The following is a 126,578-nucleotide window of genomic DNA, read 5'->3' on the forward strand; positions in this document are numbered from 1 at the left end:
ACATATATTTCTGTCAAGCAGCAATTCATCCAGCTGGAAGTTTGCAGAGCAAGATGAATGTTTGGTGGCTAGGTAGATGAGGACTCCTTGCTTTAAAATGACTTGCTGAGCTTTTGGACAAATCCTTTATGCTCTCCATGGTCTGGTTCCTCCACCTGTAAAACAAGGAGAGTGTTTATAGGAGCTGCAATTTCATTATCATCTGCAAAGCACTTCTCAACTACTCAGAGATGCTGCAGAGTTGAGAAGTGGAGGCAGGGGGGGTGAGAGGGCCATACTTTGTTTCCAGTAATATAAAGCTGACAGCTGAGCATTTACTTTGGGATAGATGGCAATTTCTTCTCAGTGAGATGAAAATCTCTTCCAGTTTTTCTTGCTGAAAACTTTACTGGCAAATGAGTCTGACACAGGGTGATATTTCACAACTGGCTGTTTCTTGTTTCCTCTTTTCTCACTCTGTGCTGGTATGGAACTCTGGGTTGGGAAGATGAAAACATCCATCCATATGGTATAATTTGGGATTTTTTTACTAAATGAGGAACTGTGACTATAAAACTGTTCTTATGCAGGAACCTTTGGTACTCCTCTTCCCTTGGGCCCAGCCTGTCCTTGGGAATTTGCCTTCTGCTGGAGGATGCCTTCAAACTGTCTCTGGAGGTCTAATGTATAACAGAGCACTTCCCTCTCTGGCCTTCCCTTTCAGTCATCTCCATGCATGAGTATTTGAGATAAAATGTTTCATCAGGAAGGTACCATCCTTTGGTGCTTTGGAGAGGGTACTAAGGTGCTTTAGAGAGGTGCCTGTCCAGCATGGCACATTATGAAGAACCAGATTAAGTGCGGTGCTGTGGCCAGGCAGCAGAGGTGAACTCAGCCACTGTTGGCTGGTGTTTTTTTTCTGAAATTTCCCAATGAAGTAAACCTGACATCCTCCTCAAGGACAAAAGTCTTTCAGACAATCTCTTTCAGTTTTCACATCTCAAGAGAGCATCCAGCTGCATTTCAAAAAGCCTTCCAGCAAAGCCAGGTGCTCTGGAAACCTCTGTTTTATGTGAAGAAACTCTTTCATTGTGACCTCTCATCTATACTACTGCATATCTTCTCCATGCATTCTCTTGGCTTGCAATTTTTGTTTGTTTAAATCTGAGGCACAGACTGAATCCCTCTACTAAAAATCCTTGGGATCAATGCTGAAAAACTTATAACACAAACTCTGTTCCAGATTTACCTGGCTTTTGTATGCAAGGGTGCAGATCTGATAAGGCACTATGCAAGTACAGGAAACAGAATGAAAAAGGGACCTCTTGGCTTATCAGGTTCAATCCCTTTGAATAACGGGCAAGTACAAACCAAATGGCCTTTTCTAAACTTACTAAACTCTGTCCTAAATCTCATTAGGTTTCCACCCTAACTTGTGCTGCTAAAATGCTGTTCCAGCACCTCCTTGCCTCCTCTGTTGCTTAGAAACCTTCTGATTTCCAACCTAAATTCATTCATGGCCAATTTATATCTATTTATTCTTGTGCCACATTGTCCTTTAGCTTATGTAGCTCTGCTCTCTCCTGAGCACTTACTTTCCCAACCCCCAATCCCTAAAAGTATTTATAGGCAGCAAATTTCTCCTCTCTTAACCTTTGTTCTGCCAGACTAAGTAACTAAGCTCCCTTATAGTATTCACCCTGCAGGCACATCACACCATGGTTTAATTACTTTGTGTAGCTGCACTAGCATGAAATTCAGTGCAAAATAATTAATGCTGAAAAGCTCAAACTGGTAGCACATCTATTTTCAAATCAGCTGGAATATCTCTGTGCAGTCACTGCTGTGACTGATAAGTAAGCACGCTGTTGGCTGAGACACCTTGATCCCTCTGACCACCCCACTGCCTTCCTCTGCACCTGCTCCAGGCTGGATATCTTCCTTGCATGTGGGGAAGCAGCACTGCAGACACTATTTTGGAGAAGTCTCATCCTCTTGAATGACATTACTTCCACTCACTGCAACTGGAAATACTGCTACATCCTCAAAGTTGGCTTACCTTTTTCACCCCATGAACTTTCCCCATCTTTCTCCATCTCTTTCTCCTGGGAGATGGAGATTCTGGTTACTCTTCAAAGAAGCTCCTAGTGTGTGACTTTGCACTCTCCCACTTAACCTCACATGATCACTCCAGTCATAAAGAGCCTTCAGCTCTGGCAGTGCTGGAATCTACCTCTGCCCTCATGATACCTCCCAGCTTGGTTTCACCAGCATATTTCATTAGTATTTCTACATTCCGTGCCAAGGTAATTAACAAAAATATAAAAAAAAAAAAAGGATCAGTCCTAAGAGCAATCTTTAAGCAGCCTCATAGATAATTTCTCTTCAACCTATTAAGGAACTGGTGTATCAATTCTGTCAGTCTCTTACTCACTTGAGGATTTATTTAATAATCCCTGTCTTCTTCAGCTGAATCTTCTACATTAATTTGCTTCTTCTGGGACACCATATCATACGGTTTACTGAACTCCAGGTAGGTAAGAGCTGCTCTGTTCCTTTTACCACAGGGGTCAGGAATCCTAATCCAAGAAAGCTCTTAAGTTTTGATCAAAAGATAGTACATATTGTTTGATTTTCCCTTTCCCTCCCAGTTTTATTTCTGCTTTCCTTCAAAATGCATTGCACAGCATCACAAACTGCTGTGATCTTCAAGCTGTCAGCTGTTTTCTTCATTCCCACTGTCTGGGGCACCATTCTCTTCCACTTGCTCTCCTTACTCAAGTCAGACAAGTTTTGCATAACAGGTTCTTGGGGAGGGAAGTCAAAATTCTTCTTCCTTGCTAAAGATTGAGCAAACCAGCTATTTTTCTATCTGATAGGCTAGAGAAGCTGCCAAGACTCCTCTGTTTTCCTTTGAAGAGGGTGCAGTAGAGAAGGAATGACATTGATGACATCTCTAGTACCCTTTCTGTCTTTTGCCTCCCTGTCTGCCTTCTACCATTTCCTTTCCGTGCATCAAAATCCAAATAGTTACCACTAGCACCAAACCAGAAAGAGCTCCCAACAGGTACCTCCCGTGCATCATGCATGTGTTGGACAGAAACCTTGTCCCCTCCCTTCAGAACTGTATTTGCTGGATTCAGGATTACCTCTGTATGCCACTCAGGAACAACCCTTGGGCAGGAAACAAAAAGGAGTGAGCAGGAAGAATCAGACCTGATCACCTGAGTGTACAGCAAAGTGTCAGCCACGCAGGGAGGTGAGTGCATTTCAGACAGCTCTCTCACAGGACCTCTCTGTCTACAGCATGTAGAAAAACACTTGACAAGCCTTATCCCTAGCCTATCCCAAAGCCATCTGTGAGCTGGACCTGTATTATTAGCACCTTTTTTTTTTTTTGGACACTTCTATGATGAATTCCTTGACAATCTCCCTGGCATAAAATCAACATGAGTTTACATAATAATGCTTTGTGAAATTACTCTACAAAGACAAAAAAGCTGGAATGATATTCTCCTTCCCATGAATTTCCCTTGCAGATACACAACTGCCACACAGAAGAGGGAGAAACAACTCCAGAAACATTTCTATTTTCTTAAAAGCCACAGAAGGGCTTTCAATAAAGTTAGAAATGGAGCAGCATGTGACTATAGATATGTCCATAGCAGGAGGTTACTGAGCTGCTCTGGGATTTACTGTGCACTCTTTGTCCTGCATCCTGCACTAACCATCAGTGAGGATACAGCCCTCCTGGAAAAGAGTTGCACTCCTAACTTCAGAGTGACAGTGTCCACACAGGACATGCTTCCAGAGAAAGCCTCTGCACAGAACTGTCCCTTTGTAGACTGGCTTTCAATATTGTGACTAAAGGAGGTATTAAATTAGCTGGAGAAAAATTATTATAAGAGTTGGCCAGCATTGTGTTTTAGTCCCTGGACTGCTTTTATTTCATGATCTACACTCACTGATGCATAGAGACCACCAGGCAGTGTTCTGGGTGGGAGATATCTAGCCTGGGAAGGATTGCTGGAGGAATAACCACCAAAACTTGTATGCAGCAAGTTGATTCTCAGGTCAGCAGAGTCTTCTCTGCAAATCTTGATCCACTGATTCTTTGAGACCTTTATCAAAGCCAGAAGGCATCTCTGATTCTGCCTCCTCACTGGGCCATTCTGATGTGCAGGAATTAGAGGCTCAGCTTGACACACACATGAAATACAAGACCTTCAGACACTTGATAAGTCAAAAAACATTTTTAAGAGAGGCCCAAATGCTCATGAGTCTGACTGTGTGTGCAGGGAAGTGGTGGTAGGGTGGTGTGACAAAAAACACCTCTCTTGACAGGCAGATTATTTTCTACTTATCAGTAAGGGGGCATGTAAAAAGTCTCTGGGAAGCATTTGGTGCCCTTTAGGACAAGGCTGCAGCCGTGCTGGGCCCTTGGTCCAAGCCAGCAAAGCAAGTTCTGTGTGATTTGAAGAGGTGGAAGACCCTGCTCCACGTGAACTCTGCCAGATTAAGCTTGAACGAGTCAGAAACATATCCTTTGTTGGTTGAATTGTCTTTTGTCTTGCGTGGAAAAAGCTTTCTAGGGTCTGACTGGACTAACTGTGGGGCAAGGCTGTCTCTTTTCATTTGGGGAAGGCTTAGACCATAGAGTGTTATCTGTGGGAAGATGTGCAGAGGAGGAGCAGGAGCAGGGGCTGGAAGGGACTGCGCGAAGCCGGCAGCAAATGCATCCTGTCGGCATGAGGAGGGTGGCACAGGGAGAGGCTGAGAATGGAGAGGGAGGAATGAGATCCATGGTCTTTAAAGGAAAAACAACAGGAAACCAGGTTTGAAAATAGAAAGATTAGTCTGGAGGGGGTGGGAGAGACAAGAAAAGTAGGTGAAGAAAGAAGAGGGGGAAAGGCAGAAAGTGACACAGAAAGGGGGTGGAGAAAAAGAGAGGAAGAGAGAGAGAGAGAGAACCATATTAAAGGAATAAAACGAAGCAACTGAGGAGAACGAGGAGTTCAACTTCACTACAAAAAGGGAAACTGCTAAAGCAAGGAAAGGAGACTGAAGACAAGACATTGGGAATCAGGTAAGCAACCATAAGGGGGAAATAATAGAACTGCAGGAGTGCCGATGGTAAATCAAGTTATTACACTCAAGGGGAAAACTGCATGAGGGGAAATAGGGATTTGGAGAGGCAAGAAAAGAAGGTTGGCCAAAAAATAACTTAAGAAATTTACTTTTTCTTTCATTTTCTCTTCAAAACATTCCCACTAGTAACATGGTAAGCTTGGGACATTTTAAAAATTAAACTGTTTTGCCACAGGCAGCTACAGAATTAACAAGTAACTTCCCTGCAACAAACACAGATACCAATAGATTCCAAGGAATAGGAAAGCATGATAAGAGCCCCAAACATCCTCCCTCAGACAGTATAAAGTGCAAATTGCCATTTCTGTCAGATCCCATTTCAACATGCTGTCAAGGTGCTCGGGGGACAGTGGTGAAGGGAACTCTTACCAGGAGTGGCTCTCAGGGTATAAATGCTTTATCAAGTGTCGGCATTAACCACCTGAAATCTGAAGTGCACAGGATGCTTTCAAAATATTGCAGTTTCTTCTCCTTGAGAGCACTGTGTCCTGGCTGCTGTGTGACATGGAGCCTGGGAATGTAACTCCAGTGTAGAGAAGTGCCTTGCTGGTATCTCGCAGTCACACGTTCTGTGCGCGCCGCCAGGGAGCAAATGCCTTTCTCCTCCATCCCCACACTGCCCGTGGCAGCCTCGGCAAGGAGGCACACAGACCTGAAGGGACAAATGTCCTCTCCCACAGCAGCAGCTGCTGCTTCTTTTTATTTGCCTTCCTAACTTTCTCCCCCATTTTTGTACTTGTAATAGTTATGCAATTACATTTCCACAATTTAACATTGCTTTTTCAAAGAATAGCCCACCTGGAGAATATGGTACCACTGGAATACACCCACCTGGAAAGAGGCAATCTCAGCTGAGTGTAAAGGCTGCTAATTGCCACCTCAGATATGTGGTGGCTCCTTTGATTTCCTGAAGGGTCATTTGGCTGCCCATTTGTCATGTCTAAGGAGCTTTGTGCCATTCTGGTTTTAAGAGATCAGGTAAACTGAGGCAGTGCCCCTGTCCCTCAAGTACCATAACAACCTTTAGAGGATAAGTGGCTTTTCTGGACAAATCTCACCTAAAAAAGTCCTGTGCTGAGTGAGCCTTAAGCATTGAACTCTTTATCCATGATAATAGACCTATCAAAATTCCTAGATGAAGCAGTGTGGATGACAGTTTTCCCCTACTGCTGCCTATGTGTTCTTCTCTTTAAAGAACTTCATGCATATAACGTGTGTGCATGTGTGCGTGCAGCTAGGAGCAGCTTAAACAGTTATTCAGAAGCCTCACAGTATTCAGCATTTGTATCAGGAGCCAAAAAAATCTGCATTTGCTGCTATTTTCAAAATCTACTCTGAGAAGAACACACATTTCTAACTTTGTTCCCCTTTTCCTTGGGAGCAGAGCAATGCTTTAGGAGAATTCCTGAGGCTTCAGGGTTTAAAATACTCATCAGCCTCTGGTCACTTGGGAACTATGTTAAGTATTCTTGTTACTATAAGTATTTGGGGTTGGTTGTTGGTTTGTTGGTTTTTTTTTTTTTTTCCACTCAACAGTATATATTATCACAATATTTTTAGTATTATATGGGCATTAAAAAAAAAAATTAAGCTCTGACAGAAAATACAGAACTTCATACCTTAGCATGTCTTCTTTTTGACCTTCAGACAGATTTCTCACATTTTGCACACATTTGCCCACTTTCTGACTTCTCTTGCAGCATTGAAAATAGACAAGGAAGAATTAGTTATTCAGCACTACCCTATGCCATTAGGGAGCACAGTTTGTAGTCTGCTCCATGCTTTGGGTGCTATTGTAAGAGGCACTAGGATAGAGGCTTGAAATTAGAAATAATTCCCACAGGTCAACAGAAATACTTAAATATTTGGGGGAGGGGGGGATCAATTTTATTGCTATTGATAAGCAACAGAGAGATCTCTGTGAGCAATACTCAGCATACTAGCTCTTCCTTGAAACAAAGAAATATTCATGCCACACAGCATGCAATGAGCAGAGAGATGCACGCTTTCAAGTCTCTCTAGTGTATCTTTGAAGAGAGGTCAGGGGGTTTTAATGTAAGAACCATGGGGTTTACACTTATATTTCTGCCTTTCTCTATTTTTTTATGTCATTATGGACATGCTTTGAGACTGGTTGAGAATTTCCATATGAAACTGCTTGCCCTTAGAAGCAGAAAAGCTGACAGATGCCTTGGTCAGGGCACAGGGTGGCCTGGAAAGTGAAGCAGTCTGGCAAGGGTGATGCCTGCAGAGCTCCAGGGTCTTCTGCTGCACTCAGATGCCTGGTGAAGAAAGGAGGGAATAGTGGGATGGGAGAAAACTGTCTCCAGTTTGTAATCAGATAAAGCTATCCAAGAGGACTGGGGTTAATTCTTGCTTCTTAGTCCAATTTCCTCTGTCATGATGAGGCAAATCACTTAAGCCACATTTACCCACAAATGCCCATTTCTTGTCTTTTGGGTATCTGACTTCTACATGTGGTGCAACTGGTGGAAGTGATAAACTCTCCCACTCCAGCACAAACCAGACAGAGCTCTGCTTTGAATGCACATTATACACTGCTAAGTACACTGGGAAAAAAAGCACCAACAGATTAGCCACATTACCAAAGAGCTTCCAAAATTAATGAACAGTTTTTATCTTGATCTCTCACTGCCTTAGTCCCTCAGCTGCACAGCTGATCTAATACCATCTCCTCACCTCTGGGTGGTAATGAAAATAAGTAGATTTATAATTGTGAAGTGATCAGATACTGTTGTGATGAAAGCCATAGGAAAACCCATGAGGAAACTAATAATTCTGTCTTTAGAGCTGGACTTGAATAATGTACAGTAAATGAGGCACAGGCCACCCACTGAACAATGAGGAGAAAATAAAACATTGAATAGCTGCTGTTCAAGAAAGCCCCCGCCAGGCTGGCACAGAACAAGGCAGGCATCCTGTGCAAAGAATGAGGTGACAATGTGAGGATGTGGTTAAGGACTCTAAGAGGCACAGGCACAAAGAGATTGAATTAAGATTACTGAGAACACTAACCCCGGTATTTCCTAACTCCCTACTGCTGGGCTTTGCCAATGTAGTATTAGCTGGTTTCAAAGGGGGTTGTATTTTTGTGCATATGGTGCATACACTACAAAAAATAATCTTTTCACATAGCCAGACTGAGGCAAGGATACAGCAATGAGGCTGGAGTGTGAAAAGAATCCTACAGATTTTTGGAAAGAAAGAAGAAATGAGATTTGATAAGGTAGTAATAAGTGAGAAATAGATAGTGGCTGAAAATTTCTCCTTTCTAAGGCTGAAAGAATTAGCAATTTGGGTGCTGTGTAGAGTTAGCTGGTCAAAACTGCCAAAAAACTCAAGCAATACTCTGGGGTGAGCTTGAGTAGGGAAACCACAGGGAACTGATAGGCAGGGAGATGCTGGGGTACTGGGGTGAGAGGAAGGAAGAAAGGACAGGAAAAGTCTGAATGAGAGCTCTCTCCTTCTCCCATTACCTCTCCAGTCTGTTTCATTTCAGCACTATAACGAGTTGCATCTCATGCAGTCTGTGAACCTAAAATCACATGGGCAGGTTTAATTGCTTCTATACTGTGCCCAGTGTGAGCCTGCCATCCCTGAACATCTCCTTACACCAGCCTTCCCCACGGACTGAGCAGTGCTTGGGATCAGCATCTCTCAGCAGAACTCAGGGACAGCTTTTACTACAGCAGCCCCCAAATTTCTCAGCTTGGTTTTGTTTTCCAGAGCTCCCTATGCCCTCTTTGGCTATCTCCTCACTTCTGCTTTGCCCAATTTAGTCTCATCTGCAATTTCATACAGGTCAGCTTCTCTCTGCAAAGAGAAATACTGGAAAGAGCATCAAGTTTCCAGCATTTACATTAGAGAGAGGATTTATGGTTCTTTTTTTTTTTCCTAGAAAAAACACAGTGACTCTTCATTTAGTTTATCCCAAGTTTATCCCACATCTGTTGTTGTCTCTAAGGACCCACATTTCTCTAAGACCAAGAGAGAATCCCAAGAGAATTAGAAGATGCTCCCTGCATTTTAAATGTAAGCCTGGATACCACTATCATGTAACAATTTGATGCCAGCTTTTCAAATATAGTGGGATAAATTCATCCCTCAGCTTGACTCATCTGAGTTCAAGGTCTCTTCTGTTCTTGGTCTCCTGAGACTACATCAGGCAGAGCTTGGCCTTAATATTTGGATATATGAAAGTACAGGGGGAGGAATAGCATTAGATGTTCTGGACAGAAAACCAATAAAAATTCAACTGACTGGGAGTCTGCACCTTCCACTATCACTTCAGATGAAAATATTCTACATATTATTATCATCATCTGTGTGTGTAACACATCCCTGATGTACACACTTGAAGGTGTTGAGTGATTCCCCCCTGTCTGTGTCCCTCTGTGCATCAGGGTTGTGTGCCTGTGTGTGCAGGAGGTGACGGGTCATTCAACTCCCTTATCTTCTCACCCACTCTCATTTTGTGAACTCTGAGATTTTCCACATTTGGAGAGGAGGGGAAAGCACACCTCGTCAAGAATAACAAGCTGTCTGCAGCTACAAGTAGGGCCAGTGGTCTGGATACCAGTATGACCCTTCCAGAAATTACAGTGAACTTGGGAGGAGCAGAAAAATAAGAAACATTGGATGTCTGTCTTCTAGGACAAGAGCTGTTAACACAGAGCTGCTCTTCTCCCATGAGATTTCAGCTCTAGAGTCAAAGTCACTCTGATACTGGCTCAACACAGGATTTTGAACCCAAGGAAACAGAATGGAACCTATGCAAACATGTCAATTATTTTTCTTTAAAAGCATAAGTACAAGGCTATTTATTCCAGGTTCATGTGCAGATCAGAGTTACAAATTTGGCTCAAGAACTGGCCTGGTTCAGGCAGAAACTTATCATAAGCATATGCATGCACATATGAAGCCAGAGAGATGGTGTTTGGACAAAAATGCCTAATAGGTTGTTGCTCATCTATTGTATATCCATAGGAAGGAGCCAGTGCCAGTAAACTCTGGACAAAAAGATATCTGTTGAGGTGGTCTTTAACACCACAAATCCTCTGTAATCCAAAGCACCACACCCACTCTGTACAGTGCATTTCTAACTCTATTCATCATTTAACGTTGTAAGGCACATGTCACCACAATGCAAAACAAAACCAAACAAAACAGAACACCTCTGGTACTGCCAGGTGTACCCTCTATAGGGCAGCAGGACAGGGTTTTCTTTCAGGTAGCCAAGTCAGTGTTGTTCGAGGGCACAGGAGAGAAGGGCTGTGGGCTGTAGAAGCAGATATGCAGTAGAAGCAGTGTTGTATTGCTGTCATGAGGTTTAAGAGGCAGTGCTGCATAGGAAAAAGGACACAGTCTCACAAGTCACAACCTCTGAGCTCTGTCCCCAAACTGTCTCTAACACAGTGACCTCAAACAAGCAGTTTGTCCCTTCTGTATCCCAGTGACCACCATCTGCAAGCAGAGGTGACATCTGCACTGCATGGGATGTTGATGCTACTAACAAGGAGCTGGAGATCCTAAAGTAAAGCAGCATTAACCAACCTCCAGTGCAGAGCTGGAAATGTCCTTCCCAAGTGCCTACAGCTGTGTGTGCACAGTTTAGCAGTGCGGGCCCCACTCCTGTCTGGGCTCAGCCTAACAAGTGTCAGCACAGGGCAAAGATCTCTGCCCACACACCCACCATGATCTGTTGTGCCACGTGTGGCCTGGACCTGGATGAGATAACACAAATGGAGGGAGAAAAGCCATGAGCAAATCTTAGGCACTGACCATGCCCCAGCCAGCCTGGATGCCCCACTGCAATGTCACTGCTCACATGTCCAGTATCCAGAGGGGACAGCTGCCTCCTCACTCAGTAGCTTGGAGGGGATGCACTTCTTGCATGGCATCCACACACAGCCACATGTCTGGAATGTGAGCTTCTTAAAACATCCTGGGCCCTCCACTTCGTTGTGAAATCTCATTAATTCCCAGAGACACACATTTGTACCTGATCGAGCAAACCACAGAGACTGGCAAAAATGCAATGGCTTTGAATCCAAAACTTTCCCCCTCCCTGGGAACTGTGCTTGCCTCACACAAAGGAGACCTCCTCAGAGAGCCTCTCCACCTGCCCCTGGGATTTGCCACAGGGAAGAGGTGAGCCCAGCAAGGGAGAGCAGAAACAGTGTTATAATCAGACTCTCCACTTTATTTTAGAAACATCCCGCAGAGATGGCGACCTCCTGTCACCTTCCTTGTGGGAAAAACTAGCTTGAAGTGTTGAGCTCAGCTATTTATATCACTGCTGATAGTCTCAAAGAGGGAAAAACTTTCTTCCTAGCGACCCCCAGGGAAATAAACTCATATAAAGTTGATTGCACAGGAACAGCCCTCCTGGCTCTCTGGTGTGGATTTGTTAGCTGTTCATCAGAGCCCTGGCTAGCTCCAACCAGAATGAGCGTGCTGGCTGGAGCAAGCAGCAGTGATGTGAAATGCTCCCCTGTCCTTCAGAGCACGTGGCATCACCAAGAGGATGGGAAAAACTGCTCAGAGGGCAACAGACACTTCCCCTCCCGCAGATAAAGGTAGTGCTAAAAAGGAATGGCAGAGAGCAGCCCATGGCTGGCGAGCCAGCCTGGCGTACTAGCAGGTGCCCTCCCCGCTGGGGTATTTTTATCATGGAATTTGGCAGTCACAAGGCAGCCCAGAGCTGAGCAGATTCCATGCTTGGCCTGTGGGGTGATGCTCAGTTTTCCTCAGCTTCAGTGGCGTTCCAGGTGATGACAGAGGCAGGCTGGCCACGCCGCTGGGTCTGTGCCAAGCTGTACTGCTCTGTGTCACACACGCTTCTCCCGGTGCCAGGGTCCCGTGATGGCGCCCAGCTCCCGTGTGGATCCAGGAGAAAGCATGGAAGGGCAGTGGCACAGACCACGGCTGCTCATGAATATGCATGACCCTGCTGCCAAGACTGTCTTCTACTAGGTGCTGAGAGTCCACAAAAATACCCAGAGGTGCTTATTGCCCAGTCACACCAGAGTGAGACGAGATTTGTCCAACTGAGACCAAAGTAGGAATATAAAAGGCCGCAAATGCTCAGTCACTGAGAGGTCAAAGCATGTGAGGGCAACAGTAGTCTGGGACTGAGGAAAAGGAACTATATGGAAAATTCCCAAGAATAGTAAAGCTATGAGGAGAAAGGCTAGGTCAGGGGCAGCTCTGCATAGCCAGGAAAAGCTGTCAGGAGGTGACAATCTTTCTTTTCTTGCTGGCAGCAAAGAACTAGATGCTCTCAAAGACCCTTGGTCTGGTGCTGCAAAAATAGCTCGCTAATAAGTATCAAATGTCTAAGCAAAAAATGGTGCTCTAGGAGGGAAACTCCTTCTCTTGCCAAAATCTGTTCCCCTGTGGCCACCCACGCCCTTACAGCAGCCACCTCAGCTCTCTATGGGGCTGTAGCAGGATGATCAGGAGGCACCTCCAGGCCGTCCCTTCTTTGAGACGGTCTATGCAGGGGAGGGCAGAGGAAATGTCCCTGCTATCTAGCCTAAGCCTCATGACTACCAGTCTCAGATCCTTCTGATTTACAACCTCTTGAAATATTCTGTGCATGTGTGAGACAGGTAAATGGCTGTTCTTCTTGCATCCATTAACATTTTTTATTTCTGGATTCCTCTTGTGCTGATGTTTGCTTTACTTTGTGTCCTCCACATCCTGATTTTTACAATTCGCAAGTGTCTAGGCTTAGTAGCCATCCCTGGGGAAAGCAAGCTGTTATAAAACCCCAAACAACCTGCACATAGTAGAATGGATGGGAAGAGGGGCTCAGTTTGTGATTGTACTTCCCTGTGGCAGTAAGTAAAAACAGCCTGTGCACAGCCAGGAAGAACTGTGTTCATATTTACACCACCAAGGAAGGTGAAACAAGAAAAGGCATGTGTAAACAACATAAACTCACCTGAAAAAGTGCTGCCTTGTAAGGAATATTCCACACATGCAGCTGTGCTACAGCACAGTGATGTTGGACACCTAACACTGAGCTGTAGGTAGCTGGTTGCCTTCTCTGCACTCTGGGGGAAAAAAAGCAAACACACTGATCTCAGTGCCACACTCTGTAAATATTTCCCATCACTGATTTATCTGCCTGTATTTAATCCCCTGGTGCTCCTGGAATGAAGCCATATGCAAATTTTTCCAGAATGCAGTAACTGCACCAAAGCCATTTCAGAAGGTAAGGCAAACCCACACATTCACCAGTTTCCACCAGTGCAGACAAGAAGAGTCAGAAAGACCAGATGATTTTCTGTGTTACTGCTCCTCCAGCTCTGGGCTGGCAGCAGACCAAAGCTTCTGCATATGCCAAGCAGCCACCAGGATCTCCATCAGCATGTTTGCAGCATGTCTGCCAGGGCAGGAAAGCACCAAACCCCATCCTTTGCTTCCTGTATGTCCCTTCTCCCTGCTCACATGGCTTCTGACAGGTGGTGGGGTAGCAAGTGGCCACTGCCCTGTCTCCTTTCCTGGCCAATCCTCACCTTCCCCAGGGCAGCCCTCAGCAGCACCAGGAATTTGAAAATTCAACTTTTGATCTTTGTCCCATCCATCCTTGTAGCTGGACACAGCTGCACAGGAACAAACGATGGGATGAATTATGGTGTGTGCTGCTACATTAAATTACATCACTCACATAACTAGAGGAGGGGATATTTTTCCCTCAACAAGTGTATCTGTTCTCCAGCTTTTGCTCACAGGAAATCTACACAATATTGCTACAGTAAATTTTCAGCTTTTAACAGTGTCTGCTCTCCACAAATGTTCTTTGCACTATAAAAATAATTGGCTCCTAAAGACAGGACAAGGAACAATAAAGGAGAGTTAACAATTTGGTCCCTGTGGCTTTGGGATTTACCTTGACTAGTGCTTTTAATATTCCATTATGATGATTATTTTTACACTTACTTATTAAAACGCTATTTTCCAAAAGAATGACTGTGGGAGGACATTAGCTCCAAGGTAATAGTGCACACTTTATAGCACCCAGCCCTTAACTCTCACCAGGGAAAGCTTTGCAATGCCCTGGGAAGGTAAGTATGGTGAGCATAACTGGATTAAATGATTGCCCCACAACAAATGGACTAAACCCAGGCTCTCTTTTTATCCATCAGGTTAAGTGACTTGGCCAGAAACAGTCAGAAACAAATGTGAAGCAGGCTCTCCTTCATTTTCACTTTTCAATCTTTCTTCCAGTCTAGCAAACCTTTCCTGTCATGAGACCACCTACCAACAGCACTTCCCAGGAGTTGCTGGTCCTTGGGAGGCACTTCAAAGGAGGCTTTTTTCTTTGTCTGTTTCATTTGAACTGTGAATTTTCCTCATAATTTAAGAAAAGCAGAAGGAGCAAGACCCACCATATAGATTTTGCAGCAGTTCCCTCTCAGAGAGGTATGGCAGGGTGGCAGCAGATTAGGTTTCCAGAACTGGCACAGCCCACCAGAGTCTTTACACTCCCCTAAACATTTGCAGTGTGTAAATGAAACACTTGCAGCTGAAAGCACTGCAAAACCAAAGCAAAACCTACAGACGGCGAGCAGGTGGACAACAGAAAGGTTTTCACTGCACTTCAGTGGTGGCACTGAGCTCATAAAGGAAACCCAGAGCTGCACACACTTCACATTCCAGGTGTTGGTGCAGGTATTACACAAAGTGCCACTGCTCAGGCCAGGCTGTAGATTCCACTCTTATCTCCCAGGGGATCAGCCCACTAAGGATTTCCCAGAGTGCAGTCTACAGACAGATGAATGCTGCTTTAACTATCCAGTCCACAGAGGATGCAATATGCAGACAACAGTGAAAGGATTTTCTGAACCAAAAATAAATCTGGCTCACCCTCAAGGTTTTGGGGACTCATTTAACACGCTGTAGATGAGTTATGTAAAAAAAAAGATCACTTTTTGTTTCAGTAGCTGAATTTAAAAAGAAAAAGAAATCCCAAACAAAACACAAGGTTTCCAGCAGATGTGAAACAAAGTTTTCAGCAAACCAGACATCATTCATTTCAGGTCAAATGAAAACATTTCCTCTGACACAAAACAAAAAAATCTATTTCACTCCATCCATTACCAGCTGGGAATTTCCTAACCCTCCTTAGGACCACTCTCTGTTTTCTCCCAACAGAGGCTTGCTCAGTTCTCAAGAATTCTCACCCCTCCTGTTGAGCAGAAATGGGGGAGTGGAGTTTCCTGGGAGACTTCCTCGAGAAGGTCCACAAACATTCCACAGTGGTGGGGAAAGTCTGGCTGACTGTGCTCTTCATCTTCCGGATGCTGGTGCTGGGAACAGCGGCGGAGTCCTCCTGGGGGGACGAGCAGTCTGACTTCATGTGTGACACCCAGCAGCCCGGCTGCGAGAACGTCTGCTACGACAAGGCCTTCCCCATCTCCCACGTCCGCTTTTGGGTCCTCCAGATCATCTTTGTGTCCACCCCGTCCCTGGTGTACATGGGCCATGCCATGCACACGGTGCGCATGGAGGAGAAGAGGAAGATGAAGGAGGCAGAAATAGAGGCCCGAGAGAACAAAAATGGTGGTGACACATACTATCAGCAGAAGTGCTCCGTGGCAGAGAAGGAGACCAAGCTGTCTGGCTGGGATGAAGCAGGAGGCCAAATCATACTCAGGGGCAGCCTGCTGAACACCTACGTCTACAGCATTTTGATTCGAACTGCCATGGAAGTGGCCTTCATTGTGGGGCAGTACATCCTGTACGGGATTTTCCTGGAGACCCTGTACATCTGCCAGCGGGCACCGTGCCCCCACCCTGTCAACTGCTACGTGTCCCGCCCCACGGAGAAGAACGTGTTCATCGTCTTCATGCTGGCTGTGGCAGTGCTCTCCCTCTTCCTCAGCCTGGCCGAGCTGTACCACTTGGGCTGGAAGAAAGCCAAGGAGAGGTGCTCCAGGTCTTACAAATCCAGCCCCAGCACAGCCCCCGGCAGGCTAGAGTCTGCCCCGCAGGCAGACAGGCCACAGATGTACACCCCGCCGCCGGATTTTAACCAGTGCTTGTCAAGTCCCAACGGGAAGTTCATCAGCCCCTTCAGCAACAAGATGGCCTCCCAGCAGAACACCGCCAACTTTGCCACTGAGAGGGTCCACAGCCAGGAGGATGCTGCTGGGGAAGGGCCCTTCATTAAGTCCAGCTATGTGGAGAGTCCAGAGGTGGCCAGTGAATGTGCGGCACCTGCCTTCCCTGAGAACTACTTCAACGAGAAACGCCGGCTCAGCAAGGCCAGCCGTGCCAGCAGCAAGGCAAGGTCGGATGATTTGTCTGTGTGACCCGTCTCCAGCAGGGATGAGGAGAAGGAGCTGTCCCAGCGCTCAGTAAAACTTCTGCAAAGTGGACTCCAAACTCTCACCCCTAACCTCCCTGTTTTAATATCCTCTCTCTATCCTGTCCAGACAGCACACCTCACAGCTCAAGGCAAGGGCAGCCACAGCACTGAAGAGAGACACCAATCTCGGAATATGAAGCCCTCAGCTGTATTTTCACCATGGGACCCACAGGGATTAGAGACTCCCCACCCTTAGCCTGGTAGAGCAAGGGCCAGCAGACTCCTGCCCAGTGAGTATCCACTGCGATACTGTATTCACAGACTGACTGGATCTCTGCATCTTCTGTGGTCTCTGTTTGCAACATCACCTTGGCAGTTATACTGAGCTGAAGCTTCTCTCACCTGCAGGGAGCAGAAACACACCAGTCGGCTTTCTGAAAGAGAGATTTTTCTCATCTGCTTCATTTTGGCTCTTTCTAACCCTCCGTTTCTCTACCTGAGTCCAGATATTTTATACCAGTTTACCTAGATAACAAATCCTACTTGAATTTTTGACACTGTGTATATAACAACTCCTCCCCATAAATAAGGACATCTGTGGTCTCCAGTGCACAGCTGCCTCATGTCTAACATTGGAATCCCTTCCTCATTCCTAAGTCAGCACAGCAGACTGGCCCCAGGGAAATCACTTAGATGATCAGTTGATGAAGACTGGGGAATTTTCCCAAGATACATATGTCATCAATCCTAAGCAAGACATCCATTAACAGAAATAGAGACTCTGTGAGAACAGATATCTCACAAGTATCATGTAGAAACAAAGTGGTTTTCCCCTTTTTGAAACTCATCTTTCAAGCAACCTGAATTCTGCTGAAAGGGTGCTGCCAGCTGCCCACTTGAGAGAAAAGCATCCTCTGTTTATCTGCAGAAGAGGTACGGCCTGTGTCTTCTCACCAACCTACCAAAACACTTTAGGATCCTCTGCAAGCAGCAAGAGTCCTGCTCAGGTCCTGCACATCATTCTAATCTTGGTGGCTCTCTCAAGTTTGCCAGCCAGTACAGGTCAAGTTTTTTGTCCCCACGGCAAGTCTCTGCTCTGCCACCAGGCTATCCTCTCCACTCATCCTTAGCACACACAGTGCTAGAAATCAGCCATGGGACAGGGTCTTTCCACTGCTGCAGCTTCTCAGAGCAGCCCCTGGGGCCTGAGGCTGCACTGTGAGTCTGGTGGGTGAGGTCTGCAGGCAGCTCCCACTCCACATACATCTCCTCAGTGCAGAGCTGACATCCCTCTGTTAAAGATCTGCTAAACAGAGCCAAGCTGCTCCCTGTTGTTTACCCTGCACTGCCCTTTCAGACACAGGCCACAGCTTCCCAACACCAGACTGCACAAGCAAATGGCCTGGGACCAGCTGATGAGGGGACTGAGCCATTCCCTCTCTTAGGGCCACTGAAAGTGAATCCCTGCTCCTGATACACAGCTTTGGTACAGCTCCCTGTACATTTAAATACACATTCACACTCAGATGGGGGAAACCATGTTTTTGTTTGTAAGTTTTTATATATTTGTATTTTTTAATCCTGAAAAGACCTGTGTGTTTTCCTTAGCATGAGATTTTAGTCAGTCGTGTCTAGGTTTCTCCTAATAAAGTTCTAACTCCATCTCTCGTTGTGGATGTTTCTTCTCTCACATGGCTGAGAATGAGCTGCTAGTGGGGATCAGGCTGCCCGCCAGCCTCTGCTGCACAGAGATCACGAAAATTCCCATTGCCCAGAGTGGCAGGAATGAGAGAAGGGCTTGCCAGGGGGATAAATAATAAACATCAGGAAATGATTGATTGACTGGCTAACAGGAACCCCCCCAGCTCCCCTGCCTGCCTCTGCATTACCAAGGAAGGAGGAGCTGGGCAGGGGGCAGAGCTTCCATCCTCTTGTAAACACTTGCTCCCTGCCTCTCCTTGCATATCCCAGCACGCCTCTGTACTTAGAGAGGATACCTGTGATGTGAAGCCAACTCAGCAGGAAGAGGGAAGCAAAACCTGTCCCCCATGCATCCGATTGCTTGTCCAGGCAGTAACTGAGCCCTGAAGTCTTTTTAAGAGACAAGGCTTTGAGAGAATCCATTGCTAACCATCCCCGCAGCGATCCTTTGGGTACCCAAATCTCTCAAGATGTATTTGCCCAGCCCAAAGAAATTCCTTTTCTTCCCTCAGTTATGTCCTTCCTCTGAAATTTATCCTTTGCTTTCCCACTTTCCAACTTTTACAAGTTCCCTCCTTCTGGCCTTGGATCCCCCTGTCCACCCAAAGGAAGTGCCCTGCTTCACTTTCTCCACACATCTCCCATCCCGTGGGACTCTGCAGGCTGGGAAGCTGGATACCAATAAAGTACTTGGTCCCAGCAAGGAGCCTGAGAGGGGACATATAGAATGAATCCAGAATTCAATGAGGACACTGGGACAAGGACCTTTAACTGTGTTAGAAATGACAGGGACCCTTCAAGATTAAGGAGCTGCAGTTTGGGGCTTTTCAGCTCAGGGGTGAGGATGCCACCTGAGCAGCCACAGCCCCACAGTGCAGCAAGAAGGCAGGATTGGTCCTGCAGAGCCTGGGTTTTTAACTGGCATGTGTACAGCCCTGAGCATGCCTGTCCCTTAGAGTGCCACCTTGCTGCGAGAGACAGGCAACGGGGAAGTCAGGAGCACTCCCCGGGGAACACTTGGCTACAGAGTGACATTAATGTTTAGTAAAGCCACTCAAGCATGAACATAGACCTTATTTAATAAAGTGTTTGTGGTTTAAAACAAGCAATAGCCCAATCTTTAAAAACTCTGAGCTACAGTCTCTGCTGGAGGGCAAGGTAGAGCTGAAAAGAAGAGGACAAGGATCTCCTCCGTGCTGTCTCAGACCTCTGTAATCCAGCCATGTTCACAGGTGGGGTTTTGGTGATCTTTGAGACCAGAGGAGTACAACCATCCCAGCTCTCTCTCATCCTAGAGAGTGAATGTATCAATGCAGATAATTTCACCTGCCACCCATTTCTTAATGCCTCCAGGCTTCTGTCTTCTTGGTATAACAAGTGGGGGATATTTGATGGATAGATGTTTGCACTAGCTGACAGATCATAAACTTGTGATTCTTGGAACCTGCTGTCAAGGCTGGCCAGGCTGTCACACCATGATAGGAGCACATTTACTACAGGCTGACCTGTCCTTTCAGACAGATTTAGTATATATTGCTTTGTACTAGATGGATGGGTAGACAATCTTATAGTAACAACTTGAATCAGCATTACATATTAAATTCAGCCCTTGGATAGGTACTCAATCTTTAAATGGCAGCATTACAAAGACAATGCTCTGAGAGGGAGAAAAGAGGAAACGAGAGTTTTTAATTCTGTTCTTGCCCCTCTTTTATCCAATTCTACCTGCCGGGACTCCTCAGACTCTCAGAACTGTGAATTCTCCAGCAACATCTGGAACCAAAATTTGACAGAAATGCCAACCCCAGTTATTTCCTTGGTCAACACACCTCAAACCATTTCCTCCTCTAGCTGATGTCTGAAGGAGCCAGAAGTCAGTTCTGATCTACAGTCTTGTGCTGATCAGCTGCTGAGCCTAAGATAGGAAGACAGAGAAACGTGTTTCAACAAGCCTTTAAAGCAGAAATACTTAATCCTATAAAAGGAAAACCTATATTTAAAAATACATAGAATGCCAAAACTAATAAAGTATTGAACTGAGACAAGGTCATGCCTCTGAGTTCTTCTCCATGAACAGCACAGTGGAACAGCTGAGCAGACTAAGAGAAATTTGAGGGAGAAATTGAGGTAGAGGTTTAAAAGTAATGGCTGATCTAGAGGACGTGGATCAAGCAAGTTGTTTCCTCTTTCAGAATGTGTGAGCAAGACAATACTCAAAGCAAATTCAATGCTAATAAAGTTTCAGACTGTTAGAAGAGAATTGGTAAGAAGATGACAGACTGCACAATTCCCCTTCAAACACTTTTCCATGAGACATCACTGAGACCAAGGAATTAGGAAGACCCAAACTCCAAAGAAGAAAAGTACTGTGTGTACACAGGAATGAGACCATGCTTGACTGGACTGCAAATGGCCAAAGTACAAAGAAGGCAGAAATTCAGAAGTCAAAAAGCCAGTGTAGCATAGCAGAGAACCTGACACACAGCAATGGCAGGTACTCCAGAGCAGCTTCCCTGCTGGCATTGCTGCCTCCTGGGAAGCCTGGGACTAACACAGGCCAAGGGGAACTGCTGTTCCCAGGGGAGCTCCCTTGGGAGGCTCACAGCAACCACGCAGCATGGCCAGAAGGCTCTAAGCACCCCTGAGGGAATCCAGCACCTCCTCCGAGCAGGGGTGACAGGAGGGGATCCTGTACAGGGCTGCTGGCAGGTTCTGCACACAATTGTGAATAAAGAACATTTCAGTGATTCGGGTTATTGGGGCACTAGCGGTATGGATAGACTAAAAATGAGGATGGAGAGTGGCAGCTCTATAAGACACACTTTGTAGGGGGAAAAAACTGTGACTTTGAAGTGCAAAATTAATAGCTTTGCTTTTGCCTGAAGTGTTCATTGCTTATATGGTCTAGATGATTAAAGATCTTTCTGGGGAGCTTGGGAATTGCAATACCATACATATATAACTTTGTCATGAAAATCTGATGACAGAAAAAGAAGGAGGATCAAATGAGCTTGTAAGACTCACTGTAGCCAAATAATGCAGAAGTGCTTCATTTTTCCTCCAGTGAACATTGGTTCACATTTTTAAAAATGAATTTGCTGAGGCCACATTCACATACCACCACTGGTTTCCCACAGACCTTTGAGCAATTGAGTTTGACGGGCAACAGAATTCTCAGAAAGTAAATGTCAGTCAAGGAAACCAAATTTTAAATTCATATGGGCCAATATCCACCCCAGAGGCAGCTCTGTGCTCCTCCAGCCCTCGGGAAGCAAAAACAATATTGTGTAACCAATCCAGTGCTGTGTAGCCAATCACAAACCAAACACACCTCCACTGGAGACTTTATGCAATAAATACTTACCAAAAGACATTTTAAGGACATTTAAATGCATTTAGATTAGTAATAGCAAACACCTAAGAGAACCGTGATGTACTGCCTGGTGGAAATAGTGGTTACAACACCAAGCCAAGAGTTCAAGAAGTGTTTGGACAATTATGTGATTCTTGGGGTGTCCTGTGCAGGGCCAGGAGTTAGATTTGAAGAGCCTGATGGGTCCCTTCCACCCCCACATATTCTATAATTCTGTGGTTCTATGATTCTATGAACACAGTGCAGCACCAGCATAAAACCCACTCCCCTGTCCTCTAACATGCCAGGCTTCATAGCCAACCCCTTAACACAAACCCACTGGTGTCTGGGGGAATAAAAGCAATCATTCCACGTACATTGGAAGAAAGTATTCCCCCAGAGCAAGTCAGAAAGCAAAATGCAGAAAAGCTGCAATATTTACATATTCCTTTAAAATTATTCCCTGACTGAGGCCTGTAGGACTGCTACATTAAGTCACTCTCCTCCCTCGGGGTAGCTACATTTTATTAGAAGATTAGGCAGTTTTTTCTCTTTTCATTTCTGTATTACAAACTCTGTCTGGCTGCCACAAGACAGGCAAGAAAAACAACCCCTCTGCAGCATTTGTAGGAGCAAGACCAAATCTGCTGCAGACCCCTGCTATCTTTTGAGAGGACATCTCCACCTCTCCGGGCTGGATCACAGCGGGGAGCTGCTCAGGTATTATCAGATTCAGGGTTTGTGACTCACTATTCATATGCAAGGGCTCCTCTTTACTATAAAGTTGTTTTAGACAGGAAGGGGTAAAGCAGATGGGGCCAAGCTAGGGGTCAAAATGAACTGGTAGGGACCAAAAGAGAGTTAAATTTCATGCTCTTATTGGACATGAACATAATCTTAGGAAGGCATGTCAGTGATGGTCAGCCATATGACAATATAAAGAATGCAAAAGACACATTTGGAAGATTTTCCTAGAAACTGGATATGGGTGTGTGGCTATGACATTTTTATCAACAGCCCCAGCAAAACCCAACACTCTCATATTCAGCTGCAAGCAGGGTTTCACCAGAAATCATGTTAACCACCCGCTTCTACCCTTAAAAGGAATCAGATTAGCAGCAAGAGGCAAGCCTGAGGTCAGAAACTTGCTGCTATTTGTTTGGGTTTTGGAGTAAATGTCGTGCCAGCTCTTCGGCCTGGGAACAAAGTTTGAGGTTGAAAAGTGCTTCTGACAGAACCAGTTTGATGTGTGCCAGGCTACAGGCAAGACTTTTCAGAAACAAGAGTCCAAAATTAGATATTGCAAAATCATGTAGTCCAGTGAAACCATGTTTTCTTTCTCACCTTGCTTTTCTTCCACTTCAGCCCAGACTCAAGAAAGCACTTGGGTACACATACATAGCAGAAATGACCACCATCTTTGCTGCATATTCACAGAAAAATGCACTTTCTCCCAATTCATATTAGCCTTCACATTCAGTTCAATTCATTTTTTCAACCCTTGTAGATCATGAGAACTCTTTTCTCACCTGTTTTTTTCCTCTGAAATGAAGTTTTGGATTATTTTTTCCCCTCTGTGGCCTTGTATTTTCTTAGGATGTAATTACACTTTGCTCTCCCTATCTCTAGCTTCACGAGATTCATCTCTGACATTTCCAGAGAAATGCCAAATTTGAGGACTTTCTAAAAGTTCATTAAAGTACTCAGTCCTAAATCAACAACAAAGATATTCATTAAATGAAAGAGAACTTGGAATAATCCTCACTGATTCCTGATGGATATCTCTGACCACTCAAGCACATCACAGTGAGGTACCTGAGAGTTCCATATCATCAAAGGAAAAAACATGAGATACTTTATCCCTTTTCCTGCCCTAGTGTACACCTGGCACACTCCAAAGCACTCCTCCCACGCCCCAAATCAGGGTTGCCATCACACCAGGTGCATTTCTAAGCAAGCAGCGAGGCTGCAGAGCACATCCACCTCACAGCACCACACATCCACAGCATCTCAGACACACAAACACAGACACAGGCCTGGCTGCTCTGTACTTCCATGCAGTGACACCTCCCATGTCACCCCCAGCATCTCTGCACCACAGACTGGCCTGCATGGGAGTCTGCAGCTTGCTCTGTTCCACTTCCCAAGACAAAGGTGAGAAGGTCTTCAATCCTGCTATCTTGCAAAAAGGAACAACATTTCTGACAGCTCACTGCTCTTCTAACAGAAGCACTCTTACAATGAGAAGTAATATTTTAATTAACAATTGGAAAGCACAGTCTAGGGATGAGGTAATTTCTAATTACTGTAATGGGATTTTAAAAGGTGTGCATTGGTACCAATAGAAGTTACTGACCCCATTGGAAATTACTGGGTAAGGTCCTCTCTCCTACACTAAGCAAACAGCCAGACCAATCACCCCAGCATTAAAACCTACAAATCTGTGGAAAATTCACTGTGATTGATACACTGCAGTTCATAATGACTATTTTTTGTCTAACACTGCTGCTGTTTGTTTCAAACCATTTAGCAATATTCATTAGCTCCCCATTTCAAATTAGAGTAATTGAGAACAAGAGAACATGCAATCAAGTTTCTTTCTAAGAGAGACATGCCCCTTTCCCTTCTCTGACTCAGGTGTTGACTGTTGACTTACAGTCAGGCTGTACGAGGAATCTTTCTTCAAAAATGCCAAACGATCATTAAAAATGTCGGGCTGCCTCTTTCTTAATATCTCACCATCACTGGAAATTTTAAAACATATGTTTCTCCTCCTATTTATTATATTTTTTACAAGAGAAGGATATTAAATTCTGATACCAGAACTATTGTGCCTCTGACCCTATTTTATGGCTGAAACCACTGACCCTGAAGCACAAGGAAAACTCATGTGTGTCAACAATCCTTAAAATTAATACTAAAACATAGTCTTACAACAAAAACTATGTCAGCTATACGATTGTCTGGGGTACTTCAAATTCTTCCTCTCCAGGAATCTCGGTCACCCGCATTAAATGACTCCCAATTGAGACATGAGAACTGGCAGCAGCATGAATACCCACGGAGCACTGGCTGGTACAGCTGACAGATAGATGGGATCAGAACAGCAGCAAAAGATAACACTGAGTCTGGACAAGCAGCTCAGGCACCAGCCTGGAAATTTGGAGAGTGCCCTCAGGTTCCTACTCCAAGAAGTTTTATGTCTGACAGCAGGCCAGTCATCTTTGGCTTTGCCTGCCTGAAATTCCCATCTGAAAAAATATAGTGGCCCCTGCCTCCCACTAAGGAGGTGCTGAGAGCCTACAGGAGTGCCATGACCTGAGATAGGCAATAAATGTACAGGGGAACCAGAATAAAAAACCTTTGTGTCTTCAGAAAGATCAGTTGCTGGGGAAGACAAATCAGGATAAAAGTTTAAACTGCAACTTCAGCAACACTGTGTGTGTACCCATGCAACATGCACAAAAGCAACCCAACTATTTCCATTTTGTAAGAGCGGTGTTTTCATAAGCATAAGGGTCCAGAGCTGTCAGAAAAGACCTGAAGGAAAGCTCAAACAGCTACTAATATAGTGTGAAAAAACAGCTGAGCTCTTGCATATACAAAGCCTTCTGCATGTACTTTTGCTACCTCACAGCCTTCCTGCAGAGCCAGGGAATAAGTGTTATTCCCATCTGCCAAAAGATAATCTCAGTTTGAACAGCCTGCTGAATGCTGCATGAGAAATTATGCTGACTTTGATTTAGCTCAAGTTCCCAGTGCTCCCTCCACGCTCCTCACTGGGCGCCAGGACCGTTTCAAGTTCATTACCTTTGTGTTTTGAATTAGTGCCTGCTGCCCACATACAAATGTACTGTTTGCAGCCAACATTCCAACAGCTTTCCAAACCTGGGAAAACCTTCAGAAGAGATGCAGTTCACTCCTTCTAGCACTGTTGCATAAGTCAGGTTGCTGTGTGCCGTTGCCTGTTTTGCCATGGATTCTCAGCAGCACCAGGGCACTCTGTTAAATCTCCTCCCAACATCATCTCTTCTGGGTGGGCACCAGGAATCATCAGGATGTGTGCAGGACTTCACCAGGGAATGGTGCAGATTAACAACTGCAACCTGCTTTGCACTGCATGGATGGGAGACACTTCCAAAATATGGACCATAAAATTAATAAGGGATAGATATGTGTTTCTTAGAATTATCAATTGCTACTGGATTTCTCTTGCAGATTGCACAAAAGAGCAAAATGTCTATGAAAGTTTATGAATATTTATGAATGTAAAAAAACATGGTATGTCTCATGTCTCTGCTAGTTCTTGGTAAGAGGAGCATTCACCCTGTGATTCTGCAACTGGTGTCACCCCACATGTGGAGACTGCTCAACTTCTGCCAAAATTCAGCTGGTTTTATGCTTCCTCAGAGCTGGTGGTAGGGAGCTAACTGCTGTTGGCTCCCTGGCATTTTACACCATCCAGTGCCTGAATCAGTCTGATATGCAAAACAGCTTCTCCATTTGACCATATGAAACACATTAAAGAGACCTGCCACACATCTGCAATTAGGTGCTGAAAAATAAAGTGACAAGACTCCATGTCTGCTTTTAAAAAGCTCTTATTTAGACCAACAAGTCTGATTTCCACAAACCTGTAGCGAAAAATGTAGATTTTTTTTTAAGTTCCTTGTTTTTGGGGGTTTTTTAATTTTTTTTTAATTTTCTTTTTTCCAGGGCATGAGAGCTGCAGGACCAATAATAGAAGGTTGAGTTACAAACCTTTCAAAGCAGAGATTTGGCATGGAAATTCTGACAACCATCAATGTGAGAAATGCCGCCAGGCACCATTCACAATCCACAGCATCTTTCAAACCTGTTGGGGGTTTTTAGAAAGGGCTAAAAATAAATGCAGAAATGCAGCAATATATATACACACACACACACATATTATTGTTCAAAAAAAGAACAGGTGGTCCTGCCAGCAGTGTAAACACAGATGACTCTTGCAAACAGCTAACAAACACCCAGCTGAGCAGCCTTTCCTAGCCATGCAAGCAGCACTTTGAGAACTCTCCTTGAGTTCTCCGAGCCAGAATCATCTGGGATCCAGACTCTCTGTCATGACAAGGCCTGGGTACTCCCAAGTGTCTTGATTTCCTCCACCCAATATATTCACACAATTCCACCCTCTTGACCTCCTGTGGATTATTGCCCTTCTGAAAATAACACACATAGAACAGCTGGTGAGGCCAGAAATGTCTTAAATGTAAATAGCACAAGTCCCTGTTTTCTAGCTCCCCACCACTTGATCTGACCCCTATTTTCATGTAATGAAGAGGAGAATTTACTGAAACGGAAAAAGGATCAGGGCACTATGGACAGCCCAGAAGGATTCAAACAGTAAACATGAGTGGCTGCATGTTGAAACCCATGAAGTCCACTACCTGCAGGGAAAGTAAAGAAGAAAACATGAAGCAGTCCTGGAGTCTCAAAATTTATCCTAAAAAAAAACCAACCAACCAACCAACCAAAAAAAAAAAAAAAAAAAAAAAAAAAAAAAAAAAAAAAGACAAGAAAAAAAAAGATAACATTTCCACCCATATTTCAGTTATGTCTCCTCTGCCCACCACAGGAAGCTGACTGATGTCACAGGCTGAATCACACACATAAATCCTCCAATGTGGTCATTTCTCTCTGAGTATGAAAGCATGACAAAAAAACTTTGCTAGGAGTCCACTGTAAGGCTCAACAGCAGCCCTTTTCTTTGCAGCCCTTCTCTCCTGGATGTTTTGAAAAAAAAACAAATGTAATTTACACTTGCACCATCTCCTTTTTAATTTCACCACATTTGGTCTAATAGAAATACCCTTGGTTTAATATATATCTATGAAAAGTAAATGAGGTGATAAAGCTTAGAAGTGCCAAGTGGTTAAGTGCTCCCACAGGGGAGTACATCTGCCACGGCATCAGAGCACCGAGTCCCAGGAGACAACATCTCGGGCACGGTGACAGACTGGCAGCTCTCCCACCACACCTGGACTGCACAGAGAGTCCACCTGACATGGCTGGGAACAGCTTATCCAGCTTGCTTCTGGAGGCTCCTACTTCCCTCAGCCTTCCTGTGCAAGGGGAAAACACTCTTTCAAAGCTGAAGAGAAAACTAGCCTGCTGTTCTCCCAGAGCGGCGCATAATTGAGTCGGCATGATGCCGCACACTACCAAATGCAGCAGATGGCTGCAGGCATCATCCAGTTTAGGATGACAAAGTTGGAACAAAAGAAAAACAGAAGGCAGGGAATGCATCTTCTGTGCTGGGTTACTGGGCAGGGGCTGAACCTTGGCGCAGCCGGTCTGTCACCAGCACACAGCCAGCTTCCAGCTCTCCCACTGCCACATGGACAATGACCAAATGCCCAAGCCTTGAAATGACAAAGGAAAGTGAGGGAAAGTCACATCTCCCCAGGTAAAAGAGGCAGGAAACTACCAACAGTCTGATGACCTGTTTCTAAAGTACATAATAGAAAATCTCCACAAATCCCCTCAGAATGCCAGCCCTAAATATGACAAGTCTGACTTCCAGGACTCTCCCACATAACCTGCAGGAATTCGGAAATTAAATTATGACTTCTGTGTATCGACACACATCATTTCACTGCTGGAAGGTAAAGCACTGATGCGAAAGCATGCAGAAAATGAGACAAGATGTGTCAGATCTGTACAGTGTACCATGAATGGTGTCTTGCAGGGAGGGCTTGGTCTGTGGTGGCATTTAGGGGTTTATTTTTTCCAAATCCACCCCAAAGGATCACAGACTTTAGGAGTGGAAACATTCCTTCCATTTCCCCAGGCGCCTTGCTCACAAAGCAGCTGGCTACAAGGTTCACCACAACAGACAGACTGGAGGAGACAAGAGTGATATGGCTCCACAGGAAGCAGCACAGCACACTCAAACAATTTATTTATAAAGTTCAGCCCTTCGTGAATGCAATACAGCTTCCATGTCCAGACTGACTGGTTTATAATAGCCCCTGTGGTCAGCAGTCCTTGCAGGACACAGAGACACCACCATTAGCTCCAGAGATGGCAATGGAGAAAGCTCTTTTGGCTGCAGGATGCAGCAGCCTGTGATCCCGAACATGAATCCTGCACAAACTCCTGCCCATGTTGCATTTGAGATGTCAGGACCTGTGATCACTTCAAGGGACCAGAGTGAAAGCACCTTCATTGCACTCAGAAAGCCAGTCATGGGAACATTTTGGGGTGGAAGAAGTTTTTGGAAGGGCAGGAGAACACTTTGTGCTACAGCAGAGCAGCCTGTACTTCACCCAGAGGTGGAGCTGCCCCAAAACAAGGCTGGCACACAGAGATACCGTTCTTGGCAGGAGCTGCTTCTAGCCCACTTTGAGCAGTCACACCAGGCTGGTTAAGCCACCCTTCTCCAGAAGCCAAGCTCCCAGCCCAGCAGCAGCCTGTGTAGTGAAGAGCTGTGGGAGAACATTTCCAGTTCACTCTCCTTGCTAAGCAAAACACACCTGGGAAAGGAACCAAAGATGGCAACATGTCTATTTTCTGACCCCTACCAAGTGGAGGGAAATAAACCCACCTCTCTAAGGGGCTTCCAAATGCTATTTGTGCCTCTACCATACAAACATTTTATGGTAAATCTCTGATTTACACCATAAGGAGATAAAGATCTTTCATAGAATGATAGAACGGTTTGAGATGGGATGGGACCTTGAAGATCATCCAGTTCCAAACCCCCCCATGGGCAAGGACACCTTCAGCTATACAAGGTTGCTCAAAGCCTGGCCATCCTTTACCTTTGTTCCAGGACAAGGTGTTCACTTAGTCCAAAAAACAATAAATCACACCAACTCTTTAGGCTAAATTGTTTCTTTTGTGGGTATTTTTAAGCATTATTTAATTTTTATCCACACTGTGGAACAAAAAAAAATCTAATCATGCTAGTTGGCCTCACACCTTATCAATGTATCAGCCACACTATGACTGCGTGACTTGGTCAAACTACAAAGCTCACTATGACTCAGTTTCCTCTTGAAAAAAAGGAAGATGTAAAGGCAAAATTAAAAAGCCACAGTGTTCTGAGGTGTGATACATTTCTGCAGCACTGTAAAAGGCAAATGATAGCAATCATAGTATTTAGCAAAGATAGCAGTCATTGCAATTTTGGTTAAATTCCAACCAGGAGGAAATTTGTGCTGTGCTTTCAGAGTGGAAAGTTTCCTAAAACTTGCCTGTTCATTAGAGCTCATTGCTTTCCTTCAGTGAAAAAAATTTCACCCCTGGTGGCCATTGGATTAGCCTTCTGCTCCTCGTCTGGTCACAAAAAGCAACAGAAGGGTAAATATAACAAGTCCTTTGAAACTGTTTCTGTAAAGATGGTGCATCTTAGAATAAATTTCTACACAGTTGGACAAAGGAAAAAAAAACAAAACAGGGCAACACCATTTGCTAAAAAATCGACAGCCGCCTGCTATTTTGGTGATCTCTCCTCTAATTGCATGCACCTGCTGTGGCGCGGTGTACTCTAAAATACATCTCGCCAGTAATGCTGCTCGGCAGCAGCCAGGGCCACCCAGGAGGGACCCTGCAGTCCCAGTCTTCACAACTTCACAGGAACTGGGGTTTTCTTCCAGGCTAGCATTTGAGTGGAAATACAAATAAATTCAGTGTGAGCCTCTCTCCCTGCTCACTTCTATCACATCACCTCCATCTCTCTTCGGCCCTCCCTCCCTCCCCCCTCTTAACTACTTTTTCCTGTTCCCTCTCCCCTCAGCATTCTTGACCCCTCACTCTCTTGCAACACAAGATTTAGGCTCGATTCCTTCATTTTCTTGGCTTCTGCAATATTTTTTCCCCTTCTCTCTCTGCTTTTGTTGTGCCTCTGTGTTTCACGTACTCTTAAGCTCAGAAAATTGAGGCAACCCTTTCAGAACTGCAGGGCTTTGAGAGAAACGAGGTGACCAAAACCCCTCTCCTGCACGTGCTGGTGTCCGTGCCAGCCTCACAGCACCTGCAGGGCTCCTCCCTCTGGCCTCTGTGCAGGTCACCATCCTCTCCCTGCTTTCTCCTTCACCCTTGCCCTGCTCCCTCAACACCTCCGGGGACTATGACTCCAACGCCTCCCCGGGCAGCCCACTCCAATGTCGAATCACCCTTTCTGTGAAGGAATTCCTCTAAATGTCCAGCCCGAGCATCCCTGGCACACCTGAGGCCATTTCCTCTCCCCTGTCCCTCGGTCCCTGGGAGCAGGGGCCAAGCCCCACCTGACACGCTCCCTTCAGGAGCTGCAGAGCGGGCAGGTCCCCCCGAGCCGCCTCCTCTCCGGACTGACACCCCCCGCTCCCTCAGCGGCTTCTCACAGCACCGCGCTCCAGACCCTTCCCCGGACTCGCTCCGGCCCCTCAGGGCCTTTTCCGAAGTGAGGGGCCAGAGCTGGACACAGCATTCGAGCTGTGGCCGAGTACAGAGGGACAATCCTGCCCTGCTCCTGCTGGCCACGCTACTCCTGCTCCAGCCCGGGATGCCACTGGCCTCCTTGGCCACCTGGGCACACCTGGCTCCGTTCAATCGCTGTGACCAGCGCCCCAGATCCTTTTCCAGCGGACTCTTCCCCAAGCCTTGAAGGCTGCACGGGGTTATTGGGCACACTGGCGCCCGGCGGGTCCCCCAAGGAAGATAGCGAGAGGAAGAGGGGGAGCGGAGGCACGGCTCCCATCGGGGCGGGGCGCGGCCGGGCCCGCCCAGCGCCGCTCGTTCCCCTGCGCGGCGCCCGCCGGGAGCCGCAGTCCGCGCCCGGCCCCCGCCTGTGCCCGCTTCCCGGCGGGGCTCAGCCGGGGACTGCGCTTCCCACTGCTCCCCGCGCTGCGGCCGGGCCGGCGGGGCCGCCATGGCCCGGGGGGTCCGGCTGTGGGTGCTGGGCGGCCTGGCCGCCTGGACGCAGCGGCGGCGGGCGGCGGCCGAGCGGGACGGCGGCGAGGGCGGGCGGCGCCGGGACCTGGAGCTGAGGCTGGTGCAGGTCGTGTTCCGGCACGGGGCGCGCACCCCGCTGCGGCCGGTCCCGGGGGCAGAGCCGGTGAGCTGGGGACGGGACGGGACGGGGCAGGGCGGTGCGAGAGGTGCCCCGACCCCGAGCCGGCGCCGTGCCCGCTGCTGAGCCCCTGCCTTGCCCGCGGCAGCCTGGTGTTTGGCGTTTATTCCCCTTCCCGAGGCGAAAGCATGGGAATTTGGAAAATTGCACCCCATGCCGCGCTACAAGGCTTGGGTAAGAGTGGCGGAAAGCTGCCCAGTGGAAAAAGGGCTGGAGGTGCTGCTTGACAGCGACTGAAATGAGCCAGGTGTGCCCGGGTGGCCGAGGAGGCCAGTGGCATCCTGGCCTGGAGCAGCAATAGCGTGGCCAGCAGGAGCAGGGCAGGGGTCATCCCTGTCCAGTTCTGGGTCCCTCAGTTGAGGAAGGACATTGAAGCACTGGAGCGAGTGCAGAGAAAGACCATGTACCTGAGGAAGGGTCTGGAGCACAAGTATTAGGAGAAGCCACCAAGGAAGCTGGGGGTGTTTGGTCTAGAAAAGAGGAAGCTTAGGGGTGACCTTATCAGTCTCTGCAACTTCTTAAAAAGAATTGTACCCAGTAATGGGCCAGGCTTTTCTCCCAGGGAGTAAATAGCAGGATGAGAGGAGACAGTCTTTAATATGTGCCCCAGGAGGTTCAGGTTGGACATTAGGAGGAATTTCTTCACAAAGAGGAGGATTAGACTCTGGAATGGGCTGCTCAGGGAGGTGTTGGAGTCACTATCCCTGGAGGTGTTTAAGGAAAGACTGGAAATGGCATTGTGGCCTGGTTGACACCATGGTGTTCAGTCACAGGTTGGACTTGATGATCTCGGAGGTCTTTTCCGACCTAATTAATTCTGTGATTTAAAGTGGAACAGCAATAGTACATTAGTAGGACAGATGACAGCAGAGGGAACAATTGCTGCAACTGCAGGGAGCCCTCAGGGGCGGGATACAAGGATGGGCATCCTGAGGCTTTAGTCCAAGGCCAAGTTCTGCACCTCACAACAGGTGCTCAGCAAAGGTGTGGCTCCTGCCACAGTGTTACCACAAGGGATTCGGCTCCACCAGCTTCCACCGAGATGGCCTGGGGAGCCAGCAGGTAGTACCTGCTGGGGAGTCAGCAGGTACCCAGCTCAGGTAGTTTCCTACAGCAGCTTTTCGATGTGTAACAAAGAGCAGCAATTCTGATTTCCTACAGATTCTTCTCTTGTAAGGGGAGTAAAGCAAGTACTGCATTTCCTGCACATCAGATCTGCAAATCCAGAGTAGCACTGCTCTCATTTCTCAATGAGTTGTATAAAGAGATCCCTTTGTCTCCGTGTTGTGTTGTTGGCAAGGCAGCACAGTGTAATATTGCAACTTTAGTTTAATGCTCTTTAAAGTTCTTGGTTTAATGCCCTTGAAAGTTTTCCACTGAAGCAGTTTGTTTTAAAACAGGTGGAATGGCATCCCACTCTTTTAGATGTACCTGCTAAAACTAAGTTTGATTACGTGGTGAGAGACCTAAATGGAGGACCTCAACCCCTCTCACTCTTGGATGAGGAATACAAAAAGACTGTTTTTAAGGTGAGGGTGTATTTCTTGGTGGGTTCCTCTTTCCTCTGTAGAATTTTTGTTTCCATGGTCCACTGGAGACCTCTCCTTTTCTTTGCTCTCAGGGTGGTGTGGTCGCAGGACAGCTGACAAAAGTGGGGATGCAACAGACATTCTCTCTGGGGGAACGGCTGAGGAGAAACTATATGGAAGAAGTCAAGTTTCTTTCACCAACATTTAAGCCTTCTGAGGTCTTGTGAGTCTCTCAGTTCCCTCCTGGACCTTCCTTTCTTCCTGCCTCTTAATAAGTAGCCTTGTGCTAGGGAAACTCTGGCTAGCATATGCTTCTCCACCCCACAGCAAGCTGTCTGGCCCCCCTAGGCCTTCATCTTTGCTCAGCCTGCAGAGCCTGGCACTAGAACTCACTCATGACACAAAGCATCCAATTGCCCAGCAGTCCTGAAAGTGATGCCAGGGACAGATTCATCTCACCTAGGCTAAGCCACTGGCAGTGCACTTTCATGGTGAGCGAAGAGAAACAGGCATTTCTGGAACACACTTCAACTCACTGTAAACAGCTGAGATGAAGTAACCCCTGCTGCTCACATCAGTAATGCTGAGAACATCTGGCTTAGGATGAGATAAAAAAATCACATCAGAGAAGTGCCAGTTTGTTACCTCCACTATCTCTGATGTGCAGTTAAAGGGCAGTTCAGATTATAGGTGTCTACCTAAGATATCTATAGCGACAAAAGATGAGTCCCACCACAGATTTCCACAGCCATGGTGGAAGCAGAATCCTCAGTTCCAGCAAAACCTCCCCAGCTGCAGCCATGTTAACATGAAGGAGAAAGTGCTGCCTCACAAACTGCTTTCTCTCTTTCAGCATCCGTTCCACTAATATTTTCCGGAATCTGGAGTCCACACGCTGCGTGCTAGCTGGGCTGTACCAACAGCAGAAAGAAGGTTGGGGAGACTTCTGAATAGTGCCTTTCCTTGCTTAGTCTTCCCTAGATGCACACACCTGCATCTCTCTGGCCCCTCGTTGTTACTTCTTCCTTGGTTCTTTGCACTTGGCTCCCTTCCCCAGTTCTCCTGGTCCTGTAGATTCTTCACCAGCTTGTCACTTGTTCCCTCTCTTTGCATATCTTTCTGCTGCTCTTTCAGACTTGCTGAGGAGGGTAGTGTTAACCCTCTTCAAAATCAAGAAGGCAAAAAGTTCACACATCAGCAAAAGATTTCTCAGGGAAACCCAAGTATCTTGGATACAAGTTCAGTATCTGGAGCAACTTTCACCTGTATCCTGCAGTTGGTAACTACTTGTTCTAAAAATATGCTCTGCGTTTTAAAGATCTCACATCTGCTCCTTCCACATTCAGTTCCATGAAAAAGTAGAAGTGACTTGCCAGAGCTCCTTACACTTCATGACACAGAGACTAATTTTTGGTGCTAAGAAAAATGAACACACAACTGGGAAGCTTTACAAGGTGCACAGCAGGCATCCCTGTGGAAATAAACGCACAGAAATAAGTACAGTGGCTTGTGTTGCAGGTGATAGCTCGGGGGAAATTGCTAGTTGATAACACTGGACTTGAGCACAAAGACTGTGGGAGTGATTGTAAAGCAGTCTAAAGAAACACAGATGGACTATGATCACAGAAACTTCCTTCTTGTTCCACAGGACCTGTTGTCATTGTCACTGATGAAGCAAGCTCTGAAATGCTCTACCCTAATTACCAGAACTGCCCACGCCTGAAATACTTGACCAGGTAATTGCCAGCAATATCTCCCCGTGATACTCACTGCTGTGATTTCACTGCTGTTTCATTTCAGCAGTAGTAATTTACAACAGCAAATTTTCTTCCCATTTCCCAATTTCTTTCCCTACCACTTACTGTTCTTTGGGAATGGTTAGCTAGTTGTATAAAATACTTGGTAAGCGGAATTATACACCAGGCAGTGGCAGCATAAGAAAATAAAATAGAGACTTTTCTTTGAAAGACCAGTTTAATTTAGTCTGTGTCTAGCAAACACTCATTACTAGCTAATGTACAGCTAGTCTGTAGCATTGCTGCAGGGCAGAATTAATGTCATCTACATCCCTTAACAAGCCTTTCAAGTGTGAACATATTGGGCCTCCTTTTTATATTCAGCTTCTGGTTTGGGGGTTATTTCAGCAGTCTTGTCACATGCATACCTTGAAGAAACTGAAATATACTTAGCCTTGACACATTTAATGAAGACTAATGAAGTGAAATAAGGAAGATCCTACATAGAACACTCATGTTTGTGGAGTCAAGTACTCTGAAATGCCTGTGCCAGTTTTGGGCACAGGGCAGAAAATAAAAAAGAGAGGCAGATATATTACAGTTCGGCTAGATTGTACATTAGCATATTTTTGCCCAGAATTCAATAGCTGTCAGAATTCACTTGCAAGAACTCACTGTGCAATGCTTGACTCTGCAGGCAAAGGATTGGTCTAGACAGTGGCGAGGTGACAGTCCCTGGAAGCAGCATATTCAGCCTCCTTGAGTAACATCACCTGTCCAAAAAAGGAGTAAACTGCAGGGTCTGCTGCTCCTGCCCCCCTCTGCCCACCAACTGCACCTTTTGTGACTATATCAAGGTAGACTTCTTGAGCTGCACTAAGCACTGCCTCAGCTTGCAGACTACCTGGGGAGTACAATGGCCAGCATGGATGTTCTCAGCTAAATTTTTTTAAATAACATTTTAAGCAGCACAAAGATGCAAATGGCTGCTAACAAAGCAAAAGCTGGAGTTAAGCTACAAGCAAGTATCTAGGTGTTTCCTACTTCCCACACCATACAGCAATCAGTTCAAAGCTGCTTCTTTCATGAGGTAGTTAAAGGCTACTCCCTGAAGACACAGACCTGTACTGTTCCAGTGTGACCAGATCTGTTAGCTGATACACAGTCCTTGACTATGGGAGGCACTTCTGGGGTGTTCATATCTCATCTTCATTTTTCCCTCCTGCCTTTGTGAGAGCAGAAAGCCAGCTCTGATCCTTGAAATCTGGATACAGCACCTGTCCTTTCTGCAGCTCAGAATCCCAACATCAGGAATTCTTCAGTAGTCTGCAGTGCTTCTCTTCTACCCCTCACTGATGTGGGAGAACTCCACTGGGCTGGGTGATGAGAACAAAAGATAGAAAGCCTTGTGTGTGAAAAATTTTTGGTTTTCTTAATTCCTTTACAGGGATAGGTCAGATAATGTTATGCATCAGCCAGGTATCTCTGATGACTTGAAAAAAATTAAGAAGAGGATGGGCATTGATGGTGATAAGTCCGTGGATTTTTTTGTCCTCCTCGATAACATTTTTGCTGAGCAGGTGAGCTGAGCCTTTCTGTTGCACTATCACAGAAAGAAACATCCCCTTACCATGCACATGGAGGAAATCACAGTGCCAACACCCAGATACTGACATGCACTCCAGTACCTTTCTATGCAACCCATAATGCTTATAGAAGTAGCATAACCTTTTGAAAAAGCATGTTGTGGGGTCAGCCTTGCTGTAGGATGGATGAAGACTTGTCTCCAGTATTTTTGTTCTTACCTTGAAATCCAGTATTTCTTTCAAGTGTAATGTAGGGCTAATAGAGGCATTGGGCCTTGCTTTCTCATTATAAAGTGCTTTCCCTTTTTTGGCACTCAGCACCTAACAGTTATCTTAATCCCAGTTCCAACTACCTGTGAGCCAGACTGCTTCTGCTACTAGAAGGAAGATGGCAAATTTCTACCCCTCCTTAATACCTCTTTTTTGCTGGAGCTAATGATAACTGGTCTGTTGGCTGAATGGCTCGATGTGTTACATTCCCCATGGAATTGGATCCTAAGGAGCAAACATCCATCCTTTTGGTACACAGAACAAGCCTGTGTGTTTAAAACCATCCTAAAAATCCTCACATGAGTATCATAGTACAACACTGTAGTACAAATGGTGTAACATAAGCAGCTGTTTTCTGTGGGCAGTCATCCATGTGTCTTCAGGCTGGGTTCAGAAAGGGTCAAACCCTACCACTCTGCTGTATCTCCTCCTTCCAGGTGCACAATATGCCAAGCTGCCCTGTGCTGAAGAGCTTCCAGCAGACAGTGGAGCGACGATGTGTTGACTCCATGCTTTTCCTTCTGGATGACAGTTCCAGGTGATTGCCTATGTCCATGCCTCTGGTCTCAGCGGCTGTCTTACCTGGGGTGGATGTGCTAAACCAGCTTACTTCAGCAGAGAGAAATGCTTTCCCATCTGCTGCATTCCCTCACCAGAGCCCACTCATGAGGGCTGTGCCTCAGCCATCTCAGTGTAAAGTTCAGCGCCTTGAGTCCTAGGAAAAAGGAGTGCACACTGAGGAGACAAGAATGCCACTGAGGTAGGCAGTGAAGGCCTCAGTTGCCACAGGGGTTTAGGTGAAACAGTGGCAAAAGAAAAGAGGAGATGCTTCCAGCCCATGCCCTGAGGCTGCCCATGCAGTTGCACAAGTACAGTCCAAATTCCAGCCTGGGAAGCTTATCCTGGGGATGGCACCTGCACAGCTCGGCTGAAAAGCGCTGGCGCTAGCGGAAAAAGTGATGCCAGGTCCTGCACACATGTAACTACTTGCAAAGAGAATCTGCTGCTACGTGCAGCTAATTACCTCCTCCACAGTTGTTTGTAAAGGCTGGATGAGTTGCTAGCCTAGCAGTCATTTTCCCTTCAGATTCATTTGCAGCTGCCACATTCACCAGCTCTTCTCAGGTGGTAGTATAGGACTGTCTTTTTACAATGTATTAGAGCTCTCAGGTAACGAAAGACTGATTTACCCCATTCCCACAACACCCAGGAGAGTTAGTCACACTCATCTTCAATTTCCACTGATATATTCATTAGGTAGAAAGGAGTTTCTTCCCACCAGATACTGTATAAAGATAATCTCTTTGTTTAATAAGAAGCTAAAAATTACTTTTTAAATATAATAACCACTTTCTTAATCCTGCCCCTCCTTACCAAAGACCTCAACCACTTCAGCTGCTATTTTCAGCAGTCATCTTCCCTAGCTGAAACCCATGCACTCAAAAACCATACCAGGGAAACCAAATAGCCTAGAGAACAATCGAGTTTCTAGATTGCTATTTTACATGGCCACACCTCATGAGACTGCTTATTAACACCTCTCCTCTCATTCTGCAGTCACATTAGAGTGGTGACTGCACCCCAGCTGAACTAAAAACTGGCCATATTAATTGCGCTTAATAGCTCTTAGCTACACTCAGTGCATGTTATCAAATCATAAGAGAAAAGCAGGTTCTCAGGTTTTCATGTATAATTGTGTGAAAGTTTTAAAACTAGTAAATTTATTCTGCTTCTTTTCTAGAGAAATTCTTCAGATGAATATTGGCCTTCTGTTCAATACCTTCGAGAAGAACATTAAAGCAGCAGTAAATCCCTCAAATCCAGCTGAAAAGGCCAGGTACAGCACAGAACTCCTCCTCTAATCATTATAAATTTTAACCTGATGGCACTGTGAAAAACAGGTTCAGAAAGACATTGAATGTGTGGGATAAAAAGGAGTGCTCACCTGCTGGAAAAAGCATGAATGCTACTGCCTATCCATGGAGGAACACAGCTGACATTCCAGGTCTGTTTTTTTCTTTTTCCTTCTATTTTTTGCAGAAAGCTCTTCCTCTATGCAGCTCATGATTCCACTCTTATTCCTCTCCTGCTGGCACTGGGCACCTTTGATAACAAGTGGCCACCTTATGCTGCTGATGTGACCCTCGAGCTGTACCAGCACCAGCACTCCAAGGAGTGGTTTGTGCGCGTGGCTTACCGTGGAGAGGTGAGATCCCCTGGGAAGTCCCTCCTATGAATCTTGGGCTTGTGGTTCCACCATGCAGCACAAAAGGGCTTTGACAGTGCACAGTATCTGTGATTCTGTCTCTTTGCCTTGCAGGAGCAAGTGGTGAAAGGCTGTAAAGCAGGTCTCTGCCCACTTGAAGAATTTCTGGAAGTTCTTTCACAGTACTCAGTCACTCCAGAGGAGTACAATAACCTATGCTCCAAAGTGGACAGGAATTGGCAAACTAACTCAAATTAAAATTAGTTCATTGTCACAATCTTCGACTATTTTTCTTTATGTCCTTGCTAGCCTTCTGTATTCCAAATGCATTTTAGATGAGGGGACATTTTCCTACCAGACACAGGGTGGCACAGTGTCACTTTACACTGTTAGCAGCAAGCTGAAAGAAGCCACGTGATAGAATGGCTCAAGTTTACTTCTGAGGTGACCACACAAAAGCAGGGAGAGGCTGAAAACAGCAAGGGCGAGAACAGACCATTTAAAATTGCCTCTCTGTATCAACAATATGTGACAAAACATACCTCTTCCTCATATGCTGGGACTACGGGCTGAAGCCCAGCTCGTGCTAGCTTGTGCTTTCAAAACTTGAAAGCTTTGACATAATATTGATTTTTTGTTTGGTATCTGCAGAAGCCCTTGTGCCTTTCCCTTTCTTTTGGCATGTTGGAGGGTAGCTCGCTAAAGACAGATGAGCCTCCCTAATTGCATAGCATTTAGCTACCCCATCTTCTTGAGGGCATTTTCATGCACAGAAAACATCTCCAAAGGGACAGAAAGCCTCCAAACCTCTTCCCTGCATTCCTCTAATAATGGAAATTCTGCATTAACATGCAGAACAACCAGAGTGGGCCAAGTACAAGAACACGTAATCTTGGTGAACTCTGCTTAATGTGCTTTAAACAAGGAAGTCTGGGGAGCTGCTATTGACTTCAGCTTTGGGAGGCAGTGATCTATTTTGCCCTTGCTGAAAGAGGAATACAGCACTAGCGAACAGCAGTACTTCTGGCTGAGATGACAGCTTTTCCCATAAGAAATTACTAGGAATCACAGTGTTGCCAAAGTCACAGAATCACAGAATGGTTTGGGTTGGAAGGAACCTTAAAGATCATATCGTTCCAACCCCCTGCCATGGGCAGGGATGCCATCCACTTGAGCAGCTCAAGGCTTCATCCTACCTGGCCTTAAACACTTTCAGGGATGGGACATCCACAGCTTCTCTGAGCAATCTGTGCCAGTGCCTCACCACTCTCACAGTAAAGAATTTAACCTAAATCTCTCCACTTCAGTTTAAACTGTTCTCCCTTGTCCTATCCCTGTCTTCCCATGTAAAAAGTCACTCTTCCTCCTTCTTATAAGCCCCCCATTAGGCAATGGAAGGCTGCTCTAAAGTCTGGAGCCTTTTCTTTTCCAGGCTTTGCAGCCCCAACTCTCTCAGCTTGTTTTCATAACAGAAGTTTTCCAGTCCTCTGATAATCTTTGTGTCCTCCTCTGAACTGATTTGTACAGGTCCATGTTTCTTGTGCTGGATGCCCCAGAGCTGGATGCAGCACTGCAGTGGGGTCTCACCAGAGCAGAGCAGGGGGGCAGAATGCCTTCCTTGACCTGCTGCCCACAGGGCTTTGGGTGAAGCCCAGAACATGGTTGGCTTTTTGGGCTGCAAGCACACAATGCTGGCTCATGTCCAGCTTTTCATCCACCACAGTTTCCAAGTGCTTCTCCAAAGGGCTGTTTTCAATGAGTTCTTCTAGACTAGGTTTCATGTCTGGGATTGCCCTGACGCAGGTGCAGCACCATGTACTGGGACTTGCTGAACCTCACTAGGTTCTCACAAACTCACTTCTCAACTTTGTCCAAGTCCTTCTCTTGTGTCAATGGCACCACTTGACTTTGTGTCCTCTGCAAACTGTTGAGGGTGCATTCAATCTCACAGACTATTTCATTGAAAAAGATCTCCACTTTTCAATAAGTAAATAAAACATGGTCCCTACTTCCTTTGGGATGGGCAGAGGTTAAAATACGGGGACCATTTATTAAAATGACCCTGCAATTTAGGTTCTGTCTTACTTCTTACTTAGTGAAAAAATAATTTAATGTAAGCAATTAACAAATATGTGATGGAGGCACTGCAGCACCTTTTCTCTAAGAAGAATAGGCTGGATTTACCCCTACTCTTTCATTAGCCTGCCCCCACCACAATTACATGTTGACACCACACACAGTGAACAGAATAATTAAACTACTAAATACATTGCTGGAGGTCTCACTGAACTACTATTAGAAGCTGTCAAAAAAGCAAACAAAACATTGTTATTTTCCATCAAATTTTTGTACAGCCTGAAACCATAATGCCACCATATAAAAATCAATGCCTACACCTCCTTAAGAACAGTGTGTTCTGCTCTAATCAAGCTCTCTCTTATACACAGTTTTAAGTATTTGGGGAACAGTGATGAAACTATTAGGTCTATGATTACAAGTTATTTGTGAGGCATGGACTGCTTGGAAAAACGCATCAGGAACTTTGGACATACAAAAGGGGAATTCACATACCTACTCTTTAATAACTAGGAGCATCCCCAACAAAGTTGACCTGCAGCCAGGTAAAAAAACTGCAACACAGCCATAACCCAGAGCACTCAGCAGCACAAGTTATTCAAGAGCAGGTAAGATTTCTAAAGGGTACTGCTTTTACACAATTAAGATCCTGCTGTCACTCTAGGAAGGGTAACACAAATTTCAGTAACAGCAGAAGACATCAGAAAAGCAGGCCAGTTTCTTGGCAGTGCCTTGGAGGAAGACACCACTGGGAGCATGGGAGCACTGTCTTGCAGGGTTTCTGCAGTGCCCTCTCTGCCCTGTTCTACCCTTACCCTTCTCCTCACTGTCAAAGCGGTTGGGCCATGCAATGGTCCATGTCATTGAGCGCTTCCATGGTAGTTGTAGCACAGAGGATGAAGGAGGAGTTATTTCTGACCACAACTAGTGTAAATGATCATTTCAGAAGAGGATTGGTTGGACAGTGGAGCAGTTTAAATGTCAAAAGACAAGGTAAGTGGGAGCTACTTTATTGCAAACACAGCATGGAAGAGCTGAGGCATTCCTGAGAATGTGGAATAAAAATTCTCAGAAATCAAAAATTTCCCAGTATCCCAAACAAAACAGCATAGCTTTTTTTCCTGCATCATTAACTATTTTTAGGTTAAGAATTACTACCCGCTGACAAAGTGAAGCACATTTTAGTAAATACAAGCCTATATCAAACATGGATCACTTTTCCTCAAGAAGTGTCACATTAGGGAACAGGTTTTAGCCAGCAGCCTGGTGCAGCCGGCACAAGGAAAGCATTCACCATCATGAGTGCAAAATGACACCACCAAAAAAATGTAGCCTGTCCTGCCACCTGAGTGAAAACCAGCATAGCAGAGAGCACACAAAGCACCTCAAAATTAAGCCCTGCGTATATCTGTAATTGTCCCAAAACTCTGGGGGAACAAAAATATAAGGCATTTCAACTTACCCTCAGAAAGATTTGGGCACCCACATCTGCTCTGATCCAGAACACATGTATTGTACCAGAAGCACTGCCAGCATTCAAATCCCAACCAAGACTGATCCAGATCAGATCTCCACACACTGGTTTGTCTTCCGAAATGTGACCCATTAGACGCCTCATGGATGTCAGAACTAAACTCCTAAGGCTGGCTCCTTGCTCTCATCTTCTTTGGCAGATTAGCTAGCTCATGATACAGGTACAAATCTCGAGTTTATTTGGACGGTGTGTAAAACTGCCAGTGTACTTCACAGATGACCTGAGTGCAAGTCTACTAATTTAAAACAAACAGATTTCAAATATTTTAAACTTTTGATTTAGCAGGCACATTACTTCGCGTTTCAGAAGTTCACCATCTGCTGGGTTTACCTTTTAAGTCTCTCCACACTCCGGCTGTGCAGCCATCTGGGATGAGATAATTTGAACAGCAGACTGTTTCCTCCCATGTTACTAGAGAGGAAGAGCAGCCAAGCATGTATGAATAAAGTCTATTTCATTCTTTCAAACAAAGGTGGAGGAGGATGATTTGAAAGCTTAAAAAAAAAAAAGGGTGCAGGGGGTGGGGGAGGAAGAAAACTAAAAATGGCAACCCACTTTCCATCTTCAACTGTACCATGACTACCAAAGCTGAGTCACAGTTACTATTGATAAGCAGGAAGGAACAGAGCCTGGCTTACAGATCCTCAGGTGAATCCACAAGGCTGACAGCTAGAAAGCTTTTCCATTTCCAATGCAAAAAGGGAAGAAGTAGAAATAGAGCAAAACAAAGAAGTTCATCTATGAACATCTACAGAGTAATTTTCACAACTGGAGCCAGCTAAGACCTTAGCAACTCTTGTCCATCTGCTGGTGCAAACACTGAGGTTAAGCGCACCTATGTGGACTCAGGAGAATCCACATCTTCTGCGCTTTCGGTAGGAAAAATCTCATTAAGATACCAAATGCCAGCATCATAAATTAGACAGACACAGAAGGAACTTTAATTATACAGCATGTTTAAAATGTATCCTCTCACTGTTCAGTGGCTTTGAAACAGTGAATTTCCTATGCTAATTTTCCTAGAATAAGTCACAGCTACCTCAAATCCTTTGCTTTTCAAAATCTTAAGAGGCATAGGAGGCCCTATGACAGTTTAAAAAAATCCCAAAACCTCCGGCTCATTTCTATGTCGATCAAGAACTTCGCTTTGTTCAACATGCTAAAAACAGTCAGGAGTGATGGCAGAAGTAGCAACACTTAAAAAGGTTGCATTGTAACAATTCCCATGCAAGGTCCTCAAATGGGAGCTGTGCAACCACTTAAAGAAGAGGTAATTCCGCTCTACAGAAATAACACTTACTGTGTCATTGTCATCTCTTTCCAAAATCTTGACAAGCCCGTGCTTCACGCTGCCTGTCTTGTCAGAGGGAAGCACCACAACAGACATCCTACACTTTGTCAAAAGAGTAATTCTCACCCAAAATCATTGTAAATTTGCATGACAGCACAAAGGTGAATTTGGAAGCAGACAACAGAAGGCTCTGAGGCTTGCGTGCCTCCAACAGTGTATGGCTTCACTCGTTTTATAACACCAGCAACAAAAGTTTACTAAATCAGCCACCAAGAGGAATTCTTTTTCCACCTGTTAAGGATCAGTTAACTCTAAAAAACTCTCACACTCAAGCATGTTAAAAATACTTATTCTCCACATGAATTTTCACACTAATAGCCAGCCCTCTGAAGAAACTACTCATTGAAATCATTTTAAGTAGCAGTAAGTGGAAGGAAGAACAGATTACCCACTCCATATACAGTGCTGGGGGACCAGAGAACAGCCAGCCACAGAGCCTGCATCCTGGCCTACAGATCCATATCTGGCTCATGCTCGTATTCTCCAGGAGCAGGGCTCAACTCTCAATCCACGTTTTGTCATCCAGCCTTTCACTCCTCATAGGCAGGACTATAAAACCTCCTTGCTGAAATCCTCTCAAAAGGCAAGTTTGAAAAGACAGGGGATTAGGAAGCAATCGATGAGAACTGTGGCAAAGCAACAATTTACTCAGCAGGGCTGTCTTGATAAAAATCTGCTCACTGACAATTTCTGTCTCACCTTTGTTATTACAGTTCATCCGTTCCCCACCATTTCAGGCTCTCAGTGCTGGCAGTCAGAGCCAGCAATGACCCAATCCAGGGTCCCCAGAGAGGGACACAATCCCAGCATCTCTGCAGACTGACACTGCTGCTCAGGGGGAGCTCAAACCCATGTACCTTGCAGTGCTGCAAACACTCTCCAGGAGGAAGTGACGGAGACAAGTTTCATCTGCTCCTTGACCCTCAACAAATTGAGGAAGTCTCTAAGTATAGTTCCTGGGGTGTTCTGAAATAAGACCTCCCTCCAAGGGAAAACAAGCTCAGTTCAGGATTAAGTTAACAGAATTGCTACAAAAGGAGCACACAGCTGCCTATTGACCAGACTTTTAGGAGCTGTCAAAGTTTAGCCCACCTGGTCTCTAGGCTGGCTGTGATCACAAGGAAGAGCAAACAGTCATCTGACCAGCTGTTTGATCTACACAGAAACAACTGGTCTGGATAAAGGAGACAGTTCATTTTTGTAAGAAACAATATATTTTATTTTTCTGACACCACAGCCCTGGCAAGTGGTTTTGTACCAAATTCAATGGAGGTTACACAGAACGTTTTACGCTGGGGAGGAAAAAAAAAATAACCACAAAAAAAAATCCTGGATAACTTTTAGTGTCTGTTCCACTCCCACATTAATAAAATCACTTGGGGTTTCTAAGAAAAGGAGAATAGGAAACAGTGAGAGAGACTACTGTAGGATGTAACAGTGTCCAAGTCCAGCCCCTTCCTAAAAGTGGGAAGAGTCCCCACGTGAGGAGAGGCTCTCCTAGATTTACTCCCCAAAATAACACAATGTATTGCAGCTGCCATAGGAGGAGACAGAAGGGGACGGAGAGAGAGAGAAGCCTATTTAATAAAGAGTGGGAGGGAGAGACAGAAGGTGCTGGACAGCACGCCATAATTTGAAAAATATGTCCTTAACTTATTATTTATTTCTTTTAAAAGATTCCCCTCACTGAACTTAAGTTCCTTTTTTGTGCTTTTCATTAATACTCTGCTCTGAGGTCGTAGTTTGGTTTTTCTATACATTGGAGTTGAAGGAAAATAGTCCGAAGTTCTGAAGATGGATTCTCCACCTAAAGTAAACAGCCTAGAATCCCATTCTCCTCTCACCCCAAAGACTAAAGTCTCTGCTAAAATCCCTTTTACAATATAGTACAGTACACAAAAAACCCCAAAAATAACCAAGAGTCCTGGGAGAAGCCAGTCCGAAGGACGTAAACATACAGAGAGAATGGTGCAACTTGTGACAAATGGCAATTCTCAAAATACAGCTACAGATTCTCAAAGCAGGTGCCGTCACGGGATACCCAAGTCCACAAAAATAATTTTTAAAAAATAAATCTTAAAAAAAAAACAACCTGTTAAAATGAATATTTTTTTTTTCAGGTAATTCCATACATTCGAGATTTCCCAAAGCATCCTCTGGTCTCTTTTCACCTATTGCATGGCCAAACTGTACTCCTGAAGCTCCCAAAAAAGCCCTCAGGACTTGGAATCTCATCTTGACAAGGATCAGAACATCCAGTCTTATGGTAGCAGCTTAAAACATCATGTTCCCTGGGTTTCCAGGGCCTTGGCTAAATCCTCCCATGCCAACATCAGCAGCCATACCTCGGGGCCTCATCTGGGGGGGAATCATGATGTTTTGTTGGGGTCCCATCATGCCCTGCATTGACATCATCATGCCAGGTGACCCCACAGGGCCCGGGTGGCTGTACAGCCCGGCGGGGGCTCGGTCCTTGCCCGGGATCATGCCCACGGCGGCCACGGGGTTGCTCATGAGCGCGGGCTGGCCGGGCATGGCGGGCTGTGCTGGTGACATCATGCGGTGGTGCGGCCCCATCATGCCCTGCTGCAGGAAGGCCGGCGGCCTCATCGGGTTGTGACCGGGCATGGACGGAGCCGTGCCAAGAGGGATATCCGGAGTTCCCACCGGCCCGGGGCCCCCCATGCCGGGCAATGTTAGTCCCATCCTCGGGGTCTGCTCTCCTATCATCCCCTGCATGTGGGAGAAGCCAGGCCCGGGGCCCTGCGGCTGCTTGCGGCCTGGCACCTCCCCACGAGGGAAATACTGTAGTGTCTGGCTGGGCTTCTCCGATGGAATAATCCTTGACAGGTCAAACTCAGGTATTCCCGTGGCTCCAGGACGGATCACCTCCTGCAGCTCTGGATCAGTGAAAACCGAAGGCATGTTGTTTCCAAGAACAGTGAAGGAGTCTGGACCTCCAGGGCCTCCAGTCTTGCAAAGTGCTGGATCTGTCGAACTTTGGGGCAGGTTGGTAGGACGCCCCAGAGGTCCTTCCCCATGGAAGCCCATTCCCGCTGGGAAGTTGCCTTGTCCACCGCTGGGCCCGTTGTGTGGAAATGGCACCTGCTGTGGAGGGGACTGTACGGGAGGGAACCCCTGCGGGAAGCCCAGGCGTCCTTGAGGTACCATTGGAGACTCCTGGGAGCCATGCCCCATCATTGGGTTGTGTGACATCAGGCCGGGTCCCACGGGGACCCCGTGAGGAGGTATATTGGGTCCCATAGCATTTGGAGAGGGCATCTGGTTGTTATGGGAAAGAGGCTGGGTCATTCCCATTGGGCTAAGGGTTGGCATTGGACCCACTGGGTTTGGACCTGAAATTCGAGGATTCTGAGAATTAATGCCCATTCCTAGGGAAGAAACAAGGAATTGCATTTAGACAACAACCAGTAACAATCAATAAAGCTGTCAGAGAGCTTTCTGCAAGGTTACCAAGTTCGCACACACACAGAAAAACTGTGCTAGTAAAAAAACCATCAGCAGTGGCTTTGAAAAATGTTATGTTAACCAGGAATTTGATGTCACTCCAACAGCCACTGTCCAAAGCTTGTCACTGCCCTGTCAAGCAGTGACTAAAGCCTGCTCCGTAAGTAGGATTTCAATCCAAACTATACTTTTACTACCTCCCTGGCAGTCTGGATGACACAGGCAGTAGCAAACATGTCTATGACAGATTATCAGCATATGGGCACTTGTCCACTGGGAAGCGACCGGAACTCCTTTCAAACCTCAGCAGTGATAAATCAGGTAACCCTCATAAGACTAAGGGGCAGTGATCAATGAGGTTAATGAGTTACTATCATGAATTTATTCAATTAGCCAGCTTTCCCCAGATATATTCAGCCATTACTGTATGAAACACACTGCAAAGCTACAGGTAAACACATCAAAAATTCATTACCAACTGCCATTCTCTTGAAACTTCAGCTCATCCCCTTTTTCAACTATTAATTCAATAGGGTGGGGGTGTTAGAGCCTATTCACATATTTTTGATAATTCAGTGTCAAAAAGACCCAAACAAACCCCCCCAAAAACAGTGAAGCTTCTATGGAACTGCCTTAAGACACGAGAGGCAAAGCTTCCCCTAGATAACACATTGTAGGTCTGACCCTTAATGAGCAGCCTTCATCCACGCATGAACCCATGAGCAGCCTTCATTCAATCCCTCCATACACAAGTGTTTTCCATGTTAGATACCTTCTGAAGAACACACATTTTCTGGACAGAAAAAAAAAGTTGCAAGGAGAAGTTCCATCTCTACATTTCAGAGAATGGCAACTTCTTTCTCAAAAAAAAAACCGATGGCTAAACATTCCTCAAGTTTTTTCCCATCTCACTGTCTTCATTTCACAAGATTTCCATAAAATCACCCTGATACCTTGTGCTTATGGTCCTTTGATTTGCTTACCTGGTACGCTGTTCATAGGTGGCAGGTTTGGGGAGCGTGCTGGAGGGGAGTCGTCATCCGAGCTGGCCACAGTTTTGATGGCATCATGATAGAGCGGTGTAGAGCTGGGCATGGCAAATTTGGACATCCTGGACATCATAATGGACAGGGGATTCTGGGAGAGGGTTGGCTCTGGAGGCATTGTGTAAGGACTGCTAGAGGGAAGATTTCCAGGAAGAGTCGCAGGAGCAGACTGGCTGACTGTGGAAGGAGGTGGACCGCCTTAGGAAAAAAAAAGAAAAAGAGAGAAAGAATTTAATTTTTTCCTCCTTACTCTTTTCCTTACATCAAACTCTTTTCCCCTAGAAGTCTCAAAAACTAGAAATGTTTTCTATTGCAAGACTTTACATGACTAATGTAGTCAATGGCCATGAAAATAACCAGAAAAATAAACCTATTGGTCAAGTTGATTAATATCTGTTATCCTACTGCATAGCACTTCTAACTAGAACTATCTTGAACCTCCACAAATCCACATGAAGAATTACCAGTTTAGTCTGAAAATCTTACTATTCAATGTCCATACACTGAAGACAGACTTACTTAACAGAGCTAGCCATAAAAATCAAAATCTAAAATCAAAAAAGACACAGGCAGCACAAGGAAAACTGTAGCAGATATTATGCTGAGACATGCAAGCACATTTCTGACAAGCTTCATCAGGAGCTACAAGTAAAACTCCCTGTTTATGTTGCATTTCTTGTTTCATACAGAGATATTAGCTGCTTATTCCAGGAAAAGAAACATTCTCTGCACCTATTAGCTTAATGTCATCCTTTGCTCTCACAAAATTAGAAGTAACTTAACTGCACTTCCAATCTTCTTTGTTCTTCACTGATGAATTTTACACCACCCAGACCAATGTGCAGATGCTAAACTGAAGCTCTACTCTCACTGAAAATTCACTGCACGTTCCTCAGCCCCTCCCAACCAAAAGAGGAAATGAGAATAGGGAATATAAAAAAACTGCAATGCTGAAAGATCCATGCTTTGGAAGAGCTGCATGTCAAAGCATTCATTAAGCACTAAGTAAGGCACAGACTGAAGCACTTGGGTGCCCTCCCGAGCCGCCGACCCCACAGGCACATCCCGGTTCTGGTCCCCGCTGTTACCCACGGCAGCACTAGAGGGCAACGTGGGCAAAGGGCTCCACTTTCCCAGCCAGGAAAATTTCCCGGGCGGGAAGGCTGCCCAGAGCTGTGGAAGCCTGGACTGAAGGGCAGGTGAGCTTCGAGAAGCTGAGAGCAGAAGTGAGCCAGCAGCAGGACCCCGAGGTCCCAGGCACAGCACGGCTCAGCACGCAACCAAATGTTATGTACAGTGGTTATTAGATTGCTCCAAAATGCTTAAAGCCTGAACAACTTCCTGTCTGCAATGTAAACCTAGAAAGGTAAACGCAGACATACCTAATTGTAAACCTGACCTGTGCCTAGATACACAGCTGGTCAACTGTTTAGCATGTCTTTGTAGGAACCTTTTATATCAAAGCACTCTAATAACATCAACAGATCTTTTCCGTTGAGCTACAATGACTATGAGCCATGGAAGAACAGCACAAGACCCTTCCAAGGAGAGACTTCTCCCATCAATGCTCCACACCTTTTCACATCTCTTAACCCCATCCTTTTGCTTTTACATCCTCAGAGTGACCAGCCCTCAGTTCAACACGTGGGAGGCAGGGTGCAAACCCACAAATACAACAGGAGGCGGAGAAGCCCTCACCCTCCACTTGCACGGCCTTGGCACAGCCCCACTCAAGTAGGCAAAGGGCCACCCAGCTCTTGCCCTGCTGCAGGAACCCTCCTCCCTCCCTTTGCTGCGCATCTTTGATGACCCAACACGAACCAAAGCACCAGATCTGGGGAGCAGAGGCAGCACTCACCCGACTCCACGTTCCCCAGCATGGCTGGAGAAGACATGGTTAGAGACGCCTTGTGGTTCGGGGGAATCCCAGGGCTCTGCAAAGGAGGCTTTGGAGATGAAGTCCATCCAGGAGAAGGTGCAGGGAGAGACGGAGACTTGAGGTGGACAGGAGAAGCAGCAGCAGACCCCAAGACAGGGGGGGATTTAATGGAGGCAGCAGCAGCTGCGGCAGTGGGGCCCGCGAGCATTCCTGCCAGCTGGGAGGGCGTCTGAGGGGACTTGAGGTTCCCCGAGGGAGACCCCATCATGGGAGACTGGACCTGGCGCATGGTGGGGGACTTCAGGGGGTTGATCCCTGGCGAATGCACCTGACCGGCTGCAGAGATATCCAAGGGCTTGCGGCCGAGGCTGCGCTGCGCAGGGGGAGCAGTGTTGAGGCTATTAGGGTTACTGGTGGGATTGAGAGGTAGTGGCGGCATGTGGCTGAGCCGGTTGTTAGTCCTTTGGTCAGGCCCGATCTGTTCTCTGAGATTCCGGAGACCGACTCCTGGGCCCTGAGACATGGGAAGGAAAGGCCTGGGACCCATGCCATACTCCTGCTGCGGGTGCTCCCCAAACGGCAGCGGCACCATTTTCTGCTGAGAGGAGAGCATCTCCGAGACACCGGGACGCAGCTTTATCATCTCTTCCGGCCCGACTCCTGCCTCCCTCAGCTTCTGAGGGACCAGGGGTGGGTTGGAGCCCATGCTGACATTCATGCCCATGTCCCCCTTCATGCTGCCAGGGCCCATTCCAAACTCCAGCTCCCTGCTAGAAGCCATTTGTGGGGGTATTCCTTTTGGGAAGTCCCCCCTAGAGGGGCTCATCGGTCCTTCTACCGGCATGCGAGGGAAGATGGGGTTGTTCCCAGGCTCCATGTGTCTCTGGGAGGGCATCATTCTGTTGATCTCCATGCCAGGCCTGATGCCTTCCATGTTCAGACCAGGAGGGAGGCCCATCTGTTTCTCAGCCAGCTGCTGCTGATAGAGCTCTTCAGGCAGGCCCTGTGGATTTGGGAACCGCTCCCCTCGGCCAGGGCCACTGAAGACACCCTGACCAGGAGGGAAGTTTCGCCCATCTGGGATTTTTGGCACATCATCTGGCCAATTAACTCCTGAAAGCCCAGGCCGTGAGGTGGGATTTGGGACATTAGGGCCTTCCATGTCAGGGTTCATCATTCCTGCAAAACCAGGCAGGCGCATCTGGCTTCCAGGCACATTGGGATGAGGGGCCATGCCCCTGGGGGGCAGCGAGTGTGACATGTTCATGCCTTCAGGGAAGGGCTCTGGACCTCCAGGTCCCCAGCCCTCACCAGGGGTCATCTGGTAGGGAGGGGGAGGACCTCGGACCACCCCACGAGGCCCATGCTGGTGGACCATCATATCCTGCAGGGAACACTGCTGCACAACCACCTGCTCTTGCTTCCTTCTCTTCTCCTCGTAAAACTCCTGCTGCAGCTTGAGCCAGGCCACCTGCTCAGGAGTCATATGGTCCAGGTGGTCTGGGCCTATGGCTCCTGACTGGGAGTTCATTGGTGGTGGCCCCATTTCATCTGGGGAAAAAGGCATGTCCCTGTGTCCTTGAGGGCCAAACGGAGCCCCTCCATCTGTCCGAGACCCCGACCCTTTGCCTAAACTTTGGGATTGAGCCATCATAGCCTGTATCGGCCCTTCAGGTTTCTTTTGGGGACCATCCAGCACCCCAGCATTTGGGGGTGGCCCTCCACTTTGTCCTCCTGCAAACTCCTTCTCATCAGGGAAGAGCATACGCTGGATGTCTCTCAGGGTCTGCAACGAGCGCTCTCGGTGCTCCAGCTGCTCCTGTGACAGTCCATCAGGATTCTCACCCAAACTGGATGGGTCCCCACCAGACCCCTGCTGGGGAGGACCTTTGGGGTCTGCAGCAGAGCTATTGCTACCTTGGGAAACTGGGCTAACTGCTCGATTATTGGGTGTTGAACTCTGCCCAAATCCTTCTGTCTGCAACGGGGTAGAGTTGGCAGGGCTGCCCACAGACATCACTTTGCTTTCCACACTGGGACTGTCCTGATCTATGGGACAAGGGGGGCCAGTGGGTTTGGATACTGGCGCTGACACGGGTGGAGTCGGCTGCATTTTGGTGTTCTGGGGAGGGTTCTGGTCCTGGGCAGCAGGGGGCTGGGGCTGTGGCAGGGGCTTGGGTTCAGTCCGAAGTGCAGTGATCTGAGGATTCTGCAAGAGAAAGCCACACTCAGTCACTTGCTCTTCTTACAGGCATGTCACATAAGCAGCAGTGCAAACAAAACACCCAATCTCAATCCCATCAGCCCAAAATTTGCAGGATAGGGTAGCCTTCATGCAGCAATTACACAGCAGCCTCTTGGCAATGCAAAAACCTACTTTGCTCAAGGCATTACTGCAGGGACCCCTTTTGTCTGTGCTAGCTCTACATTACCTACAAGTTGGAAATACACTACCCAAATATTGCAAGACTAACTTTTCTTTGGATAACCCAAGACATTTATTTGCAGACAGTCAGAATGACAACTGTTGTCCTAAAACTTATTTCAGAGTGTAAATAATCATCCAACTCTCTGAACCACACAGAGGCACATTTACCATTTCCCCTTCTCACCCCCATGCAGGTATTCCCTACCAAGGGTACAGTGTTCCGTTCCGCCTTGCTGTTTGAGATGTTCTGGATATGAAAGGACACAATGGTTTCCACCTGTCCCTTCAGCACAGCTTCTGCAGCCCTGCAAAGACAGACAGATAGATGCACATATCCAGTCGAAGCTAAGAATCAATTTTTCTTAACTGGTCTCCTTTCTATCTTTCAGCTGGCAAAAGAGAGAAAGACTCAGCCATGCATATTTCACTCTAGATGAGTAGCAAAATAAAAATGCTTACGTCCACAAACTCATCAGCATTCAGGGTTCATGTCTCAGTTTAAGCCATCCTGGCTGCTATTCACTGCATGGATTGCAAAACAATATCCACCAGCATTTGCAAAAAAAAAAAAACCCACACCTCAGAGAAGTAAACTATTATTTCCCAGAGCAAAAAGGTAGGGACGTGGTCCACTCCCTCTTCAGCATCCCCAAAACAAGCAATGACTTTTTGCTACTTGATGCAAGAAAGTGCCTTTAATAATCTCTTAAAAGATGAGCACAAATGTAATTCCTGCTCCCAGAAGACATTCAAGCAGCTACCTACTTACTTGTTGGCCATCTCAGTAGAAAAGACGTAAACCACTTTGGATGGAGTTTTCTGCCCACTTGCTGGCTCCAAAGTGGCAGTCAGACCATGGGAAGGTGTGGAAGACCTTGGGGCTGAAGCATTTGAAGGAGTCATGGAGTGTGGTGTGTGCTGAGACTCCTGGGACTTCACATGATCAGCAGAATTGCAGTCTGGAAAGGGACAAAGGGGTAAAGAAGGGAATCACTATCTTGGGATCTCTTTGGAAATCAATTCTGGAAACTGATCAGAGCTTTTTTTTCTCTGAAATTTCCGGCTTCTTCCTCAAGCACTACTAAAGGCAATTCTTCTATTACATCATACATCTTTCCTCTAAAGCCTTGGTGTCCTTCAAGTAACACTGGAAGAAAGTTCCTCTTGTGTCCCATTCCAAGGAAAGTGGCAATTCCCACAACTGGTCTCTTTGAATTCTCTAATGACCACATAAAAAAGCAGGAAAACAACACTTTATGTAGGAACAAATATGTCAAATATGTCTGCCTCAAGAAAACATGCCTGCAAAATTTTACTTTTTCTTCTGCTCAGCCACCTTAGCTAGGTGACCTCACAAATGGACAATAAAGATGGACAATTGAACACGTGGTCTGGTTTTGCATTGCCTCACAGAGGCAATGTTGGAGTAAAGAAGAGAACACATAAATCCCAACTAACTCCCTGGCTTGAGTTACCAGTTAGGGTGCTATGGGGGTTATGTATCTGTGTTGACAAAACAGACCTGAATATTGTTAAAACCCCAGTTACAACAGAACAGTTCCTGAAAGGCCAAAGGCCAGAAGGAGACCAACAGGTTGCATTTGTACTTTTAAATCCTCTGGGGGAGTTTAAAAGTTACAAAGGAACTTTCCCACCAGAGTCAGGTCTGGGCTCTAACCGAGCGTGAACAAGACATTTACCAATGCCAGCTATGACAACCTCTCCTCTTCGCCTGCTTTCAAGACCTTTAGACTTCATTGGCTGGAACTTGTAGAACCCCACACAAACAAATGTTTCACTCATACTTGCAGAGCAATTCTCCATCTCACAGAGGATTCAGACTGATTGTCTGCACTTGCACATGAACCCTAGCAAACATACCTTTGATTTCTGGGTCGTCATTAGGAGTCCCAGCTTCCCTCTGTTCAAAGGAGTCTGCTGAAATGCTCCTCTCTCTCTTCCCCTTCCCCTTGGCACCATTTCCAGCCCCATTCTTCAGCCCCATACTCCCACCCGGGCCCGGGAGCACTTTGGGGGTGTGACCTCCACTTTTGGGATCACAGGGAGAGGGCTGGGATTGGCTGGTAGAGCCCCCTTGTTTGCCTTGGTTGGAAAATTTGGAATCCAGCTGAGGGTTGCCAGACGGGGACATCACTGTAGGGGGACGGACCATCACCTCCTGCTTTGATTTGGGGCTACTGGGGAGAGAGAAAAAAAAAGACAGAAAAGGAAAAAGTGACAAATCACACCATTGATTCATTCAGCCCTGTAGGAACAGATTACAGTGAAGCAGAAACAACCACTGTCACCTTTACAAGCTAAGACAATTGCTGACAAATAAAAAATGCCTGCAAGCTTAGAGTCATGCAGGTGCTTTTTTGAACATGCCCTGAAAGGGTTATTATCCAAGATGGGATCTCATTGCTCAAGAAGGCACCAGGGCAAACCACAGACCTGCCAGATCCCAGAAACTACTGTCACATGAGGACCCACCTCTGGCGCCTCTGTCAATAAAGACAACGGTTTCTATGTGCACAGAGAAGCACCTCACACCAAGACTAGCTCAGAGTAAACAAACAAGGCACAGTAAAGTTCCCCTCACCATTCTCCTGGACCCCAACTACGCTGCAGTTCTGATCAGAGCAGACCCCCCCACACCCCCTCCCTGGCACCTCCCTATCCAGTTCTACAGGGAGCACAAGGAAAACCCAGCATTACTGCAGCATTTGTCATCCACTGGGGCGAGCTGCCAGAGAAACACAAACCTCTGACCGTGAAAACAATTAAACCAGCTACAACCTGTCCCTGAATAAGGAAAGAGAAGGATACCATCTCCAAGAACACTCCTGCAAAATGGGGCAGATGACTCCTCCTCAATTTGCCAAAGGAGACTCAGTCTTTCATTCCTCTTCCATCCAGCAAACAGCATCCTGGAAGTATTTTGCTCCTCTGGGTTCTACAAATATTAGGCGCCCCTTCCCTCCTCACCCTCCATTACTCCATTGCTATCAAATCTTCTGCACTGTGTTTCACCATCCTCACTATCACTTCCAATAGGCAGTGCTTATATATAATAGCATCCTCACTGTGGGACTCACACAAGCTGTTTGTTCCTTTGGACAGACATCGGACTCAGAAACATTCCCTCTGAAATACTGTTAAGCTCCAGATGACCTCTAGGAGTAAATAATCAAACTCAAGAATGCTGTCAATCAGAACATCCTAAGTCCCTGGACACTGCTTTGCTTTCATAAATTTCCCTTTCCAAATTAGTGGAGAAGAAATGCTGACCTGCTGCACTGGCAGGTGACTGACACAGAGGATCTCAGTGCTCAGCTGATCAGTTCTCCAGACTGCTCAAGCCAATAATACAGAGAAAGCATTTTGTGTGAAAGTACAGACAGAGAGACCTTCTGCTGCCCAACTACCCCTCAGGAAATAGGTAATTAGAAGAGGAGGAAGGGAAAAAAACCCCAAGATAGAAACAGCAGGTTTACTCTCCTACAGCCTATCTAGGCACCTTGTGGAAGGGAGGAGAGCACAAAGAACAGAGAATCCATATCTCATGGGTCTACAGCTTTCAGTTCATCCTGAGCCTTGCAAACATGGAGACCACCAGCACTGTACAGCTCCTGCTCAGCCTCAGCAGCCCTGATGGGAGCACAGAGGGACCAGGAGACCACATTGCCACTGTCCTTGGGCTAATCCAGCAGCAGAGCAGGGATGGCAATGTGCACCAACCCACAGCAGCTGACTGCAGGCTCTTCTCCTTACCTCTGTGTGTTGCCTGACGGGGAGTTCCTCACTTTGGGGTTACTGGAATGCATTGACAGAAATCCTGAGCTCACAGTCTCACACACACGCAGATGGGCTCTCGTCAAGTTCCTCTGGGGAGCGTGCCGCCAGAGGCAGCGTCGAAGCACTTTCTGCCACCCGCTTCTCTCAGTGCTGGCTGCCTGCTTGCCTTTTTTCTCTTTGCTCCTCGCTGCTTTTGCACTGGGCACTTCCCTCCTGCAGCTCCAGCATTCTCTAGATGCGTGCCTCCTGCTGCCCAGGGGAAGTCTCGCATCTCCAGGGCACACTGCAAACCACCCCACAAGGAGAGAACAGAAAACCAATGAGGAACTTCCCAAGCAGATGTGTCTGGTGTGAAGCAATGCATGGCAATTCTTCCCCCATTCCCAAGAAGACAGAGAAGAAGAAGAGCTTTCAGGCAGATGTGAATTTCAGACCCCAGGCAGCCCTGGCTGGCCATTCAGTTTACATGCAGTGAGGCCATCTTCCCTTTGTCCAAAGCAAGTCATTCTGTAGTCAACAAAACAGAGAAGCACCTTGCATCTTAACACTTAGATTCTGCATCCCTGCTCAACTTAAAGACACCTCAGAGCAGTCAGTAGCCAAAGCTAAAAGTACAAATCCCCAACATGACTTAGCTATCCAAAATTCCCCTGTGAATGGCCGTAATCTGATTCTTAAGAAAACAAACTCTGCTTGAAGCTTTTGTGTCTTTGGTCCAATATACCTAGATCAATGATGTGTGCTAAGGGTTACACAAAGGGAGAAAAATAAAATAAAATGCCTTCCTGATCACCTGTGAGTTACTGCTCTGTGTGATCACTCTGAAAACATGAGGGGTTATTCCCTCATCACATCTATTAGAAAGGTCAAAAAAGCACTGGAGTAGTACCCATCTAAATTTGCTCAGCAACACACTACACATTATTGAGGCTTAAAAAAAAAGGCACAAGAAAAGCAGCTGGTTTTTCAGCTTCTTTCTAAGAAACAATATGCATGATGCAGGCAATAAGGCACATAAAGCTGTTTCTGGAGGTGGAAACTATTGAACATTACTGTTTACGTGCTTTGGGCTAAATTACTTTGGAACAAATTTCTGTCTTGTTTATGTTTCAACAAAATCTCTCCTGTTCATCTCACCTACTCAGATGCAAATCCATTTAATTTAGAATCTAACCAAGATTTATTGTTAATGTATTAAGCATTGCTAGCTAAATATTATTCAAATGTAAATATTCCCGATATTCCATTTCATCACCAAAGAAGTATTTTCTTCCTATATATACACCAAATGAAACAAAATAAGTATTACTAGGATGGGAGTGTCTTGAATTTTATGAAGAAACTCCCACTCAAACTGCATAACTGCATTTCAAAACAAAAAATTGGCTTATGTGCTGGTGACACCAGAGGATTAAAAAACATGGGCACTCTATGACCACCTCTGGCCAAGTAGAGTTATCAGCAACTTGTAGTACAGAGCACCGTGGTTTCTCAGTTCCCCAGATCTGTACAGTTGTGAGGTGGTGCTGTTGCACATTTCAGTAACTTTGTGCTACTCTAATATGACAATGACCCACGCTGCAGTAGTCATGTGAAGTTCTGCATCACCTAAAAAAATTATCCTCTACCACACATCTCCTTCAGAAGCCAGAGAAGTCATCCTACTGCCTATTCTCACCTCCACTGTGCTGCACAAACCTATTAATGTGGGGAATGTTTCTGCAGAAAATGTCTCATTTTAAAGGCCTCTTATCAGGCATAATGATGAACTCTAGTCTGAGCCACACACTCCAGAGGACACACATGCCTCTCTGGGGCTATTAGTTGGTTAACTCACTGATTTTGGGAACAATGTTGGAGTTACCCTATCCCTATTGTTTCTACTATCATGTTGCAATTACAGCTGCTTCTGCACAGATGCATTAAAGAGGAGAGAGAACCTCTTCACACATATCTAAATTGCATTACCTTTGCACACAAATTTGGCTCCTATGTCTGTTATGTTAAATAAAAATATAACATTATCAACAACACCCAACTCTGCTTTCCAAGAGATTGACACATCTGTAAAAATCAGTGGAACTCTGTGAAATTTCTGCACCCTCACTTAAGGTGCAGGTGTGACTGAAAATACAGTGAATTCCAGCTTAAAAAAAGATGAGAACAGGAGTAACAGTATAACAGTGAGCAGAGCTTGATGCTTACAGCAGAACGTAGATGCTTGCATGATGAACTTAAGTATTCTGGTTGTTTAATCCTCTGCTTTTCCATTTGGATATTTATACATTATATTACCTTTTATTACAAGGTGAGAATTGTCTCAAGGATCCCAGTCTTGCACAGTGCAATGAGAAAACATGAAGAATCACAATCACACTGGCTACATGGTATTCCTGACATCACCAAGCTTTCAAGTACTTCACCCAGGGGTGGGAGGAGAATGCCACAATTTTTTAACCTTACTTTTTTATTATTCTATATACACATCTTCCATATACTAAAAGTGATGCACTGTGCAAGAGAACTGTGTTTTCCAATTTCAGTTTAAATTTATTCTTACTAGAGAGAGCTATAAAGGATACATCAATATATTCATTGGAGGAACAACAGCAGCTCAACTTCCTCAGCTTCTTATTTCTGCACACAGGGAATGTACCATCTTCTATAACGTGAAATAGAATGTCTCATGATTTTTCTCAATGCACTTCTAACACATATATGCCTGGGAATCTAGGGTTCAATAATGGAAAAGCTCTAGAGAAATGTATTTTTGCAGCAGGAGTCTGCCTGCCATAGCAAAGCCTGTATCATTGTTTTAAAATTAGAGGTAGGGTCAGTGACAGTGAGTGGTCAAACCACTTTTCAAGACACATTGGAAAGCTACATCCAAGGCTGTATTTTTAGGATGGCTTTAGGGTATGGCAGGCAAAGACTATAGAGAAATGGGATGGTTCAGCTGGCTACTCATTCTCACCACATCAGGGAACGAGCTGAATGGGAACTAATCCAAGAGGAACAACAGAAATTTCTATTCAGCTGGACTTTTCTCTTGACCTGGTTGATCAGGTAACCACATCACTATCATTACAAGCTCAGATGAGGAGGTGAGAACAGGTGAAAATGTAGTCCCATCCCACTTGTTTGCAGCCTACAATTTAGATGGCTTTAAATTAATTCAAACTTTAACTGCAGAGACAAAACATATGGATCTGCCCTCATGGAGATATTATGGATCCTTGTTTTTCCAACAAGTAGCTTACCAAGACCCCTGGTGTCACGACACTGCAGTACTCATCATGGAGGCCATGAGTTGCAAACCACTTGTCTCACAAAAAACAGTCACCTGGAAAAAGGAAAGAAAAAGTTTCACCAACAAGAACTCACAGCCACGCTGTGTACCCCTTCCATGCATTCAACCACAGAAGCAGAGGAATTAAAAGTTGCTCTGAACTACCAAGGGGAAGCCTCTGCTCAGCCTGGAAAGATTTATCAGCAGCCAAGAAGCCACCATCAGACTGGAAGACTCTGAAGATCCATGCTGCCCATGGAGGGGAAATAGGGCAGACCTGCTTTAGCATTCCCAAGTTTAGCCAGATGGATTCCCATGAGCTCATCTGTGCTTAAGAGAAGCTGGCACAAAGCTTGGACATGTCACCTTCCCTTCTCTGCACCCATCTCTCTTCAAAGGCTCACCTTCCCCTCACAATGTGCCCAGCAACTCCTGCCAAACTCTTCTGCTTCATATATGCAACCTCCTCCACAGCCAGCCAATGTATAAACAGAAACATCAAGTATCAGGTAAAGCCAGGCAATCACATCTAGGGGAAAACCAGGCAGGTTTTAGAAGGAGGAAGCACTATCTACTGCTCTGGCAGCTCTTAATTCACATCATTGCATACCCTACAGGAGAAAGAGAATCCAAAGCAAGTCTAAGTGCTTGAAATTTCAGCAATATAAAGGAAACACAGGCTCTGAAGACTGGCTTACTGGTAAATTTGAGGTTAGTAAAAAAAAACAGCAGTGACCTGCCAGCTTCTACCTCACCCACTGTGAAAACTGTAGAGGCTGCAAGACAGAATGAATCCAAGTAACATTCACACTGTCAAGGCCAGTGTGGTCTCAGAGCACTCTCAGCTATTTACACAGCATGGACAGCCTTGCAGTTAAAAGTACAATTGCATATTGAAATCACTACCAAAATTTTTCTGTGTAATCCCAATGCATTCTGCTGACCAGACCTCCTAACAGAAACACAGGAGCTGGAGGCTCAACTAGTTATGCATTGTGAAAGCCTGTGCATATTCTCTTCCCTCCAACATTCTCCAACTATCATCTACTGCAGCTTCACCTTAATAATGTAGCAATGTGCTGCCATGTAATCCACTTCACAAAACCAAACTACAAAGCTGGCCCCAAACAATGCAGCTACATTCTCCACCCAGTCCAGCCAAATCAAACAATGAAATCATCAACGTGATAGACCATCCTTATCTAGCCAAGTCACACCTGCAGACAGAAGCTGAAACAAACACCTATCCCAACAAGCTGCTTCATCCAGTAGAACTCACCACAGCAGCACTATCATCCCTGAATCCAATTACCCAGTTCTATCTCCTCTCCCCTTTCCCCTGCCCCACCCAACGAAACAACACTGGCTAAGCCATGCCAGTGCCAGTACTGACACACCTCTACCAGAGCAGGGACAGAAATCACCTTTTCCGTTGAAGAGGAAGGCGTGTGAACACCAGCACACATCAGGATGGAGAGAATCTATCACAAACACTGCTCAGAGCTCTATTCCTTGAAACATTCAATCCCAGCTTGGCAGGGAAGGACCGCCTTACAGACCATAGCTGAGGACTGCAAGAGGGGCACTATCCATCTTTTAGGCTACCCAGTCACTGCACTGTAATTCCATTCCCTAGTGTCCCATCTCTGCTGCTCACCTGCATGGTCTCAGCCCTGTCAGCACAAGGCAGTTTGCTTCATAATGAATTTAAGAAGCAAAAGGCTGAGAGCATGGACACAAGCAGCTACCACAGAGTAACTAACAAGATGCAAATGCACATCTTAGTTTACCTTTCAGTTAAATATTTTGACCACTCCTCTATATCTACAAACCAGCCACAATATTACTGTATTGCAAATAGAAGATTTTAAAAAAATTCAAAATTGCTAATTCCTATTTTATGGTCTTAAGCTGAAGAAGCTTGATAGTGAGAAGTGGTCAAATACTTGGAGGTATATAGCATTATGGTTATTCCAGCAGGAACAGCTGTAGTTATCACTGATTCACTTCAGTCTTTTCTCCCTCTTTGAGAAGGAGAATGTGGAGAGATGAAATAAAGGCATACCAAGTAGATAAAAGTATCAGACTTGTGGCCTGACTGTGACATGAAGCATTAAAGGCAAGAAACCTTTCTCTGCACACAAGAAAGAGCACACTGCTATTTTCCCCTTGGCCTTTCTGAGACTGTCAGTCTGTGCTGGACTGAGGGTGGCGAGAGCTCAAAATCAGCATGGAAAAAGAAAAAAGGCTGGAGACCTGCTGCTGCAGAAAACAAATGATAACTTTGAATGCAAACTGAGCCTCCACCCTGAATTGTATGTGTGACACTGGAGTGGGTAAGGAAGGAGAGAGAGTGGAATAAGATTGCTCAGGGAAGAACAGAAGCTTTAGAAGGAACCAAGAATAGCAGCAGCAGGAGGTATTTGAGCAACTGCTGATCCTGACAGCCACCAGGAAACAAACTTCTGCCAGTGCATCCACCAGTGGATTCCCTGTGCGACCCAGAGGTGGGGCAAGGCAATGAATCAGCCAACGCGCTCCTTCAGCACATTTTTACTGGGAAGGGCACCTCCAATTTCCCCGACCCTCATTCAACCACATGAGAGGGAGAATAGCTGCACTGGCAAAAGGTGACTCCATTACACCCAAGAGCTACTACTGGTTTTCATCACGTGCTGCACTTACCAGTTTTTTTGAGCATTTGCTTATTTTACACACTTGCAGCTGAGCTGCACATTACTTTTTAATAAGCTGCTGTTTAATAACGTACTTGATTACACACCTCATTGATAAGGAGAGTGACTGGCAAGCAAGGAGGACACAGGAAGTGTAATTCAAAGCTTTATTGAGCTGTCCAACTTCCTTAAGATCATGTAAAAGCAAATAGATAAAATGACATGAATATTCTACACCCCACACATCTCCCTATGACACTTGAGGATTTAGGGACACAAGACACTTCAACCCCTCAAAGCAGTTCTAATTTTTAGACAGGGCTCCCTACCCTAATAAATACACCTTTAAATCTGTCTCTGCCTCCTAGCAAAAACTGTCCTCCTCATCCTTTCCTAGGAATGGATAAAGCACATGGCTATCACACTACTAGAATTGACCCCAACATCATTCAAATAGGTCTGTCAAAAAATGCAACCTTACCTTCTGCACACCAGCTCTGCACTGGACCCAGGAAAGCAAATTCAACCAGTGTAAGCCTATCCAACTCTATCCCTTCCAGCACTTATGATACAGCTGAAAACTAACTCCAGATATGTATACTATTCAGGAAACAACTTTCCTGTTTCATCCTACCAGGTGTCCAGGTGCTCACTGGCACAAAGGAGGCAGTGCTGACTGATGCCAAAGGCATGGATAGACTTATTGAAATACATTTGATGCCCATCTTCTGCCAGGTCTCTCTGCCCTTTTTCTTAAAACAAGGGCAGAAAATACTTCAGGTACCTTCAGATAATCTAAGGGTAGATAGAGATAAGTTGTTCATCTAAGGTGATTAGATAGCAACTCAGAGCCAGTCATCAGTTTCTAGATGGTCCTGATTTATCCTGAAACAGCATGGACTTTCCTATGCTTATGTCATAACATAAAAATTACACACAAAGTTCTCACAGTCTCCCAGAGAATTCCATCTTACCACATCAGAGAAATTACTGCTATTCCAAAGTCTGCACAGCATTATCTCTCTGCTCACAGTTTTATTCCAGAAATTACTCTCAATAAACAGAATAATCAAGAACTTGAAGCAAAATAAGCTTAGGTGACATGAATGTGAGGGCTACACAATCTCTATCAGGCAGCACTGCAACCTCCACAGGGAAATTACCTTCTCTTCCACATGTGGTGTAAGCATCTCTGTTGAACTCTAAATGAGTAGGTTATTGCCCACAACTACCTCCAGCCCTGAAGCACAGAGAAAGGGGCTGAGCAAAGAGAGACTTGCCTAAAATCAGCACCTTGAAGACCAACAGACACAGATGGGGAAAGGGCATGCAAGATTTTATGCCATTTTGTGGAGAGAAATTCCTTGAGTTTATTCATTTAATGTAAGAATTTAGGACCACAGGATAAGCCTCCCAGAAACTCAAAGAATATTTAATGAGGCCCATGAAAATGCAGTACAGTGTGGCCACAAAATGCAGCTCTGCTGAGCCTACCTGTGCCTGCCCATCCACACCTCTCAAGTAAGACCGTACAGACACCTTTCCTCCCATACTTCCCCCCACCCCCTGTCACCACACACGTGGACCTCTCCCAAAGAGCACATCTCTCCTGAAGTCCATTCAAAACAACAAAGGCCACAGAAAATCCAACCTTTTGCTCTACATCCTTAAAATGTGCAATGAAGACAATCACTGACAAAGCATAATACAAACTTAAAGGCTCAGAGAATTAAGTGTTTTATAAGTTTCTCATGCCACTATCCCCTTTTCTGAGAAAATGGTATCTCTAGCAACTATTCTCTTCCTTCTGACAAGAACATGGATAACCAACAGTAGCCATGATATAAAGGCTGTATAAGTAATCACTCTTTTTAGGTACTTTAAAAAATCATTCTAAAACAGTCTTTTGCAACAGACATGTTGCCCGCTACTCTCACAAGTGTAACTTTCAAGAGTTGTGAATAGCACTAACACTTCTTGTCAAACAGACAACTGTATGTGCATTAAACTTTATTTTTAATGTCTTTAACAACATCTCAGTGCATTATTAATCCCGTGGGGATGCACGGCTGTCCTAGACAGCTTCTGACTCTGTACAGCTCCTTCCCCAAAGCAGCGGAGGAGACAGACAGTTACGGACACCGGTGATCAGATTCAAGGTGCACACAGACAAACACTGAGAGCTTTTCGATTTCCCATCTGCTATTATGTAAAAAACACTTGAACTACTTGGTTCACTTGGGACTGGAACAAGCTCTTGGCAGATTCTGACACAGTTCCAGAAATCAGTCTGGGGAAAAAGCCAAAAGAAAAATTCTTTTAAAAACCCTCAAAGCCTAAGCTACAGCTATCTGCTTCTGTACGGGAACATTATGAACACTTCCCCTCAGTGTTCCTGCCATTTCAGCTTCACCAGCAGCAGTGGCACTGGCAGGTGCGGGTCAACCGGGGCGTCGGGGACGCCGTCGCGCACCCTGTCACGACATCGCGCTGACCTCAGCTCAGCCTGGCACACTCCAGCGCAGCTGCCAACATCACTTCAGCTCCACCTCTGTTAGCAGTGCTGGGAGCAGTCTATGTACTTTACAAGTGGAGTTTGGAGCTCCCTACGTGGAGCGTCGCTTACCTGAGCAGCAGCCGGGCTGCCATAGAGCCCCAGCTATTGTGAACACCGATAAAGATCAAAAGCTCGAGCAATAAGGGATTTTTCAAGAAACATTTTAACAGTATTTCCCTAATATATGATAGACTTCTGCATGTTATCATGTTAGCAGTTAACAGCCTTAGCATCGGTCAGCACTGCATGCACGAGCCCAGTGGGTAATGAGAGTTCTCTATGGTCCGCTTTCATAGCTTTGGCTTATGTCAGAACTTCATTTACTTTTCAGGAGTTAGGAGAAGCCACAAGCAATCTCCTTCCCCTTACTTCTCTGGGTTCATTTTTTCAAAAATTTAAATAGACACATCAGCATGAACAACCACAGGTAAAAGACACCTATGTCAAGCTTGCCAACAAGCTATTCTCTACAAATTAATCTGTTGAAAGGGGCTGGGGGAAGATATCCTGAAATACCGGATGGGGAGACAGGACAAAGGAGACAGCAGTTTGTTCTTTTACAAGTATTAACACCACACTGCTTAAACAAAAGGCTTGGGAAGAGCAAGTCACTAATCAGTTCAGCACAGAAAAAAACCCAAGTGCTCTTTCCCTCCCTTTCGGCATCCCTTCAACAGGCTTCCAGAATGAAAGATAAGAAGCAATCCTCAGGCGTGAGTCCTTGGGCTGCAATCTTGTCAGTTTTCATAAGCTAAGTGGGGCTGGGATGGGTCAGTACAGGACAGAGCTCCTCTGAGAAAAACCCAGTGCTACAGCAAGCAGTAATTCCCCACCCTGCTGCAAGGGGACATGACACACGACACCAGTCGGAATTGCTGGGGGCGAGCCATACACTTTCCTTCGTGTTAACCTTCACCTTTTACAGCTCTCTTGCCTCTCTCCTCCCAAATGAGCCCTCTTCCAAGGCTCCCTGGAGCATCACTACCTTCCAGCAGTGCCTGCCAGACCAGTTTTCATTCAGGACTGTCACCAACAGCCATCCCTCTGCTCTGCTCCTTTACAGAAGCCCTCCTGCTGTTCTCAGGCACCTGGGGAAGCTCAACACCACAAACCCAGCATTCCCACGGGAGCAGGGCTGAAGATTTACTATATCCCCTGCAGCTTACTGCTGAGTAAAATGTATGCCAGGGTGTGCTTGTCCCTGGTACACTGAATCTCTCATTCCTTCGCTTTTAGACCCACATTAGGCATGTGAGAGGCAGCACGACCCTCAGTGACATAGTGCAGTGCTTCCATACTGGCTTCCCAGTTATTAAATGCAGGATCTTCCACACAGCAATGACTCTTCTAAGGAGTAAGGCACTTCAAAGAACTCCAGCAAGCAAAAACTGCATGTACACGGTACTCCACGATGCTACACGATTATATCAAAGCTGCTGGGATGAAAAACTGACATTTGATAAATAACATGAGGTCACCTCAAAGATCTCGGAACACTGCATGTAGAAATGTTATTTTGACAAGAAATTAAGCAATTGTATAATCAGGTCTATTATCAAATCTACTGCTTTGACACAATCTTATAAAAGTACGAGGAGCATGCAATTCCAATTGCTGCAGGATCCTCCCTCACTCAACACAAGATGTAGGCATTTAATATTCCTCTAGTTAGCCACGCATGTACAGCACAGCCTAACGCACTTCAAAGTATTTACTGTGCTGTATAAACACAGCGCTATTTTCAAAGCCTCATAACTGTCAAATCAAAGCTGGCTTTCACTAAAGCATTCAGAAGCATTTCTGCTGGATGGTGGCTATTTGCCTGACAGTTTCAACCTTCTATCCCCCAACTACAAGAAGGTTAAATATTTTTTTGTATATATGCATATATATATAAAATTATTATTTTCAAGAGGCAGAAGAAAGTGTTTTCTTGCTAACAAGCTGTCAAATAATTTTGACCTGAAGTTTTTGCCTTTTTTCTCATACATACATATAAAATGTGGTGGAAAACTTCCATTCCACCACCAGAACTCCTGAAAAGAGTTTCTCCATACATGGGTCCATTGTACCAGCTGTCCCTGTTGAGGCTGTGGCTGATCACCTCAACAGGCTACAACTTGGTTTTATATTACACTGCAAATACATTTCTAATCAATCCTCAAACAAATCCAGATTGGTACATAGATAAAACATTGCCATTTCACAGGCAGTGGAACAGTGATAAAAGACACCTGAAGAAGTCAGTTTAGCAAAATGCAGAAAGCAGAGCTCTGAGCAACCTGAAAAAAGGTCTGCACTGCTTGATCTTGCCTAGTGTTTATATCAGTGAACCACTAAACCAGATTTTTGTTCAGGTCTTCACAACTCTGTACACACTGCAAAGGTGGCAAATATAGCTTGACACAACATACACAGGCAGACTCACAGACTTAAAGCAATTTGTAGAGCGTAAGTAACATGGTCGAGTAGATAAATCACAGGCACGTTAAGAGCCAAGCTCTGTTCCCAAGTTTGCCACCAAATCCAAGCAACCCTGGCTTTAAAAGAGCCCAAGGGCCCCAGCCACCCCGCTGATACGGTAAAACAGATATCTGCACCCTTTGTTCAGAAGGCAGAGAGGACAACCACAGGCACACGGAGACCATCCACTGACAAGGTGGGGTCAGTGATTTAAAGCTCTCTTGCTCTGCTACTATGCAGACAGAGCCTCACCAGAAAGCCAAGGAGGAAAATCACAGAGACACTGCTTTCTTAAGAGGCCAAACAGCCATGAAAACAAGACACCCAGCTCAGAGTAATTGCCAGTGCTAGGAGCTGAACAGGCAGCTGTGTGGCTATCTGTGCCTGAACAACAACTGCTCTGAACTCAATGCAGAAAACAGCAAGCTCTCCCTCGATTCCATATGCAGCGAAATTATTCTGTGTATCATCCACTCTTTATGCCATTGACTGTACCACTAAGGAGCATGTAAAGCCAGCATTTTTTTCAAGACTACAGCACCCAATTTTCAGTGAAATCTCAGAGGACATTGCTCCATCTTTCTTTGTTGAAAGAAATCAAGTCAGTGGTAAAAGGTACTTTTTCCTTCCTTCAAAAGGATTTCATTGTTTCTGCCTAGGCTTTAAAAAACAAACAGGCCAAACACCTTACAGGTGCACTGGTTCATCTCCCTTCCCAATTCCACAAGCATTTTCTTGGAGGCCAAACAAGGAAAATCGCACTTCTGCTTTTAAGTGTGTCTGAAAAAAAAGGGGATCTCTCTAAAGAGATAGCATTCATTCTTCAGATATAGTTAACTGCAATTTCATAACAGTATTTTAAATAAATTCAATTAGTGCTGTCAAAGTAGATCAAAACCAGAGTGCTCAGATTCAACTCTGGAAAAGAGCAAGTAAGAACAACCCACAAAAGTAGGAATAAAGAAAATGCAAAAAGTTGTGAAGCAGCACTTCACGATAGCCAGAATTTAGTAACTCAGACCAGATTTCAGGATGGTTCACCAGGATCCAACCAGAAGCCTGTGGCACATCTCATACAGTGGGTCTCACAAGTTTTCAGAGAGGAGTGTGAGAACCCTGCAGCAAACCCAGGCACAACAGGCTATTCCATCCCTCCCTTTCCCAATATAGAAGCACAACTGCTAGAGCAGAGTAAAAAAGAAAGTTTAGACCACAAGCTTAATATCTCTTCCAAAATTTCTACTGCCACTGATTACGAATATTCTTCATATTCCTAAAGACATCTGATGCTTTTTAACTCTTGTCGAATTCTTGCTCCTCAGCAAGATTCTCACAGCAGGAGTTTCACTGCCTAATTGCAACCATACTAAATAGTCTATCATCAATTTACAGTACATGTTCTGTATCATCAGAAAGTCTTGAGGCAGCAGAAACTCTTCCATAGCAAAGCCACCACACTCTTCTGTTGGCCCTGCTTAAAACTTCTTAAAGAGGGCTTCTCTTTTGATACCTTTCATATACGTTCAGAGATGATTTTTGGCACAAAGAACAAGGTAAGCTGGAGGAACTGTTCTCAAGCAAGGGAAGCTGTAACAAACAGGTGTAAAAAACATTTAGCAAGTTTAGCAGTCTCTTAGGGATACAGTTAGCTGAGCATTCCTTTTGGCTGCAATGCCAGCTTAGAGAACTGCTGGTACCAGTATTTACTCCCACCCCTGCACCACACTGTCTGATGTGCCTGTGGCCAAACAGCAAACCAGTTTGGCAAACTGATGCAGGCTAAGTATCATCATTTCTTTGCCAGGCTACTTCTAATCCAGATCAGCTCCCTGATCCGTTCCAGCATCCAGCTGCTCCAAAACAGCAGCACCAGCACACACAGTGGGGTGGTACAGAGTCAAAGCAGATGAGCACCAAGGACTCCTCAAAACCCAGCTCTAGCACTGAAGGAAGTGCTCCCAGGAATAGGAACAGAGAGCAGCTCAGCCCACAGATAAGGGTGCAGTCACAAAGCACACCCCTGCTTCTTCAAAACTATAAATCAAAAGTTAAGAATGGAACAGTTCACTTGGATTCAGCACATGAAATGTCACCTATTGTTGCTAACCAGCATTTATGAGACTGCATGATCTTAAAGGCAACCCTTCAGAAATTTCCCAACAGATTGATTTTTTTTTTTGTTCAAGTTGTTCAAGATTATCTGGACTTCCTAATTATGAATAAAGTTCTTGTTCTTCTGGACTTGTATAGTCCCTACTACAAAGGATGTCAAGCTCCAAAACAATTAAACTTTTAAAGCAGTAAAAAAAATAACAACCTAACAGACAAGTATGGGTTTGTAGGGGAACACTCTTTTAAATTCAATACAATAGGCAGAGCAGTGCTTGAACAAAAATTCGGCAATGAAATCTCATTCCATTCAAAAATTGCTCTGAAAAACTGAGTTAACACCTTTATTTTGCCAGCAGGAAGACTAGAGGGACTCCAGCAGAGCTTGTAAGCAGGAAATCCAAGCCCACAGCAAAACTTGCTGGGTTAAAGGACTTCATATCTATGTAAACAGACCACAGACCTTAGGGAGGCACAGAGATTTCTGTGAAGTCCAAGGCCACACAAACGAGTTAGAAGGATTTTATGAAGGCTGCCTGCATTGCTATGAAGAAATTCTGACAAACTTCTACAAAACAGAAGAGAAAAAGCCCTGCAAGGTAGCACAGCTCACATTTAAGATAGGAATTAATTTGAATACTCACTTGACTGTAATTACTTCACAGGATAAAGTTGAGGTTGCTGTTTGGGGTTGGGGTTTTTTCCTATTGAATTTATGAAAGACCAGCAAAATTCTAAGCCATAGGCAGGGTTTGTGAGGGAAGAGAATTGACACGGCATGTCAAGAACTCAGAGGAAAAAACAGCATCAAGGAAGAAACATGTAGAAATAGGTATGGGAAGTCAATGTGCTGCAGTATAGCAAGCCTTTGAATAGCTGGGAAATATGGATCAAAGGTACTCCATTCTTATCCACATCAAACATATAAACTGCTCAGAAAAGCTCTAGTATATGAATATTTTAGCCTTGTGGCTTACAGTCGCCTCAGATTCTATATTTGGGTATTTGGTGACAAATGCAGTTTGGCTGTGGACTAACCCTAACTGAAAACAATCCAAGCACATGAACTGTAAAGATGAAATGTAAGATGGGGGGGGGGGGGGGGGGAGCGGGGGAAGGAGGGGGAAAGCACAGGGAAGAAAGAGTCCACACCCTTTGTATTCATAATATCCAGAAGAGATCTACAAAGTTTCTGGTTGTAGAACCAGGAATCTATTTATTTTCTTCCATATTAAAATTCAGGTCCTGCCTAGCTTAGAAGATTCTGTTGACCAATAAACAAATTAACTCATCACAAGAGAAAAAAGCAAAATACCTCCCCAAAACAAACAAGGAAAAAAAAAAATCCTAGAGTAGAAAAAGATGGTCATAACACTACTATCATAGTCCAGCTACTCCCCCACACCAGAGCAAATCACAATTTCTCCCAGAACATCTTCAGACATCTAGAAGCTAAATAATATGTATTGGGAAAACTACACTGGGAAGTCATAAACAGAACTTTTACCAAACACTGCAAAAACCAGTGCACAGGCACAAAGTACATCTCCAAAATAATTTATCATGTTAACCTGACCAAAGATGAGCAGCTGAATGGGAGGGGGACTTACACAAAAACTTGTTTAGGGTGGGGGTTTTTTTTGCTTGGTTTTGTTCACACTTATTTAACGTCAATGATTGATTAACATTTTGGATAAAGGAGGTCTTTGTTAGTGATTCAGCATCTCCACCCCTTCAATTAAGGTGTTAAGAGTTCACACAAGTGCAGTGAGACCCAAGATCCCCAGACCCCTCTCCACAATAAAATCCCGACACAAAAAAAAACAGATTAGAAAAAAAACCACAAAACAAAACAAAAACGCCCTTGCCCCACTGAGAAAATTCCAAAATCCCAAAACTAACATCGTTGCTAACTCCAAGTCAAAAAGAGAAAGATGCCTTTCTTTTGTTGTTTGAGGAGAGGCCAGCAAGGGAGACAGGGAAAGAATATGAGCCCTTGAGCCATTTTTATGCACTGAGTAAGAAAAAAAGGACACATTCATTAAAAATAATCTCTTTGGAGATCACTGTTAAAAGGAAAAAAAAATCCACACCACGTAACAGAGCCATCATGCCAACTTGTCCAAAATGGCTATAAAACCTCAGGAAAACAACCCCTGTCGTTCAGGCAAGAAAGCAGATCCCTGTGCCGTGGGATGCACTCCTGCAAGCACAGCTCCTCTGCCGTGGGATGGGCACAAAACGACTCTGTGTGTGCCCCCATCAACTTCCCGGTTCCACACCTGTAACACCCCACCTGAGCCAGAAACTGGCCATGACAGACCTCAGAAAGCAGGAGAGAGGTAAACAAAAAGAAGTGGGAATACAGCTGTTTAAGTATGTTAATTCTTTCATTTAATTTCATATTATGCCTTGACTACCTTTCCAACAGTTGTTACTGTAATATCTCGAGCAATCACTGATCAAATACTCCAACAAAACAGAAAAAGAAATCTGTATCACTTTTTTTTCCTCATGCTTTTAAAGCTCAATACATTTAAGGATCCTTCAGAGCATCCAATGTCTGTGTGGGCTTTTCACAGAGAAACCAAGGACAAAATACTTTCAAGGAAAATAAAAATGTCACTGGAACCCCTAAAAACAGAGAGAGCTGTCTCCCCCGCTTCCTCCAAGTGTGTTTTGACAGAAAAGCAACCAGTCACCAACAAGCAGGCTTAAGGAGACAACCTTGACTTGCCACAACGCTTTCCTCTCTGCCCAGACCAAGGAGAAGGTTTACTTTACCAGGTAAGGGCTACAAGACTTGATGTCACTCTCCCAAAAATGAGGTTCACAGTTCCAGACCAGCTTCAGAGTCTTTCCTTTCACCTTGGTGGGCTTTGAATCACTCCACAACTAGCTCCCATCTGATACTTATTTCATTTTTTCTTTGCTACATGGTAATTTTCTGATTTCTCATGTAGTTTACTATTAAAGCACTAATCATGTAATCATCCCACCTTAATATTTTACACCCAAATAGCAACCCACAATTGACTGTCACATCAGATTTTTCCCATCTGTCTCCTCATGCTTTGTCTACCCTCCCTGAGCAATATCCACCTTCCACTTCCCAAATGCTCCATCTTCAGAGGCCTTTTTAAACTCATCGCCTACACAGAGAACAGGGACAGGGGGCTGGACAACACAGAAATACAGGGTTCTCTCTCATCCTAGAAGAGGAGCCTTGCTGCCTGCATGCATCCACCTGTCCCACCTCTTCCGTAAGCATTTGGGGTCTCCACTATTCATTTTTTTTCCTCATCATCTAACCCTTACCCTCACGAAACTTCAGATTTAGCCTCTCATCCCTCTTTGCAGCCAGCCAGAGCACAGACTCCCTCTCATGCTTACACACGCAGAGCTTCTCCTCTACCTAGTAGGAATCCTTCCAAATAAACACATTTCCCCGGCCTTGACAGATACTGCTCTTCTTCCCCTCAATCCCCATATACAAGATCCCCTCCCACACTTAGTATCCCACCTACTAGTTTGATACTACAGGCTTAGCTTCCTGGATTCCTGCTCCCCTGATCTATCTACACTGCTTCACAGCTCTGGAGCCCTAAAATTTCCCTCATGACCATGTGCACCACCTCCATCCTGCTGAAAGCACTTCCTACCTTATATTCTGGCCCCCAGTGCTTCCCCAGTCCCACTCCCATATCTCTTTCTTACAATGACTCAAGTCCCAGCTCCTCACATGCTTCCCTTCATGCACCACTCTCCCCAGCCAACCTCACACTCATTTCTTCACCCAGCTCTCCACATTTTTTCCTGCAGACGCCCATAGTTCAGTACTTCCTGCACCACAGCCTCCCATCCATTCCTCACGGCACGTCCCAGGTGATCTAATATCCCACACACCATCTCCCACCCTCTCACTGCACGTCTCACCGTGTATCCCACTCCCTGCATTCCCTCCTGTGGATCCCTGTGCCCCAGCCCCTCACTTCAGCTCAACCACAGAGTTCACACACACACAGCTCCCGCCCCACTTTTACGGCAGGACAGTCTTCACTCCCAAGCCAACAGCCCCTCCCATCCTATGTCCCAACCCCTCACTGAGACTGGAATCTCACCACCACCTCTCTGGTCCACCCAACACTGTCCTCTTCCAGCACGGCCCGAAGGCGCTTCCACACACCTGAGGGCAGCAGATTCCCCCCGGTGTGCACCCACAGCCCAGCACAGCCCCGAGCACCCCACACACGCCTCCCCACAGCAGAGAGCCCCAGCGCATCCCCCGCGCCACCGAGCATCCCACACATCCCTCCACCAAGCACCCGGAGCACCACACTGCGGCCCAGGACAGCCCACACATGCCTCCTCCCAGCACATCCCCTATGGCATCCCATACATTCCTCCATATACCACAGCCCCCGGGCATCCCCTGCACCACGGCGCGAGTCACGGCATTCCATGTGCCGCTCCATACAGCGCAGCCTCCAGGGCTCCCGGTGCACCCCAAAGCACCCCACACATCCCAAGGAGCACAGCTCGAGTCTTCCGTGTGCCGCACAGCTCCTTCCATGGAGCACAGCTCCTGGAGCATCCCCTGCTCCCAACACGTCCCTCCACGGAGCACATCCTCCAGGCATCCCCTGCTCCCCATGGAGCACACCTTCCAGAACATCCCCATGCCCCACACCTCCCTCCACGGAGCACAGCTCCCGGAGCATCCCCCGCTCCCCACACATTCCATGGAGCACAACTCCCGGAGCACCCGCTTCTCCCCACGCATCGCTCCGCGGAGCGCATCCCCTGCTCCCCGCACATCCCTCCACGGAACGCAGCCCCCCAGGCACCCCATGCAGCCCCTGGGCTGCCCTCGCCGCCTCCTTTGGGGCGCCCCCACCTCCCGAGCTTGGGGCGGGCGGTGCGGGGCGCCGGTGCGCGGTGCCCGCCCCGCACTCACCGCGCTCAGCCCGGGGCCGGCGGGGGCGGCGCGGCGGCTCCGTCCCCCTCCCGCACACACACACAGGCTCCATTGTCCGCCGGCGCCTCCCCCCCCCCGCTCCCCGCGCACATGGTACCGCCCAGCGCAGCCCCTCGCGCCCGCTCCCCCCGCCCGCTCCCCCCCCCCCGCCTTTTCCCCACACCGGTTCTTCCCCCCCCCCCGCCCCGCGCCCCCCTCCCGCCGCGTCCCGCAACCCGCGGAGAGAGGAATGGTACCGCCCGTCGCGCGCGCCCCGCCCCGGCAATGGTACCGTCCGCTACTCACTCGGCCGGCGGCGGGACCGCCTCTCGCTCCCCGCGCCGCGCGGTGGTCTCGCCCGGCCCCCCCGCCCCGCCTCTCCCCGGCCGAAGGGCGGCGACTGCGGCCCTTCCCCCTTCGCCGCGCGGTGGTACCAGCCGGGCTCTTAAAGAGACAGGCTCCCCTCGCCCTCGCGGCCCCGCCCCTCATTAACATAGTCCGGCCCCAGCCCCGCGGCGGCCACGCCCCCTTCACCCCTTTTTAAAGAGACCGCGCGCCCGGGGCTCTTCTTAAAGGGGCCACCACCCCCTCCACCCCGAATTCCCCTCCTCCGCGTCGGGCGCCGAGAGTCGCCCTCAGTGCCCCGGTTCCCCGGGAAGGGCTCTCCCCGTGCTCCCGGTGCCCGCCAGGTACCGCAGGGGAGGCGCCCCCGGCGGGGCCGGGAGGGGCCCTCGCGCTCCCCCTGAGGCGGCGCGCGCGGGGGGCCCGCCCTCACCCTGCCCCCCCCAACGGCGGCGCCCCCTTGACGGGAACGGCGCGCGGGGCCCCCCGCGGGATGCGGGACGCGGGATGCGGGACAGGGGACGGCGCCGCCCGGCCCCAGCCCGGTACCCTGCCCGCCCTCCTCCGCACCGGCCTGCCCAGGCCCACCCGCTGCCGCGGTATCCCCGCCTCAGCCTCGCTGCCCCCCGGCGAGGGCGAATCCGCGCGCCCTGGGGACCCGAGGCGGCCGCCGGGAATCGCCGGGAATCGCCGGCAGCCCGGTGGCACGGCCGGGGGAGCCGCCGGACCACCGCCGGGCGGCCCGGGCCGCTGGCACACGTCCCTTCCGCACGTTTCTGAAAAATGCGGGATGAGAGCGGAGGGAATTCGTGGAGGAGAAGCGCGTCCCTCCTCCCCGCGGGCTGAGCACCCCGACTGCCCACCCGCCGAGTGACCGGACGGCTTTCTTCTGATGAGAGAAAGCGCCGGGATAAGCAGCAGCTTGGAACTGAACAGGGAGGAACCAGGCAGTAATGGCAAACAGACACAACCTATCAACTCCTAAAAATGCTCAAGGGCCCCATCCTGGACAAATGCTCCGTGTTTGGGGGATTAGACATCAATGTAGTTTGGTTTCAAACTGGCAGTGAAGAGTTCTGAAAATTTTTAGCAATCCCCCGCCCTTTTCAGTCTGAGACTTACTCTGTGGAAAGATGGCTTTCAACATCCACTAATCCTTCACCTTCCACAAAATGTTCTTAAAATGGGCGATCTCGTGGCTATAAGGAAGAGGTTTCCAAGCCACCGGTGGCACACCGATGCAGCCGAACAGAAAAAGTCAGCGGATCAGTTTTGCTTATCCGCGCTGCCTGAATAACCTGTTTAGCCAATACAACATCAGTGAACAGAAATGCAGTGTCCTCCCTCCCCCTTTATCCTCAAACGACCCATTCTTTGTCCAACTCCCACTTTTAAGTAACTAAAGTATTTGGAAGAAGACCCTTTTAGAGCAACATTCATGCTGGGCGTTGCTCTCGGCAGATAAAACCACCTCCTCTCTTTGCTCAGCCCTCAATCCTTTTTTCTCTTTTTGTCCCTCTCTTCTCCTCTCCTTGTCCTTGGCCACTTGCAAACACTGCTGAAGAACTCTTTACAGCTTCCAGAGTACTGCAACGGTAGCTAATGATCACCTCTTACCCCAAATAGATGCTCTTCCTTCGGGAAGATACTTAACAGCGGGGTTTCAGTCCCTTCTGGTTTGCAGACCAGAGATCCGAAGCATTTCCCGCTGGACATACTTTCAGCCTACTGACACCTTTTCTAGACAAGTCCCTGGGGCTACAAGTTCCCAGGATCCAGGACCCGAAGGTGGAAATCTGGTCTCTGACAAGTCTTTCCACCCACTGACGCCAGCCCCACCTGCATCTTTCCAATGATCGCAGCCAGCACCTTCTACAGCTGAAGTGTCTGTGAAACTGGAACCACCACCTTTGCTGCCATCGGTTCCACATGCTCCTTTAAGTGATATTTAAACTTTGCCCATTTTTACATTGATACGGGTCTCTATTAATGCAACACCTGCAATTCCTCCTGTCCTTCACACATCCCACCATGCTGGCCAGGCAGCGCAGCATGGAGCAAGGAAGAGAATGTACCTCACAGTGCTTCCAACAGAAGACCCAGTCCCGCTCTCACTGACACCAGGAACCCATCGTGGTTTGCTTAAAAGGAAGTTGTTTGCCCTGGGCAGTAGAGGCTGGGATTTTTCTAAGAAGCCTAAGGAAGCCAGGCACCCAACTTCCGTTTTCCAAAACTACCTTTGAAAATCCTACCCTGTGCCTCAATCCCGACACATGCAACAGCAGTGATAAAATACGAGGAGTTAGCGAGCTGCTTTTTTTGTTCTCCTCCCTCCTCCAACTCAGTACTTCACTGTCTGGTCCCTTTAGGAGTTATACCGGGGAAAATGAGCACAAAATGCTACTAGTTTGCAGATGCTGTAGTTCCTCCGACTCCCCTCCCATCCCCCCGACCCCATCCCCCCACATTTCAAACAGTTATAAATGACTGTGCAACTCTGCAGGCAGCGGTCTCAAATAACCACACCAAGCCTCTCCCCTTCAACGGCTTTAAGTCTCTTCCTTCCTCTCTTTGGGGCTCCAGAGAGCAGTGATCAAGGTGATTTGCTTCACTCCCAAGAATTAAGTTGCAGCTTCACCCACCACCTTTGGGAATCTGCCACAGCAGTGAATTCCCAAGGCTGTCCTTGAAGGATTTTACCATGGGAACTGACAACAACAGGCTCCAAAACGATCCTAACTGGTTGTAAGTCGGGATTTCAGGTAGCAGAGCCCCAGATGATGGAACCGTCCCCACCAGCCTCGAGAACAGCCCCCTGTATTGGGGCCTTGCCCTCCCTTGGCCAAGCTCATTACAAGCTGCCCCAGAGAAACCAGCTGTCCCGACTCTTTAGAGCACTCTGGCAAATCCAAGAACATCTTGGAAGCATTACAGCTCTCACCACACTGTGTACGCTTTCCTCAAAACTCCCTGTCTGCAGCGAGGGCAGGAGATCAGCCCGTCTGTTCAAAAGCAGGGCCCTCTTCCATTAGAGCAAAGCAAACCTTAGGAAAGTTGCCACAGGAGCTCTGGTTCTTCACAGCAGACAGATCAGACAAGATAGCCCAGCCAACAAAATACACTTGCATGACACTTTCTGTACATGGTTCAGAGCATGGCACACCCCGATCGCGGCTTTTATTCTCTTCAAGGGCCTGGCCCTGCAAACACTTAATTTTACATGTGTAAGTAGAGTCCCACTGAAGCACAATGGAGCTACTCATGCAAATAACATTGAGAGCGTGTAGGGCTGTGGCTCTGTTTCACTGTTCCATCTGCAGCAGACCCAGTTTTAGAGGATCCTGCCATGCTCTCTCGGTTATTGCCGCTCACTTGTGCCGGTTAAACTATTTATGTAGCTACATGCATAGGTGAGCTGTTTAAATGATCCAAGTTTTTTTTTTAAAGCACTACTGACAAGAACAAAACCTTAACACCAGACCAGCCCTGATGTAGATTTCATCCCCACAAGCAGCTGAACTGGCACAACTGGAGGAGTGGAAACATCTGAGAAACAGGAACTTTTGAAGATGGGACTGAGGGAAGGTGAAATGGAGACATGGATCCTCAGCATGTCAAGGCTCGAGACATTACCCTTTTCTGAAGCCACACCCTGCTCCTGACCATCAACTCTCCAAAGTGGAGCCTTCTCCAACCACACACACAGTCATTCCACATGAAACACTTTCACCTCATATACAACAGTAGATTGGATCTTTTCAATCAATGATGTTTAAAAAAACCTTGCCTCAAGGAAAGTGGTCAGCAGTAAGAAGAATCTGCCAACAGTCCCTACACCCAGGATCATGGACGGGCACTTCTACTTGCAGGTAGAGGATGTCAACACCATGCACCATGTAGCCAGAACATTGCTGCTTCTGCAGGCACAGGATCCCTTGCTATTAGCTTCGACATGGCACATTTGGGCCATGCAACGTGTTCCCTACTTTTTTTTTTTTTTTTTTTTTTTAAGTTTATGGGCTATTCTATCTCTAGCAACTCTGCGCTGAAATTGCATCACATATTTCCTGTCTGCCGAGGCAAGATTTCCCTCTTTCAGTGCGATTATAACCTTCCAGCAGGGAAGCTCCACTAACTCCTTAAGAGCTTTGCTCTCTCTACACTGCTTCCCGACCCGCATTCGTGTACACCTGCACAAAGTGGGTGTAAAACACCATCACTGTTGGAAATTAAGAACACACACCATTAGGTGGATGTTTTGCTTTGTTTGTTTGCTTTAGGTTTGGCGGTTTTTTGCCCTCTTTTGTGCTCCCGTGTAAATGATCAGAGGAGCTGTGGGACAAGAGAGATCAGTCTCCATGAAACCATTTTCTTACAAGCTTTCAAGGTTTACACTGCTGCATGCTCTAATGAGCCTTCTAGAAAGGAAACAACCCATTTCTGTAAGGAATCCAGGTGATTATGGTTTGCATACTGCCGTGATCTCTCTGCATGGGCACAGGGGAGTTGCCTTCATGAATCTTGCTGCAGGATGAAGTCTAAAGCTGGACAGTGTGAAAGAAATGGAAAAGGACCACAGGGAGGGGTACTTTAACATCTATTGTTAACTTGGAAAAAAAAACCTTCTAGAAAATCTTTTATTTATTGTAAATCATTCCTAAAAGATTAGGAAATCAGGCCTGGGGGAGGGGGAGAGATTGTTGTGGCTTTCTTTCTTGTTCAGTTTCTTTTAGTATTAGACATTAACCCGAGTCTCCTCAGTTTTGCTGAGCCTCCATCCTGCAAACCACCAGACAATATTTTTAACATACTTCGTGTGAACAGTCCCTCTGCATCCCATTGTGGGTGGGACTTCGCAGCCTCCCAGAGGAAGGAAATGCCTCTCTACCCATACCAATATCAATATTCACATACATCACACACATTCCCTCAAAACACACACATATGCAAACCTCACCTCTGTCCTCAGTGCTGGTGAAAAAACTACGTGTAAGTCACCTACAGCAATGACTACTATCCGTCTGGCTGCACAGGGCATGGAGCTGTGCTGGGAATGAGACTGGCTGATGCATTTGACCAGCACTGGTTGCACATCACCCCAAGGCAACAGTGTGCAGATGATGGCAAATTCACCTGGGCAAGAAAGGTCCTGCTCTCACTTTCCTGTCTGCACAGAAAAGAGAGAAACAGTTGATGTCGTGTTTTCCTGCTCACGCAAACACCCAAACAATCTGAGCCTTAATCAGGTTTGGGCTGGAACATGGAACTGTGACTGTGGTTAAAATATCCTTCTGGATATCCACAGAGACTTATAGTTGATCTGCCCCACTTGAAGACATTATCTCCCATCAAAAACTGATGTGATGAACAAATCCTGTGTATTAAAAGATTCCAGTTGCAGGACGCTCTTGCCCTATTTAGAAAGTCTTTTCTCAAGTCATAAGCAGGTATGAGGCAAATATCATGCAGCATAGAGATAAATGCTCACCTCTATCTCCTATGATTAAAAAAAAACAGGTAGAAGAAAATGAGGGAGAGAACAGATACTGATTCAGAAGGGAAATCAGGTAAACAGAATCTGGGGAAGCATATGCTCATGCAACACATGAAAAATATGAATTCATACCAAACAAAGGTGGGAAATTTTGGCACAGAGAAGACTTCAGAACCAATAATTGCACAGGAATACTGCTTCCACCACACGGTCCCCATGCTTTACAGTGAACTTCTAACATACACTGAGTGCTCTGGTGCTGCCAGGAGAATTTGCCTTTGGAATTGCCTGACCCTTGAGCCTTTTAAAATTCTCAGCTATGACTTTACCCTCCCTTTGTATGTGTATGGCCGTCTTTGACATCAATGAAAACAGACATGGCAGCAGCTCACAAAATTGCCAAACTCATCTCCTGCTTCCTTTCAGCCACCTGCTGAGCCTGGTATAAGCCATCAAGCCCCCTTACACAGCCACACAGCCACGTTCTCTGTGCTGCCTGCCCACAGCACTGGGGCATGCATGTGCACCTCCATGGTGTAAAACCGAGTAAACAAAATTTCATTCCCAAAGCAACATTTCTGAGAAAGCCACGACCAGATGAAGAAAGCACCTCTCATTAGAAGCATCCTTCTCATAGGATAAATAGGAGGCTAAGTCTGCCCTCAGACAGACAGAAGAAGTCATCTGTCGCCAACACATACAACAGCTCTCCTGACATAACGGGCTTTTTGTGCCTTCCAGCACTGCTCCTCCAGCATCCAGCTGCTCAGGGCACCCGCCTGCTGCACAACAGGCCAGCAACATGGACATGCCCTTACAGGCAGCACAGAGTTGTTTGAGGGTAAAATTTTGCTCATGTCTCTCCTTCAAGGCTATGAAAAAATAAAAACAACCCCAGTGTGAATTCCCCTCTGGACTGTGCACAAAGAAACCAAGCCCCCAGTGTACTGCAGACTGGCCCATTAAAGCGAATGGTTAAATTCTTGCTATGAAAAAGTAGGCGTTGTTGTCTGTTTTGCAAGGCAGAAATCAATATTCCCGCCTCCTCTCCTTCTGCTATTTCACCTTGAGATACTCATGCTCAGTTAGATGAGATCTAAGTCTTACTCACTGTTACTGCAACTTTTTTCTCTCCAGCATTTCACAGGATCACGGGTGTTCTTGGAGTCCTGACCTGCCTGTAATTTACCACTCAGCTCCCTAAACTGATCACCACTGGTGACTGAAGTAGTGACTGATTTTCCTTCCAAATCACACTGCTGCAGCCATTTCTAACTATTTATCTACACCCTCTATCTCCGTCATTTTCTTCCCTGTGTTCTCCAATAACAACCCTCTTTCTGCCACAGCTTCTCTCTTCTCTGGACCCCTATAATTCACTCCCTGGTGCTAGCCTCTCCTGTACTGTGGCCATCTTATAGAAATTATGTTTTACTGTGAAATGCCCTTTCTGCTCTCACTCCCTCTCTAATCTAACTGTGGGAGGTAGCTTGGTTAATTCTCTAAATTTGGGGAGTGGGGGGTTGGACAAGGGGGGGAAGGACCTGGGTGACTGATGCTCAGCCCAGGCAAGCCTGAAGCAATGTTGACTGGGGAGAGACAGGCAGGGGAAGATAAGCCAGTACCATACCTCAACAGCTGCTCCTTCAACCAGGTTTCCCTGCGGCAGTTCAGATCCAGGGCCTGGACCGATTCCCACAGATCAGGTAGCAATAATGCCAGGCTGACTGGGCTGTTCTGATGAGTCCTCTTGGATGCAGCTCTGCCTACAATCATGCCTGCCTCTGTCACCTAAGGATTAGACAACTGCAATATGGTCTGTTTGGCACCATGCTTTAAATCCATTCATAAACTGAAGGCAGTGCAGAATTCAGCACTCAGTTAGATAAGCCATGTCTCTCACCCACGATCATTCTCACATTTGTGCTCCATTTTAATGCCATCTGACCACTGGCTCCCAGACAGATTTTAACATGTTCCTGTTGACCTCTAATGCCTCTCAACACAGCATCCTTCCCAGCAGACATATCACCTCTTATATTTCCTAGAATCTGAAAAGACACCAGGTACTCTAGCACAGGTACCTAGGAGAGTAGAGTTGAGGGTTGTTCAGTCTTTAGTTTGCCATTGTTTGCTTGTGACAGTCTGATGAAATTGCTTGAGTTATAATGAAGACAGTTTTCATTATCTGTCATTTAAAAATGTCAAGGGAGCTTAGACTGAATGGATAGGTGCAACCTGTTGTTTCAAATAGCTTTTGATGAAAGAAATACATTTCAAAAGTACCAGCCACTGATTTTCAGGTGTTATACCAAAATTACATAAAACAGAGAGATGTCTCCAAAGAAAACACAAATATTTCCTCCCTTGCTCTTGAGATTAGACATTGGCTTATCATCAGTATGGTGCTGACTTTCTCCTGCAGTAATCATCAGCTTTCAGATCTGCAAGGTCTTAGATGATAGAGGACAGCACCAACAAACCCAAGACTCTTCATTATTAGAGGGCACTCGAGAGTTTTGGCTTAGCTATATAAATGCTTCACTTTTCTTCTTTTCCATTTTTACTTATGCACTTTTATGGTGCAAACTGTGGACCACTTTAGCAACAGATGTCATGAATGGACATACTTCTGCCCAAACATTTTGCTAGTCCCTCTCCGCTAGTGGTGCCGGCCTCTCACAGCTGAACTGCAATAACAGACTGCCTGAATGTTCCTCATCCATCTGAGCACAAAATCTGCCAGCGTATTTTAAATCATACTGAGCTATTCCCCAGCAGGAATACATCTGCTGACAATACCTGCCTTGCAGGTCCTGAGAGATACCTAGGACAGCACGCTTCTATTTCAGAGCATCCATTTAACAGCTGGTGCTGTACAAGGGACCAGCCTTGGTAACAGAACTCTGATGGGACACTCCCTGTGCCTTGACTTGCTCACAACATGGGCTGTTCCTACACACAACCTACATCTTTTGCCTGCCCTCTCTGTCAAACCAAGACAAAATTAATGCCAGCAGTCTATCTTGCTCATGCAAGAAATGCAGGTATTACTGTGTGCAGTGTCCTTAGAAATCACTTGTATTTTTGATAATTGCTTTTATTTGAGCATCCAGCATCAAAGAGTGCAGCAAGAATCTCCTCTAAATATTTAAATGCTGAAGCACAGATACCTTCCACTTTAGAATCTGATAACAGATTGCTGCTGCTCTGTCCAGTGACACAACTTCAGCCTGACTATATCCCATGCAAGTCACCTAGCTTCCTCTTCCAAGTCCTTATTTCTCCCATGTGCAGAGATTGAAGTCTCCCCTGGGTGTTCCTGCTCTTGATGGCGTATATGATGTTCAAAACTAAGATGATAATGAGGAAGGAGAGAACTGAGCCTTAGGATGGTGGCTTCTGAAAGTCACAGATGTGAGGAAGAAATTAGAGTTGTTCTGTGACCTGATCACTCCAGCGTCTTGTTTCCATTAGGACAATGTTTCCCAGGCATTTACTTCCTTACAAAGTATCTCCCAAAGAAAAGGGTTTATGTTCCCGGCAATATGTTCCAAAAAAACGTGTCCCCAGCTCCCTGCTGCCATAAGCAAGCACAACTCCAATGATTTCAAAAAAGCTGCACTTTCTGTGGCCCTAAGGCTATAACACTACAGTAAACAAAGACAAATTCCATAAGCCAGATGCTTTAAGGTCTGAATCCAAGTCTTCAACATCTTAGAGATACAATCCACCAAAAGATGGCTGATCCCACACCATCATCTGGCTCTCACTGAGATGTTCCAGCCACCAGCAGAACACGGATCCCGAGGCCTTATCCTGGGGCACAGAAATGGCTGGTGAACATCACCCCACTCCTCAAAAGGGCAGTGGTACCTTGCTCCTCTAGGATCTGTGCTGGGCCAGTACCCTCAGCCTTCCTGCTGAGTCCTCTGCCATCTCCAAACAGAAATCCCTGTTCACCACTCTAATGGTCACAAGGTTGAGTTTAAGAAATGAAATGCTTGACATCAAAAACAAATGATCTTACAATATCAGCTGCTTACAACTCCAGTCTCTTCATGTCCCATTGTACAGCTTGTTTTCCCTTTACATCTAAAACATCCAAACACTGCTTAGTCCAACAAAGGACCAGCTCAAGACTTGCCAGATTTGGTGTGGGATCCACTGGCACACAGTGAAAACAGACCCATGGCTCAGTTAGATGACAATGCACATCCTGGAGTAATAAGGATGTGATGCAGGATAGTGGCGCAGGACTGAGTGAACACAGCAAATGAATGGTCGTTCCAGCTTCAGAAGTGGTCCCTGAAGAGCAGCAGTAAGGGACTCTGGCTTGACAGCATAGTCTGGGGAATGTACTGCACACAGCTCCAGTGAGTAATGCTGAAAATCCATAGGCAAAGGAAACGTTTTAAAACAGAGAAGGAAAATCTACTTGAAATCAATACCGTGAAGGCCTCTAAAAGGAAACACTCTGCAAAAAAGGGGCACATTTGCCACATATAAATCTTTAATGATATCTTGTAGTTTTAATAAAGCATTAAAAAACCCAAACAAATGACAAAAAAAAAAAAAAAAAAGAAACCCCAGTTGCTGTAATACACCTGAGAGAGGAACCATCCTCACATGGCAAAATATGATTTTCACACCTGGTAAATGAAATAACTCTGCTGCATCCCAAGGCCAGGGTTAGGGTCTAAGGTGAGCTGTTAATGGAAGGTTAGAGACCACAAAACAGCTCTTCAGGGAGCACCTTTCAGATGCTCTTTTCATGTACAGCAGTGCACAGTAATCAGAAGGCAGTGGCAGCACACACTCAAGTCACTGTCACTGACAGTGGTTCTAACTGTGCAGTCACCACTTGATAGCTTGGATTAAGACTGCCGGCTCATGTGCCCATGCTCCTCTGACTCAGGAGAAGGCTCATGCTCTTGTAAGAGCAATCCTGTATTCTTTCATCTCCCTCCTGGCATGCCTTCTGCAGCACACCAGGGTTAACCACTCACCTTCTTCTCTCAGATGAAGAGTGAAGCTGCAGAGCTGAGACAACAAACTTTGCAACCGCATACAGCTAAAGCCTCTGCACCATTAAAGGAAAGCAAGCTCAGAAGATCAAGGCAATGCTGGTAGGAACCCAATGACATTCCGAATCTGTCCCGTATCAGCATGCTAGACTGCTGGATCCAGGCAGAATGGAGACACAATTTGCCAATCATTCAGGAACATGAGACAAGTGAGGCCTGTGGGAAGCCAACAAGCCCCAGAGGTACATACAGATATTTACAACAAAAAATCCCAACTGGAGTCAGCAAGAGGAAGAAGCACAGAGAAAAACACTACATGATCTAGCACCAACCAAGACACATGGCCTAACAAGATGCTTTAGACTATCTGGCTCCATAAATTAGACTGTGATTCCCAGATCTTTAGCTCCCAGCTCCTGCTGATTTCTGAGTATAAAGGGGATGTTTGTCACTCCCAAGATCAGACGCCAGCTCCAACGCCTTTCAAGAAGTACACAGATGAGCATGTTCCTAGGGAAGAATGAGCTACAGCTAAGCCTTCAAACGAGCACAAGGAGAACCTCCTGCCCACAGACAGGAAAGTGGTAACCTCCTTCACTTCCTTTGTGGCTTTAACCTAAACCACAACTCCTCCCTTTGGGTTAGAAGTCTCTTCCACTCATTCAGATGTTTGTCAGCTTGTCTCTCTAATACCCAGAATTCATCACTGCCACATAGGAAAAAAAAAACCCAGATCTCTTCTTTTTTTCTCTCTCCCACACCCCTTTTGCAGTTTCTTTCCTAAACAAGAACGGCTTCAATGTATGGGAAAGCAAGTCTAAACTACAGCTCTTCAGGCACAGGCACAGAAATTAGCAATTGCAACATGAGGGGGCAGGGAGAAAGGAGACGTTGGCATACAGGCTACACCAACATTTGGGAATGCTGGCAGTGAGGAAACATTGCTGCCAGCAGGAAGAATGATGCCAAAATAACTCACAGGGCTTTTCCATGAGTGCAAGCACTCCTTCCTAGCCCAGGGTGCAACATCCCTCCTGCTTCCCAGGAGAGCTTCAGAGCACGGAAGGGCAGAGAGGGATGGGCAGAGAGGGATGAGCACAGGGATGCCACTCGGGAGGCGCCCTCTTTGTCCATGCACAGGGAGGTGAGAAGAACAGGCCCCATGATCCCCAGTGTGGGGCAGAGAAAGGCGGCAGCTCCCCCTCGGAGATCCCATCAGCTGCTGAACTGAGGTTTAACGATGTGACAAACAGTATCTCCCACCCAAAACACTCCGCATCCAGAGGCGTAACCTTAAGATATCCAGGTGATACCTGGGTTTTTAGAGACAGTTGATCCTTGTGAAAGATTTGAGCAGTTTTTGGAGCAGGCATTTTTTGCTACATGCCTTTACCAGGTAGTTAAGAGAGGTATTCAGTGGGAAACCTCTCCCACAGCTCCCATTGCAACACACAACCGGGCAGGCACCCAGGGTGCTGGGTGATGCAGTCACTCCCTTGCCACCTGCCACTCCCAGGACAGTTCAGGACTATGTAGTGTGAAAAAATAAGCTTTTTATTTCTTCCAGATTTTCAGAAATTTCAAATAACTGTTCTACATCTGATCAGGTTAAAAAAAAAAAAAAAAAAAACAACCCTGAAAAAGTAGTTTTCAAAATTTCTACCTAGAAACTGACTAAATGAATTAAATGCAAGGCTTCATTTTGCCTTCTTGAAATGTTTAATTTTGACAGCTTTAGAATTTTTCTCCATTTTTTTTCCAAGATGAAACACAAAACTGGAGTCAACTTTTCCTGAAAATAGCAACAATTCTGGCAAATCAGCAGTTTTCCATGAAAAAATATCTCTGGAGAAAAATCCTAGCAAAACCTAGTTCTGTTATTTCCTCCCAACATCACACAAGAATATGCCTCCATGGTGTAATTCTCCCTTAAGTTTCATAGCAGCTCTGATTCAGACATATTGCACACACAGATATTAGAATATGCCTTTGACATCACCAGCACAATGCAAAACAGTGTATATACAATATGGCCAAGCAATGCTGCTATGGAAACCCTCGCTTTGAATTCCCGTGTATGGGGTGTTTAAATTCTTATCCCTAATATTGCTTTAACAGAATTCTGTGTACTTTATTTGCTCAAGTCATCTCCTTCCGTCTGGGAGGACTCTCCCTCCTGGAAAAGAAAGATGGTTTTGTGGGTGAAGCAGAAGGTGATGAGACCTGCCCTGTGTTCCTGGTGCTGCCCCATACACCAGCTCCATGAGCTGCAGCAAGAGAAGTAACCGATCTGTGCCTCAGTTTCCGCAGCTGTAAAATGGAAATAAGATGACGTGTTACTTCGGATGTGACTCGAATGTGCTTAGAAATCCTTTGTGACAGCCAGAGGATACGTGCATTCCTATTTGTTACTTTCTGTAGGCGAGGAGTTACTGTCCTCTACAGACCTATGCTGATGATCTCTCTATGTTGGAGAACCAAATCAGGAAGTACAGTCGCCCACTCATGTAGCGAACAGATAAGTAATAAAGCAGCACACTTGCCAACTCCTAAGGAGGTGGTTTCTTAAAAAGACATAGGAAGCTTTCGTGTTTTGATGCTGACTAATTTCAGAAAGTTCCCATTATCGCTCTCTTAATTTTAAACGTCTTCAAAAAACATGTTTACCTGATATTCTGAAGGGTCTTCTGCTAGGGACAATCAGACCAGCCAGTCTGAAGGTAACGCTGCTGAAGAGGACTCTTGTCTGTCCATCTCCACCAATTGCCAGGTGCTCCTGATGGTCCTAGCGGTACCTTCCAGGTCTCACCTCAACAAGGAGAGGACACTGCAGCCAGCAGTGGCCATCTGAAACTATGCCAGCTGCATCCTGGGACGTACAGCACCACTTCCCACAAAATCTGAGCAGAATGTGCAACCTAATAACCATCACCCAGCAGCAAACTCACCCCTGCAATCCAGTGATCGCAAATGCAGATTAACTCGCTTGCATTTGTCTGATGGTGTAATTGCCAGACTGCACATTCAAATGAGTATTTGTTTAACTGTGTGATACACAGATAGAGCTGATACACTTGAGGCCAAATTTACCCCTGTTGTAATTTCCCTAACTCCAGTAGCAATTACTCAAAGGACTAATTTGGCCCACAGTGTTTCCTAGTAGATGTGATTCATCATTTCTTTCCTATAACAAAGAATAATACACTGTTTCAATCAGTGGTGATGTCCTGGCCTCCTTGAGGCTGCCGGACTCCCTGCTTAATCAGACATAAAACAAATCACTTGCAGAGGCAGAGGCGTACAAGCATGCTTTAATTACAATATTGTAACACCAATTAGAGATCTATCTAATCGAGGACTCAGTACTTCCTACTCGAGTATTACTCCCATGTTGGGATAATTACTGCTAATTAAGCTTGGAACTAATTAGGCCAAATGATCTCATTTATACCAACATAGATGACTTCTAGGAGTTGACACACACACACAAAAAAAAAGTCCAAGGGTGATTTTATCATTCCTGGACCCATCAGCACTTCACTTTCAAAATGGACTGTCCTTTCCCAATGGGTAACCCCTGCTGGAACTCAAGTCCCAGATCTCAGATGATCACACGTTCTCCTAAGGTGAAGAAAGACTCTCTGAAGGCATTTCAGTTGGTTGGCCCAAGTCACCTTCTATTCCAAACACACAGTAGATTAACAGAATCGTGTCCCATCATGGCCTGGTTAGTTCCAAACCTCCAGGCCACTCTCACACAGTTATTGTTACAGTTCTCAGTGCACTTAGCACTACCCACACCCCCAGGACAGCTGCACACAATAAGGAGGTTTGCTGTAGGGTGCAGTGCAGTGTTAAGACAATAACTGAAAAATAAAACCCAAAACAACTCTTCAACATGCCAACAGTCACAGGCACTTGTTGAGTGATTTGCATCAATCCTGCTTAAAATTAGATAAAATACCACTCAGCGAGGGCAGGGACTGACTGGCTAATGGAGATACTGTTTGTGCTACAGGACTTCCCATGTTCACAGTGCGACTGTATCTAACAAAGTAGGCTTCATACTGCAGTCAGAAAAATAAAGGACAGCCCATGAAGCTGTGTTTATGTTGCAGTTCCTCCTCCTCCCCTCCAGCCCCAAAATTCTGCACCAGCTCAGCACCGAGATTCTCAGGTTGAAGTGTCACCAAGGCAACTTCCATTTAAACCTGTTCTTGGCTCATGGAAACAAGTCACAAGCACTAAGGAGGGTGTTCCCCACCCAATGGTTGAACGTGGTGGGGTAAAACAAACCTTAAAAATAAAACCTTTACATTTTGTCTGGGTATTTTGGTATTTATGAGTTAGCTTCTCATCCTAAGACAGTTTGCACCAATTGCATGATTTCCTCCTCCAGTATTGGCTGATTTCAGATTCATGGCTGAGTGAAGGAAGAATGCCACCTATCAGAACACCAGTCCCACCTCTCTAAGTGACCAGACATCTTGCAAATGAAAAGAAGGACCATATCCAAAAACTGGCTGGGGTCACCCATCCTGGCACCCATCTGCACTATGAACTTCATAAACCTACATAGTCTCCTGTCCCTGGGTACCTCAACACCTCTGCTTTGCCTGTTGCATCTGCAGAGGCTGCAAACCAGCAGGTCTGTGCTAACAGACACTACAGGTAGCTCAGGAAGGGCTCAGTTACAGTCACTGCACATCCACTCTTCCAACTCCTGCCTCAAAATCAAGCCTTATGGGACCCACTTCAAGGTGCAGCATTGCTTCCTCCTTACTTCTGGCTTTCTCTCACCAACTGCCTTTATTACTCCTAAAGCTTCCTCCTAAACACATCATTTTCTCACGCTTCCTTGTACCTCAGGCTGGAATCCTGAAGCTGCTGAACCCAGGAATTCACCATTGTCTCCAGGTCTTCTTCCAGCCTGCCCCTTTATCCTCACAGCAATCATTGTTCCCTGGTGAGTCAGACACCCCCCCCCCCTTTCTCCCCTCCAAATGCCTCCTGAACAATCTTCTCTTTTCCAAAGCCTGTCAAAACTGAACCCAGCAGGATTCCCTACACCAACCTGACCTGGTTACAATACCTCCTGGAACTGATCCTCCAGCTGTCTGTGAAATTTCTGTAGAAGTGCCACTTCTTTATGCAGTACCATTAGCAGAAGTCTAATAAATAATGCACAGGAATAACACAATCCCCAATAAACAATGTACTGCTTCTTCTCCTATTTTCTGAAGTGAGCAACATGGATCCTAAATCTGATCTCCCCCTCCAGTTGTTACCCAATCCTCATCTTAGCTACCAAACTCTCTCCTCCCTCCCCTAGCAAGCCTGTCATTCCTTTCTTCCCAGCTGCCAGAGGCTCTGCTGCTACCTCCTCCAGCCCAAATACACTGGCAGACATGAATGCAAGCGTCCACACAACACAAATGCAAACATCCAGGCACATCTCAGGTTGCATGTTGTAAATGCACGTTTCCATACACTGCAGTAGTGTATGGAAACACGTGCACAGCCCACTGAATATCATATTTATTTGGGTATCTGCTGGAACCCCTGAAGGAAGAGGTGAGTTGGAGGAGATCTTCTAATGAAAACAAAATCACTGAACCCGAAGTCTGGGCAAGACAGTGGTAGATATATGATCAGGGCAGACTTCAGCAGAAGCACACATTGGGCCCAGGGGGCCTCTGAATGGCTTCTTTAACGTTAAAAGGGAGGAATTCAGGAGCTTTAGATCAGAAGTACATCCCAAACGGGCATTAGACTCTAATAAATAAGGTGCTTTACACTGACTGAATGCCAGAAACCTCCCTACATCCTCCCCACGGTCTGCATACAGGCATCTCTACAGTCGCTGGTGGTTTGGATGGCAGAAACCAAGCAAACAATCTCCCCATGTCGCAGAGGAGGGAAGGGAAGCAACATCCTGCTGAAGGAACATCAAGCCAAGCTACGACAGAAAGCACCATGAATTTGGTGCTTGGTGTCTGTAGGCACAAAAAGCCTGTTTTCTAGCTCTAATTTGGGACTGCAGTAAATCCTTCAGGACACGGACTGTCTCTTTCCAGGGTCTGGACAGCACACTGCACAATGGGACTCCAGCCCCATATCAGCACTCCAGCATGCAGTGTACAAATATTTACTGTCACCAGCGGCCTGCAGAGAGAGGCTGTCTCAGATGGACCTCCCCAGGGGCATCTGCAGAGATGATGGAAGTCTGAGTCAGTGACCTAAGACCCAGACCTGGGGAGCTCGCTGCAAGTAACAGTTCAGCATGTCCTCCTTCCAGACAGGTTCCCTTTTTTTCAAACACTCACTGATTTGGAGGTTTTAACACTTCTTTTGCTGAGTAAATCCCATAATCTTATCCAGTGTCTGCACACATGCAAAATTGGTAGCCAGCCTTGCAGGGCCCTAAATGGTCAACCCTATATTTGAAAACAAGAGGCAAAAAGCACAAAGAAACACACACAGGCAAGAAATAAACAAATTCTCATTCTCCCAGCACATTAGCCATGGGAAAACATGCAGGGTCCCAGCAGCAAGATGGCAGGAGTGTGGGGATGTTGGCCCTGTCCCCTTACATCCTGAATATCTGGACTGGCTCCAGCTCCTTTTACAAAAGGAAAGCATAGGGGCTGCTGCTTAGTGCAGGCAGCTACCAGGTTCATAACCTCAGCCCTCCCAGGAGCTCAGGCTCTTGTTGAATAAAACAGGGACACATACCTAAGTCTGAGGTTTAGAAACAATGTATTTATTTGTTATTATTTTCAGTTATCTGAGCGCAGTAAAGGTCAGAACGCTTACCTTCTGGGGTTGGTTCCTGCTCCCACTCATGTGGTTCAAAACCAATTGAATGATTTTCTGCATACTTCTCAGGCAGAAAAAAAAAAAAAAAAAAATCCAGAGGGAATGAAACCTGATACAGGGCATTTTCTAAAGAGGATCTGTGGGAAACAAGGATCCACCGCAATGGGAGGAAGGGCTTGTGGGCATTCCTGGGTACCTCCTCCCCAGTCTCCCTTACACACAATGAAACATGAATAAAGATGACTGAGGAGGCCACAGCTTTTTACCTACATTTTAGCCTCAGCTGATATCAAGGACTGGAGAGAACAGTATCACCTACATGATACTCCCAGAGCTGCATTTTGGGTGACAAGATTCAAGGACATAGCTGCATATCCTGTGCCCTGTGCACCGGCTGCTCCATAATCTCCAAGATTAATTTATGCAAAACATGGGAAGATGTGCTTTTTCCTTTTGCAGTGAATGACTTCATTAACCTTTCAGGAGCTTGCCAGTAGTGAAGTAGAAGCAATGGGAAAATCACACTTCTGGGAAAAGGGGACTTCTGCCATGTAGCTAAGAGTACATACCTGGGAGAAGCCAAAGACCAGAAAATTATGGACTCTGGTTCAGGAATCTGCCTTCGTGCTCTGCTCTCCCTCACACCCTCCAATCTCTGCCCTGCTCTTGCAATGGTCCTCCTCTCCTGGCTTCTGACAGCTCAGGGCATGACCACGGAGACAAGGAAGCCAGATGGGAAGGCAAATGAGGTAGAGGGTTTTAGACACAGTCTGGAGAGAGACCTAGCCCAGAGGCAGAGCAGGAGGGAAAAAGCAGGTAAAACAGGTGAAGCAGGTATGGAGAGGGAGAAAAACGGCTGTGGGAAAAATGGGAAAAGGTGCACAGCACCTGACATGAAGCACGAGGGAGGACACGCTAAGGAAGGGTCAGAGGGTTGCAGAGACAGAAGGGAGAAATCAGGAACTGTCTGGTCAGGGAAACTGAGGCTCATGACTTTAAGAAGCCTGGGATTGACACCTAACGGGGAAATGTGCTACCCAGGAGTAGAGCTAAACTCCACTCTACTCTGGCCAAAAAGTCACCATGCCCTGTCCTTTAGGACACTGGATGAACTTCAGCACATGGCTATCTTGACCTCTTTCTTCGTGACTTGCTGTCAGGAACACCTCATGAGCCCTGATTTGGCTGTCTCTCCCATCAGCCTAGATGCAGCCACCTCTGCCTGCCCTGAGAAAGGGACTTCTCCATGCCATGTGTCCCCCATGTGGGGAGAAAACACAGTGCATAAGGGGATATAAAAAACCCACCACTTTTTAATTGCTGCCACTGGACTCGATCCTTGCAGCCAAAGTCCTGTCCCTGAGAGAGGTGGTTAAATACACTGCAACCACCCTGGCTGACTTGGAGGAAACTCCATCCCACATCAGATAGTGGGATAGGCTCCTCGTGGGATCAGGTGGCTCTCTCAGGCAGATGGAGAGGGGTTCTCCCTAAGGCAGTGAGTGTTATTGCTGTCCTGTTGCAAGAGCAGGACACGAAGCACAGGTCTCCCAGGAGCATAGCACAGTTGTCTTGACCTGCTGGGCACTGCGGGCTCAACACAACTCTCCATCAAGATGCACAGGACTTCCCAGACTTTTGGTGCTCATCCTCCCCCTCCTCCATCATGGCTTTCCCTGGCAGAGCATAGGGCCCTGAACTCAGCTGGAAGTGACACATGGGACAGTCATCTCTCAACAACCAGAGATTAACGGGCAGCCAGGCACAACACAACCCATGTTTTCAGAACAGAGTGTCTAGAGCCAGGGAGAAGTCAGGGGAATGGGAATAGGACAATGGGACCAGAGAAAGTCACAAGGTCATGTCCAAGGAGGTGAGGTGACATAAGGAGACAACATTTGAGACTACAGCCTTCATCAAGCTTCCAGGCAGAAACAAAGTGCTCAGACATTAAAGTGACAACCATGCTGCAGCTCCAAACGAGACTCGAGGCAGCTCCATCCAGAGCCAGCAGCACACACATGGAGGGAATCTCACCTTGCTCTCTCAGAGGGCGACCCCCACCCTGCCTGGCCAGCCAGGGCTGCAGCAGAGCTGTCCAGCTGATCCCACGCCCTGTCCTTGTCCCTCAGGCCTGGCCTGCCAGCCCTGCCCGCAGCTCCCGGGCCGCAGGGACCCGAAGCTGGCAGCAACAAAAAGGGGTCCGCGGTGGAGACGCACAGAAGGGAGGAATTTGGAGGATAAACCAGAGGGAAGCGATAGGAGTGTGGCGCATGAATAGTGGGGGAGGGTAGAAGATACAGGGTGAGAGAAGAAAATGACATGAACAGAAGGAAGAGAGCTGCAAATAGAAGGGGATATGGAAACAGCAGAGAGAGACAGATTGCAAGAGCAGTGGAAGTAGAGGAGACCTAAAGGGACAGAATATAATAATAACAACTCTTAAAATGAGAGGAAAAGGGGAGAGAGGAGAGGAGAGAGGAAAAAAGGTAGAAAGGAGAAGGGGAGAGGGGTGAGGGGAGAGGGGAGGGATTTATGATTTCCTGGAGAGGGAAGACAAATGCCCTGCATGTTTTTCTCCTTAGTTTTCAAAGGTTTTGTGGAAGCAGAGTGAAGACTTGTCATCTTCATTTGAAGAAGGGAAGAACTACGGCACAGAGACAGAGAGGCAGTGAATGAGTGAGGTGGTAGAAAGAAGCTTGGCTCCCTACTTTATATCTTCCATCAAAGACACAGGTGAAGAACAGCCCAGACTTTCTTCTCCTGAGCACACCACAGAGAATCCACTACTCAAAGATGGCAGGAAGAGAGCTTGCCAAAAAAGTAAGAGATAACCCAAAGTAACGAGAGAAAAAAAGGGGTACCTGCTTTTTTTTTTTTGCCAGCACCACCAACATCTCTGAAGATCTGTGTTTAGATGTATTCAGGGTAAATTAACCTAGAACACACCAAAATGAGCACTGTCTGAGTGCTTACGTGGGGAGCTGCCCACAGGGAGATGTTGCAGTGTGGGTTCAGGTACTTGCCAACCCTCCCAGCCCACAGCCAGCTGCAAGGAAAATGGAAGGAGGGTGCACAGGAGGCTGCATGACGGAGGCTCTGCTCCTGCAATGCTGACTTGATGTCCTTTGTTTACAGGTTTGTTTTTTTTTTTAGGGTGTCTAAAATTTATCCAGTTTAATTTGTACCACCTTTGTGTTTCAGCTGCCACTATGGAAAACAGGCTTTTTTTGTCTACAAACAGACACCAAGCCCCCAAGCACATGTACACCCAAGCCAAACAGAGTTTGTAAGAGCCTTGAATAAACCAAATATCTGGTGCCTGCTTGAACTCCCACATGCACTTGGGCAAACAGAGCTTCCCAGTTATTCCCAGCACACAGGAACCCAAAGGATCCAGCATTTTCCTGATCTCAGACAATACTACTTTATGGCTTGCTAGCACAAGAATTGTCTAGGATTCCCTCATCAATAAGTGACAAAGGTCTCTCTGCTATAAATTGATGTTAATGGCAGGCTGTGTACCTTGTTTATTTATTGCCAAGGAAGAATATTTGCCGTGGCTGTCAAGTTTATAAAAATATTTCCATGGCTTCAGACAGCTTGGCATTTTTACATGCAGCTGAGAAAGTGGGTGAATGTACAGATGAAAAATTGAGGAAACATTATTGAGGTTGGAAAAATATCTCCTGGCACCACCAAGGTGGCTTAGAAAGGCCAGGAAGGTCAGCGATATTTCTGAATAAAATGCATTTTTTTCCCCACCAGGGGTTTCTGAGGAGTTGGCAATAATTAAGCATTACAACACCTTTCTGAAGTAGATAACCCAGTTAAGGCCATCTGAGGTTAAAGGACTTGCCCACGATCACACAAAGCAAATCAGCAGCAGAGAAGAGAATTAAACCCAACAGGCTTAGCTTCCATGACCCAAGTCCTACACACCTGGCTGACGTCCAGATGGAAGCACAGGAGCTGTACCAGCTGTGGACCTGACTGTCAAGCACAGGTCTTCCCAGGCAGTCTAGCAATTGGGCAAAGAGCTGAGCGACAGGCACCCACCCCAACTTCAGACAGTAATTGTGAAAACAAGTGACAGAAGGCTGGGAAGCAGTGCCTAGTTACCAACCAGGGTGCCAAGTGGATTAAATATACATCGATAGATTCAATTACAAAGAGCAGCATGCAAAATGGAAGTGATTGCAGTCAACGACCCAGGATGGCAAGAAATAACCTGAAAATAAAATCACGGGTTTCAGTAAGGAGAAATCCATGCTTCCAGACCTCGTGGAGAAAGTTCAGCTGCCAGCCCCCAGGGGTATTGTCCCAGGGCACCCCAGGCTGGGAGGGTGCAGTGACACCCAAGCCCGAGGGCTAGTGAGAAGCCTGCAGGACTCAAGTTTAGTGGGCTGAGAGAGATCCATATCACCTAATGCTGAGCAGCCCTTTGTTATCACTGTCACCAGAGAAGCTGGAGAGTGAAGTGCAGAGAAAGTGAGCTGTTCTACTGTGTCTCCCCCCCAGCTGCCTGCATCTCACCGAGTGAGGAGGAGGAGATCTGTTTCACACTTAGGGGGTCCTGGGCTGGAACATTCAAGGATATGGATGCTTCCCAGCATGGATATTCAGCCTTGCATCCGTCTGTGCCCTAATTCTGTTTTGGGGGGCCCTGAAAGTACTGGATTTGGCAGAAGTAAGGTCAGATCCTGACAGCACTGACAAACTCAGCAGTTCAACACTCCTCATCTGTAGGAGGAACGGGAGCTCACTCTGCTCTCCTTCACTCATGCATTTCCCCTGGATTTCAAAGCGTTATGGAATTTTCATTGCAACCCCCCAGCCACCTCCATCCTGGACTTATCACAACACATGCACTGCCATGATCACTAGTAAAGATTTAATTTCCTTCTTCTTGAAGCAAAAATAGAAAGGATAATCATTCAGCACTCCATACACACAGCTGTCACCTGAAAAATGCAGGTGAACACAGTTAAATGCAAAGGCAAGTACAATCTCAGACCATTTTTTGGTACCTGGAGAACTAGACCAGCAGTATTTTGCATGCAAGATTACAGGTCTGTGTGTAGTTGCATTTTCACATTCCATTACTGCAATTGCACACAGCCAGTTACGTGCCTTAGCAGCAGCTTACAAAAGCAATTGCTGCTAAACATACAAAATCCAGCCCCCAGATGCACACGCGCAAGACTAAAAAACTGGTCCTTATTTTTCTGCCACAGAAAAGACGTGTATTTGCTGGCTGTGCCTGCTCCCTGTGCAAACAGCACACCAGTGTATTTCATTGCATTTGTATGTTGAGCCACATACTCATTCAAGCTTTGCAATAACCTAAAATGTATACAGCATTTTGCAATTAGAAGCATCCCAAAAATGCAAAAAAGGCCCCAGTTTTTGCATAAAAAAATCTTCTCCCAGCAAGCAACTGTAACCACCTCTCTAGCCAGAATGTACTGTCTGTTTAAGGCTCCAGAGAACACAGTGCTTACCCTTTAAGACAGTAAGAGATGAATACTTTTTTTCATTTAAACTATAGGGAGTTTTACCTAGATAGACTGCAATTTCCTGAGCTCGAATCTGGCAAAGTGCCCAGGGCTAAGACCACTCCCCCTTCTTCTTTTGGCAAAAATTACCATGGCGTCTTTAATAGTCAGAAGTAGTTTTTAGGGGTTTTGTTTTCACAAAAGATGCTGAGAAAAACCAGTTGCAAGCAAGAAGGCAAGCCGGGTACTGCAGAACTTCTAAGAACTAGACCGATGTTCAACATCTGAAGAGTACTATCCCCAAATACTCTGCCCAGGGATGGTTCAGTTCTGAGTCACAGGGAAGTGAACTGAATCACAAATAGCCATTCCTGCTAACTGCTCTCAGCCCCCCACCCATCCCAAGTTTACAATCCCAGCAGTGACCAGGTTGAGGTTAGCTTGGGAAAGCTGATGAGATCACAGTCTGGGGAGATACAGCCTCAGACAGCCTCAAGATTTTGTTAACCGGCTCCTTGTTTTGTGTGGAGACACGGACAGCAGTTGTTTCACCAGGTTTACCATATGTTTATAATATTGTTGTTAGGGGAATACACGTCCAGTCCATGTCACTGGCAAGTTGTGCTGTTTTCTGCTGGAAGGACAAAACAGAATTCACCATCCAACAGAGTGTGTGCATGCTTCGAGCAGAAGTTACCGTCACGTGAGTCAGGCTCGGTGTGGACCACGCGCTCTGTCCGTGGGCACGGTGTCTGCACAGGCACACACAGCCCTTTGGGGTGCTGGGCAAGCATCACCCCAGCTCACAGACTGCAGCAGGAAGCTCCACGCCAGCTTTAAGGCAATTTGCCTAAGGCTGCCCATTAGATCAGTGCCAGGACCTCAAGTTCTGTGAGACCTCCGCATCCGATGGCCATTTCTCACACGGAACAAGTGAAGGATAAAGTAGGGTCTCAGTTAGGATCACAACTTTGCATCACATAGAAAATGTGTTTGCTTCCCCACATGTCTCAAAATGGTGTTTAGGGCAGTGAGTTGGCTTATGGGACACAGGAGTTACAAGTTTGTGTGTGAGAGACTGTCAAAACTACCATGCCTGGGCTCCCTGCACCCTAAGGCACAGGGCAGGGAGCACCAGTGGGGCTCCCATCTCCAGTGGGGCTCCCATCTCCAGTGGGGCTCCCATCTCCAGTGGGGCTCCCATCTCCAGTGGCTCTGCCATGCAGAAGCAGCACTGAATAACTGATAGCTGAGGAGAAATCTCTTGTCTGACAGCCCCCAACAAAATTCAGGCTGAAGGAGTGAAACACATTTTGTTTACTGCCAGCCCCACCAACTCCTGAGCTGCCACTGAAGACCTCTGAAGCAAGAGCAGCTGACTGGAACAGCACACCACCAGTTCAAAGGAAAACCGATTTACCCATTTAGTCTCCTTCCAGACATCAGCAAACAGCATAAGAAATGGCCAACTCCCCTCCCCGCCTCCACCCCCCCCCAGCCCTGACACGTTGCCATTTTCTGTCCCCGTCTCCATGCAGCTCGTCACATCCCATGCTGCAGTTGAGGAACGCCGTGCAGGGTTTAATTGTGCACACGTTCTCCGGGGAAGGGCGGCATGGGATGTCCACAAAGGAGTGAGGCAGGAGGCCAAGGCTGGTTATTGGCCTCGAGTCATACTCGCTGATTGGCGCGTCAAGGATTTTAAAGTGCATAGCTGATCAGATCAGCAGCTTGTCCTAGAAGGAGAAAAGTGACATAAAATATGCACAAGCCTTCCTTCTGTCCTGACAGCAGGTTGAGTTTTCAGATGATGTGGAAACAGCAGCCTGCTCTCCTCCCCCCAACATGGTCTCCTCTCCTGCCTTTGCTGCAGCGCTGCCGTCTTGTTCCCGACTCCAGAGACTCTGCTCCCTCCCCAGCCTTCACGCCGAGGCTCAGACTCTGGCCAAGAGGCTCCATGCCACTGTTTTTATGCCCACTCAGCCCTTGGCCTTTCTTCTCAGCATGCCAAGCAGGGGCTCATTAGTGTTCCCTGTTGTTAAGCTTTTGCAGTTCAAGCCTGTCCAGCGCCAAGCTGGACCAGAAAGGCCATCAAATCCCCATCCAGGAGGGTGCAAAATTCCCTGTGCTGCCAGCCCAGCTGGAATTCAAACAGGTGATCCTGGAGAGGAAAGGTGGAGCGTGCACGCGTGCGATCTGCGTGTGTGGGAGCAGCAAGTGAGCTCTGCCTGAAACGAGCTGCTGCTGCTTCAGCTTCTTCTCAAAGAGAGTGACTCGGGGCACCTGCGACCTGAGATCTGTCCTCTGCGTGTGCATGTGTGTAACATTTTATTTGTGCATGCGAGACGCCTGTGGTGTGTCCCTGCACCATCATGGGAATGCTGCCATGAATGGAAAAGCTAAAACACGTCACATACTGGTTTTTTAAGTCTCAGCCACCTCACGTGCAGTTGGTGCTATCACAAAGTCGGCTGTCATATACTACTGCTACCAGGCTGAGGGAATAAGCTATCCTGTAAACTGAGGAAAACACGAGAGCTGGCCCATGTCTGTGCAGGAACCACGCTCACAACACGTGCACATTGCCCCTCAAGAGGAAGGATGTGCAACACAAGCAGGTGTGTTTGCACAAACTTCTTGTTTCCATGTGCGTGGAGGTGCAGGGTGTGTGGGAACATCGATAAAGCAATAAAGGTTTATTTCATCCCCACACTTCACAAGGGACAGATGACTTTCTCCTTGCTACTGTCAGATTCCAGCAAAATAAACAGAAATTTACAAAGATATTTTAACAGAAGGCCTCTCTATCAGAGAAGCCACCTATGGAAAAGGCAAGCCACATGCTCTCTTCTCATTCTTTCAAATGTAATTCTTGCCCAAGTCACAATCACTCCAGCTACAAAAATCTCTTCCCCTCACCAAATGCCCCAAACTCTGCCAAGTTAGAAACTCAACCTCTGTGTTCTTCCACACTGCAAAGTCCTGCTACATGACACTTAGCTTAGCTGTGCTTTAGCCTTGCCTGTGCCTTGATTCAGTTCAAAATCTCCCCTCTTTTTAAAGCCCTCCAAGGAGATAGTCCAAGGTCTTCCTTAGACATCCTCTCTCCCCACTCTCCCATCTGTCTACATCCTCTCTCCACGGATTTTCCACCCAGCTTCAGAACCATAGGTGCTGGAGCCACCTCCTTCTTCTCCCCAGGTCCAGCTGCCTAGAACAGGCATTCTTCCTCCCTACCTCATTGCCTGACAAGTCTCCTTTCAAACATGATCTGATACTTCTCCCCCTCCTGTGACGATAAACCTCAGAGTCTCTCTCCTTGCTTCTCACATACCTCCATCACTGGACTGCCTGTAAGGCATGTGGGATAAAGGTATCCTGGAAAACGTTACAGCAAATCACAGGGTTTTGCTTTGATTCTTTTCCTGCTTATTTATTTATTTTTTGAAGGGAGGTAACAAGTCAGAGAGAAGCTGGCTGAGATTTCTGCCGTACATTTTTTTGCAGCGGCAAGATCCTCCATCTTCCTTGCTGGATTGAATAGGGTCTCAGGACAATTTAGACTCCCTCCCCCATCTCCAATTCCTGCTCATATTCTTCAACACATGATGCTCTCCTCCCAGCGTTGACTGGGAAAGCACATATCCTCACTCTCTCCCCCTCTTCCAGCTCCTGCCTCACATAGGTTGTGCCAGGACATTAGGATGACGAACATTTGTGCAGCTCAGAATCTTGTCGGTTATTTTTTAACAAAACAACTAGAATCAATGAAACCTGAACGACGGCACACCACAAACTTAAAAGACCTCGTGAGGATGCACCTAGCATTTCAGGAGGCTTCCTGTGTCTCATGCCATAATGAAAAAAATATCCCTCCAAATTTGACCAAAGCCGGTACCGATACTGTGATAAGCCCGGGTGTGAGGAGCAGGGATTCTCTCCCCTTTGCTGGTTCTTTTTTTTTTTTTTTTTTTTTTTTTGGCTCTTGCACATTATCACCTCACCAACAGTAGGATAACAGCTACAAAACCTCCGGCAAGAGAGCAAGCAAGCAGGCTTCACGTTGCTGCTCTCACGCCGAGCTCGATATTTACTTGCTGATAAACGGCAACTGTAAATACATCTCATCTAATCTCCCGACATCCAGGAGGGAAGAAAACATCTCCCATCCCCGCGGCGAATGCCCGGCTCGGAGGCAGCGGGATGGAGGGCTGACAAAGACCCCGCTTTCCGCCCTCCCCCGCGGGGCTTCCCCCGGCGCGGGGCAGCGGGGCCGGCGGCCGCCCCGGGCTCTGCCCCCGGCCCTTCCTCGGCTCGCCGCCCCCGTAAAAGCCGCCGGGACAGAAGCCAACAGGTGGAAGGCGCTTTTTGTCCCTTCCGCGCCCGGTCCCGGGATCCCCCCGGCCGGCGCGCTGCCTCCCCGCGCCCCGCCGGCGGGGGCAAGCCGAGACGGGGGGGAAACTGAGGCACGGCGCCGCGGCCACGGCCGCCGCAAAACTTTCCTCCGGCGAGCCGGGGGCGCCGGGCAGCGGCCGGGGCTGACTGCGGCACACGCGGCTCGCAGCCGCCGGGGCCGCGCCGGGGGAGCGGCGGCGGGCGGGGAGCGGCCCCGGGGGCGGCGGCGCCGGCTCGGAACCCCCGCCCGCGGCCGGCGCTTACCTGTCTCAGGCGGCCAGGCAGCGGGGCGGCATGGCGGGGGCGGCGGGGAGCGGGCGCTGCGCCGGGCGGGCGCTACGGCAGCATCGGGGCAACTCACGGGGAAGCCGTGCCGGGCCTTTTGTCTGCGCGGGGCGGCGGGGCGGCGGGGCCGCCTCCCCCCGCGGGCGCCGCGGCGCTTGGTACGGCCCAGGCATTCATGCCAAGCGGCTTTCACACATGGAGGCTTGTCTCCAGCGGCTGCTGACAAGCCACAAACAAGGCGGCCCCCTCCCTCCTCCTCCTCCTCCTCCCGCCTCCCTCCTCCTCCTCCGCCGGCCTCCTCCATGCGAACTCCAACTCCGGTGACAGGCGCGGGGCAGGGAGAAGGGCGCCCGCCGCCGCCCCGCGAACGCGGCCGGAGCCCGCTTTTCCCCCTGCCGGGAGGAGCCGGGCCCTTCCAGGCTCCCTCCGGCAGCAAAGGCAGCGCTAAACCCGCCGAGCAAAGAGCACAGGTCCGCCGCGTCCCACCCTCGGCAGCGCCGCCACGAGCCATGGCTCCCGGTGCTCCGGCTCCTCCAGGATCCGCCGAGGAGCCGGCCAGGAATTCGCCCGGCTTTCCCCCTCCCAAGGTCGTACAAATAACCGGGCACGCCGAACGGCGGAGACCCAACGCCCAGGGCCTCGGGGTCAATTTCATCCCGCAGCAGAGCGGTGGTGGGAGGCGAGGGGAAAAGAGGAGGAAGAAATCACAAAAAAACAAGCCCTCCTGGACTCCGAAAAATTTTTGCAGCTGCCCATTACCGTAAACAGAGGGAAAGCCCATTTTTTCAGGGCGAAAGTCTAGGTGTCACAAGGCATTGGAAGCCAAGACACCCAAAAAAGGCCTGGCCCAATGGCGGGGCCGTGTTGGGTTCAGGCTTGCAGAGATTTGAGCTAAGTTTTTTCAGTGACTTCAGCCGAGAGAGTTCCCTGGCCATGCAGGTTTGCAGGGCTTCCATCCAGCAAAAGCCAACCCAAAACATAGCCCCTGTGAATCATTAAACTCTGCTGCCTTGCGTACGGGTTCAGCAGGGTTCAGTCGGCCCAGAAAGCAAACCGCATGACCGACTGTCATAAGTTTCGTAACAAAACCACAAAACTCAATCTCAAAAAACACATCCCTGTCCAGGGATAACAAAAGATTTTTTTTTTTTTCTCCGAGTCCCACCAGTAAAGGTCTGGTGGAGCCCGGAAGAGTGTTGCACAAGAATCAGCTGGTTTCATTTAATAAAAGCAATTATAATAATCATAATAATCACCAGTTGGATAGCTTTTGTTGTCCAATGATCTCAAAGACATTTTACTAACCCAGACAAGTATTTTTATCTAAATTTAACAAGTGGTAAAACATTTGGGCAGATGAAGTGATCTATTGAAGGTCATCTTCTGAACCTGTAACAGAAAGGAGAATTTTTGAACTCAAGTGCCCAACAGAAAAGACACTTCCCAAAACAGAGCTCCTACAATTACCCCAAAACTCAAAAAAGTTTTATTCAAGTCACTGTTTTGCTGAAAGAAATTTTAACCAGGTCTAATTTGTAGCTTGGATACTAGGGCAGATGCAAATGAGGTTCTTCCCAGGAAAGAGAAATAGAGGTCAAGTGGTGAAGGAAGACTACAACCAAGGTTGACTGAGGAGAAAGGAGAAGGGGAAGAGCAAAGCCAGAAGAGAAGGCTGGAAAATCAGAGACACACCTACAAATTTCCCAGCTGGAAGAGCAGGATAGCTCTCTCTCCAAGAGATTTGGGTGAAAGGTTCAAAGGCTATGTGAAGAGTATAAAAAGGTGGAAGAACTCAGAGTCTGGAATTTGACCTGCAGGAAAACCAAGTCAACCACTTGGCACTAGAGAGTTGGTAGGGTGCACTCGCACCAAAGCCTTGGCCAAGGTGTCAATGAAACAGGCCAAGGAGTCAGCCCCAAACAGGCTGCTCAAGGACTCTGGCCTTGGCAGGTGCTGGAGCTGTGCATGTGTGTAAGGTACCTCCAGAGAGGATAGCTGCCACACTCAGCCTGTTGGAAGCACAGCCAGAGCATGGACAGGGTAGACATCATGTCCAGCTTCATCTCCCAGTTCCCACAGCAGGACACAGGGAAGCAGCTGTGCCTGCTGGTGCACAGGGTTCTGCAGAGCCTGACATTCATCTCCAGGTTTCGGAGTCTTTAAAGGGAAAAAAGCCTCCCTGTATTGTCACAGGTTGAAGCCTGATTGTTTCAAGAATCCACATTCTGCTAATGGGGTGAAAAAACTTAAGCTAAGTTTACCTTCTCTGGGAATGGTTTCACCCAGTCAGCCTTTCTCCACTGCTCCAAATCTCAATATTTTGAGTCGCTTTCCAACCTTGATGAAGATGACTTGGTCTTCCTTTCCAGTCTCTGGACTTCCTAATGCCTAATCAGCTCTGGGTGAGGCCATATCTTCAGCTCTCTAGCTGAGAGCTGCTGCTTTTGGCAGGGTGGATTTTCCCTCTTCCTTCATTTCCATAACGTTTCCCTTCTGTTTACTTTCCCATTGCTCTCCTCATGGCCACAATTCAGGACAGCGTATAAGCACATGTTTAATCTCATTGATCTTGTGGCACTCCATGTACGAAGGAAAACGTGGGTCCCTTTGCCCAGCTCCTGCTTATGAATTTTTTGTTAAGGAGACATGAGATAAAAAGTTAGAAGTGGTCACCCAAGAGAGGACTGGAGCATGGGCTTCCCCCTCCTCTCTGCTGAAAGCTCAAACAGCCGGGCTGCTGATTCCTGCATGTGCTTCCTCTCCTGGGTGTGTGTGCGCCCAGGGAAGCCACAACGCTTTTAGGAAAATCGTAATGCCTGTGGCAGAAGAGGTGAGCATGGCCTCTCCAAAACAGCCAGCACCTTGGGAGCTGGAGCAGATCCATGGGACATGCAGACAGGAAAGCCCTGCAGGAGAGAAGGAAGAACAGGCTGGGTCTTCCATATATCCTCCGTGGGGAGGATACTTTGGACACTGCACCTTAAAAAGAAGGGCCAGCCTCTCTGGGGGCTCACAGAGAGCCCATCCTGGAGTTATGGTCCCCTAGGCAAAGAGAAATTTAATGTCTGTCCTTTTCCTACTGCTGATGTTGTGCTTAGCCTTGTCAGGTGGGAGCCTTTCCCAGGTAGGTGCAGAGCAGAGCCATGGGGCCTCATTGTCAAGTCTGGTGGGTGTGAGGGGTCTGGGCATCCCCAGCACACAACATGAGCTAAACAAAGATTTACAGGATCACATTTTGCACTGAGGTGTCTAAATTCCACTTGGGTCCTGCTTTAGGAGATTAGGAGCTTCCCTTTATTTGACTGATCTCTCAAGTAAGAATTATGATATCTCTTTCTTGCACATCTATAAGTTTAGATCATGGTGGAAGATTTGGAGAGCAGCAGGAGAAATAACCCCTTTTCACTCTGTGCATGTACAGTATCTTAAATAACAGGACCCCAACCCCAGCTCTGTGTGGGTGACTGCTGTAAAACAAGCAGCATGGCATAGGAGAGTCTGACCCCCACACACAGGGAATATACCTAAGTTTCTTTGCCTGCTGCACTAAAAATACATCAAGATGTGTAAAAAAACCCCTATGTTTGTCCTGTTTTCCCAGAAGGAATACATACACCTGCACGTATAGATGTTCTGCGAGTACAGGATAGAGCAGACACCTTCAGAGCACGCTGGGCAAACTGTACATATGCAGATCATCTGCACAGCACATGCACAGCAGGTCTGACAATTTTTGGATTCATTAGACATAGTGTGCGAATGTTGTACAGTTCACCTCCCCAGTGTGCAGTCAACCTATCCTGAATTTCTGGATGTTCAGCAGTCCAACTATCTGAAAGGCCTGATGGGCATGTGGAAATTCTGGATAAGCATATGCAGTCTTGAGATTTCATCCCAAGCAAATTCCCAGGTGGAGAAAGACGAGATGTCCAAGGAAATAGGCACATGTAGAAACTTAAAATGCTGAAAAAGAAGGGGTGGTTCACCTGTACCTGTGCAGCAAACATCCGTATCTCTCCTGATCTATGCTGCTCTGCCTTGCCCAGCACTTTTCTTCTCATTGAGTTCCTAGGCTGTTCCAAAAGCTGCAGTTTTGTGTCTGCTCTGCTACCCTGAAGTTGCACGGCTTTCTGTGGCTGCCTGTGCATACACATCCTGTCTCATAATGTGCAGATTGCTCGTATTTGCTGCCTGTCCCTCCGTCCCTTGGAGTAAATGTCCTGAAGTGGCATTTTGCAGCGCTCCGGAGAGTCTTTTGCACAACCCCATCAGTATTTCCCCTTGTCAATACAGACCATCTAATCTCACTGCTAGAGATGTTGTTTCATTCCTGGTCAGACCTCAGACAAAATATTCTCAGGAAAATCTCAGGAATCCTATTATTGCCAATTTTCAAGCCATCTGTTACTTTTCTTGAAGTCCCTGGTCTTCAATTCATGGGCTTATGCAAGAAGATCAGCCTTCGCTAACAAAAAAAAAAAACCAAAAAACAATAAAAAAAAAAAAAAGGCAAAGTAACTTTTGTAGCTCGTGAAAGGCTCTGACACTGGAATAGCAGAAAAGGACCCTGAAGTGATGATGTGTGTGTGTTTTCAAGGCAGATTTCTGAGGCGATGCCCTGATTTTCGGGTCCCGCTCTCAGCGTTGCTCCCTGGGGTGCTCAGCCCGTCCTGGGGGAGGCAGAGGATGCGCCCGGGAGGCGCTGAGAGGAGCGCAGGGCGGCTGCGGCAGAGGTGTCCCGAAGCTCCCGAGCGCGGGGCCGCTCCCGGCCGGCGCATTGTTTGCCGGTGGTGTCATGCCGAGAGGTGGTGCCGGCTGTGGTTGTAACCAGCAGGCGGAGCTGGGCTGGATAAACAAGCCAGAGCTATTCATAGCCATGAGGAGGGCAGAGCGCTCCTCTCCTAGCAACACAGCCAGGAGAAGAGCAGGAGAGCTCTGCCCAACTGGTGGGGAAATGCGTGTGCGAGATGTTGGTGTCCTTCCCTTCCCGAGCAGCTGCCGCTCCATCGCTGTGCGGGGCCTGGAGCCCGCTCGCCTGCCGCTCTCCCTCGCTCCAAAGCCTCCGTTTGGTCTCCTGCAGGTGCTGGCCGGCTCTGTTCCCTGGGGTTTCATCAGTGAAAAATGTCCTTGCCTGGTTTAAAAGGACCGGGAGATGAAGGTGAAAAGGTGGGGTGCAAACCCGCGCCCTTGGGCTGCCGCAGCTGGGACATCCTGGGAAGGGCTTGAGCGGGGACACCTCTGCCCTGCTGCCTGTCCCAGGGTGGGTGCTGGACCCTCCTTGATCCAGCACACCCAAAAATACCCACATGCAGATGGAGGGCTGCTGCACTGTGCTGTTTCACTGCTCACTTCTTACCATAAGGCCAGTTACATCAAAACCTGCAGGTAGGGTCTGATTTATTTTCTTGGACGTGTGAAGTGAGGCTGGTGAGGCACTGAAGCAAATTGTTCAAAGCAGCTGTGGATATCTCATCCCTGGAAGTGTTCAAGGCCAGGTTGGATGGGGCTTTGAGCAATCTGGTCTAGTGGAAAGGAGGCTTTGCAACCATGGCTGGAGGGTTTGGAAACAGATGATCTTTAAGGTCTCTTCCAAGCCAAACAATTCTGTGAAATCTTAGGCATAGCTCTGGAAGCTTTGTGTGCAGGTATCGAATGCACCCATGGCAAGGGAATTGTACCAGGTAAGTGTGCAGAGACAGCTTGCAAAGGAAGCTAGCACACCCAGCCGTTTGAAAAATTAGGCATGTAGTAGCAAAGTACTGACAAGTGTTCCACACACCTGTAACACTGCCAGTAAATCAAGCAAAGGCATTTGTCAGCTTGTCATTAGGAGAGTAATGAGGTAAGTACAACAGAATTTAGGGCAAGCAATGAGGCCAGCATCCCTCTGCAGTAGATTTGGCCAGAGACAAAGAAGAGTCAAAGTTTAAAAGCAAACAAGACTCCAAGCAGAGGGAGCTCAGTCCTTAATGAAGAGCCTCCCTTGCTCTGACCTCTGCATGGTGCAGACTGAATTGGATTTTTGGGAAGGACCAAGGCTGCCTTTATCCTGCCCCTGCCATGTAACCAGAGAGGCAGACACCTCAGGACCCCACACTTCTGATTTCACCAGTCCATACTCAGAACAAATGCCCTCAAACCAGCATATAGGTATTTTAATCTCTGGCAGACCATGATGAGAAGATTGCTGACATACACAATAGTTTTCCAGCAAGGTTGCAATGTGTGAATGTAATAAATCGTTGGGAACAAAAAAGGAGGGGAAAACATCAGAAGCTAAATTTCAATGTCTATCTGAAAGCTGCATACTAGGCTTCCAGATCTCTCACGAAACATGCCACCACTTGAACTCCAGGAGTAATTAAATTTTATGGAGTTTGGCGAGAAGAGAGGGCCTCAACTCATAGTTTACCATTTGGTTACAAACTACTTGTTAAATAGCAGGAGAATTATCAAATCCAGGAATACTGGGTTCTGCTCCTAGCTATAGGAGCTAGAGGTTAAAACAGTAAAGGGGTCAATCCACTCATGTAAATTGGCCCATCCAGATGAAAGGCTGTAAGGAGTAAGAGAAATGTATTCTAGTCCCAATTGTTGCCATACTGTGCAGCTTTGTTCTTTATTTTGGCATTGCAGGACGGTTAGGGCTTGCAGGGGGTCACAGAATGAAGCCTTGGCCAGCAAGTAAAGTTAGGAAGTGCCCTGTAATGTAGGTGAAATAGCAATAGGGGAAAGCCGGGGATGTAAGGTGTGCTTCCTCAGGGCAGCCTCCCTGACTCTGCAGGAAATTCAGCCCGGGACTCTCACTTAATGATCTCACCGATTCAGCTGAAAAAGCAAAAGCCCTGTACAGCTAAGTGTACGTGATAGAAACAATGATAAGGCAAGAGAGAGGGAAGAAAAAAGAACAATTGATTTAATGCCTTCTTCATTTGTATTTAAATAAATAAAGATGCCAATAGAAGGCTCTAGGCACCTTACCACACAATTAACACAACCAAAGAGAAACCAAACTATGCACCACTCCCAAGCAGCATGAAATGATTATCCAGAATGTGCTCTGCCACCTCCCAGAGGAGAAAAAGGACTCGCCCCAGCCCTGACAGCCTCTCTCTCCAAAGGGTGGCATTTGCAATGTGCTTGCCTTGCAGGCATCTGCTGGGAAAGGGGGACAGCATGTCCCTGAGAGCCACTGGTGCCCTGCCAGGGACACCCCTGCACCTCTGCCTGCCCATGGCCTGAGGAGACATGAAGTGCTCCTAGTGACTAGCACAGTGGAAAGGGATACAACGTGCTGCTCTTCTTCCTTAAGCAGAAAAAATGTTGGCTCACCCGAGCTCCTGTTGACACTGAAGAATATTGCTGGCCCTGGTATAACGAGCTGGAAAACTTCTGTGTCCTAATGAAAAAAAGAAAGGGAAAGAAACCATAATTTCACCAGCAGTTGTTTCACTAGCAGGACTGCTACAAGCTCCAAGCCATAATGTTGTTAGCGTTTCTCCCACCACCAGGCAGTTTGAATTGATTCTGTTTCCCATTAGCATCTCTTGCCCAATGCTGCAGCTGCACACACACAGCCACCCGCCCCTCTCGCCGCCGGTGGAGCCAGGCTGGAGCTGACAGTGCTCCATCTCCCAGCCTCAGCCCCAGGGACACAGCCACAGCCTTCCCCTGCTGCCCCCAGCCCGGCTCGGCCGGGGGTGTCGGGTGAGGTGCCCGGGCTCTGTGTCCTGCACAGCAGCAGCTTTTTGCTTGGGCTCAGCTGGGTGAGCCTCCATTGCACCTGGTGAGCAGAGACTGCTTGTGCAGCAATCACACTCAAATGCTAAGCCAGCCAGTCTCAGTGCCCCAAAGTCACCTGTGAGAGAATGTTTTGTGCTGCAGGAGGGTCCCTCATGTCTCCTCTGGCTGGTCCCAGTGATCCCCAGCCCCACATTTCACACAGAAGCTCCCAAGAAGCTACAGTGCTGCAGGGCAAGCTCAAGGGCACACATCAACCCAGCAAAGCAGACCAGGGACTAAGATAAAGCAGGGGAATGGTGTATGTGTGTTAGTCCATATAAACCTAGAGCATTCAGACAGGACCCAGAGTCAGAGGGCACAGAGGCTGGGTGCCTCGAGTGGGGACAGTGTGGGAATCGAAACTTCACAGAATCATAGAATCAAAGAACCATAGCAAATGATGGATTGGAAGGGACCTATCAGGATCATCAAGTCCAGTTCCTGGCCCTAGGCAGGACACCCAGGAGTCACACCATGTGCCTGAGAGCAGTGTCTAAACACTTATTGAACTGTCAGGCCTGGTGCTGTGACCACTACCCTGGGGAGCTATTCCAGCGTCCAACCACCCTCTGGGTGAAAAACATTTTCCTGATATCCCACCTAAACCTCCTCTGGTTCATCTTCAGGCCATTCCCCTGGGTCCTGTCACTGGTCACAGAGTGCAGAGAGCGGTGCCTGCCCCTCTGCTTCCCCTCATGAGGCTGCTGAAGACCACAATGAGGTTTCCTCTCAGTCTTCTCCAGGCTGACCAGAGCGAGTGACCTCAGCCATTTGTCAGAAGGCTTCCCCTCCAGTCCCTTCACCATCCTCGTGGCCTCCTTTGGACACTCTCCAACAGCTTCATGTCTTTTTTGTATTGTGGCACCCAAAGCTGCCAGGACTGGAGGTGAGGCTGCCCCAGCCCCGAGCAGAGCAGGATGCTGGGCCTGGTGTCCCCAGGACAGGGATGTCCCTCCTGGCTGCCAGGGCACTGCTGACTCAGATCCAATTTACCATTAACCTGGACCCCCAGGGCCCTTTCCATGGCACTGCTCTCCAGCCTCTCATTCCCCAGGCTATACACACAACAAGGGCTGTCCTGTCCCAGGTGTACAGTCTGGCCCTTGACCTTGTAAATCTTCATACAGCTGGTGATCACCCATCTCTCATTTCTCAAGGTCTCTCTGCAGGCCCTGTATACACTTGAGGGAGTCAACAGCTCCTCCCAATTAAGTGCTGTCAGTGAATTTATTCAGTATTCCTGTCAGTCCCGTGTCCAAATTGTTAATGACAGTATTGAAAATCACTGGTCCCAGGATGGAACCAGCCTGATGTCCTCCCCATTCACTATAACTTGTCCCTAACCTGTGAGCCAGTTGCTCACCCACTGTGTAACACAGTTATCCATCTGTGTGCCAGACACTTTGTCCAGAAGGAGACTGTGAGAAGGACTATCAAAAGCTATGCTGAAGTCCAAAAAGGTTATATTTACTGGTTTTCCTGCTAATTGGTGTTTGTTCACTTTTTCCTGCCCAAGCATCAAGCAAATTAACAACTGCAGTTGATGGAAAAAAAACCTCTGCTGCAGTAAAGGCTCTCTGCTGTTGATCTTCTGAACTACCTGCTCCAGACTGAGCATGAGCTGTATCCAGACCACCTGGGGACTGCAGAGGTGCTGTGGGGCAAGCTCAGACTGACATAATGCACAGTTCTGAGCACTGGACAAAAGAAGGAGCTTGCCTGAGTGGGCATGGGAAGGACCAGTGTGTAGCTGGTTCCCCAGACCTCTGGCAGATCCGCTGTGCAGAGGAGTGCAGCCTCCAGGTCATGTGCCAGCCACGTACCTCCAGCCTTGGCAGCCTGGCAGGACTTGAAAGCACAAATCTCGAACCACAGACAGTGGTTTTGCCAGGTTAATCCTTACATCTTCTCATCTCTGGCTCTGGCCCTGCCTCTCAGTTGACATCTGACCATCTACTCTGACAGAACCCTAAATTCTTGCAGAATGAAGTTACAAAGAGGAGACTTTCAACACTCCAATAACTTTCATTTGTCTTTGGGTTCTCTACAGGTTCACAGTCATCAGCTACAGCAATAACCAGAGTGATCCTTATGAAGCAAGGCAGGGTTGCCAAAATCAGGGTCAGATCTGAAGGTACTTGGGAATCACAGTTGGATACACCTCTACAGTGATGGGGATCACACCTGGCAACAAGCCTGCCCTTATGAAAGCACCTCATGCATCTAGTAGGTCAGCTACTGCCCTGCAGAGCCAGTCTGCATGGTCCCACAGTGTCTGCCACCTCGGTGACCCTGACAGTACAGAGCACAGGGTTCTGCTGCTGCTAAATCTGTACCAGAGCATGCAGGCATAGCAGAGCTCATGGGACATGAGCTGGCTTGTGTCCAGTACTAGTCCTGCCTCCTCGGTTCAGCAGTGTGCCTTCTGCAACAAACCTTGCCCTTATTACTTTGTGTGTGGCTCCAAAAAGGTGCCATAACTTCATGGGATCAAGGCCAGAGCTTTGAAGTCTGCAGGGCTCCCTGGTGCTGCACAGAGACTTGGGTCTTCACTGGCAGAGCATCCTTGCACCACCATTCGCTGTGTGAAGATGTTTGCAGCATCCAGGGGGAACAAAAGGAGGGATGAGTGACATCAGGAGATCTGCCTCTGGCTGGGGAATCCAGAGAGTTCATCCCAAGGTGCTCTCAGGTGTGCTTTGTCACCTGCCCCAGTGCCAGGTATGCCTCAGTACTCACACCCCCATAAGCCCAGCCTGGCAGCCATCATCACCCTCCTCTCAGTGGGCACTGCCTGGCTCGGAGCCTTCTGCTCGAGTTTCCATCACCTGGCAGAAAAGCTCCCTCTCTCCTGTCCCTGGTGGCCAGAGCTCACATTTGGCAAGCAGAGCCCAGCAATCCTGCGGGAAGGTATGTTTAAATAGAGGAGCTGAATATATCTCCTTCCTCGTCCAGCAATTATTCTGCTTCCTTTCCTCATTCTAGGTGCCCAGCCTGAGTGCCTCTGCCTCGGCGCACGCTGGATGCGCTCCCAGCAGTGCTCAGCCCTGAGTGTCAGCTGGGAGCACAGGCAGCCACAACATCAGGTGTGATCCCTGATCCCAAACAGCACCAGCTGTCACCACCTCAGCCCCCTGGGACTTCTAGTGTGCACATTCTGCCAGCCCCAAGCCTCAGAAACCCACCCGGGCTGTGCATTACTCAGCAAGCCCCAGTCCAAGCCACCACGCCAATGAGGAGAAGCCGTGGTGGCTGTTCTGCCTGCGTGGGGACAGGCTGCTGGCAGAAGGAGGGGTGACCCTCCTGTGGCTCAGAGAAGCTCCTGGCAGTCTCTCAGCAGGCCCCTGGGCAGAGGAGTCGTCCCACCCACAGGTGAAGAGATGGCCAGCAGAGCTCCCAAGGGAGCTCCAGTGCCGTGCATGGAGGGACGCGTGGCCAGGGCAGGCAGTGTGCACTCTGTGGGACCATGCACAAAGGGAAACCTCTCCTACCAAACATCTAGCCTTGAAACAGTCTGAGTGACCTCATCTGGCTCCCACTGTACTCCAAGCATGTGGGTTGATGTTAAAACTATGCCGCTTCGGGTAGGAAAACCTGGTGCGCTTCCAGTGCGTTTCTGGAATATTCTAGGAATATTGCCACTGGCTCCAGGTGGGACTGGGTTTGGGCCTGAGAGAAGGAGAAGAGATAGAGGAGGAATCAGCCTGCACTTCTCAAAGCTATGCAGCCATCCTCCTGGAGGCAGGGGTAGTAAAAGGAGAACATCCAGACAGGAGCAAACTGACATCTGGAGCTCCATAACTCTTTGTCTCTCCAGTACTTATTGTTTCTACAACAGGAGTGATTAGTGCTCCCACCAAGGTCAAGGCCTCCCTGTACGAGACACCGGACAGGCTCAGTGAGAAACAGCTCCTGCCCTGATAGCTGAACTGCAGAAGAGATCAAGGGCACGGGAAAGGGGGACACAGCTGGGAAATGAGTTGCTAACCCTGGCACGGGCCAGGAGAAGAGCTGGGATCACAGACACGGATCTCCCCAGCTCCCTTCTGTCCCTCTCCCCCAGCCCAGTGCCCTCGGCAAAGAAACCACACAGACGCTCCTCCAGGCTCTGTGAGGCTGCAGAGTTAATGAGTTAGGTCTGTGAATTAGTTAATTTCCAGGAGCGGTTCTTTCGTGACAAACACCACACAGCAGGCATTTTACATCTACAGCTACAAGAGCAGCCTCTAAGCCCACAACCCTTTGTCAAGAGTAAAAACAGAAAACAGTCACAGTAGATGGAAAGAGACAGGAATAAGGCAAGGGCAGGGAAAGATGGAAGCACTACAAGTTCTGCAGAAGAATGGAGGTTTTGAAAATGTCCAATTATCTCCAGAATCTGCCTGCAGCACACTTGCTTCAGCAAGAGGGTAAAGAGGGTGGCTCAGGGCTACGATTCAAACACCTTTGACTCATTACTCAATAATTAGGGAGTCCATCCTAGCCCAGAAGTCACATCTTGCCACATTGGCTGAAGCTGAAGGAGGCCCCTGTGGGATCATCCCAGGGGGACCAGCAGCGTGGTGGCCTTAGCAGTGCTCAGGGTCCCAGAGGTGGGGAGCAGACAAGGCTGAGGGAGGCAGCTTCGAGCAGGGGCACAACAGCTGCAGCCCCCAAAGCCCCCGTGGAGGAGTGATGAGGAACACTGGGGCAAATATATCCTTGGGGAAGGATTCCTTTTAGGGAAAGAGAGGTTGCAGGGGGGGCTGTGCTGGGCCAGCTCAAAGCTCTGGGCAGCCCTCTAACCTGTCTCCAAGTGCCACAGGAGGAGATGCTGGAGGACAAGAGCAGCCTTTCCAGGGACAATCCTGCTATCCTGAGCTGAGCTTGCCAGCACAGGGGTGGCAGTGGGTGCACAGCCTGTCCACACAGAGCAGCAGGTGGGCACGAGCAGGGCTGTGGAAGGCAGTGCTGCTGCAGGTTCAACAGGCACAGGGGAGCTGCGACTTTGGTGATTTCCATGGAGGGGAGCTGGGGAGGGGTGGCGAAGGCACGGGCAAGTGCCAGGCAGTGGAAAAGAGGGAGACAATGAAGATACTTTAGAAAATAATGGAGGGGATTGATGAGGAATGGAGCAAGAGGGAATGGTTAGGTCTTGAGAAGATAATACAGTGGGAAGGAAGAGAGGCTTTGGTGACAGGTGGTGGTGGAAGAACAAAGCAGAATAAAAGAGAGGCGGTGTAAGGAAGAGAGCGTGAACACAGTCAGGCTGAAATGAGAGACTGAAATAATGGTGGGGAGAGCACCCTCAGACATCCTTCAGAAAGGAGGTGACAAAGTGAAAAGGAAAAACAAAATCCATAAAATGCAAAGGGAAGAAGTGGGTATTTTATCACTGAGCATGAGGTGATGCTGGTGAGCAGGAACCCAGTGATTGAAAAGCACAGGCAGAATGGTAAATTCCTCTACGTGTGCTTGCACACCACAGGCACAGATAGCCTGGGGATGCAAGGACTGACTGTTAAATTGGGGTGGTGTGCAGAAGAATGGCCCACCACCTTTCCTACTGTGTTTCTGGGCTGGGCCTACAGCTCAGGCAGCAACCCACCCCAGGCAATAAATCCTGTGTCAGTGTGCCCCTGCTTCCACAGCCTGCTGGGGAGGAACCTACTGATCTGTGCCTGGGGATGCCAGCCTTGGAAGCCCAGAAATCCTGCCTGCAGGGAGCCAGGGTGCTGAAAACATCAGGCTACTTTGAACAATAAGGAGGTTCATCTCCTCACCTTAGGTGCTCTGCCTTTTCCTACGCTGAAGGCTTAAAATAGCCACAGGGAGACAACATCAACACTCTCAGGGACTGCCTGGGCTCCCCAGGATGAACGTGAGGCTGGTCTCAGCACACAGAGAGGAACCCAAACACTGTGTCTGTGGTCGTGGTCCCTGCTTCCATGCTCTTACAAGGAACATTTTCTGTATTAAAATAAGATTTTCCCTGTAGCTTCCCTTTTAACACTGCTGGCTGTTCAGCCTGGAAAACGTGACTCGGGAAGAGGCTGTGGACATCTCCCTGAACATAAGGGCAGAGCAGCGAACATCAGAGAACAGAAATCACATCCCTTGTCATACAGACACCACCCAGGGAGGCCAGCCTGCCGCTGCTCTGGAGGAGGGTTTGGGCAGAGCAGGGTTTATATGCACTGCCACATGCAGCCTTTCCCTTCCTTGAGAGGATCAAATGCATCATTTACAGCTGTGATTATCAAAGCCAATCTTTTGGTCTTGTTGGTCAAACTGGGGAAATCTCCCAAGTGCTTGTACTGCTAAAATAAGATCTTGTTCAGTGGAGATTATGCAGAACCATCTCTTTCCAGGCACATTTTGTTAGCAAGGGATTAACTAGGAATGTTGACATTTAAGTTGTTGTCACTGCATATTTGAGGCTGAGTGTACATTAATTACAGGGCAGCACAGCTCCCAGCCTCAAAGCTGCTTTTTTAACAGAAGGAACCAAGGCTATGCTTCCCAGAGTGTGAGAGGAGTCAGAACTATGAGGTGTTCCAGAAGGATTTCAAGGGGGAAATCAGGGGACAAGGGGAGACAGAGTGGTGCTGCAGAGGCAGCCTCAGCTAACACCATGTTCAGGTGAATGGGGCAGTGTGCACTGATGGCAGAGACTGTAATTTCAGGCATCATCTTCTCATGTTTAAGGAATTGGACAATTACTAGATTCTTTGATTAGTTCTTTGGTAAATATGGCAAAAGGTAAAAGGAAAAGAAAAAAAAAAAAAAAAAAGAGAGAGAGAGAGAAAGGATAATGTCACTTCAGCGATTTGGTTTGTCCTCTTGGTGCTTCGATGGCAGGTAACCTCCAGGGCCATGCTCCCCTTTATCCAGCCTGGGCATCTCAGATGACTCTGAACTAAACCGGCTCAAAATATCAGTACAGCCATCCATCACATCTCATTCACGCTGGATTTCAAACCTCACTCATTATGATCCAAAAAGGCACAGGGAGAGATTCACAGTTTTGTTATTGTCCTAGTATTTCCGGCACGAATGCATCCAAAATACCACGAGAGCAATGGTGCCTGGGCACACGGACATATGGCAGGACCAGAAAAAGCTGCTCCGGTGCAATTGTTCAGCTCCATTTCATGGAGAGAGCTGCACAGGGGGAGGGCTGAGCGCCGGGGAGAGGAACAGAGAAACACGCCAGGCTACACAGAGCTGACAGGGGGAGCAGGACGAGAGGGAGAGCAGGGCAGCGAGAGACGCATGCAACTCGAGGGGAGAGACAGCAACAACGGCACGCACTCCCGAAGGAAACGAGGAAAAGAAAAAAAAAAAAGAGTGGGTGTAACTGGAATGAAAATAAAGGGGAAAAGGCGGAAAAAGGTAGGAGGGAGGGAGGGGAGGGAGGGGAGGGAGGGCGAGGGACGCGCGCTCGGGCGGCGCGGGAGCCCCGGCGCGCCATCGCCCCCTGCGGGCCGGGCGCGGAACTGCGGGCGGGGCTCCCCCTGCAGGGCGGCACCGCCGAGCCCCCGAACCTGGGGTCCCTCCGAACCCCCCCACCCCGGGGTCTCTACGAACCCTCCCCACCCTGAGGGTCCCTCCGAACCCCCCCACCCCGGGGTCTCTACGAACCCTCCCCACCCTGAGGGTCCCTCCGAACCCCCCCACCCCGGGGTCTCTACGAACCCTCCCCACCCCGGGAGCCCCTCCGAACCCTCCCCACCCTGAGGGTCCCTCTGAGCCCTCCCCATCCCGGGGTCTCTCCGAGCCCGCCGCCCCGCCCTGCCGGGGACCGCTGCTCAGTGCCTTCTCTGAGCCTGGCGGCCCCGCTCCTGCAGCCTCTCCTCCCTCCCTCCCTCCCGCCGCTTGTCAGGGCGCTGTAGCTGCTAGCTGCTGCCCCAGTCTGCGAGGAGCCCTGTCTCCTCCATAAGAGGAGCTTTCTGGATAGATGAGACCCTCCTCAAGTGGCAGTGAGATGGAGAAGCAGCTTTTGAGGAGAGACTCGGAGAGAGCTGATATGACCCCTGCATCACCGCCAGGCAGTGAGGAGGATGTTGCCGGAGGAAGACGGGCACAAGCTTGCAGCCCACAGCAGTGGCAGACCTCAGCCTGCCCGAACCTTTGCTCTGGGCCCATGTAATCCAAGCGCAAACCACGGGATCCTCCCGTGGGATAAGGGTCGCAAAGCCCTGGCAAAAGGGACTGGGGCACTGTGCTGCGAAAGGCCACCAGAACTGAACAGCTTGTGGAGAGGGACATCCTCACTTCTGAGGATAACACGGGGCGGCCACGGGGGCGTCTTGAATCTTTAACCAACTAGTACAAGCTTCGGGCCTTTTTTCCCTTCCCTCCGTGTGTGAGGGCCTGCCACACTGCTGCCCGCGCTCCGTGAGCCCGGCCGGGGCTGGGAGCCCTTGGCCGAGCGCCGGGCTGCGGCAGCGGCGGCGTTCGTGCGGCCCCGGGGCCCCGCCCGGGCGCCGAGCGGAGCGGCAGCTGCGGCTCTGCAGTGGGAGGGTGCAAATTGGCCTTCGGGGAGAGCCGCGCCGCGCATTTCCCTGCAGCTCGGCTCGGGCGGGAGCGGGGGAGACCTCCAGCTGAGGAAAACAACCAGGAAGGCGAGTATCTGCCATTTCCTAGGGGGAAAGGATTCAGAGGAGAACTGTCTGAGTCTATTAACTGATGCTGGTTCCTGTGGAGAGATGGTGGCACACCGGTTTACTTCAAATAGTCTGTTTCCATCTCTAATACCACCTTCAAGCATTCAGACCCAGAAACACAAAACTCCCTTCCTGCTACCTTCTGCGGCGTGTCTCTCACAGAGAATTTCATTTTCCTAACGGGAGACAGGGAGAAGGGTTTGCGGTAAATGAAAAGAACCGTGTCCATTTGCATGGTTGCATAATCACGTTATACAGGGATCTTTCAGACTCTGGAGAGCGGAGAGAGAGAGGGAGAAAGAGAGAAAAGCGGGACGTCATGAGCGGGAGCTAAAAGCCAGATCTCTCGATGAGATCAAGGAATAGATGTGAAGTCAGTCAGATGGAGAAATATCTGGATAGCTCTTCCAAACAGTGAGAGTCGCAGGCTTAGCTCTGAACATAAACAAAGCGAGATGTTTCTGGGGGTTGGGCTAGGTTTTGTATAAACTCGGTTTCCTCTTCCATCAGTGAAACCGGATGAGAAGAGCAGCCTGTAGCCAGGATCCTTTGCCTCTCTGCTGAGGGCTTACACAGGGCTCAATTCCCAGGGTGCTCAGGCCAGGACCTTTCACCAACATCATATTCACTGCAGAGTGAAAGAAAAATCGCTCCCTTCATGCTGCCGAATGAGAAGCTCTATTTCCAGAATACACATTTGCCTCTTAGTAAATGGTAATTTACCAGCACTGGCAATATTCCCGTTTGGATCCCCTGGTGATCGTTGATTAGCCCAAGCCTCAGCTCAGGGTCACCAGAACCTCAACCCTCTAAGAGAGAAAGCTTCACTTGAAATACAAATGCTGCTAAATCAAAAGGCCAGATTTTCACAGAAAATAAATATTCTCTGAAACAAGGGAAACAAAAACTGGACAAGTGTAACCTTTCATTTATAAAGATAGGAAATTAATTTTGAAACCTAGCATCACTTATGTACTATCCTTTTTCCCTAAAATTCCCACCTGCTGTTCCTCACTCCATTATTTGTTCTGATGTCAGTAGTGGGAGGGTAAGAACATCTCCATAAACATTTCATGGTCCACTTTGTAACTCAAGTACTTCTGTGAAATTTTAAAAATCTAGGACATTTAGCCATCTAAACCATTTGAAATGTTTAACCACCTGAAGGATTTCTCAGCTGCTTCCTGGAGTGCGAAGTCAAACATCGCCTATCCTGTGGAAAAGGGAGAGTGGGAGGACATGTTTTTTACATGTTGTACCTCTTCACCTCCTTTGCACAGTCTGATTTCTTGTGCACAGAGTAGTTAACGGATACAGTATTTAAAGGAGATGTAACCCCAGCCAGAGAGGACAAGGAAGCAACAGGTGCCCAATCTAAATTAACTGTCTCACCCATTGGAGCAAAGCTGTCATCACCAGTCCTGAACTTGTTACGAGGAATAAAAGGCTAACCTGAGAGGCACAAGAGAGCTTCCCCCCCCGAGCAACCTGCAGCATATGGCAGCAGGAACCTGCAGGATTTCCAGTGGCACGGGGCATGACTGCCAGGGGCTGCCTTCACTTTGATGCCTGGACCTTTTTGCATCATTTGGGAAGTGTGAGGAGGCAACGGGTGAAATGCAAACCTAGCCCACTGTGCTCACATTAAATTCCTCAACATGCGGTGTTTCGTGCGAGTGGGATAACTGTCAGACATTGCCTCTAGAGGACACGTCCCTCAGTGGGCTTGGACTGCTCAGAAAATCCTGGATTCCTCCCCCAAGCCAGGCAGCTCCTGGTTGCCTATCTGTGCACTGCTGTGCCACATTCTGCCTACTGCAACTGTACCGTGAAAACTGGGGCATTTATCTGTACCTCCGTGCTCCACATAGACAGTTTAGCTAAGGACATCTCCTTTCACATCCTCGCTGCAACTGTGAGCTCCCAAGAGAAGCACCTAAACCTCCCAGGGACCATGAGCAGTCCCAAGAGTGGGACTGGAAAGGGAGCTGAGAGGAATACAGTGCCACAGAAGGGATACCTGAGATACCTGCAAATGAGCTTGTGGAGTCTCTGGAAGAAGACTAGGAGCTCTGGGAGTTGACTAAAATGTACATACAGATACTGCAAACTACTTGCCATAAGCCACTACACACTGGCAGTGGAAAGTATGGGTCTTACAAATTCTGCAGAAAATAATATATTGCAAACTTGTTGCTTGAGATGTAAGGGGCCAAGTTATCTGCAAGATAAAAGATGAACAGGACCTTTGCATCAAATTTCCTGCTAGTTTTCTGTCTGGAATGCCAAGAGGAAGAATGGGACAGTATTTTTTAATTATGAGAATATTAATTTTTGGCCTGGGCTGTGCCACATACACCTTACATGCTACAACCGGGATCAGGTACTAAGTAGAGAAAAGCTTCAAGCAGGACCCAGTAAGATGAGCAAGGGGTTAGCCTGAAGCTGGGAAGGGGCAGAACTGGGGAGAGAAGGTGATTTACTTTGTCTCTGCTTGCTCAGAGACTTCTGCTTCGTTTGTGGCTGGGTATGTCTTCTGGGTGGAACCCATGAAACAGGTATAGAAGGGCAACCAGGAACAGGCTCACTCCAACTAAAGCAGGATCCCTGTGGGGAAAAGCTGTCTGAGCAGGAGAGCTCCAGCAGCAGTGGCAGAAGCGTGGAGCTGCCAGGAATTGGTGGTGGCTAAGCCTGGCATTAGAGAGCATGTAGCAAGGAGCTCCCCGAGCCACACAGCCAGACAAATCCTTCCCCACTGCAAACTCACTGTGCTCTTCAAGATATGCAAGTGCTGTAAACACCAGCAGACAGCTACCAAACCATCACAAGCCATGAGAGCCAGCAGGACCACTCTGTGCCAGGGTGAGTCCCAGTGCATCAGAGCTGCATGATGCCAGTGGAGGGAATGGTTCCCGTGTTTCAAAATCCTTCGCAGGTGCAGCTGGAAGAGAGGGAGGCAAGCAGCGAATGCCTATGGAACAAATTGCCAAGGCAATTTGGTACACTGAGGCAGCTCTAAAACGGAGCATTTTCCTCATCAGGGTCACTGCAAGGATACTCAAAACTGCTAGGAAGAGTAACACCTGAAGGGAGACGTGGTATGGAAACCCTCAGAAAATGAGTATCATTGTCAAGCTTTGATTTCCCATTCATGCAAAGATTTTTTTTTTTTTTAATCTACTGGCAAAAAATAATCAGTGTGGAGACAGTGGGAGTACCCTGTGGAAAAAAACAAAGTGGTTTTCTAAAGGAGTTTATAAATAATTGTTCAGATCTCCTTCAAATTGCCATTGAATCAGAAGAAATAAATGGAGCTACTCAGATTTGGTAAGGAAGTGATCCTATTGTTTTAATGTGATTTCATATTAATGATGTTGGGAGATGATGACAAATTGGCTCCCTCTGGTTTGGATTTTTCCAGACTGGCACAGGACAGATGCAACAAATGAAGAACGCCAGTAGGACTATAAATGGAATAGAACTGTAGTTCATACACTCAGCTATGCCTGTATCTCACATACCAGAGGGAAAAAAAAAAAAAAAAGGGAGGGAGTTATGGAGTTAGGGTTTGTGTTAGTAAATTTAGGGTAAGATATATCTCAGCACTGCAAACCCTCAGGGCTTAGCATTAACTTGAAAAAAATTACCATATCTCTGGAAATGCAGTGCTAAGGGCACCCAACAAAAGTGATTTTTGTCATGCAGTGACACTACTGATCAAGAGCATGATTATAGTTAGGTCATTTTGACATTGGAAACCAAGGACACTGCCCTCTTCTGCCAGCCACCATGGTAATTCCCAGTGGCAGTGGGAATCCATCTCTGCATTTTCAGATATCTGCATCTTTGGTTTAACCTTGAGTCTGACTTGCAAAATTTCTATTCACAGCACATCAAACAGTTACTTCCATCCATCCACAACAGTTTTCTATGAAGTTTACATTTCATCTTCATCAACACATTTTCCAAAGATGTGCATTTCATATGAGGTGAGTTCTGCCTTGTCAAAGATCTCATGCTCACTGGTTCCAGCCTGTCTCAATATATACTCACATGTGTATTTATTTCACTTAACCTTAAAGCAAAGCAGCTCAGCTTTGTTGTGTAGACGATCCTTATATTTTCTGGGTTTTGAGAATTTGTATACAGATAAACAACATTCAGGATCTGACATTTCACTTTGATTGCAAGTTGCTGTAATTAAGAACCAAAGCTTTATGAATTTTAATCATCAGCTGTAAGTGGTACATTATCTCTAGTTCACAATGAAAGCAATCAAGTGGACAAGATATTTTTAGAGACATTACTGTGGTAATATTACATTAAGTAGTGGTTAGTACACTATTTTCACACCCAGTGATTTCACACATTAATGCGGCTATAGATCAGCGTTAATGACAAGAGAAAGTTATTTTTCAAGTAGCATGAGAAGGGTGGTTAAAAGAGCTGCTGGGGATTTACACTCCAGCAGCAGGAGGGGCACCTCAGCAGGGGCTGCAGCTGAAGATGCTCCAGCAGCAGGGGCTGCTTCCACTTCTGCTGGAGACCGAGGCAGGAGCTCCTGAATGGATACAGGTTAATGGCAGGGACAGCATTTCCTCCCTGCTCCTCGGGAGGGAAGAAAGGACAGGAGGGGAGAGCAAGGTAAAGTACACCGGTGCTGGCAGTGAACCTCAGAGCTGGTGAGAGGAATAACACACCACATCTTGCCCAAGGCTGCAAGACAGCATTTTCCCCCTTTCAAAGAGGGCACAGTAAAGAACAAATCAGAAACACCCTAAGGCTTAAAGGTAAAAACAAACAAAAAAAAAAAAAACCCAACAGGGAGTCTGGCACATTTTAAAGTTTCAGTGTCTGCTACTCCACGTGGATACAATGTTGTCTAGATAAATCTGTAAATACAGATATCTCTTCTTTCAAGGCAGAAGAGACTAATGCACAATGCACAGGGCTCCAAAAGGAGCACATTTAAGTATTATCATCCTGCTGAACGATGCCAGTTCATCCAAAAATTATTTGCCTGAAACTAAAACTAATTAGAAACACTGTTCTGGAAAGGAGAAATTCTTCCTTCTTCCTGGAGTCTCAGATCTGGGATAATAGAAGCTCCAGCAGCCTCACCCCAGACCTGCAGGCCATTTTATTTTACTGCAGAGGTCCTGTGGGGATGGCAGGGCTGGGATTTGGAGAGCTCAGCAGCCAGATGTGCCAGGGAGAGAGAACGCCACAGAGAGCTGGCTGTGTGTCACAGTGGCAGACAGCTGTTGTTCACTGCATCTTGGATCCTGTTGGAAATGCCCTCAGAGAAAGCCAGTTCTGCTCCACAGAAGGTGGCACTCAAGGGGCTGATGTCTCTGCAGCCAGAACATGCTGATACCAACATCATTTGCAGCTCCAGTCCAAACTGCCTGGTCCCAGAGGCAGCTGTTGGCAGCAGGAACTTTCTGTGGCATCCAGATGGGGTGATGCAATGGCCTCTTCTGCTGCACTCCCTCACACAGCACCAGTTACACTCCAGTAAAAGGCCAGCCCTCAAATCCAGTCCAGAATTTTTGTGTCAGTGTAGAAAGGTTGGATCATTGCTGCTCTGGGATATAGAGAAGTGGTATGGCAATACCCATCAGACTTTAGGTACAATTAAAATGGCCTTTTCACAATGTTTGCCTTCTTTTGTTATAGGATAACTCAAGAAGCTCTGTCACAAAACAACCTGAACTAGGAGCACTAGGTTCTGTACTCTACAGTAGGAAAGGAATCTCACATTTAAGCAATAAATAATGCCCTCTGACCTACTTGTGCACTGAAGAATTATTTCTTTCTCAGGATCCTATAGATGCCTTCAGAAAGCAGCATTAACTGCCTATCAAAGGTCTATTAGACAGAATACCCACAGGATATCCTATATCCACAGAAATGTCACTGCAGTGCACACCAAGACTGTACAACTTGGGGAAAAAGAATGTTGAAATAAGATACAAGACAGAACAGGAAATATTCTACCTGAGAAGCTGAGAAGAATACACTCTGTTAATGCACCTTACATAAAACTTTATATGCTGTTTGCTTATTGCCCAGCTTTCCACACTCTGATGAGTTTTTTTCTATCTGGAGAAGGCATCAGTGCAGCAGCAAAACTTATCTTGATACACAGCCTCTGTCTTCTGTTCCAGTCCCATTTCTACACCCTGTAGAAATGCACAAAGAATGTGGTTTTCCTGTACAGAAATTGGAGTCTGCCTCTGGAGCAAGCTTTTGTTCCTTGCTAGGCAATGCTCCCAGATCTTCCCATGGATTTTCCAGGTGGCAACTCCACAGCTCCCTATCACATATTTTTCAAACAGGTCATTTGAACTAATGGTACCTTGTGTCAGGGCTGTGGCTTTATCAGTGTCCTCTCCCACTATGGGAAAGAAAATGAAATTGCTTCTTCATTAGTTCAGATGGGGGATGATTTACATATCCATCTATGCCTGTAATTAAAAACATAATGATAGGAAAACACTAACTATGATAATAGAGGATGAAGTGTCTAACAGAGTGAGAGGTTTCTTGATCATGGATCCAGACCTGTACACATGGAAAGGTGTGCACTTACATCACACAGGGCTTTCTTATCTGCCTCCTTTTGCCTTCCAGACTCAGTTATGTGTAAGATACAAATTTGGCATCAGCTGGCACACACAGACTCTGCTAAGTCTGAGAGACACAAAGAACAAACACCTTTCTCTCATTCCCTTACATCAAAATGTGAATTCCCATCTTTGGACTTCTGTGCAAACTGGGGCTGAAGTCAGTGCCCTTTTCCTGATAATGCTACAAATGGATGCTCAAGAAGAATATGTAAGAGTGTCCCTGGGAAGGGACCTCTGAAAATTGCCTGGTTCAATCCTGATCAAAGACACTTCAATTAAAGCAGCTTGCTTAGGCCTGTATCCAGTCAGATATTAAATATCTTCATGTGTCGAGACTTGGCAACCTCTCTGGACAACACGCTCCAGTACTCAACCCATCATCACAGTGGAAAAAAAAAAAAAAAAAAAGTGTTTTTCAGATAAAACTTCTTGTGTTTCACCTTGTGCCTGTGGCCTTTCACTATATACCACGGAGGAGAGTCTGTCTCTTGTCTTCTTTCCATCAGGCATTTATGCACGTGGGTAAGATCACACACATCTCCAGTCTGGACAGTCCCAGCACTCTCAGCCTTTCCCCACCTAAGAAGTGCTCCAAGCCTGTAACTATTTTCCTGGTCCTCTGCTGGAATAGTTCCAGTATTTTCCAGTAGCATTGGCATTTCACTTTGTAGAACTTCATGAGACTCCCACTGGCCCATTTCTCCAAGCTGTTTAGGTGCCTTGGAACTGCAGCAGAACTATTTGGGATAATCCAACACTTCTACATTGAGTCTTCCTGATACCAAACAGTTGGAGGTTGGCTTAAATCTGGAAGGTACAAGGCATCACTACCTTGAAAAATCCAAGCCTTCCTGTTGGCCATTTAAATGTCTAAGCACCCTTAGAAGTATGTCTGAAAAGGACTTCACGTGCAGATCACAGTGCCACCAGTACAAGATCACTGTGCAACCCAAAAGTCAAAAGCACTGAACCATGAGAGCTTTTTGCAAAGTAATAAAACCCTAAAGGAATTTCCAAGCATTCTATAGAGGACATGCCTGTTCCAAAAGGCTGGAATCCACAGTTTTGTGGGCTGGTTGGTTTTT

At 47.2% G+C, this 126,578-nt stretch overlaps 3 protein-coding genes and 1 long non-coding RNA gene across 18 annotated transcripts; 2 read left to right on the plus strand and 2 right to left on the minus strand.

Annotated features, from left to right (window-relative positions):
* Positions 1 to 7,384: 7,384 nt before the first annotated feature.
* Positions 7,385 to 42,820, minus strand: LOC110476452 (uncharacterized). Its single transcript, XR_002466414.3, has 3 exons — positions 42,480 to 42,820; positions 13,097 to 13,208; positions 7,385 to 7,409 (listed from the first exon to the last, which is right to left on the minus strand). It is a non-coding gene; the product is annotated as an uncharacterized LOC110476452 (long non-coding RNA).
* On the plus strand, positions 15,360 to 18,130 carry GJA5 (gap junction protein alpha 5). Its single transcript, XM_021541407.1, has one exon. The coding sequence runs from the start codon at positions 15,360 to 15,362 to the stop codon at positions 16,470 to 16,472; it is 1,113 nt and encodes a 370-aa protein (XP_021397082.1). The 3' UTR covers positions 16,473 to 18,130.
* On the plus strand, positions 31,414 to 39,218 carry ACP6 (acid phosphatase 6, lysophosphatidic). Of its 5 annotated transcripts, XM_021541367.1 has the most exons (10): positions 31,414 to 31,599; positions 33,015 to 33,143; positions 33,236 to 33,366; positions 33,997 to 34,076; positions 34,792 to 34,879; positions 36,327 to 36,459; positions 37,173 to 37,273; positions 38,477 to 38,572; positions 38,776 to 38,941; positions 39,056 to 39,218. In XM_021541367.1, exons 1-10 carry the CDS (start codon positions 31,414 to 31,416, stop codon positions 39,197 to 39,199), a joined length of 1,254 nt encoding a protein of 417 aa, XP_021397042.1. In that variant the 3' UTR covers positions 39,200 to 39,218. The 5 variants fall into 5 exon arrangements, with proteins under 5 accessions (XP_021397042.1, XP_021397067.1, XP_021397052.1 ...); XM_021541392.2 differs by lacking the exons at positions 33,015 to 33,143; positions 33,236 to 33,366; positions 33,997 to 34,076 and having other exon boundaries at positions 31,581 to 31,599; XM_021541377.1 differs by lacking the exons at positions 31,414 to 31,599; positions 33,015 to 33,143; positions 33,997 to 34,076 and having other exon boundaries at positions 33,265 to 33,366.
* Positions 42,821 to 45,097: 2,277 nt separating the features above from the next.
* On the minus strand, positions 45,098 to 103,100 carry BCL9 (BCL9 transcription coactivator). 11 transcript variants are annotated; one of them, XM_021541486.3, is made up of 9 exons: positions 102,918 to 103,100; positions 59,782 to 59,864; positions 56,498 to 56,804; positions 54,605 to 54,921; positions 53,493 to 53,682; positions 52,929 to 53,028; positions 50,275 to 52,504; positions 48,354 to 48,614; positions 45,098 to 47,294 (listed from the first exon to the last, which is right to left on the minus strand). In XM_021541486.3, the coding sequence occupies exons 3-9, from the start codon at positions 56,548 to 56,550 to the stop codon at positions 46,177 to 46,179; spliced, it is 4,269 nt and encodes a 1,422-aa protein (XP_021397161.1). In that variant the 5' UTR covers positions 56,551 to 56,804; positions 59,782 to 59,864; positions 102,918 to 103,100; the 3' UTR covers positions 45,098 to 46,176. The 11 variants fall into 11 exon arrangements, with proteins under 11 accessions (XP_021397161.1, XP_021397154.1, XP_021397111.1 ...); XM_021541479.2 differs by lacking the exon at positions 102,918 to 103,100 and adding an exon at positions 102,411 to 102,627; XM_021541436.2 differs by lacking the exon at positions 102,918 to 103,100 and adding an exon at positions 74,878 to 74,971.
* Positions 103,101 to 126,578: the final 23,478 nt, after the last annotated feature.

This window comes from Lonchura striata, chromosome 2 (genome assembly GCF_046129695.1).
Source record: "Lonchura striata isolate bLonStr1 chromosome 2, bLonStr1.mat, whole genome shotgun sequence".
NCBI lineage: Eukaryota > Metazoa > Chordata > Aves > Passeriformes > Estrildidae > Lonchura > Lonchura striata.

Coding starts and splice junctions, on each gene's coding strand:
- GJA5 (XM_021541407.1), top strand. CDS start 15,360: ATGGGGGAGTGGAGTTTCCTGGGAGACTTCCTCGAGAAGGTCCACAAA.
- ACP6 (XM_021541367.1), top strand. CDS start 31,414: ATGGCCCGGGGGGTCCGGCTGTGGGTGCTGGGCGGCCTGGCCGCCTGG. Junction 37,274..38,476: donor CTTCTGGATGACAGTTCCAG/GTGATTGCCTAT, acceptor CTTCTTTTCTAG/AGAAATTCTTCAGATGAATA. Junction 38,942..39,055: donor GCGTGGCTTACCGTGGAGAG/GTGAGATCCCCT, acceptor TTTGCCTTGCAG/GAGCAAGTGGTGAAAGGCTG.
- BCL9 (XM_021541486.3), bottom strand. CDS start 56,550: ATGCATTCCAGTAACCCCAAAGTGAGGAACTCCCCGTCAGGCAACACA. Junction 48,615..50,274: donor GCTGGGGAACGTGGAGTCGG/GTGAGTGCTGCC, acceptor TTTTTTCCTAAG/GCGGTCCACCTCCTTCCACA. Junction 47,295..48,353: donor ACCTATGAACAGCGTACCAG/GTAAGCAAATCA, acceptor TTTCTTCCCTAG/GAATGGGCATTAATTCTCAG.